This window comes from Populus trichocarpa, chromosome 1, assembly GCF_000002775.5.
Source record: "Populus trichocarpa isolate Nisqually-1 chromosome 1, P.trichocarpa_v4.1, whole genome shotgun sequence".
NCBI lineage: Eukaryota > Viridiplantae > Streptophyta > Magnoliopsida > Malpighiales > Salicaceae > Populus > Populus trichocarpa.
This window is the reverse complement of record NC_037285.2, coordinates 12,367,299-12,511,477: the sequence shown is the minus strand read 5'-3', so window position 1 is coordinate 12,511,477 and position 144,179 is coordinate 12,367,299. Positions and strand designations below refer to the sequence as shown.

General features: G+C 34.1%; 9 protein-coding genes and 2 long non-coding RNA genes across 15 annotated transcripts in view; 6 read left to right on the top strand and 5 right to left on the bottom strand.

The window, feature by feature from the left end:
- The window catches only part of LOC18096763 (NAD-capped RNA hydrolase DXO1), a 6,337-nt gene extending 4,745 nt beyond the window's left edge, over positions 1 to 1,592 (top strand). Inside the window, exons 11-13 of the mRNA XM_006385315.3 lie at positions 425 to 509; positions 1,062 to 1,125; positions 1,250 to 1,592. Coding sequence (XP_006385377.2) covers positions 425 to 509; positions 1,062 to 1,125; positions 1,250 to 1,353 — 253 coding nt within the window. The 3' untranslated portion in view covers positions 1,354 to 1,592. The remainder of the gene's footprint in view (positions 1 to 424; positions 510 to 1,061; positions 1,126 to 1,249) is intronic.
- A 1,103-nt stretch (positions 1,593 to 2,695) lies between these two features.
- Positions 2,696 to 5,324, top strand: LOC18096764 (uncharacterized). Its single transcript, XM_006385316.3, has 3 exons — positions 2,696 to 2,947; positions 3,174 to 3,697; positions 4,785 to 5,324. Exons 1-3 carry the CDS (start codon positions 2,737 to 2,739, stop codon positions 5,040 to 5,042), a joined length of 993 nt encoding a protein of 330 aa, XP_006385378.3. The 5' UTR covers positions 2,696 to 2,736; the 3' UTR covers positions 5,043 to 5,324.
- Positions 5,325 to 11,654: 6,330 nt separating this feature from the next.
- Positions 11,655 to 14,114, top strand: LOC18096766 (casein kinase II subunit beta-2). 2 transcript variants are annotated; one of them, XM_006385319.3, is made up of 5 exons: positions 11,655 to 11,944; positions 12,198 to 12,416; positions 12,632 to 12,741; positions 12,837 to 13,002; positions 13,607 to 14,114. In XM_006385319.3, the coding sequence occupies exons 1-5, from the start codon at positions 11,728 to 11,730 to the stop codon at positions 13,735 to 13,737; spliced, it is 843 nt and encodes a 280-aa protein (XP_006385381.1). In that variant the 5' UTR covers positions 11,655 to 11,727; the 3' UTR covers positions 13,738 to 14,114. The 2 variants fall into 2 exon arrangements, with proteins under 2 accessions (XP_006385381.1, XP_006385380.1); XM_006385318.3 differs by having other exon boundaries at positions 11,656 to 11,944; positions 12,647 to 12,741.
- A 5,035-nt stretch (positions 14,115 to 19,149) lies between these two features.
- LOC18096767 (uncharacterized) lies at positions 19,150 to 20,160 on the bottom strand. The gene is made up of 2 exons (XR_002980136.2): positions 19,721 to 20,160; positions 19,150 to 19,588 (listed from the first exon to the last, which is right to left on the bottom strand). It is a non-coding gene; the product is annotated as an uncharacterized LOC18096767 (long non-coding RNA).
- Positions 20,161 to 22,282: 2,122 nt separating this feature from the next.
- Positions 22,283 to 26,393, top strand: LOC18096768 (uncharacterized). Its single transcript, XM_024583641.2, has 3 exons — positions 22,283 to 23,610; positions 24,437 to 24,695; positions 25,541 to 26,393. Exons 1-3 carry the CDS (start codon positions 22,427 to 22,429, stop codon positions 25,715 to 25,717), a joined length of 1,620 nt encoding a protein of 539 aa, XP_024439409.2. The 5' UTR covers positions 22,283 to 22,426; the 3' UTR covers positions 25,718 to 26,393.
- Positions 26,394 to 26,918: 525 nt separating this feature from the next.
- LOC18096769 (60S ribosomal protein L37a) lies at positions 26,919 to 28,319 on the bottom strand. The gene is made up of 4 exons (XM_006385322.3): positions 28,163 to 28,319; positions 27,715 to 27,754; positions 27,380 to 27,468; positions 26,919 to 27,239 (listed from the first exon to the last, which is right to left on the bottom strand). Exons 1-4 carry the CDS (start codon positions 28,163 to 28,165, stop codon positions 27,093 to 27,095), a joined length of 279 nt encoding a protein of 92 aa, XP_006385384.1. The 5' UTR covers positions 28,166 to 28,319; the 3' UTR covers positions 26,919 to 27,092.
- A 26,556-nt stretch (positions 28,320 to 54,875) lies between these two features.
- LOC18096772 (probable serine/threonine-protein kinase PBL19) lies at positions 54,876 to 59,250 on the top strand. Of its 3 annotated transcripts, XR_002979951.2 has the most exons (6): positions 54,877 to 55,713; positions 56,829 to 57,089; positions 57,869 to 57,991; positions 58,416 to 58,580; positions 58,663 to 58,844; positions 58,935 to 59,250. XR_002979951.2 is itself a non-coding variant. In XM_024594022.2 (5 exons), exons 1-5 carry the CDS (start codon positions 55,366 to 55,368, stop codon positions 58,726 to 58,728), a joined length of 963 nt encoding a protein of 320 aa, XP_024449790.1. In that variant the 5' UTR covers positions 54,876 to 55,365; the 3' UTR covers positions 58,729 to 58,845. The 3 variants fall into 3 exon arrangements, 2 of the variants coding, with proteins under 2 accessions (XP_024449790.1, XP_006385387.1); XM_024594022.2 differs by lacking the exon at positions 58,935 to 59,250 and having other exon boundaries at positions 54,876 to 55,713; positions 58,663 to 58,845; XM_006385325.3 differs by having other exon boundaries at positions 54,878 to 55,713; positions 58,416 to 58,844.
- A 621-nt stretch (positions 59,251 to 59,871) lies between these two features.
- On the top strand, positions 59,872 to 68,696 carry LOC112326306 (uncharacterized). 2 transcript variants are annotated; one of them, XR_002979952.2, is made up of 3 exons: positions 59,981 to 60,912; positions 66,474 to 66,568; positions 66,660 to 68,696. It is a non-coding gene; the product is annotated as an uncharacterized LOC112326306 (long non-coding RNA). The 2 variants fall into 2 exon arrangements; XR_002979954.2 differs by lacking the exons at positions 66,474 to 66,568; positions 66,660 to 68,696 and adding an exon at positions 61,128 to 61,925 and having other exon boundaries at positions 59,872 to 60,912.
- On the bottom strand, positions 62,191 to 65,892 carry LOC18096774 (beta-amylase 3, chloroplastic). Its single transcript, XM_006385327.3, has 4 exons — positions 65,199 to 65,892; positions 64,643 to 64,853; positions 63,384 to 63,494; positions 62,191 to 63,186 (listed from the first exon to the last, which is right to left on the bottom strand). The coding sequence occupies exons 1-4, from the start codon at positions 65,726 to 65,728 to the stop codon at positions 62,395 to 62,397; spliced, it is 1,644 nt and encodes a 547-aa protein (XP_006385389.1). The 5' UTR covers positions 65,729 to 65,892; the 3' UTR covers positions 62,191 to 62,394.
- A 7,539-nt stretch (positions 68,697 to 76,235) lies between the features above and the next one.
- Positions 76,236 to 117,846, bottom strand: LOC7475694 (uncharacterized). The gene is made up of 64 exons (XM_024596624.2): positions 117,605 to 117,846; positions 117,401 to 117,504; positions 116,630 to 116,764; positions 116,490 to 116,540; positions 112,884 to 112,978; positions 112,692 to 112,809; positions 112,192 to 112,293; positions 111,903 to 112,091; positions 111,655 to 111,815; positions 110,921 to 111,091; positions 110,096 to 110,188; positions 109,663 to 109,987; positions 109,463 to 109,567; positions 109,292 to 109,387; positions 108,520 to 108,587; positions 107,065 to 107,185; positions 106,784 to 106,990; positions 106,474 to 106,677; positions 106,246 to 106,355; positions 105,039 to 105,135; positions 104,829 to 104,927; positions 103,478 to 103,642; positions 103,323 to 103,397; positions 102,788 to 103,243; positions 102,355 to 102,702; positions 102,132 to 102,263; positions 101,731 to 101,844; positions 101,468 to 101,652; positions 101,271 to 101,379; positions 100,872 to 101,015; positions 100,427 to 100,717; positions 99,002 to 99,652; positions 98,711 to 98,899; positions 97,609 to 97,712; positions 96,769 to 97,055; positions 96,598 to 96,682; positions 96,166 to 96,504; positions 95,424 to 95,780; positions 94,666 to 95,155; positions 93,511 to 93,674; positions 92,395 to 92,557; positions 92,038 to 92,307; positions 91,116 to 91,310; positions 89,905 to 89,947; positions 89,593 to 89,717; positions 88,981 to 89,487; positions 87,722 to 88,492; positions 87,514 to 87,587; positions 87,084 to 87,435; positions 86,908 to 87,006; positions 86,681 to 86,836; positions 84,562 to 84,743; positions 83,967 to 84,479; positions 83,486 to 83,663; positions 83,256 to 83,392; positions 82,254 to 82,380; positions 81,877 to 82,098; positions 81,438 to 81,797; positions 79,126 to 79,284; positions 78,730 to 79,014; positions 78,412 to 78,627; positions 78,271 to 78,323; positions 77,483 to 77,591; positions 76,236 to 76,968 (listed from the first exon to the last, which is right to left on the bottom strand). Exons 1-64 carry the CDS (start codon positions 117,699 to 117,701, stop codon positions 76,621 to 76,623), a joined length of 13,077 nt encoding a protein of 4,358 aa, XP_024452392.1. The 5' UTR covers positions 117,702 to 117,846; the 3' UTR covers positions 76,236 to 76,620.
- Positions 117,847 to 136,922: 19,076 nt separating this feature from the next.
- On the bottom strand, positions 136,923 to 138,458 carry LOC18096778 (FCS-Like Zinc finger 2). The gene is made up of 2 exons (XM_006385332.3): positions 137,934 to 138,458; positions 136,923 to 137,562 (listed from the first exon to the last, which is right to left on the bottom strand). Exons 1-2 carry the CDS (start codon positions 138,218 to 138,220, stop codon positions 137,376 to 137,378), a joined length of 474 nt encoding a protein of 157 aa, XP_006385394.1. The 5' UTR covers positions 138,221 to 138,458; the 3' UTR covers positions 136,923 to 137,375.
- Between the last annotated feature and the right edge of the window lie 5,721 nt (positions 138,459 to 144,179).

The window sequence follows — 144,179 nt, the reverse complement described above, 5'->3', positions numbered from 1 at the left end:
TTTTTTTTTTCAAACGATGCCATTTTATATGGAACTTAATGTTTTCTGTTAAGTATTCTAACAAAAGCCCTTAATTGAGAAACCAAAATAGTTTAGTGGTAAAATTGATACCAAAAATAGTATGGGTGAAAAATTGATAATACCCCAATACTTTGGTGGTATATTTGATGTTTGGCCTTTTCTTCTTCTTTTGCTTTTCTGGCCTATCCAGCAAATACTCTCTTTTAATATAGATTGTAGAAAAATCCTCTTTCCGTGGAAGCACATCAGTTTTGGGGACATTTCAGAAGGAATTATTGCCATTTAATGTCTTGTGCAAACCCACTCGAACATGCTTTGTGCAGAGTGATATTGCTTAATGAGTCGTGGTGGGTCTTCTATTATTTTGAGAAAAATCTGTGAAGTCATTTTGTCTCTTTTGCAGGGATGATGCAGGCCGACTTGTCCGCACGGAGAGATTAACAACCAAGGATATAACACAGAGAGTAAAAATGAAAAACTACTGGCAGGTTAATGCTGTTGTCCTTTAAATTGCTTCATGATTCTAATAGCTACTTTTATTCGACTTCTTTTTGTAGTTCGTCAAACTGGATGGTTCTTTTCTCACTAAAGAAAATTTTCATTTAAAGCATTGCAATTTGTGTTAGTTAGCAAGCCGTTCCGCCACCCCATCTTTTGGTTCCCTCGTCTTATATCTGAAGAAAGGGTTTGCGGTCAGTAGTTCTTTTTAACCTTTCACAGGAAGGCAGTGAGCTTCACAAGAACACACACCACCAACTCTGCTATTTTGAGATCCAATTTCCCATGGGTCTTGTCAAGAGTTGTGCTTGTGCAGCCCCCAGTGTAGAATGGGGATGTTGCAAGCTTGAATGTATTTTGGGTGGGGTGGGGGCTTCCCTGAGGATCATACAAAGGGACCAAAGTAAAGAAAATTTGCAAGGATTGTTAAAAGATGAAAGATGCTGATGTCTGCAATCAAAAACATTGTTTAGATATTACTGTGAAATTCATGTTCAGTATCACTTTCCTAATATCCTGACTTTCACAAAATTGCTTGGCAGGGAGGTGTGTGCCTAGCATTCGCTGATGAGGTATTATGCTGGCTTTATGGAACAGTCAAAGAAAGTGAGTTTGTACCTTTCTGTTTCTCTTTACTGAAAAAGGCATCGGTTATATGCCGGGGTTAGCTTCCACCCCCGCCCCCTATTTCTGATAATTAATATGCTTATTTTTGGTTTTGCGGCTTCAGACGAAGATTACATATTGCAGTTTGCTCCGCCTTTCACACGTTTAGAGCTTCTGCAAGCCCAATCTTGCCCTGAAGCGATCACCAGCCATGTTGAGCAAATGTAGAACAGCTGGATACTCCCTGATCAAATGATTTAAACACGGATTTAAATGGGTTTATGATATTGACTTGGGTTTTTTTCCCCTCCCCATTGTTGTTGTAATCTACAATGCATAGTCTCAGCTGAAATCTTGTGCCCATCCTAAAGTGAATTGGCTTTTTTTTCAGTGAAGTGGGCTTCTCCATAAAAAAGTTAGACCTTTGTAAATTCAATGCATTGATGAAGAGAGAAGATTAACCTGTGGATCCTCTCTTAATCTCTTCCACCTCGTTAGTTGTTGCCATGAGATCTTATATATACCTTGGATAACCATGAAAGAGTTGATTGTCTTGTCCGCGACTGATTTATTTGAAAACTTCCAAATTTAAAGCATGTGGTAGGGGAAGTTAAGAGGAGAAAAGACAGGGACAGCTTCAGCCATGAGGGTTTTGTCGAGGAGAAAAATTACAGGTAGCTGCTAAAAGGGATACTGGAGAAGTCTATAGATTGTTCTAAGACCTTTTACAAGTAATATGAAACCACGTAAAACATATATAGATTGAAAAAATGGGGGTTAGAATCAAATTTATGATTTGGGGGAAGTGGCCAGCCCCAATTTCAGTGAACGTTCTATGCTTTATCCAAAAATATATGGAGAAATGCAACTCTCTAACACGAAAGCAGTTGATTATGCTTTGTTTTTTTTAAAAAAAAAAAAAAAAGGGGAGAAGAAAAAAAAAGAAAGAAAGAAATTCAATAAATAAATTTAAAAACTTTAATTATAAGATCAGATTTTTGGAATAATTTTTATTTTTACCTTTTAAATTTAATTTATATTAACAAGTTGAGAGCTCTATTATCATTTAGCTTATTGGATTCAAACCTTAAAACTAGTATTTAAGAAAAAATTATTAAGATTTTTTAAAAAGAAAAGTCATACCATAGAATCATGCGAAGAAAAAAAGTTAAGGGGCTAAGATTGCGTTTTAACCACTTTACTAGCTTTCATAATTTTTATCAATGGAAAGACTAATGCATCGTAGTTATGTTTATTTTTGTGATTTGAGAGTGTTTTTTTTTGTAAGATTTTGAATTTTTTTATATATTTTTTAATTATTTTAATATATTAATATCAAAAATATATTTAAAAATATATTTTTTAAAATAAAAAATATTTTTAAAAATAACTGCAACTACATTAGCAATAAATACACCTTGACTGTGAATAAAAAAAAATACACCTTGACTGTTCATATCACATCAGGTGACATGTCGGTGGTCTTCTGTCCGACAACAAAACACCGACTACAACAAGCAGGCGAACTAGACAGACGCTGCTTATAAAAGAGAAAACGAGAGAGACAAGATCAAAAAAGAAATTCACCACCAACTTATCAGAAAGGAAAAAATGCAGCAGCGAGAGGTAGAGGGAGAGGTAGAGGGAGAGCGAGAGCGAGGAAAAGAAGTGAGGAAAGAAGCAATGGAGAGCATGACAGAGAGGCTCTCTTCATTGGAGAACCTCTATTTCCCTCGCGCTTTACAATCTCACGCCACTAATCCCTCTCAACGCAAGTCTATCCTCCTCGACCTCCTCTCTCGAGACGCCGCCGTTTTCTTAGGTCCCTTTTCCAATCATTTTAATCTTTCTCTTCTTTAACTGTTGTCTCTCTTAAAAATAAAACCCTAACCAAAAAATAAATTAATTTTTGAATGAAAGGAATGAATTTTAAGCCTTATGTGATAAAATTAGCTGATTCGAGCCAATCAACTGAACATTAGTTTCCTAGATTTCTCTGTTAAATAAAATTATTTATTTGTTTGTTTGTGTATTTATGTGGAATGCAGAGAGATATGGAGCGCAATTGAACTCTGAGGAGCTACGGGAATTTGATATCCTAAATTATGACTATGAGATAAACTGGCACCTTAAAAATATTAGAACCAAGATGAGTCCTACTTCGGAGGAATTGAAGTCCAGGTCTGTGACCGTGAAGAACCGCAGGTTGGCTTACTTGGATAAACTCGTACTTGATGGGAAATATTTCTCAGAGGATGCCATGAGGGAGAGAGAGCCGTATTTGCATCATGAGTTTGTTGGCAAGTTTCAGGATCCAAGCGCTAGGGGAATGGCCAGGCCTGGAGAGAGGTGGTCGGAGACTTTGATGAGGAGGTGTGAGGAAGCCATTTTGGTTTCCAAGATTAGGGAGGAGCAGCAGAGGTTGGGCGTGGATGAGATGGAATGGGTGGGTAATGAGAGGAACCAACAGCAACAAGAAGAGGAGGAGGAGGAGGAGGAGGAGGAAGAACACGATGTTGAAGAGGGGAATGAAGAAGCAAAGAAAGTTAACGGCGGTGTGAGTTCCACTGAGGTACGTATTTGAGCTTGTTCTTTGATGTCTAATTTTAATTACCTTTTTCTTTTTAGGGTGCATTATTATGATTCTTCCCAGTGCACATTATTAATCTTTTGTGCATTGTCTACATTTCAAAAATTGATTGTTATTGCTTCTTGCTGTTTGTATGTCATGGTTATTTCTTCTGTTCCGTCTGATTTATAATTGTCTTGATTATTCAAATGCTGGACTGAGAAGCATTAGTACACTGTTCTTGTATTTGGCATTTTTCGCACCCAACTATGATAATTGGATTGTTCCAGTTTCTTTTTCTGAATTTAGAATCTTTATGACAAGGGCACTAAGCTATGGGTTTTCTTGAGCTGTAATTTGCTTTCATTTCTTTGACAGGAGCTCCCTGTAATTCTGCTTTTCAGCTTTATTTCCATTTTCGATTGCTAAAGCAATGCCTGACTTTTCATTTTTTCCATTTTGTTGGCGAAACTTTCAATGTGGCCACCCAAGTTGTTGTATTACACCTGTCTTTATTAGAGAGACAGTAGTCTCCCAGTCTGCACATTGAATATGAAATGAGTTAACATTAGGCTATTATTAAATATATATAATCACCATGACCAACAAGAATGAATATAAGAACTTGGTCAGCCATTCATGAACCATGATAATGAGATAATATGCTGCTGGTATGAAATAGAAGGCTTAAGATAGCATTGTACCTGCATTATATCGCAGGCCCAGTAATGCATGCTATCATGAGACCTAATAGGGGCAGATATAAGGAGACGGTTCTTATTTTGGGATTGTAGTGCATGGCAGCACACTGCAAAGCACCCTGTCAATCCCAACTAATGCTTATCTCATTGATGTTACACATGCTTATTCTTCATGATGTGATTTATATGGTCTATGCTCATTTCTTAATTTTCCTCTTGGGTCATATAATGTGTAGACATTTGATGAAAGGTGCCATGTGAATTTGAGTCCTAACATATTTCGCTGATGTAACACTATTATATAACTTCAAAATTTAAATTCACTGTTAAGAGTACTTAGACAGCCGATAGAATGCATGTCAATAATTTTTGTTTTCCATCATCTTCAGATGTCCGAGGACAGCAAGCTTGCTCAATCTAGTAAAGCAGAGCATGATGAGGCAGCAACTTTATCGGCAGAAGAGATGGGAGATATGATGGGCCAGTTTACCTATATCATGCACCAGAAGTTCCTTGCTGGGGAAGATCACCAGCATTTAGATTACTCAAAAATAGATGATGACGAGACCTTGGATGATCACTGGCTGAGGGAAGCGAACCATGATGCTGAGGATAAGTATTTTGCTGAAGATGAAGAGGATGGCTAAGATGATTTTATGGAACCGCACTAACTCCTCTGTTGCTGCTGCTTTTTTCTTACTTTTTTTTTTTTTGTATATATAGTTAATAGCCTTTGTTTGCTGAATTTACTTTTGTACATATATACTCAATATTTCCTTCTGGGGTCTGACGCCCATTTTGTCTGAGATGCTGTTTTCTACTAATATTTTAGGAGAGGCAGTAGCGAGAAAGTGAACAATTGAAGTATACATTTCAATGGAGCGGACTCAGTCGCTAATGGATAGTTCTATCACAGGGTTAAAGCTCTATATTTTGAAAACTGCATGCCAAAGGCTTATTGTTCCAGATTATGTTGTGATCAAACATCAAGTGATCGAAGTACGTATAAAATTGCAATAGCATCAGAAACCAATATGTGCATTTCCAATGTGACGGCTTTGAATCATCAGTGTATTCAGAATTGGAGATGAAAATTTACACGGAAACTCTTGTTCATAACTGAATTATGACCATCATGATTAAATTAAAAACAAAGTTTACAAGCTAATTAAGGAAATAGCTTGGATACAGCCAGACATCACCTCTCTGAAAAACCACAAGCATGATGCGTTGAACAAATAAACCTATATGGTGGTCTAGCAATGCAAATATACCATGTTGTGCTTTGCCAAAGGCCTTCTCACCATTGACATTGGCTCCATGCTGATGTTATTCTAATTGAAAAACCAAAATCAAACACGAAAGAGAAGGAGAAAAGGTGAAAATACAACTGAATTTGATCATCCATTCTCCAAGAATCACCAGCAAGACTCTCAATATACCACCGATGAGCACTGCTAAAGAACCCCAAAACATGTGATGCTTTAATTAAAGCTCTCGTCTTTGGTGTTGAAACGTATAATTGGTCCATGTGCTTGCAGCACTATCAAGGAATCCTGATCATAACTTCCCTCCTAATAACACAAACTAGTCTGAGATTGGGAACAGGCATAGAGTTGAGAGATCCATCAAATAATGTTCTAACAGCTACATGAAGGTCAACCTGGCACTTGACAAGCCATCCAGAGTAGTCTCTCCGCATCCCATACACATCCGCTTGATGATTTGTACCAGTTCTTAATATGGGAACAAGATGCAAGTGGCCTCCAGACTCCCCGAAATATTCAACCCATCTGTACGGATCATATGAGCCAGCAAGGAATGATGGCATTGGCAGCGTTTCAAGTTGCTAGCTCTTGATCAACATTGGGATACATTTTATACTCTATATGAACTTAGTGCAAGGGCATTTACTCTTCGCCACCCATATTTTTTTTTATTTGTTTATTTGAGATGTTCTTAGCTCTAGCCTCTATGGACATGGTTGGATGGTGATTTCTAAACTACATGATAAAAATATGAGCACTCAAAGCGGAGCAGGATTTTAAAAACTGAAGCTATCCTAGATGTTCCCCTGGACATTAATAAGCCTACAATGCTCATAGCTTGCTAGGTGGAAAATGTCCATATAATTCTTTCCATACATACATACACAAAAACATAATCAATGCCATAACCAGCAATATGCAAAAGGCCTTCAATCCTGCACCCACAGTGCACATCCCATAATAATGACCTCTTGATCGAAATCTTAGCTCGCTTACCTGTAAAATCTCTCCTCGGATTTAAATCCGCATCCAGCCTTTGGCTTTCTCTCATCTCTGGTCCAGACTTGAGTAGCCGTCTTTGCCATGACAACCACTATGTGTCTGGCCTTTTCTTGCCCGTTCATTACCCTTTCAATCTATAGCAAATCCAGCCACTCGCTAAAGAAAATCAATCCACCCAATTAAAGAAACCCCAACCAACCCGTCTTGCTTTCCCGTGTATCTCTTTTTCTTCTCAGTTTATTCCCAAATCAATTTAGCAAAACCCAAACGCTAGGTTTTAAAAACAATCCAGATGAGTCACCAGTCCATCTTCAACATCATCAATTCATCATCATCTTCTAAGTTGCGTGCTAAAAAACAACAGAAGTTGCTCTGTAAATAATTGCTGCAAGATTTCGAGCAAGAGTATCTTTGTAGATATACTTTTCCAGAACATCATCTGTGGCAGAAACCATGATTTTGGCAATGGTACCAGTACCACCACCTGTTATATGACTGGGCGAGTACCATTGATAAACCTGGAGACAGGAAAACAAGGGCGTGACCATGTAAAAACTCTAATGATTTAAATTTTGAGGAAAACAAAGTTTTTTTTTTTTTTTTGTTAAAGTTGTTTTTTTTATTTATGATTTTTTTTTAATAGAAAAAATATTTGTTATTAATAACATGGTTATTTAAATAAAAACTTAAAGCAATTAAAATAAAATTTATTAAAACTCAAATGATTTAAATTAAATAATAAAAATATTACATTTTTTTAAGACAAAACTTCACTTTTATCATTTTGTGATTTCCAAAGGAGCGCTTTTTTTATTAAATGCATGGATAATCAAATAAAAACTTATCATAATTTCTAAAGAGTAAAAAAAAATTAATGTTTTAATTATTTTTATACAACTATATACAAAAATAAAAAAAAAAAAATTATATGGAGAAAATATATAAATAATAGTAATAATAATAATAAAATCTCCTATTTTCATTAAATATTTGTGTGCAAAATTCCATAAAACTTGTGCGCAAGAGTTATAGTATATAATCATGAAAAAAATATTATAATAAAAGGTTAGAATATTATTTGAAAAACATGAATTAATTGAATCATTTTTTAAATACAATTATAATTAATTATCTAAATATAATTTTATTATAAGATGTAAGAAAAGTATTTAAAAAAAAATGGGGCCTAGAGAATAAATCAAAGGCACTACTAGACTTGAAAAAATGATCAGTTGATGCTTAGCCTTGCAACGCAAGCTCGTTTGGGTCCAAAGTTTAGGTCCATGTACTTGGTCTTTGGAACCTAGACTAGTTTCTTTTTAGAAATTGAAGATGTGTTCTTCGCTTGCAATATATTTTGGTCATTGAATTTATTTTTGGTGATTTAAAAATTAAAGTCCAAGATTCAACTATTTTTCGTCTAAAAACATGAAAAAAATATCATATGAACCTCTAAAACTCTATTTTTAATAACAAAACATATTTTAATCCATCTAAAAACTTAAAATCAAATTATTATTTTTTATAAAAAAAATAAGACCCTCTCTATTTTTTATGATATCATTAAAAGTGTAAATCACTTCCATTTAATTTCTTTTTTAAAGTCGAATCCATAAACTAAAATTAAAGTTATTTGTGGCTAGAATGGAGCCTCTAGAAACTATCTTGAGTGCTTTTTCTCTCCTTAACTTTTTTAATAGTTTTTTCTCTTATCTTAACCTCTAGGAACTAAAATGTGAAAAATTAAAAGTTATGACTAAAACATAATAACCTATAAGAATAAGTACTATAATTTTTTATGTCAATTTTGGTCCTTCATTGCTTATTTGTTTTTAGACAAAAAATTAAAACTCAATTTCATAAAATTGATCATTAATTTAATTTTAAAAAATATAACGTCAAACCAAATAAGTAAGAAAAAATAGATTGAAATATATTTTAGTGTGTAAAATCATGAAAACATTACTTTAAAGGATGGGAAAAAAAAGTTCATCGACCAACTTGTAAACTATAAAAATTATAAGAACCAAAATATAAAAATAAAAACGCATAATGAGTGAATGAATGGCAAAATTTAAATGTGTGAACAATGAAAAATCATGTTATTTTATCATAAAATAGATCATTACTATAATGTTAAGATACTTAACGATACATTGGGTAAGCGAGAGAAAACAAATTTCCACATATAAAACAAAACACATGAAAACATAATTTTAGAGGATGAAATTGAAAGAAAAAAAATCAGACCGAATTATAAAACTATGCTAAGATCAAGGGTCCAAATGTAAAGAAGGCGAAAACAAATAATAAAATGTGAGTGTGAGCTTTGTGCTTTGACATATGAATATAGTGCATAAACCTCTGTATATATATTTTAAGATTCTTTTTTATATTTTTTTATTATATTTATGTTGTGGTTTTAAATAAATTTTTGTGATGAAATGTAGAAAAGAAATACTAATTTATTTCAGACAAAAGGATTGAATCAGAAACATATTTTATTGATAATTGTTGCTTTGTCTTGTATACCTAACCACTCCCATGTTGGATGGTATCCTGACAAAGCAACAAGATATTAATAAAAATTCTTGTAATCTTGTTAATAAGGTTTTTCCGGGGCACTGTTGGTTTTTTATTTTTTATTTTTATCTGTTGTTCTTTTAATTTATGCCATAAAGCGGCGAGATTGGTCACCTACTCCGATGGCTTTTGGTTCCACTCCAAAGCGGAAGCCCAAATTACATCTCGCGGGATAGATGAGTGATGAGTAAAAAAATTAAAAAATTAATTAAATTAAAAAAAATTAATTAATTAATTGAAAAATTAATTAATTAATTAATTAAAAAATTTAAATAAAATCAGTCTAGTTTGTTTTTTTTATTTTGATTTCAAAAATCTAAAATTCAAAACACAGCCACCCCTCTCTTTTCTCACCCTATCTCTCATTCTTTCTCTTTTTATCTCGATTTTCTACTTTCACAACAAAATCCCTCATGCGAACAGTCTCTCTCCGTCATCACCCACTGCGTAAACAATAGCTTCAATCTATCTAGAGGTAAATCAAACTTATCTCTCTTTGTTATTGTTTTTTATTTATTGCTTTAGATTTGTTTTTATGCCATGATTTTTCTTCAGTTTCTTACTTTTAATCCATGATTTTACTTTATAACATTTATTGAAAAAAAGATTTATATGACATTTATAATTACTAATCTTTTCCAATAACAACAACAACAACAGCTCTGATGATGTTCTAAAATCCAATATACCCAGGAATGATTATTTTTTTAGTGTTTGGATACATAGTGATCACATGTCACATTAATATTCTCTTCTCCAGAGTTTAAGAAGTTGATAATTAGTGATAGAAGACTTAACATCTGCAAAACAGTCATTTTATGGGATTTAGGAACCCTCTAATAATAAAATCGGTGACTTTTAATAAGAGATTGCAATAAATAAAAGAATAAACTTTTAATTATTAAAAACTTAGTCTTTTTTATTAAGAATGTATGATAGATTTTATGTAAAATAAGACTATGAATAAAGAATAAAAAAATCTCTTTTTTTACCCTGGTAATTTAGATGGTATATATATTCTTTAAACTTTGTCATGTTACTTGAATTGATGAGTTAGAGCGTCATTTATTTCTAATAACATTAAAGAGAGATAAATATTCATTACACAATATTAATGAGGGATAGATATATCTTACATAATATTAATGTTAATGAAAACATGATAGACCTTCCAAAGACTTTTATGCGTTTAAGAATGTAAGGAGATGATCATTTTTGACTTTTAACATTTCATATTAAAAAACATAAGAATAAATAAACAAATCTACATGACTTAATATGAGACTTAAAAGATTATCAACTCTATATGTATTAGGTTTGGAAAGATTCTAAACACAGGTGTAATGGCTCTGACACCTTATTAGACCTATATGCACTTGGGTTCAATGCGTAAGGGTCTAGCATCTTGCCATACCAATATGCACTTGGGTTTAATGTGTAGCCGAACACAAGAAAATTGGTTCTAACGTTTCACTAACCTCATATGCACAAAAAAAAAAATCACTCATATTTTTTCGTACCAAATCGTATGAAAATAATTATAAATGCATATGAAAGTATGGGGTGTTACAGTTACAGAGAATATTTTGCTAGTGAGGTAGGGTGGTACAACTTGGATCCAGCACGTAGCTAAACCTAAGGGTGTTAGGTCAAACATCTTACCAAATCTACATGTATTTGGGTTTAGCACGTAGTTGTAACCAAAACAATTGAGTTTGATATCTTACTAGACTCATGAGTACTTGAGTTCATTACTTAGTTAAACCTAAGAATATTGGGTCTGGAAGCAAATCCAAACCCATGTCACTTGAGCTTGACATCTTGCGCTTAAATACAACAAGTTATTATTTTGCATATGACCTTTTTAATTATGAACTTTTAAGTAAATATATCAAAAATATATTCATCTATCAAGCTTATAGAGACATAATAAACACACATATTTTAAATTATGAAAATCTAAAAATGGATTAGTGGTGTGTGTTGCTCCAAAAAACTAAGGTATTGTTTAAGATTGTTGTAATAATTATTTTTCAAAGTGTTTTTTATTTAAAAATATATTAAAATAATTTTTTATTTTTAAATTTATTTTTAATATCAGTATATTAAAACTATCTAAAAATATAAAAAAATAATTTAAAATAAAAAAATAAAGTTTTTATGATTGTTGTGACAATTGTTTTCCAAAAAGATTTTTACTTAAAAATACATCAAAATAATTTTTTTATTTTTTAAAATTTATTTAGATTATCTAAAAATATATAAAAAATAATTTTTTTAAAAAAAATAACAAACCAATCAAACACTAAAAATATGCTTTAAAATCGAAACCTTTGCTGGATATTTTGGAACTCGAGGGTCATGTCAGTAATTTCACGAAACGCATTGTTAATATCTTTCCCACTAGTGAACTGAAATTCAATCGATCTCTTATCTATCGTCCGTCCAAGGAAATCAATCAAAAGAAAAAAGAATCGTGATGTACAGAGAGCGAGGGATTGGTGTGTCCAAGACGGACGTCGATCATCGAAAGCAGCGGATTAGCGATGTCCTCGATAAGCATCTCGACCGATCCTCTCCGTCCAGTTCCAGACCCACCAACGGCAAGGATTTGTTTCTTTTCATGAACAAGCAGCAACCGCCTGATCACAACAACATTGACCATCTCCTCTCTAAAGACAACAACGCCTCCGTTGGTAATTCATCCACTTGTTTATTCCGCGTATTTGTATTTTTTCTTAGAATTAATTTTGTGTTATTCTAACTAATTGTGAGTATTTTCGTGTGATTTAAGACATTAGTTAAGTGTTCTTAGAATCAACAGTATAACCGGACGTTGATATTGAGGTTGGAATGTATAGGTTTTCTTTTTTCTGTATATCTGAATGTCAGTGTAACTGTTTTTTTTAATTAGTTTTAATGTGTGAAATAGCTGTTTTTTGAATGCAGTGGAATCTGACACGGACAGCGAAGAGTCTGATGTTAGTGGTTCCGATGGAGATGAGACGTCGTGGATCTCATGGTTTTGCAGTCTAAGAGGGAATGAATTCTTTTGTGAAGTTGATGATGATTACATACAAGATGATTTTAACCTCTGTGGGTTAAGCAGTCAAGTTCCATACTACGATTATGCCCTTGATTTGATTTTGGATATTGAATCCTCTCATGGTGTGATTTCTTTCCTTTTACTGAATTGTATTGTTCATCTTGCTAAGTTTATGAATCCTTTTTTGCTACTTTGTGTGCTGTTTTGAGACACCCTTAACAGACGATAAAGTTTACACTAGCCGTGTTATAACCTGACAATTAAGTATTGGTAGATAAAGGGACTTCTTGTAGTCTCAATCACTTGATTATTTCTAGCAATTGATTCGGATGGATAGGTGATATGTTCACAGAGGAACAGAATGAATTGGTTGAATCTGCAGCAGAGATGCTTTATGGATTGATTCATGCTCGATATATATTGACCAGCAAAGGGATGACAGCTATGGTGAGGTTTTGCTATTTGACATGGACATTTCCATGCTTTTCTTGATTTTAATGTTTGGGCAATGGCTAACAATAATGCTGCTGCAATTTTAACAGCTGGAGAAGTACAAAAACTATGACTTTGGAAGATGCCCCAGAGTTTGCTGCTGTGGACAACCTTGCCTTCCAGTTGGTCAATCAGACATTCCTCGGTCAAGCACTGTTAAAATATGCTGCCCCAGATGTGATGATATATACTACCCACGTTCCAAGTATCAAGGCAGTATCCTTAATTGCACTCAATATTCTTTTACTGCATATGCCCTAACGGGGAACTAGCATGTGCTCCTTGTTTATATGGCTGTTCTTGGGCAACATTAGTGGTTCTTTTGGCCTAGAGATTGAACTTTCCAATTTGATATGAGCTATGGTGTGTATTTATAGGTCTAAGGGGTTCGTTTTAAGATCGTTTCATTCATTGATTCATGCTCGTTTTTACTTGTCCATATATCTTTTCCCAGCCATCAAGTAGAGGTCCCTGCAGTTAAGACATGGGGATTTCCACTTGGATGTTGCAGTTTCAAACCTTGGGAGGGGTGGGGGGGTGTGTTGGGGATTTGGGGTTGGGGGAGGGCTGCCCACTCTCTAGACCTACTCCTATTCAGCCTCCCTGTTGAAACACACACACACACAAAAAATCCACTAAAGGCTATAGAATGTGATTTTGAGGTCATTATGTTTGGTGGATTGCCGGGATGTCTGTTGTGTTCTATAATTTTTGTGTGCTGATATTATTGCGTGTTTCAGGCTCCTTGTTAATAACCCACTCTGTAAACTCTTGTCTTTTGATCAGCATTTTTTTCGCAAGTTTCCTTTACTCTGTTTAGACATTGATGGAGCTTATTTTGGAACGACATTTCCTCACCTGTTTTTAATGACTCACGGGCATCTCAAGCCGCAAAAGGTAGTGCAGACCTATGTTCCTAGAGTATTTGGGTTCAAGCTACACAAACCATAATAATGGAAGTTGAAGCTTATGTGGGCCAAGAAGGCATACTTTATTTGGACATCATTTCGCAGTTCACATAGGCTGCTGGAGTTCTCCAAATATAACAAGATAAGCTCCCCCTCCCAAAAACGGAGGGTAAAGGAAAAAAACCCTTCTTATACGTCTGATGATGTATCATTAAGCAAATCTGCTAGTATCGATTTAGTAAACTAGTAATCTTCAGTTTTAGCTGCCGATTCAATTAGGCTCGCTCGCTCCTTCCTCCCCTGGTTTCCAGTGTTGCAAATTTGCAACTTCCTTTATCGTTAAGGTAATCACATAAATAGCCTTGCAATATATTCTGTATACTTAATCGATCAAGCATCAGAGAGAATTATTGGCGGGTATTCAAAGTTTGTTTTTAAAGCTATGGGATGTATATTTCAGTTCCTTTTCCACTGGTGTTTGATGTGAAATTCTTATGCTCGACTTTAAGAGGATTGTGAGCTACAATTTGTTATTGCATCTAATCTTCTGGTGATGATTTGTCAAGCTTTGGACAATTATAGGGGTTGTCTCTCCCGGTTGAGCAGATGGAAATTTGGAGTGGTGCCCTCTGCATTAGTTTGAGTGATACAGAGATGGGAGGGCAACCTCTGGGTCAAATTTATGAGAAAAAAAATAACGCAATGAGAGAGAGAAAATAGAAGATGATGTTAGGCCTGTAGCTGCTTCTTGTGTTGCGGTGAATACCGATGCCTCATCAAAAGATATCAGCTATGGACAGTCGTATGGACTATGGAGCATTAGTTTCTGCTATCAGCATGTATTTAGAACACCAGGAAAGAAAATGTTCAAAGAGAAGGAATATTAGGAAAGTATATTCCCTGTCCCTGTATTTCCCTTTTTTGAGGGGGTAGACATATTGTTCAACTATCTATTTTTTTTATTATTATCATTAACTAGATTAATTCCACGGGCTCTGAAATTAACGATTATATAAGCCTCCAGCGGTCATAAGAGAACTCGAACTCGTAATTATTTAGAAGCAAATTCAAGAACTGGCCAGCTAAACTACCCCTCATGGTTACTATCTTGTATTTTATAATCCAGCAATACAGCAAACTCTGGTTTGTTTATGTAATGCCCGATCAAGCAATGCAATGCCATGAGCCAACTCTTGTGTAGATTTGGGCAAGACAATGCATGGAAGTGTATCACTTCTGGGTTGGAGACCATCTCTGTCCCTCTCCCTCACAAATCACAGGCTCGCACCCTGTCTTCAACTTGATTGGCTAGTGGCTACAGGGAATTCATTTTGTTTTCGATGTGTGTGCTCTAAGCTCCATTTACCTCCAATTCTTCAGTTTCTCTGGGCTTCACCAGCCAGAAATTCTTTACAGTGGTTCATTTTACTGTACTACTGGGCCGATGTGCATAATGGAAAATAACCATTTTTAACCTTCGTTCTGTACTTTTCGTTGTTCGGATAGTTGAAGTTACACCTAAAAACTGTCATCCGTGGTAGATAAGTTTGTTCTTAGGTTTAAGCTGGAGGTTGAATCAAATTTTTTTTAATGCAACTAATAAAATCAAAGAAAAAAAAAAGCTTAATCATGTAGATCCAAATGACACCTGGATGCCTAGTAATAATTTGGATTTGAATTAAAAGAATATTCAAGATGACCACCAACGAACCCGTGATACATTGTTTTAAGATATATGATAAGAAATAAAATTGAAAATGAGCGGTTTTAATTGAGTTTTCACTATCAATTTATTTATGATAAGAAATAAAATTGAAAATGAGCGGTTTTAATTGAGTTTTCACTATCAATTTATTATTGTCATATCATAAACATAATAATTCAACAATATAAATTGTTAAAATTCAATTATAAAATTATAATATTATTTAAAAACCATGTTAAAATAACTATTTTAGTAAAAAGGCTTTTTTTAAAAGAAGAAGAAGAAGGGGTCCAGTCCATGGCCTAGACCTGGATGCCTAGCCTTGCTTCTTCTTCTCCTTTCTTTTTTTTTTTTTTTTATTATTTTTGTTTTATTAATGGGGTTATTTGCTTACCTAGTTTTCAGCAGCATTAGTGGCCAGAAAGAACAAAAAATCGAGTTTGTGATTTTGCAATAAAACAATTCATTTTTCAACCAAATTCTCACCTCAAAATATTTGAGAAACAAACTACAAACCTTAATAAATCCTCAAATGCCCTTGAATTTGGCCTAGAATATGCAATCACACCAAAACAAAAGTTGGAGAGTTGAAACAAATTATAAATAATAAATTTATAGTGTAGTGTACAATATGATTTAGGATGGTGGTTCAAATTTTAAAGTGTTTTTATTTAGGAATATATTAAAATAAAGTTTATTTATTTATTTAAAATTTAATTTAATTTCAACACATCAAAACGATTTGGAAACATTAAAAAAATTATTTTAAATAAAAAAATAAATCAAAATTTAAGGAAAGGAGCCTTAAAAGTACTCACCCATGCGATTTAGTTTTTTACTTGATAATTGTATAATGTTGAAAATATTTATCTAATGTCCATTTCAGTGACAAGGCACCCATCCGTCGTTGGATTCTAGCTTGGCCCGTTAGATCCATGTTTCAAAGTTAAAAAAAAAACAGAGATAACTATGATAGAAATGCATCTGTTTGTAGAGATGGAAACAAGATTAGGTTATTTTCTTTGTTTTAAGAACAAATTTTAGCCATTTTTTCATCCCTATGAACGTAAAGAATTTGAAGGATAAAGAAAAAGACATAATTGAGTAAATTTTTTTTCACGAATACTCTTTTGAATATTTTTTTATTGTGTGTGTGTACATAAAAGTTTTTTTTTTCCATTTCATCAAAACAATATGGAAAAATAAATTGTACAAGTTAAATAATAAATCATTTTATACAATTTAATAATTTATAAAAATTAAGAAATAAATGAATTAGAGTAAATATTTTTTATGAATTGGATAAAATTAATTAACCAAATAGTGTTTTTTTAATTAAAAAGTAAGAAATTTCTATGAATGAGTGATTTTTTTAATATTATGAAAGAAAATGAATATCAATGTAAAAAATTAATATAATAATTAAAGTATGCATAATGCAAAGAAATAAAAATTCGCCATGTTTTCAAGGAAATTGGATTTAATGATGAAGATGAGACGATTGAATGATAACAAACAATGTGTATTTGCGATGAAATTATTATGATGCACTTCTAACTATGTTGGATATTAACTTTGTGTTTTTGTTAATATTTTATTAGACATGTGATTGGTTTAATTATTTATTTTATTATTAAATATATCTGAAGAAATAATTTATTGATTAAGTAAACTATAATTTAATTATTTTAGCTTATAAATGAATTATATATCTTTGATAATTACAAATATTTTTTTAAATAATTTTGATGAGTGAATAAATTACTATTTTAATTCGATTAAAAGATTAATAGTTATTATAAACTAAAGTAGAAACCATAATCTATTCATTGTTCCAAACATTTCAAATTTAAATGATGAAAACGTATGTAAAGTGTTTGGATTGGAGATGGTTTTGAGTTTTTTTTTAGAGTCCATACAAAAAACATGTATTTTTAGCTTTTAAAAATATGATTTATACTTTAAAAAAATTATACATTTAAAGAAAAATCATTACACCTCCAAGCCAAACACACGCATATATTCAAATATAAAACACAACTCCATCTTGATCTCTTGTTCCCTTTTCTTTTTCTTTTTTTTTGTTTCAACTGTTTTTATCTTTTTTTTATCCCAATCAAACAGTAATTAAAAGGCAAGAAAAAAGTTAATTATAACGTAATTCTTATAACTCAATAAGAAAGCATTTAATTTCTATTTCTTAAAATTTTTATATGTTTTAATTACTCTCTCCATGAAGCCCATATTCTTTTCCTATTTATTTTGTCTTCGTAAAACAGGGGAAGAAGAAAGCAAGTAGAAAATTTGATTAGGAGTGAACTTATTTTTGAAATAAAAAAAAAACACTACAGGATTGATCAAAGCTGGTCAATAAAATCATAGTTTTGAAACTCGACCCGGAGCTGAAACCGGGCTGGGTTGATAAAAAATAGGATAAGCCATGACCCAACCGACCTGGAAAAACCCGGTCAAAAAACCGGTTGCAACCCGTTGACCTTTTTTTTTTTTACTAAAACGACGTTGTTTTGAATTTTTTTTAAAATAAGGATTGACCCGGCCAACCCGGTGACCCAGTCAAAACCCGGAACCCGAAACCTGAATCTTGAACCGGACCGAATTTAAAAACTATGAATGAAACTACCTGTTATATATAATATTATTCTAGGAATTGGTAAATTAGTCTTATAAATTAGGAGACTAAGCTACAGAAAAGGAAAAGCATAGCTTGAAGGTAGGTGGAGCCATCCCTCCTCGCTCCATGCAATCTCAAGAACCAACTGTAGATTATAAAGCTGCCTTCATATCTGGGTGTGCTTAGAAAAACCATAGGTTAAGATAATATTCTTTTTAATTTCAACATTTATACAAGCATAAATGCTGAAGTCTGAATAATCATTGCATAGAATTTTGGGCATATGACTAATACACTGAACGTTTTTTACTGGGCAACCTTCTCTTGTTTTATTGGATGAAGAACAAGGCTGCTTTTGCTGACTGCATGGCCCTCCTTGTCAAGAGGGTGGGCCGTCAAATTCATTAGAGGTAGGGCAAAAAGTGCAAAGCTGTGGAACCACCAGGGCAAATTTGATGAAGATTAAAAGTTCAAACTTAGCGGATGATACCGGGTCATAGTTAGGTTTGCTTTCTTCTCACGATTATTAAAGTTGTTTTTTAATTTACATTATTTTTTAAAATATTTTATTTAAAAATATATAATAATATTTTTTTTATTTTTTAAAATCTATTCTTAATATCAGCACACCCTTTAAAATCATAAAAAAATAACTTAAAAAAATTAAAAATATTTTTTAAACACAAAAACAAATAAATTATCATTATCGTCTCCCGTAATCATCCTATATCATGTCATCATGGAACATGATAAGTATATATCTTGAAAAAAAGCTTGTTATAGAAACACTTGGATCTCGATCTTTAATCTAAGATCTTAAAAAATCAGTAATCAAGTTTACTAGCATCCATTTTGGAATTCAAAACATACATGAACTGTGGCTCGTGACTTGCTGGCCCTTGCTTGATGTAGACATTGCATGATTTATAATTAATTGTATAAAATTTGACCAAACCATGTCATTGTCTACGCAACATCTACATGATCCTTCTTGGCAAGACAATCCCAGCCTTCCAACCTCATCAGCATCGCCCACATAATCTTTCCTCCTTGAGATTAATTAATTTTTAGATATAATTAAGCACAATACCCGATTAGCATCATCCATAATCACTCGCTTAAGATTAATTTTTATGGATTAATTAAAACTAAGTCTTTGCCCATCAAATCTTTGAAAAACGATTCACTTAAATCATAATGAAGGGAGCAGATTCAACTGCTAACAAACAAGGCTAGGCCTTCGAGAGTAGCTAGCTAGGTAGCCATTAGAGAAGAGTTTACCTTAACAATCCATTTGAAAGTGAGACCAAGTAAAAGGTTGTTTTCATTCCAAGCATCAATGTACAGATCCCATTTGCGTCCTTTTCTCATGCTCGCATTTCTTCTCCCTTATCTCTCTCGCTCGCTGTCGAAAATACACAAAAGAAAAAGGCAAGCGTTTGGTCCCATACACGACCGGATATGGAACAGAGCGATAAGACAAGCAGTTTGATACATGTTGTAGTGTCCTGTCAAGGGATTTGGAGGCGTCGGAGGAGAGTGATGATTTGTGCTGCGCTGGGCCATCAAGAGAAGAAGCAAAATTGGATAAGAACAGCCAATTGTTTAGGGTTTCTGCTAAAACAGTGAAATAAAAAATTATTTGAATTGTATCCACTGGTCTAGTATAGACAGACAGGTACTAACTACCTCGCAACAGTGAGTCAGCTGATTCATGAGCTGAGCACACTTGTTTAATCCAATCCACATCTCAGTTTTCGGATAGATATAACTTAATGGACGGCGCAAGAAACTCGAGGCAGCATGGGTTCTGCTTGTGTTTGAGTCTTCCTATATGAAATCCACCTTTTCTTCTTCCTCCTTCTCCTTTTGTTTTTTCTTTTGTGCTTGTCTCTTTTCTACTTTGGCAGTGGTACAAATTCTGCATTGAGCACTGAAATTAAAGTCTAGAGTGAAAAAAATAAAATAGAATGATAAAACTGTTTCAATTACTGTGATGTTAGATTCAGTGTCCTTGTGGACTGAAAAAATGACGTTGGGTTTGGATTTGGGTTTGTCCTTTTTTTTTTTTTTCATTTTATGTTTGTATTTATAATGTTTTAATATTGTAATTTGTTTTAGCTTGTGTATTTGTCGGGTATTTTTAGAATTATTGTAATGATAGCGGTTCAAAATGTTTTTCACTTAAAAATACAATGAAATAAAGTTTTTTTTATTTTTTTAAAATTATTTTTTACATCAGCACCTTAAAATGATCTGAATATATAAAAAAATTATTTTAAATAAAATTTGTTAAAATAATTCTCCTGCATTGAATTGCTACTAAATTTTACAAAATGAAATTTGATTTTAGCGATTTGAAAAAACCAAAACAAAAGGAGCCAACATTGACACGGGAAACAAAATACAACTTTGTTTTCACCTTGGTGTGAAAAACTATAGTTTGGTCTTTGTAATTTTTTTCTTTTCATTTTAGTCCCTACTTTTTAATTTCACATTTAAGTATTAAATTTTATTTATTTTATGTTTTAATCCCTTGACTCTCGTGACCACCTAGAAAATCAATCTTGGTGTTATTAAATTATTCTCAATGAAAAAAGTATTGTTGAGATAATTTTGAATTTCTATCTTGTCACTAAATAAATTTAAAAAGTTTGTTACGTGATACATTTATAAACAAAAGATTTATCATGAATTCTTTTCAGTGTTGATAAGTGCATCCATAATTTTGAAACTCGATCTAGAACTAGAACTTGACCGAATTTAAGAAAAAAATAGATAAAGGCAAGACCCAGGGTGGTTTGGTAAGACCTAGTAAAAAACCAGGTTGTAATCCGTTGACTTTTGTTTTACCAAAACGACGTCGTTTTTATTTATAAAAAAAAGAAATTGACTTGGACGACCCGGTGATCCGGTCAAAATCTAGAACCCGGATCTTGAATCGGGTCAGGTTTTAAAATTATGATCGCAGCTTAAAAAAAATAAAAGAAAAATTGGATACCTTTTAGAAATGAACAATATGTGTATTTTTGTTTTAAGAAGGATTTGAAGGCACAATTTGCATTTATCCACTCAATCCAATCCTAACATTTAAAGAAACGGTGTCGCATGAAGAAAACACAAAGGAAGTACTGTTTTTGGATATTTATTAAAAATAAGCTAATTAAAATGATATTAATTGTTTAAAGGTACAGATATTTGGCAATTTCAGCACAACTGTATGTGTATACGTTATCTATACATCCACTCTATATCATATCGTGGATACATATACTACACGTGTACTTAATAATTGCGAGTAGATAAATCCCTTTTATCCTTAAAAAAAACAAAAAACATTTTATCTTTATCTCTTTCAGTTTCTAATTTATGGAATTCCATAACGCCGTTCGAAAGGGTCCGTCTGTTGCACGACCAGCAATTAATACCATCTCATCCTTTCTTAATTTGTTGTCCGAACAATATCTAATACACCGTTTGGAATTAAAGTTAAATCCCTTTTTTTTAATATATATAATTGTTTTCTTGTTTTAAATTATTTTTTAATATTTTAAGATTATTTTAATGTGCTAATATCAGAAATAAATTTTAAAAAATAAAAATATATATTATTTCAATATATTTTCAAATGAAATACACTTTGAAAAACAATATTAGAATTTTTATTTTTTTCTCAAAAAAAATATATTTAAATTTATAAATTATTTTCACATTGAGTTTTATATTATCATAAAATACACTTAATAATTTATTTTATTGTGAAGAGGTTCATGCATAACTAAAATTAATTATAATTTGGTAAAGAGTTGTATTTAAAACTTTCATTATTCATGCACTAGAGTTTTTTTTGTTTAATTTGAGGATAAAATGGATATTTAAACAACTTGAGTGTTAAAAGACTTAACCCTTTGTATTCAAATAAATTTAATATATTCTCATGAATGGACTTTTAAATTCTAAATTTAAAAAATAAAAATAAAAAGCCTTTTTAACCATTAAACCAATCATACTATATTTACATTATTTTACAAGATACGAGTAAAATCACTTTAATGAAAAGGAAATAAAAAGATTACAAGTCATATCTTTGTACATTATATTATTTTTCTTAGTTAAAGAAATGTAGACCGTAATTATGAGACAAGACTGGTATGATAGAGTGGTATTTATGTAAATCAAAGAAAAGATGAGGGTCTTGTATTGAAGAGCAACGTCAACACGAAATAGATAGTTTTTTTTTCCTACCATCTTCCTACATTATTATTCAGTCGTGTACCAGAACCAGTAATGGCAATACAGACTTGAATTTGAAGTTTTTGAACAATTAGAAGCAATCGGCGTTACAAACAAAATTTGACCTCTCAAATGGCAACACTCTCTCATTCAGACCTATAAATGCATCAAGAGACACTCGTTACGAAACAAAGCAGAAGAAGCAGAGGAGACAAAGGAGACGAAGGAAGAAGACATATTATCTCTTCTGGTTTCACACCTCTCTTTGATCCTTCAATCCATAAAAAACAACGACAAATCCAAAGGAAAACGCAATCTCAATCAAACCCACAAAACCAACCTCTTCTTCAAATCCAAATCCCACCACCAACATCACCAAACCCACCACTATTGACCCACCAACCTGACTTTCAATCTTACCATGAACAAGAACAAACCTTGTTCAGTAATCCTTCAGCAACACAACAACCCCTTATCTCAACACCCCACAAGAGGCTAACAATTATGGCTCAATCACCACCTTCTTCTACCTCTCACTCCCCTACACTCTCCTCTCTCCATGGCAACCCTAGCCAGTCAAATTCTCATAAAAAAACAATCTGGAACACTATTACCATCCCACTGACTACTAAATTATCTATCAAGACTCTAGCTCAAAAAGTCCTTTTCCATTTCAGCCATGCTCGTCTGCTTTGTGTACATTTGACGGTTTTGATTCTTATTGTTTTGCCTTCTTTTTACTTCTTTCTATCAAATCATCGTCGCTTGTTTATCATAAATTTGCTTTTCATTCTTGCTTTCTCAATTACCCTTTTAGCATGTCTCAATCTTGTGCTTCCTCGCTTGCCTTCTCTTCGTTTACTTGTAGCTCGTTCATTGCCAAATAAATTCAAGCCAACACCTTTACCTACAAAGGCTACGAAACCTGTGGTTTGGTCAATTGGGTCTAAGCCAAAAATACAAAACAAGCCATATTCAGGGTCATGGGTTCAGGGTTATAGTAATGGTGATGTTTATGAGGGTGAATTTCATAAAGGGAAGTGTTCAGGGAGTGGGGTTTACTACTATTATATGAGTGGGAGATATGAGGGTGATTGGGTAGATGAGAAGTATGATGGCTATGGAGTTGAAACATGGGCTAAAGGGAGCAGATATAGAGGGCAGTATAGGCAGGGTTTAAGGCATGGAATTGGGGTTTATAGGTTTTATACAGGTGATGTTTATGCTGGTGAGTGGTGTAATGGGCAGTGTCATGGGTGTGGTATTCATACTTGCGAGGATGGTAGCAAGTATATTGGGGAGTTCAAGTGGGGTGTCAAGCATGGTCTTGGTCATTACCATTTCAGGTAAATTTTGATCTTTGAATCTTTGGATATCTTGATTTGATAGCTAACGTTGGATTTTATAGTTTTATTCCCTTTGGTATGTTGTCACTCGTCTATGATTGAATTTAGCTGATTTAAATTGCATACATGCTGGGTGTTTATGTGGAATTTAACTTGAGCAAGCACATATTATCGGACTGTTGTGTTTTTGCTCTAGGTTATTTTTTTGTTTGATCATTGAGTTGTTCAATTAAGGAGTTTTTGGCCGCTTGTTTTATTTTGCTGTTATAGAATTTTGAATCTGGTCCTAAACTCTCCTTTTGCTCTTCTTTGGGGTTGCTGTATCTCTGCTTTTGGTTTTCTTAGATGCAGAATCCTTAGGCACTAACAATTAGCTTGCTACATGTATAGGTGGGACTTAGGGGCTAATTAAGAGGATGTATCTCAATTTAGATGATTCCATTCTCAAAATCCATGGATGGACTGAAGGATAATTGAGGTTGAAAGAACTTGTTTTGTTCAGAGCTGCAGAAGTAGGATGTTAAAGAGTTCAATTCAAACAATAAAGTTTTCAGAGGCTAAAAACTAGAATATGCGATTCAATTTAATTTCCATTTCACGGTCAAACAATTCCTTTTTCTTGAATCCTATACTTTCCACAAAAATGATTTTGAAATTCTAAAATGAAAAATAATTTAGTTATTAGTGTAATGCCTTGATGTGTAACTTTTTCCTATTGTTTACAATTGAACCTACAGCCACCATTGTTGTATTGCATGAGAGCAATCACTGGTTTACATTTAAGAAATATAATAACCTGGTTTCTCTGCTCTTTTATTACACACAGAAATGGGGACACATATTCTGGGGAATATTTTGCAGATAAGATGCATGGTTTTGGAGTCTATCAGTTTGGAAATGGACATCGGTATGAAGGAGCATGGCATGAGGGAAGGAGGCAAGGGCTTGGCATGTACACTTTCAGAAATGGAGAAACACAATCTGGTCACTGGCAAAATGGGATTCTTGATGTATCCACTGTAGAGAATGGCAAACCTGAGTCTCCAAATGCTATTAGTCATCCTAAAGTTGTTAATGCTGTCCAGGTAAACACATGTTTTGCCTTTTGGTCAAGGATGCTTCGTTAAGATTCTCTAGATGAAACAAAAACCATATTAACAAAAAATATTCAGTTTAGAGAATGTAGCGTTTGCAACTTGAGTTGGCATGTAGAATAAAATACTGGATACAATAAGCTGTATTTAAGTCTTGACATCTATGCAAGTTATAATAGGATTGGCCATCAACAGTCAGCTGTTAATTTGGTCAATGTGATCCATGGGACCGATAAGATTGCAGGTCATATGATATGGTGTTTGTGTATTGTACAAAACATGTAAATTATGGAATTCTCCAAGACTTGAACCCTGTGTGCAAGTTCTGCTTTTGATGAACCTTAACTAGTTCCCTTTTATGGCTTTTTTTGGGTAGCAGATTGCTTTGGTTTTTCTTTAGAAAGTAACTTCCAAAGTTTGTTGTATGATTTAACTTGTTGGAAGTGTCTAAGGATAGTGCATTTGCACCAGCTGCAAGCACTCTGTGAGTCACGAGCCATAACCTGAGAAGAATACTTTAAGAAATTAGATGCTCCTGGGGTATTGCTCCCACACTTGCATAAAAATGGGACAGGCAATGATAACTGCTAACAGGTTCCACTTTTATTTGAGTTGAGGAGAATTGCATCAGGAGTACTTAATAATCTCTCACATATTTAGAGTTCCTTGTGCCTTTTGATCTCATTCTACCTGACATTTTCGTCTTGGATGATGGGGCTCTTCTCTGAAGTCTGCCGAATACTGAACAATTTAGTTACATATTGATAAACTATATACTACCTGTATCTTTGAACGAATTACTATTCTCTTTCTTACTTTTACTGTGGTAAATACAGGAAGCAAAGCGAGCTGCTGAGAAAGCATGTGATGCAGCAAGGATAGAGGAGAGGGTGAACAAAACTATTGCATATGCTAACAAAGCAGCCAATGCTGCAAGAGTTGCAGCAGTTAAGGCCGTCCAAAGACAAATGCACCACCAGAACAGTGATGATGTACCAACTCCTTTTGTTTAATCTTAAAGGGTTTTGGGGCTTCTTCAGAATCATGCATCTGCTATCGGTTGAATACCACAGCATAACGTTCTGATGAGAACTGAAAAGGAACAAGGAAATGCTGCAAAACAACATTTTTGCTGCTACTTTTGCAGTTGCGTCAAATTTTGAGTGGGAATATTTTCAATCATGTTTTAATGTATGATACAGGTGGTTGGTACCTGCTTGGAACCACATTTTAGTCACCGGAAGAGATGGCTGATTGAGGAGCAAGACGGGGACCCCCACTTCCTAATGGTCTCGATACTTTGTATCTACGTTGGTAGAGTCTTATGAATGTTGTTGTTGTTTATCATTTAATTTCCTGTTATGATAAAAAGTATTTGGTACCTACGTGGAACCACATTCAGCAAGTAGAGGCTATGACTGATTGAGGAGCAAGATGGATTCTACCTTTTCCTATTGGCCTCGATACTATGTACATAGGTTGAGTGGGTTGTTTAAGATTGAAGGTTGTGTAATAGGCTTACAAGTCAAGTATGGCAATACCATTGATCACAGGGTGTGCCTAAACCTTTTAACTTGTAAATGTAATTGGTTGTATCTGTACTTCCTGCACGGAATGATGCAGCCGTATTATGAGTGGTTTATACGAGAAGTTGAAGCACCCACCTTCTCTGGAGAATTTGATCCATAATTTCTGTTATATTTTATTTTATGCCAGTATATTTGCGTATCAAAAGTTAAGTACGGGGAACCGAGGTGCTTTGCTGGCTGAATTCTGCTTTTGAGGGTTGATATTTCATACAGATTTTTCCCAGAAGACCATTAGAGATTTCTACTAGATCCCTGGGAAATGATTTCATTTTCCCACAAACTATTCGGTGTCTCATTTATCTCGAGAAGGATTTCATATATCCAATCACCTTTAAGAACACAGCAAAGAAGCAAACCATATGTATATCTTGCAACAAAGCGTCCTTGCGGTTTTGACCTGCACCGTTATAAGCTGCAGGTGAGTGGCAGCCGGCAGGCACTCTAAACAGAAAGGACCAAATAAAACTAGCAACTCAAACAATATTCTCTAGTTGCACTACCAGCGTAAATAGCATTGAAATGCTTAAAAGAAACATCCCAACGCAAAATTGTAAAGGAGCTAAGCAGCCAAGTATGAGGGCAAGGGAAAAATGGATACGGACAGATTAATCAGAACGCAAAAATCTTAAACAAAATCTTCACGGGATATATTCCAGTGCCTAACCAGCAAACAGTACCAGTCCATAATGGGAAGGGTGCAAATGGATAGAAAATCCTCAAAAACATTTTCCAAGCAGTCTGTATCTAAGACAACAATGCAGATAGCCTAAAGACAATAGAGTGGATTCTTGACAGCAGCTCAGCTCTCAGTTTGCTCCCTCAGCCTGCGAATTGTGCTCCTCACTGTCACAGCACTGGCAGTGTTCAATGTGTAGGCACCACCTGCTTTGACTTTCCCACAGTCCTTGCATCCCCAAATCCCAACAGCCTTCCTCTTCACAGCATACTGCAGATGTGGATGAGATTATAAGACAACCATCACGTAACACACGACAGAAGGAACAATATTCACAGATTCACACACACAAACACAAAACCTGTCAGCCTTCGTATTAAAAAGGATTGACATGGTTATAAACAGCTTACCTTCCCACAAAATTCACAGAAAAACTTGCTGTGCTGACTAACCTCCATCTTTTTTATCTGCTTACGCAGACTGGCACCATAACGGGTACCTGCATCAAGAAACAAGTTTAAACATTAGAAATTTTCAGTCTAAGAACCTAAACTTTGAATCAAACATAAGATACAATGCTAGGAATCAGATTCTTCCTATGTAGTATGGCATTATGAAGCAATGCCACGCGAGTGTACAAGTTAAAGCTTCTTGACTATAATTACAAGCTCAAACATGCAGTTTGTTGAATACAAGTATATTTGGACGAGTAATAGATTGTTTGAAGTGATGGATAGACACAGACCATATTTTCCAACAATCCCGGCCTTCTTAGTTCTCTTAGTCTGCAACCAAAATAAAAAGAAGCACAATTTGAAACATTTATCTCTGAAAATCGAAGTATCAAATGCAAAATGCATTAATCTTTACAAGTGATTCAAAATCGTAGAATCAGAAACTTCTAAGCACCAACCAAGATCCCAAAAATATATGGTAATTAAAAATCACTTGTAAGATCAGAAAAACTACAATCACAAGCACATAAAAAAAATCATAAAATTCAATCATACCAAAAATTTCTGAATGTTTAAACTTACTAAATCAAGAAAATTAATTACAGTCCTCAAATCCCAACCATAAAACAATCTTTACAAAGACAAAAGAAAAAACCTGTTTTATTTTAGAAACCGTTTCCATGGAAACAACGTAATGCATAAGAAAACTACACATGCAGATCGAGACAGGCAGAGTACCATGGTGGTCGCCTTGAAGGATCTCTGGGTTGTGAACTGGAAAGAAGCAGCAGCAGCACCTGGAGGGTTTCTTTTCTTCCGATTTATAAACCTTCAAGTTACCGAATGGGCTGAGAATTAAAATCCCATTTGGGCTCACATCCGTTTGTGTGGTGGTTTTTTTTTCTACCTTCAATTTTGGAAGGATGAGTCGGGACACAAATACTTGAATTTGAGGTAAATATGTTTTTTTTTAAAGAAAAACTAAGTGTTTTTTTAATTTAATAAATATTATATTTATTATTTTCAAATTTTTAAAAATAATTTTAATGTGTAGATGTTAAAAATAAATAAAAATTTATTTTAATATATTTTTAATTTAAAAAATACTTTTTAAAAAAGCATTACTAAACACATATTTATATACTATTTGGAAGTATGATGACTTTTATCTTTGAGTATTTTTTAAAAATAATTTTTTTAAAAAAAATATTAAATTAATATTCTTAATTATTTTGATACGTTGATTTTAAAAATAAAAAAAAATTATGTGATGTATTTTTAAATAAAAAATACTTTTAAAAATATATTAAATCACAATATAAAAAATATAATTAATTAATTTTGAATTGCATGTTTGTTTTTGTGGTATAACGATGTTTTTAAAAGTTTTAAATTTTTTTATTTTAAATTATTATTTTTTAGTTTTTTTTTATTTTAATATATTGATATTAAAAAAAAATATTTTAAAAAATAAACAAGAAATAAATGGAAAGCTGTGTCTCCTTGCTTTCACCCAAAATTGCCATGTCCTTTAGTGGCCGATAGGCTTACCATCGGACATGCTGTTACACAACACTTGTAAAGTAATTTGCAAATAAAAATCAGGAATTCAAATAATAGACACTGAAAAGCAGGCCTTCTCTTCGATTTAACATGGACCAGCTAAATGTTGGCCCATTAACCCAATGCGAGGCCTACTTTTAACCTATTATGAGGCCCATCAGTCTTTGATAACACTGATCCTGCTTAATCTTCTGCTGTTCTACCATTTTGCTTTTTAAATGTTTTTGAAATTGTGGTTTGTTTGTTTTTAAAATTATTTTTATTTAAAAATATATAAAATAATGTTTTTTTTTTTTAAAAAAAATTATTTTTGACATCAAGTCATTAAAATGATATGAAAACACCAAAAAAATATTAATTTGAAGCAAAGAAAAAAAAAATTTAAATTTTTTCAAAAATACTTTTAAAACACAAAAACAAACATGACCTAATGTTAAATACATCATGGGATATAAAGCTTTTGTGTTCATTGCTTGTTTTTTTGTAAAATCAAGAACCATCCTGTTGTCATAATGTTTTTTTCTTACATCACAATAATATTATAAGAAGTAAATCATAACAAACCGTAAAATTAAATTTTAAAACAATTTAATATTAAAATGATAAATTTTAAAAAATAAATTCAGTGACCAGATTGAAAAACTATTAAAATGATTTAAAAAAAGCGTTGTTGGAATCCATAATACACTAAAAGTCTTGGTGGATAATGGATTGCTTAATAAAATCAGCACACCTCTTAGATTTCTTTATAATTTTGATTTTAATTTTAATGGGAAACCTAAAATGGCCAATAAAAACGTTACGTTCGTCAGGTCCAAGTAACGAGTGGGTTAGGCCAGCCCATGCCATTTCATTCTCTCAAAGTCAACGTTAGAGGCAAACCCATTAGCATTTGCCATTGACAAGAAAACAAAGTAATAATAATAGTATAAAAAAAACCTTAAAACAACAACGAAATAAGTAGCGGCACAAAGACAAAACATAAAAAGAAATACAGAAACTGTCTGTGTTGAGGTTTTTGAGAGAAACTGTGAAACCTTTGATCTTGGTCTCCTAGATCGATTTCATTATCTACATTCTGACAAGGATTCCAAATTCCGCGAATTTGAATTTTTATCCTTTTTTAATTCAATTCAAGATTCGTAGCGCACACAATTTAGCTACCAATTGCAATCGTAGGCATTTGTGTAAATAGATTCGAGATTCAATTCAATTTTTTAGTGCGGCATTGTATTGTTTCAGAGAGATTATTCTGCATTTGTAAATACTATCGGATTTGATTAGATTTCGAGCTCATTTTCGTCATTCGAGCTTGATTCTTGAATCATTTTTTTCATGTCTATTGGGAATTATTGAATTATAGGCAGAGATGGATCCTTTATCGTCCATCAGTGAAGAGCTAGCAGAGATCAATGGGCAGGTCGCCGATATTTTTCGAGCTTTATCGTAAGATTTTCTCTTTACTTCTCTTTCTTTGTTTCGTTACAGTATCATCCATTTTAATGTAATTGGATTTGTGGAAGATTGTTTATTTGATTAAAGTTTTAGGTTTTATTTACATTGCCATTTCTTGATCATCTAGCTTTAGTTTTTGAAATTATCAAGTTAATGAACGCTGAAATATAAGATTTGCATGTTCGTCAATGAATTATTTGGCATTCGAAGCTGTAGATTTATTTGATTTGTTTATGAGTTAATTTTGTTGGTTTATTGATGTTGATTTTATAGAAAATTGGCAAGCCATAGGTCGTTATTGTTGGGCTAGCATGAATTGGATAGTTAAATGCAATGCGTGTTTGTGTTGTTGTTGCAGAAAGGGATTCCAGAATTTGGAGAAGATTAAGGATGCCAATAGACAGAGTAGGCAGTTGGACGAACTTACGGGGAAGATGCGGGAGTGTAAGAGGTATTCAGAAATTGAACCTCCTCTCTCTTTTCGAATGCATGTTATTAGTGTGCATTTAACAGTTCAGCATTGGCTGAATACACTTTCAAATTCAATATTGAATGAATACACTACAGTATGTGGCTGGGAAAAAAACACTTACCTAAGTGCAAAACATTTACTTTATGGATGACCAATCGTGAAAAGTATATTTTATTTTCTTTGTTTATTATGTAACATTCACGCTCTGTTTCTTGGAAAAAGAAAACGATGTTTTACACAGGGCTGTTATTACATCAGTTGTACTATATGTTTTCCTGGATTCTGTGAGAATTAGATGGTAAATTTAAGGGGTCTGGGAGTCTCTCTGACCAACTATAGAATTTTATTTACTGGTATTCCTTTTCTCAGGGTTCCTATCCATATATCTTCAACCTTTTTCTATGCTGAAACTCGAATTCTTTTACAGTCAACTCCATTTCTGCTATCATAGTTTCACATTATAGGATGAATATTAAGCTCATAGATAAAGCAATGATTGTAAACCCTATGGACTGAGTTTCTAAGACTTTGATATGTTTGGGAATCTTAAAGTCTATAGAGCAAGTATCTACAATCTGGACATCTCATACAATACAGTCAGGTTAATAGGAGATATACTGCTGACACTGTAATTTTACTTTTTTTATCTGTTCTCTTTCATTCATATTCAATTAGAATTAGAATCATAATAATGTCCTCCTGTTTTCCAGGCTTATCAAAGAGTTTGACAGAGAAGTGAAGGATATGGAGAGTAGAAATGATCCAGACACCAACAAAATGTTGAATGAGAAAAAGCAATCAATGGTGGGCTTTTGATTTATCAAGAGCTTGATGCTCTATGTTATTGCTTAATTTTTTTTTGTGTCCCTTTGCATGTCCAATGTTTTCTGAGTTTCGTTGTCATTACTATGCAGGTCAAAGAGTTGAATTCATATGTTGCTCTTAAAAAGCAGTAAGTTGATTATCTTTTTAGAAGTTTCCATCTATGTTTGTGGCACCAAGAGGTAGTGCCATGAACAAAAAATGAACTTTTGTTCTTACTGTTAAGAGGATCTAATTGGATGAACTGATGTCTTCTTTTCTCCTTGAGGTGAAGTAGGCAATGACATGTCATTTCTTCAGTTATAGGATTATGATTTTTTTCCAAGTTTCATCACTAGCTCAATTTTACTTTCTGGAGTTCATATTTTCATTTTCAGTCATCAGAAAAATCTTTGTAATTTTTTTTTTAAAAGAAACTTTACCAGGAATTTATCTGTTTGGTTAACATTTCTATCATACTTGACACCCCCTTAATCCGGAAAAGAAAAATGAAAAAGTTGAAATATGTTGATGCTTGTGGTAATTTGGCATCATCATTTGCCATAATAAATAATGCCTTCTCTTTGTTGGTGTGAGTGCGTATTTGTGTTTTTTCCTTGCACATTTCTTTTACAATCTTCAAATCTGATTGTGAGTTCATTTCAACAAGTTCAGTTTTGGTCCACAAGTGTTCTCCATGGTATGTTGACGGCTTGTTTTTCTGGTAGCTTCACATTCTTGGTGAATTCACTTAATAACTATCCACAAAATGGAAAATCATGGGATTTTGTATCAGAATGTTGAAGGGTTCTTGGAAGGATAGAACCCATACATAATGCTTTGCATTTTTCTGAATAAAATATGTTGGTAATTTGTCCTGTTAATGATTTTGTTATCCATGCAAGGATGCTTCTGTTTCCATAACATATCATACTTCTTTTTATCACATGTAGTTAATTATTTTACATGTTGCCTATAATGATTAACAATTGTTTAATAATCTGTCGCCATGCTTCTTATCCTTTGTGTTCCCCGTTTCAACATTGTTGTGTGGTGATACAGATACGCTACAAATCTTGAAAACAACAAGAGAGTTGATCTCTTTGATGGGCCTAATGAAGAGTTACATGACAACAATGTGCTGCTAGCTTCATGTAAGTTATGACCTTTTCTGTTGTATATGAATCTGTTCATTGATATACAAAGGTTTTAATTACTAAAAAATTAAGTTTTGAATTTAGGTTTTAGAAATTGTGTGATTAGCATAAATTTTTATGTTAATATTATCGTGAAGCTCTGGCAGTAAATATGCAAGTATGCACAAACACACATGCTCACTCAGCTATTCAACTGAAACAATCTTAGGTACAGAAATACCACCACTTATTTTTGGTCAACTTGTTCCATGGAAGCAAGTCAAAATGTACATGTGCTCTTGATCCATCACTAGAACTGCTTATATAAGCCTCTGTAGACAAGGGGTGCGAGTTCTTTGTATGGAGAGAGAGAGAGGCAGTGTTGCATACAAGTAACCAACCCTATTTGGTGTTTCGAAGTATTGAAGCGTGGAAGGTTTGGAAGATAGAATTTGGGAGAGATAATGAGAGCAACGCTATGTACAAGCTTCCCCTAATCATGAAAATAAGCTCCTATTTATGGCAGAAATTGGTAGATTGTTGATAATGAAAGGTGAATTAATGATAAGATGACAATCGCCTTGGTTTTTAATAAAGGGGTTTACAAAGATCACATGTTATCGATGACATATGGTTGAGTTTTGGGCTTCCTTAAGCAAGATTATCAGTGGGCTAATGAGCCTTGGTCGTAGCCCACCAATGGCACCAATCCAGTACTCCCTAAAACATCCCAAAAATCCTAGGCCCAATCAAAGATCCTGCCACAAATCCATTAATTGGGCCTATTATAGCCTGTAATGGATCTGGGTCAGATGTCCAATATTTAAAAATATTCATGTATCTACAGCCTCCAAATTGTTACCACTTCATCTAGCAATCCTGATTCCTTTTACTTTGAGTTAGATGTTGTAGTGTTGATGTCTTATTATTTACATGGGTAGAGTTGCTTGGGGAATGTGAAGTCATAGGTGAGCTAAGAAGGTGGAAATGGACCACTAAGAGGATCCATGGAGGGATAAGTGTCCCGTGCTCTCTTTCCCCACTCTCTTTGTTTCTTCTCTTTCTAAGAGATGCCATATGTCAAAACCAAGGGTGTCATATTCAACAGTGAAACCTAGCATGCCGTTCACCAAGGGGCAGGTTTTGTGTATTTGAATACAAGTATATTTGAAGGTGCAGTGCATTCACTGCAATGCCTGATAAAAGTGGAGACATACACCGCACATGTTATCATATTGAGTAGATGAATATTAACTCTCACCTTGTCTTTAATTAGTGAGAGTAGGGTTAAGTTTTCCTTTGTTTTTTTTTTCCTAATGTAAAGCAGGGTCAAGTTGGATCCATCTTTGCTGGTACCATGATAACAGTTGTGCTTCCTACATTAACCCTTTGTAGTGCATCCATCCACTCTCCATTGCGATAGAAATGTGTTAACTATCATTCATTTGGTTCTAGCCTTTTGTGGGTATAATGTTGAACTGGATTGGATGTCCCCGATTTTCACATGTTTTAAGCATGTCATCCTAAGTTTGTCCACTCCAAGCGTGAGATTTTCTATTAATTGATGACTTGCCCTAAATAGTTATCAATAAATCATTGGATCCTTTTTGAAACGGATCTTAGAAAATCTATTTTACCTGAAGAATGTGTATCATAAAAATGGTGACTAGTTTTTGATGGGAGAGTCTCCGGTAAAATGTGATAGATGATTTAGCAGAAGGTTGTGAATAAATTTGGTGCTCTTCTTGGAGATGTGCAAACTAATTGAATTTGACAGTTATGAATTTCTGATTTGATTGCTTCAGGATTTGACAGTGAAGTTTTTTTGTACTTGAGGGATAGATGGTAAAGGAAAGAAACTTCTAATGGCATGGTTAAAAAATGAGCTTGGAATTCACTATCTATAGTGTTTCTTACTACTTGTTTCACAAATAAAAATTCTTCTCTCTGTGGTGCTCCAATATACCAATTCCTTCTGTTTCTTGATCTTGTCTTGCATTTGATACAGTTAACTATTGGTGTGTTTAAATGAATGGGATAACAGACAGTATAATTTGATTTTTGTTGAACTGTCTGTAAGATAAAATCTATATTATATTTGCAGCTATGACAAACCAACAAATAATGGATCATGGAAATCAGATGATGGATGAGACTGATCAGGCAATTGAGAGGGGGAAAAAGGTTGGTTTGTATCCATTTTCTGTGACATGCTATTTTTTTTTTCCTTTTGCAATCTATGCACTTTTCAATTCTAGCCTTTTTTGGTGAAGCTAACTTACCAGTTTAGTGTCAATATCTCCTTTCCTTCTTGCATTTCTTTAATAGCTGTCAGTCTTTCTTTTGTAGCTGTCAGTATATTCTTCTTTTCTTTTGTAGCTGTCAGTATATTCTTCTTTTCTTATTCAATTTCTGTCATAGCTGTATATCCCTTGATTCTCTCTAAAGACCTCAATTATTGTCTAGGCCTAGGACTAAAAGGATCTGATTATGATGATTAGATTCCAGAATTAAGGGCTTTGCTACTTCTTGATGTATATATATATTGTAGCTCTCTTAGTGAAAAATACAGAAAACATTTCAGAATTTCTCTTGTGTTATCTTGTCATGGTATCAGAGCCAAAACTCTGAAATCAATTCATCTTGTATCTAGTTCCTTGTCTGGTTCTTCTATTCTGTTTTTCTTGGACTTGATCTCTTGGTTCTTGTTTCTAGTTAAATCATGTCTCTGGAACGATCTGAACATTTTCTTGTTCGATTTACTGGAAAGAACTATTCTGCCTGGGCTTTCCAGTTTCAGATTTTTGTCAAGGGAAAGGAATTATGGGGTCATATTGCTGGGACAGTTCCTGCACCTGACAGTGAGCAGGAGAAAGAGAAATATGTGAAATGGGAGGTGAAGGATGCTCAGATTATGTCTTGGATCCTTGGAAGTATGGAACACTCCATGCTTCTCAATCTCAAGCCTTACAAATCCTCTAGAGAGATGTGGGATTACCTGAAGAAAGTTTACAACCAAAGCAATACAGCACGAAGATTCCAATTGGAACTCGAGTTGGGTCAACTCAGTCAAGGCAGTATGTCAATACAAGAGTTTTACTCTTCCTTTGTAAATCTTTGGGCTGAGTACACAGATATTGTGTATGCAAGTGTACCTCCTGAAGGACTTATTGTTATTCAAAGTGTGCATGAGACCAGCAAACGTGATCAGTTTTTAATGAAGTTAAGGGGAGAATTTGAAGCAATCAGGTCCAACCTGATGAATAGACAACCAGTTCCTTTCTTGGATATTTGTGTAGGAGAACTTCTCAGGGAAGAACAACGGATCATTACACAGGCTGTTTTAGAGCAGAAAGCTCAAACTTCTACTCCAATTCCTGTTGCATACACTGCTCAAGGGAGGTCTAAAGGAGGTAGAAATATGTCAAATGTCCAGTGCTATAGCTGCAAAGGATTTGGGCACATTGCCACTACTTGTACTAAAAAATTCTGCAACTATTGTAAGAAAACAGGGCATATCATCAAAGACTGCTCCATCCGGCCTCCAAAGAAATCTGAAACTGCCTATAATGTCTCGGTTGGTTCCTCAAATACTCCTAGTCCTGGTCAGTCCTCTATTACCCCTGAAATGGTCCAACAAATGATAGTTTCTGCCCTTTCTGCTTTAGGCCTTTCAGGTAACCGAAATTCTATTCCTAAGCCTTGGTATTTTGATTCTGCTGCTTCCAATCACATGACCAACACTGCCTTACCTTTAAATAATGTTCAAAAATATAAAGGCAATCTTCATATTCGTACTGCCGATGGTAATCCCTTGTCTATCACAGCTGTTGGTGATATTTCAGCCCTTCTGAATACTGTCTTTGTGTCTCCTAAGCTGTCCACTAATCTTATATCTGTTGGCCAATTAGTTGACAACAATTGTGATGTTCATTTTTCCAAATCTGGTTGTTTTGTGCAGGATCAAGTGTCCGGGAAGATGATCGCGAAGGGACCTAAAGTGGGACGCCTATTTCCCTTGCTTCTATCTCCCTCTCCTATGTCAAATTATGTTGCATGTAATGTTGTTCAATGTGATAATCAGGTGTGGCATAGACGTTTAGGACATCCTAATTCTCATGTACTTCGAGTCTTGTTTAAATCTGGTTTACTAGGAAATAAAAATTCGACTTCTTCTAATAATGATATTGTTGATTGTGCATCTTGCAAACTTGGTAAAAGCAAAACACTTCCTTTTCCATTGCATAAAACCCGCACCACCAAACCTTTTGAAATCGTGCATACTGATGTATGGGGTATTGCACCTGTCATTTCTCATGAACATTACAAATACTTTGTTACATTTATAGATGATTTCACTCGTTTTACTTGGGTATATTTTCTTCGATCTAAAAGTGAGGTCTTCTTTGTGTTTAAAGCCCTTCTTGCCTTAGTTGAGACACAATTTTCTGCCAAAATCAAAATTCTGCAATCTGATTCAGGTGGTGAATATATGTCAAATGAATTTCAATTTTTTCTTCAAAGTCATGGGATCATATCACAACGTTCTTGTCCTTTCACCCCACAACAAAATGGTGTGGCTGAAAGAAAGAATCGTCATCTTCTTGACGTTGTTCGAACCCTTCTCCTTGAGTCATGTGTTCCTTCTCATTTTTGGTGTGAAGCTTTGTGTACTGCTGTTTATTTGATTAATCGATTACCATCTCCTCACTTGAACAATGATTCTCCCTACGTTCGTTTGTTTGGACATGCACCAAATTATTCCAATCTTCATATTTTTGGTTGTGTTTGTTTTGTTCACCTTCCTGCACATGAGAGAAATAAACTTACTGCCCAATCTGTCAAGTGTGCTTTCTTAGGCTATGCTGTCACCCAAAAAGGATTTCTTTGTTATGATCCACATGCCCGTCGAACTCGTGTCTCTAGGAATGTCATATTTTTTGAAAATCAGCCCTTCTTTTGCACCCAACAGCCTTCAGTACTTCCTTCTCTATCTGTTTTACCATGTTTTCCTGAGTCGCCAACACCAGTACAAAGGTTTAACCCTGTTTATGTTTATCATAGACGCACTCCTACTTCTGATCCTTCTCCAGGTCTCACTGAGGTTCCTTCACATCTTCCTGCAGCATCTGATCCTGTTCTGCCCATTTCCTATGATCCCCCTCCTCTTCGTAAAAGCTCTAGACCTCACAAACCTCCTGAAAGGTATGGTTTTTCAACTCCTGTGGCTATGTCTACTACTCTGTCTTCTATTTCCATTCCCACTTGTTATAAACAGGCTAGAGAACATGAGTGCTGGAAACAAGCAATGGAGGCTGAACTTCATGCACTTAAGGCCAATCATACTTGGGACATTATTTCTTGTCCTCCACATGTCAAGCCCATTGGTAGCAAGTGGGTTTATACTGTGAAACTCAAGTCTGATGGATCTTTGGATAGATACAAAGCTCGATTGGTTGCTCTTGGCAATAAACAAGAATATGGCTTCGACTATGAAGAAACATTTGCACCCGTTGCTAAGATGACTACGGTGAGAACACTTCTTGCTATTGCAGCCTCTCAAGCTTGGCCTTTATATCAGATGGATGTGACAAATGCCTTCTTGCATGGGGATCTTAAGGAAGAGATTTATATGAAACTTCCACCTGGTATGTCCACAACGGCTTCTGATGAAGTTTGCAAACTAAGACGCTCTTTGTATGGGTTGAAACAGGCACCTAGAGCTTGGTTTGAGAAGTTTCGCAACACTCTCCTCACCTTCTCCTTCACACAAAGTCAATATGATTCCTCACTTTTCTTTTACAAGACCACCACTGGTATGGTATTTCTCTTAGTCTATGTTGATGATATTATCCTCACTGGTAATGACATTGGGTTGATCACCAAGCTTCAACATATGTTGCATAGTACATTTCAAATGAAAGATCTTGGACATCTCACATATTTTTTGGGGCTGGAAGTTCACTCTAGAGATCATGGTTTGTTCTTAAATCAACATAAATATATTCAGGATCTCATTGAGTTAGCTGGTTTAAAGGATGCTACTGCTGTTGATACACCAATGGAGGTGAATGTGAAATACCGAAAAGATGAAGGCGACCTTTTGCCTGATCCTTTTTTATATAGGCAACTTGTTGGTAGTCTTATCTACCTCACCATTACACGGCCTGATATCTCCTATGCTGTCCATATCGTTAGCAAATTTATGCAGGCACCTCGCCATCTTCATCTTGCTGCAGTTCGTCGTCTTATTCGATACTTAATTGGGTCCCCTACTCGTGGGTTGTTTTTTCCTAAACATTCTCCTCTTACCTTGACTTCCTATAGTGATGCAGATTGGGCTGGCTGCCCGGATACTCGGAAGTCTATCACAGGGTGGTGCATTTTTCTTGGCGATGCCTTGATTTCTTGGAAGTGTAAGAAGCAGGATTGTGTCTCTAAATCTTCTACAGAAGCCGAGTATCGCGCCATGTCTGCAGCTTGTTCTGAAATTGTGTGGTTACGTGGTCTTCTTTCTGAACTTGGGTTTCCCCCAACTGCTCCTACTCCTCTTCATGGTGATAATACTAGTGCTATTCAAATAGCTGCGAATCCGGTCTACCATGAACGCACTAAGCACATAGAGGTGGACTGTCATTATATTAGGGAGGCCTTTACTCGGGGTGTTATCACTCTTCCTCATCTCAATACTGCTCTTCAAATAGCTGATGCCTTTACAAAAGCCTTAACACGCCAACGCCATCAGTTTCTCAGCAGCAAATTGATGTTGTTAGACCTACCCGCATCAATTTGAGGGGGGATGTCAATATCTCCTTTCCTTCTTGCATTTCTTTAATAGCTGTCAGTCTTTCTTTTGTAGCTGTCAGTATATTCTTCTTTTCTTTTGTAGCTGTCAGTATATTCTTCTTTTCTTATTCAATTTCTGTCATAGCTGTATATCCCTTGATTCTCTCTAAAGACCTCAATTATTGTCTAGGCCTAGGACTAAAAGGATCTGATTATGATGATTAGATTCCAGAATTAAGGGCTTTGCTACTTCTTGATGTATATATATATTGTAGCTCTCTTAGTGAAAAATACAGAAAACATTTCAGAATTTCTCTTGTGTTATCTTGTCATTTAGATGCTACAATTTCAAAATCATCTCCAAGATACCTCTCCTCTTTACATTTCCTGTTTGTCATAGTTAGAATGCTAACAAGAGGTTTTAATGGCACGCCATATAATTTTTCTTCGACTGGAAAATTATAACCAATTCTATGAGAGTACTGTGTTTCTTTTATTTTACTTTCAAGGTTTACTACATCATCAGCATCCGGCCTCAAAGCTTGGATGACAGTCCTACCTTTTAATGAGGATTGAAAGAAAAAAGAAAAAGCCTCAAACTCAAAGATAGATCCGTTCTCTCTTCTTCTTCCAATAGTAATAGGGGAACCTATAGAAGAGAAAATTCAGGGAGAACTGATTGATAAACACGTGGGAGTTTCCTTCCATTATCAATATGCTTAACACACAATTGTTCAGTTAAAGCAGCCTGATTCCCATAAAGTCATAAACTGGTAGTCATCCAAGGCAGTGCAGAGTTGCTGCATCACATTCGGGTCATGTATCCATTGGCGTAGACTTCAAAATGAGAATGGTTAAGGAGTAGCCCTGGAAGAAAAAAGGGCTAATTAACAATCAGTAACTTGGTGGTAAAAATATAGGTCTTCTTCATATGGACAGTCAAGATAATGCGATCCCGTTAGTGAAATAACAGTGAAAGGAACAAAAAGCTTTGTTGCTTAAATCCTCAAACTTGATTTGGAATGGCAGGTGAAAGTGTGACTTAATTGATCAAGGATAGTATGTCATATAGGTCTTATAAATATGGATGATCTGAAAGGGAGCTAAGTGATTCAGTTACTGAAATCAAAAGGAGGAAAAAAAAAGAAGCTTAGTTGCTTAGAAGCTCAAATTTTATTTGGAAGTGCATGCTGTCCTGAAACTTGTTGAATTCTTACACTCAAACTCATTGATGTACCATTGCATAGAAGAAATGCTACTGAAAATGCTTGCAAATCATATACCCATTCAATGTTTCCTACTTGGAGCAATATTTATAAGATCAGAGTGGCATGCACTGTTTAATAGATATTCCAATTTACCTGCAACACCTAACTCCTTGCCCACCTATCAGAATCTAAAGTTTTTCCAATGCACCTCTGAGGCTCTAACCTAGACTTCTTTTAACTTAGAAGCTCCAAACTTACTATTGCTCTTGAATAAGGTATATTCTAGTCATTCACCTCTCGGGATCTGTGATGGATTGCTTCCCTTATGATGAAGTTGGCTAAAGATTCTTTACAGCGTTTATACTCTACCTACTATGAGCACCACCATCTATAGAGACATGAGAAGCCAGTGCAGAATTTGATAGTTTTGCAGTATAATACTCGGACATTCATAAGCTTTCCTCTTAACTTTTTGGTAAAATGAAAGCTCAATACCTAATTTTCCTTGATTGGATCTTTGTAAAAGGCCAAAAAATATTGATTACCACACACCCCAACCCCGGAAAAAATAAGGAAATTGTAGAATGGTATCTCCTGTTTCCGAGTCTGACATTTGACCTTTGTATTTCTTTTCTATTTTATGCTAGGTTGTTCAAGACACCGTCAATGTTGGAAGGGAAACTGCAGAGGCTCTTAAGGCTCAGGTACATACTTTGACAGCATTTGAAAAATTAACATAATTTCAGTTTGTAATATCCTAGAGTTGACAGTTGCTTTTCCTTTCAAAAGAAAAGGAACAAGTAAAATCTTTTTATCTTTCAATGGCCTGTAAACTAAGAACATTTTTTCTGTCCAGACTGAACAAATGAGTAGGATTGTTAATGAGCTCGACTCTATCCATTTCTCGATCAAGAAAGCTTCTAAAATGGTGAAGGAAATTGGTAGGCAGGTCATTTTCCAAAATATCCACTTTGTTTTCTTTCATTTACCAGGCCTAGTTGTAATTGGGTTTACTTACTTGAAAGTTTTTCCACCAGGTTGCAACTGACAAGTGCATTATGGCATTACTCTTCCTTGTTGTTATTGGAGTCATAGCAATCATTATAGTGAAGGTATATCATACACTTGTTTTCTTTTAATTGAATCGTATTTCCTAATCAATGAAATCTTACTTTTGTTGCCTGTTTGTAAATTACGTTAAATCTCTGATTTCTTTTCTAATTCAGACAAAGCTTCATGGACATGCTCTAATTGTTTGTTGTTTGGTGTGGGGAGGTATCTTTCCCGCATAACATCTTTTGAAATTGAGCCTCCTGGTAATAAATTAAGCTTCCGTTGACCTTCTCATATTCACAGATCTGTAAGAGCTGAAAGAAATATCAAAGAGTTTTTGCGTATAAGTAGTCCACCTTTCAAATTGATGAAATCCCCCATGCATACTAGCTCAGCCCTACGGACCCTAAAATGTTGGGATCTTTACTGGGTAATGGCCCTTATAAGCTAGGTAGCACTTTGAGATTGCTGACAGTATCATATCGGCAATTCATGATGGAATTTTGCATTTTCTATTTAGGGTTGAAACATGTTCATGAGCAGTTGAGGTCTGCTTGAACAAGAAAAATCTAACCCCTAACCTTGGTTCAGCGCTTCAGCTAGAGCTTGCATAAATTGCATTTAAGGAGTTCATTTGTTAAGTAATTTTCACCATTGCTGGAAGTTCAGTTATCTCACTTATTTGCGTGAGAAATCTCATGGATTATGGAAGCTGCAGAGGTTTCATTTTCAGCCATCACTTAAGAAAATATTAACACCTTACAATTAAGACACTGAATCCAAGATCCTATTATTGTCTTTCAACCTCCATTAGTGCAGCAACAACTGGGCAGATACAAGAACTTCTACATGATCAAATTTAACTCTCATTGACATACACTATGAAGTTGGGTTTTTTGATTGGTTTAAGCACTCTAATAATTTATTTTCAAATATTTTAGTTGGATCACTAAATGCATTCAAGTTATTGTGGAAGAATGTCCCAAGTTACATTAGAGTTCGACTTCATTGAAGATTGATTTCATGGTGAAACCGTGAAAGTGTCCTTTTTGTGAGAACCCGCTACTGTTTCACCACATGAATGCTTATTACACAACAAATCTCGTGTTTTCCTGAAGTTATTACTCTTCAAAATACTTTTTGTCAAGTTGACTAGCTTGCTTGCATTATTTGTTCGTCTATATGTAATTTCTGTAAAATGTTCCTTATTTATAGTTGCCCTTGATTTTTCAGCTGGTGAACCCAAACAACAAGGACATTCGGGATATTCCAGGTTTAGCCCCACCCGCACAGTCACGCAGATTGCTTTGGAATCCTAATTAAGAAACAAGTTAGGAATTGGGATTGTCAGGATCAATTGCAATCCAATCAATCTGGATACTGCCTAGCTTTTGTTGATGGTGGCAGCAGCCAGTGCTACAGAATTGATCCAGAGGAGTGTACCCAGTGTGTTTTCCAGAGGAGTTCACATCCTTAAATAGCAATCTCCGGAGAGTAATCTATTGAATAGCTTCAACCGGTATCTTTGTTCACTGAGTGAAGGAAAAATTATCTTTACGCGAGAGAGGAACCTATTTATATTTGATATTGTAATGGTTCACAGATCTGTATAATCACCCTCGTATGATTGTAGTTTCATAAATTGTTCTATATATATATATATATATATTAATTGGGTTTCACTGAACTAACTGTATGTTTGTATGTTTGGCAGTGTGGTAGTTTGGCAGTGTGGTAGTGGTTGTTTTTCAAATAATTTTTCATGCTGAAATGCATGCCAATTATTTTTTTTATTTTTAAAAAATTATTTTTGATATTAGCATATTAAAACGATTCAAAATATACAAATCACATTAAATTTTAGCAAAAAAAAATTGAATTTTTTGAGAACGCGGTTTATACCACTTTTCCAAACAGTTTCTAAGCATGCCATCTGTCTCCCTGTGAGTTTGAACTACTAAATCAAAATTAGGAAAAAGTTGTCTAAGCTTTTATGTGAATGGGAAAGGGATTACTTAGTCGTAATCTCTCTAGAATACAGTACCGCTATTTTCCCTGGAAAGGTGGACACATGGAAAATTGAAAATCGAACGGGTGGATTCCCTTCCAGCTGTTTTTCTTTTCCATGCCTGCTTATTGACCTCTGCTTTCCTTCTGCTGTCAACTGAGAAACCAAAATCCACTGCCTTCTCTGTAGGGTGGTTGACTAAATCTGGCTCGGGGAATGTGGAGGGCTCCCTCTGATGCTGGAGGATAGCGTTTGCAGAAGATTCTTCCATTTCACACTGGAACTACAGGATTAGCAGCCCGACATGCCTGTTAATCCTACGTGATCAAGAGCACACCACCACCCACAGCTGGCGTTACAAAAGAACCATAGAAAAAAAGAAGTTTAAGGTGGTAGTAACAATGAACAGAGACTAAACTAATACACGGCAAAGCTTGAAAGTTGAAACTAGGTTAAATAGGTGGAGTCCACAGATACAGCGTGCCATGTACGTGAACACAACAAGACAGAGAAAAAGAACCGGGAGGGGCAAAGAAATCTTTTTGAAACATTTAGGAGATCTCGGGCACTTTAAGGAAACGCAGGACCTCCTTTTACTCACATACTACAATTATTGAAGATTTGAAAGGCCTTGTGGGGCAAAAATCATCTCCCACTCGGCTCGAATGAGAACACCAAGGAGAACTGAAGCTGCCTGCGTAGACGAAACTCCAATAATCAACCTTAAATCCCCTTTACTTCTGAACAACTTTATACATATGATTATTGTCCCCACCATAAATGACATCAGAATCTTGATGCTACCTTATCGTTCTGTGCTATGACATTTCAGGTCAAAATTCCTGGATGTGGTTTCCTTGTAGTAATACTAGATTGGACCAAACTTTTTTCAAAGGTGAAAAAAAAGATGTTTAGGATTAAAGAAGTGGGAGAAATTTAAGAGTTGGCTCATTGAATATATTAAATTTAATGAGTTTGGTTAATTTAATAATATGATAAAAAAAAATAGACGATAATAACAACAAACAAATAAAAAAAATTAACCTGAATTAATTTGGGTTAACTCGTGAAACACCCGACCCGGCACATGAGTTGGGATAATCCTATAAAAGGATGAAATCGAAAAAAACCAACTATAAAAAAGGACTTGAAAAAAAACATAAATCAACTCGGGCTAACATTTCAAACTCGTGACTCAAGTCCTGAAGCTAAAATTATCCCATAAAAAAGCAGATCAAAAAAAAAATCATGAAGCCAAATTCCCGATTAAAAAAATCTTAATCAACAAAATATCAAATGATGAAATTGAAAAAAAAAAGTTTAAATAAAAAAATCTAAAACAAAACAAATAGGAATTAAAAGAATAAATATCAAATTTGACATGAGAATAAAATGAAATAAAATGTTGATGGATGCAATTGAAAAACAAAATCAATTAAGAAAATTATTAAGAACAAAAAAAATAGCGATCAAAAGAATAAAAATCAAATTTTATAGAAAAAAATCCAAAAGGAATAAAAAACTTAAGTCAACCTAGACTAGCCTTTCAAACCCATGACCCGGATCCTGAAGCTGAAATTATTTCATAAAAGGCAAACTTAAAAAAATTATGTGCCTAAAAAGCTTTTATGAGCAATTGCTAGAGATCTAATGATGTTTCTAGAATATTTATGTTAGGAAGATCTATGACCTTTCTATATCCTGAAGTTTTAGATTATCAACCATGAAAAAAACTGGAAAAAAAAGAAAGAAAGGAGTAAAACTAGTTTTTGTTTTCAAAGTTTTCCATCTTAAATAATGATATAAATCATATATTGGGACCTCACCTAACAACTTTAGTTTTTTTTAGATTATTCTTTGATATGACCAAACAATTTTGAATTTGAATCTCACTATCCTTATTCTTTCTTCTAATTAGAATTGATTAATAGCACAATATAGTGTAGGTTTATGCAAGTTTTAAGTCTAAAGAGCTTTCACTTGGATGTTGTGTTAGAGAATATATAAATTATATCTCGAGATCTTATTTAACAACTTAAATTTTTGGGTTAAAATAGTTTTTTGACATCTCATAAATGGTGCCAATAACGAGGTTTAGAAAAAAAAATCCTATAAGATTTAGCTTTTTCTAAGGTTGACAAATGAGTTGAAAGTAGACTATCGGGCTTGAAAATCATGAGCACCCACCTCAAAAATAAATCCTTTCTTAGGTTTAGAAAAAAATTAAAGAAGATATAATGATCAGAACTTAAGAAAAATAATATGCACTAAGAATTCTAGAATTGAAGCTTACTTTACTTGGTGGTTCTGGAAAGTTTATATTCATGAACAACACCAACTTGCATAAAAATAATGGTAGAGTGAGAAAAATAATATGATACGTATTTTAATAACCATTATTTAGGATAATAACCTCTAATGATTGGTGGTTCATGAGCGGAAAGGATGATGTCATGCATGCCATCCATTAGATATATACATCCTCAACATTGTTTTGTGGGCCTAGATATGATAGGAGAATGTTGGAGCATTTAATGCTTGATACTAATCGTACAGAGGATCGGTGAAGTAGTTTGGGCTTAGGGTATGGTTGTTTAGACTTATTCATTTGAGGAGTTTATACCAGGCTTGTGCCTTCATGTATGTTTGCCCCTCTACCTGAGTGTGTAACCATATCTTGAACTTAATTTAAAGACTAATGTATTGTGGGCTAGTTAGATCAACTTAACTTCTTATAAGTTAAGACACCCTTTTTGGATCTAATAGAGCAATGAGTCATACAACATGTTTAGGTCTAAAGATGTGTAATTTATATTCGAGCTTTGCACCCCTGGATACTTCATGACCTATTAGGTTTATGAAGTTGTGTTTTTTTAGGTTTTATTTTGTGCTCTGTATCATGAGTCTAGTGATTAGAGATGTAAATTCTGGATTTATCAATGTCATGTAGAAGTTAAGTGATTTTTTAGAAAGAATGTGTCTACTAGGAATTCCTAAATGGCACTCGGAATTTACACCTTGAGAGATGTGAAATCAAAGTTGCAATTTCTTCTTTGTATTGTAGATTATGCGTGGATGTATTGCATTGAGGTAATATGTGATGAAACTAATTGGAAGGATTGATATGACATCCTTGCTTATGTCTAAGTGTGTGTTTGGTGAAGGGATTACTATGACATCCTTGCTTATGTTTTAATGTGTTAGGTAATGCAATACGTGGTGTTTTAATAAAAAAATATTTTTTAATTAAAAATACATTAAAATAATATATTTTTTTTATATTTTTTTAAGTTTTAACATCAAAACAATTGAAAAGCATATAAAAAAATATTTTTTTAATATTTTTTTAAATAAAGCATTTTAAAAAATGAGTCGAACCGCATTACCAAACGAGTTCCGGACACAATTTATACCCTTCAAGGTCATTGATTTTGCTATTTTAGTTATTTAAAAAAATATGGCATTACAAAATAAAAGCATCCTAGAGTTTCCTCTGATCCGTGAAGTAAAGATAATAATTAGTAAGATCGAAGTGCTTTTCCCATTGGACCGGTGTGAATGGGGATTTTAAATTTAGAATTTAACGGACACGCTAGCTGACGGGCAGGATATAATTATTCCTCCCTTTTTTTCATAAATTATACTATTAACACCATACCACACTAAGCATTGACTAGAGCTTTGACAAAAATTTCTTTAACGGTGGAGCATAAATGTTTGGCTGGCAAGCAATAAAGGAAGGGGTTCCGTGATAAAGATAGTTTCTAGGTGGGGGTAGGTGCCCCCATTTGACAACTTCTATCTGGAACTGTACAGTGGAGCACCTCCCAGGGAATGGCAGCGAAAATACCAGTTTTTTTTTTCTTTTTTTCCAGTCCAGAGGTGAAAGTCTGCTCTGAAGAAATTGATGAACACAAGAATTTAGCAGTTAGAATGAGAAATAAAAAAGAGAATGGTGTTAAGAAAAGAGAAGCCATGGCTATGTCGAGAAGCAGCAACGGCGATCCTTCCTGCTATTTACCATAGAACTTCGCGGCTTCAAGCAAACCCTTGATCAAGTTAGGAGGCTGCTGACGCAGAATGTGCATGTCGAGATATTTTTAGTGTTAATGTTTGAATATATCATCTTATATAATAAAGATAGACTCGGTAAATAATCCGGATTACACGTTTGATGAGTTAAGTTATAATACCTAAGCTATTTTTTTATATATTTTTTATTTGATATCTTTTTCTAATGTATATATTTTTAAAAATAATTTTTAAATTTATGTTTTAATTAACATCCCTCGTATGTGATTTTTTTTCTTATTTAATATTTTTTGGACAGATATTGTTTTTTTTATGGTGTTATGCGTATTTAATTTTTTAAAAGATTTATTCTGATTCATCTATATTTTTTATTATCTATTGTATACAAGAATTTTATTTTTCAAGATAAAAAATATTTATTTTAAGATAATATTTTTAATATGTGCAGTTTTGTATAATATTTTTTCACTTCTATTTTATTAATGAATTTAATATATGTATCTATTTTTAATATTGTTTGATTGAATAAAAAATTAATTTTAATAAATTAATTCAGTAAATACAACCGGGCAAATATCTCGTTTAACAAGATTAAATATCTTAATCTATAATTGTCTCTTGATTTTTCTAATTTTATTTTTAGTTATTGTTAATATTTTTTTTTTTGTTTATTAACACGTAGTTCTCGATTTGTTTAATTATATACATGTATGAGCTTTTTAATTTACACTTAAAATTTTTTTATGCACAAAAATACATAAAAAAACCTCCATGTATAATTTTTTTTATAAAATAAAAAAATATCTATATTTAGTTTATTTAGTTCTGTTTATTTAGTTTTTTTTGGTTTGAAGAATCAAGCAATTATACTAAATATATATTAATTGGAAATGCACTCCCCGTGTATTATTAAATTCACATGCTAAATTGAATTTTTTTTTCTATTTTATTGCAAAGAATACTATCATATCGTTTAATAATACAAGTTAATTGGAACTAAATTCTTTTTTTTTTAAGAAAGAAATGGATTTAAAACTTTAGAGTCTAATATATTTAAATAAATTTAATATTTTTTTAGTACAGTCTTAAGGTATAAATTTAGAAAAAGAAAGAATGATACTTCGTTAATAACCAAGCAAACCCTTCGGATTTACTCCAACGAAATACGTGTCCTCATTTACTAAGCTCTCATGTATTAATTACAATTCCTTTTAACGTGAGCCCTTTAAACATCTATATATCGAATTGACAGAGCAAACGTGAGAAAACGGTCAAGAACAGTAGAGAAGACCAAGTCATGCACTGCAAAGAGGAGAAATTTGCTTGCTTCTCCTTTCTGAGAATTTGATCGGAACTTTCCCCCTTGCGTATTGTGGGTGGTGGCGGCGGCGATGCGAGGAGAAGAAGGGGATGCTATTTTCTATGCCTCTCTCATCAAATCTCTCACGCTAACGTCTCTCCAATATCGGTTGCATTATCCGTGACTCAAATTAAAAAAAAAAAAGAAATCATCAAGTCTTGATTTTTTTTTCCTGTTCAAGTCGTGCCCTGAAATTCATATTTGTCTCTCTTGGTCAATTACGCATTTCGAGAGAAGCTTTACGATATTCAAACTTTGGGTGTGTTTCTTCTCATAAAGTGGTTTTTGAAAACTATTTTTTAAATTTTTATGTATTTATTTGATGTTAAAAAAGTTAATTAATAAAAAATATTTTTCGGTCAATGAAAAATACTTTGCAGTCAAAAAAAATTTGACTTGGTTATCAGGAAAGGTTTTTTTTTTTTATTTTGGACGGAAAACACTTTTTGAAAGTTGTGAGAAATTTAGAAATATCATATTATTTGCTGATTATATCAAATTTGATCCTCAAACTTTTGATTGATACATATATTTTGTTTTAAATATTTGTTTTTCAATTTCATCTCTTAGAATTTAATTTTTATATTAATTTTGGTCTTCATTTTTATAATTGTTATTTGCTTTTCCCTTATCATTTTTTATCTATCAAATTTGGTCCTCATTCTTTTGATTGTTACTTATTTTATTTGAAATAATTTATGAAATGTTAACTATTATTATTTTAATTTCTTCATCTTTTAATTTTTTTTTTATTTTTTAAATTTGATCTCTATTATTTTGATTATTATTTATTTTATATGAGATAATTTATGAAATTATATATTTTTTTTAATTTAATTCACATTCAACTTTTTAATTTGTAAAATTTGTTCCTCATTATTTTAATAAACTTGAAAAAAATAAAACATTAATAAGTCATTTTCCAGCTCATTTCCCATGACATAACCAAATACTTGAAAGTGTTTTCCAACTTATTTTTCATTACACTACCAAATATCGAAAAATAATTCACTTTCCCCGAATTCACTTTCCAAAAAAAAAATACTTTCCAACAAATAAACCAGGATAGTGAGATTAAAAACTATTTTTTAAATAAATGAGAAAGTTAAAAAATGATTTTTTCTCTCCATCTTGTATCTTTTTCTCCCATGTAATATACTATCTATTATTGGTTGCTGGACTCATATTATAAGATTTTATGCCCAATCAAGTACTGGGCAGTGTATGTATGGAAAGTGTTTTTTAAAAAAATTGATTTTTTTTGTTTTAAATTAATATGTTTTTGATGTTTTTAGATCATTTTGATGTACTGATGTCAAAAATAATTTTTAAAAAATAAAAAATATATTATTTTAATGTATTTTGGAATGAAAAACACTTTGAAAAACAACCGCTATCATATTCTCTAACACCCTCTTAAGAGTAGGGTATATTTGGTAGCGGTTGCTTTTTAAAGTATTTTTTATTTGAAAATACATCAAAATAATATATATATTTTTTAAAAAAATTATTTTTGATATCAGCACATCAATATATTTAAAAATATAAAAAAAATTAAATTTTAAAAAATAATGATTTGAACCAATTTCCGAATACTACCTAGATAAGCTTCCTGAGCCGCATCTCTCCTCAATGGCGTGATATATGTCTCGCTGTTGGTTTTTCAATATGGGGAACCAGTGGGGACTATACTACTATCTATCAAAAACGAGGGGACTATCTACGAATATTTTACTGTCATTCTTTATTTTACAATTAATTTGTTGTAACTTTTTTCTAAGAAGAAAAAACAAATCAACAGTCCTTCCAAATTTGGACTATCTACGAATTTTAATCCATTGAATATTTAACTAAAACTTCACGCGTCTAAATATATATTTTTTTGGAAATTAAACTGCTGTCAAGATCAGTGAGGTATAACGATAATTTGAAAAAGGATTTATGCATACATGTGTTTGGAAACGCGGTTATACCCGTGTATTTTTAAAAAGATAATTTTTTTTATTAAAAATTAAAAAAATTATATGTTTTGAATTGTTTTGATGTGTTGATTTCAAAAATAAAAATAAAATATTATTTTAATATAAAAATAATTTAAAAAACACCTATAATTACATATTAGAATGGGTGAGGGAAGGTTCCGCTTTCGAGTTGGCAAGGCAAAACAAAAAAAAAAGGTCCTTTAAATCCAAAAACGTTACAGCAAATTTTTGGCATTTTCCGCTTGCGCTGTGGTACAATGGCTCCACAGCATAAATAAAGAATCTATTGATAAACATTAAAGAAAATCCTTTCAATTTTCCAAATACATACATACATACATGTATGTATGTATGTGTTTTTCTTTTTCGTTTTGAGAAACTGTTGATCCTTAGGGCTATATTCATGAGTGTGAAGTCTAAAAACCTGTGTGTTATTCTATCTATATTTTTCACACATGTATGATGTTTAATTTGGGTAAAACAAATGAGTTGAAAATAAGTTTGGGGTAAAAAAACCTTGAGATCTGGTTTAAAAATGAGCAAAATCAAACGATATATTATCTACTTTAGTAGACAAGGCGTCATCTCATTAATTTTTTTCAAAATAAATTGTGACGAATGACATATCATTTACCCTGACTGCAATAAAAAACGGTCCAAGTGCACGAGCACTAGCGAAATGGGTCGGGCGGGTTGGCCTGACTTATTAAGCCCAACAATGCCAAACTTTTTTCATTTTTTCTATTTTTTAAATTGATGTTTTTTTTATATGCTCTATTTTTAAAATAATTTTTTATTTATATTTAAATTAATAGTCATCGTCTCTATTATTTTATTTATATAGTCTTTTTTAAATGATGATTATTTTTTAGTTATTTTGTATGTTTTTAATTTTTGAAGAGATTTTTTCCCTAATTTATCTATAATTGTTTCTTATTTTTTTGTATAGATGAAATTTATTTTTGAAAATAAAAAATATTTATTTCAATTAATATTTATAATATGTGTAGCATTGCATAGTTTTTTTTCCTTTTATTTTATCCGGTCAGTTTAATGTGTGTGTTTATTTCTATTATCTTTTGATTAAATAAATAAATTTAGAAAATACAACGAGGTAAATATCCGGTTTTGCAAGATTAAATATATTGATCTACATATATCTTTTATTTTTTTACAGTTTTATTTTTAGTTATTGTCTATGATTTTTTTTCTTTATTTATTAACATATATAATTCTTGATTTATTTAATTACATGAATGCATAAATTTTTTTATTTTTATTTAGAATTTTTTTATCTAAAAAAACATATTAAAAAATTCTTTATATATAATTTTTTTGTTTTTTAAATGTGACTCACGGCAAACAAGAATCAAATAGGTAATCGACTGGTCCATTGTCCCACCGTCTAAAGCTTATACTGATTTTTTTTAAGCTGAATTTCTTTATATAAAAAAAAACCTTTTTTTTTTTTGTTAGCCTGGAGCATCATGATCAGGTATCCCTTCTTTGAGATAAGAGAGAAGGAGTGAGGTTTGATTTTTAATCATCCCTCAGGGAATTGAAAGAGAAGTTAGTCAACTCATGGTGATATCAATGGCGTGCAAAGACAATGACGTCACTGACTGTAATAAAATAGGTATAGGATGACGTCAGTTACAGTTAAAAAGGAGTAAAGGCCAACAACAAGGACTCACCGAATCAGTGATGAGGTGATGCTTAAGTCACCACACAGGACAACATTGAATATAGGATGACGTCAGTTACAGTAGTTGGCCGTTGGGGTGATCACATCTCCTTGCCATAAGTGACATCGTGCATGGCTGTCCTTCTTACTTTTCTTTCTGTGTTCCGTACTCTTACCGTTATATTTTTTTAAATAGATTTTTAATAAATATTTTTTTATTATAATTTTAAAAAATATATGTTTTTGTTAAAATTATCATGAGATATTTTTTTACATATAAAAAATAAATTATTTTAGCTTTCATATAAGTAAATACTTGATTGAAACACAATTACGTGAGTGATCGATCTATTATAAAAAATAAATAATCTGTTTTAAATCAAATCACATGTAATTTTAAATTTAATTTTACATATAATTTGAATACAAATGATAATTTATTATAGTTAATAAAGTTTTAAATTATATAATTAAATTCAGTTATATTATTTAAAATATCTATGAAAATAAATTAAATTAAGAGTTTTAAGTGTTTTGCTTTTAAAACTAATCATTGATAGAATAAAATAAGTATAGTTAGATCTTTACTTGGAAAAGGCTAATACTAAAACCTGTTATCCATTGATAAATTCATCTACATAAATGTATTATCCTTTGAATTCCTCATGTGAATATTGTACCAATCTTTAATATACCTTGAAATCAAGAGGTTATATAGTGTTACCCCTTTAAATGTTTTTTTTTTTTTAATGAAAATATCGACAGGGCACTGGTGCAGCCAACAAACATTATTATTTGGTCTACCATTTTGGAGGAACCTTTTTGATTATCAAGATAAATTGAATTCATAGTGATAATTAATGTAAAATAAATTAAAAACAGATTTATATAAATAAAAAAATTAATTATTTTAATTTTTATAAAATTAATGTTTGAAATACACAATTATATGCAGGGTCAAGACAAAAAACAAAAATTATATGACTAAACAAATAATTTTTTCTATAGTTAGGTAAAAAATCAGAAGTTACCTATTACCAAATGTGCTCTTCAAAATAACTAAGCTTACCATGTTTGTAGTATTTCGAAAAAAAAAGGAGTTATATGTATGTACTCAATCTATATTTGATTTTATCTAAATTGTTTGTTAAATGAAAAAAATGTTAATTTTAGATTTCATTAAAAAATTTAAAAGTTTATTTGACACCACAATAAATTATAGTTGCATATTAAAAAACACGTTACTTTGTTTTTTTAATTTAATCATATTTTTATATAGATTATCAAATTTTAATATAATCGACTCGTTCTTAGTTTCACATGTTAAATTATATTAGAATTTTTTTATTAACGTGGGTGTCCGAGCCAATTTGCGCATACGTCGACTAATCCCATAGGCTTTGAAATTAACGACCATGTAAGCCTCTAGTGACCATCGTATTAACAACCACATGATTCAAACATGAGATTATAGAGAAGCAAACCGTTAGTTTTTATTAGAAAATATAAAAATATATATATATATACACACACACACACGTAGCAATCTGAATTAAACTACTAACATAACATACGCAACCACAATTTTAAGTGAAAAATTATAATGAAGACGTAAATATAAATCTATCAGACCATCTATCTCTTACAATCGTTATTTCTTAGTTGCAAAGCATTGGTCGTTTTGACCGCAGCTCAACTGGTCTAACCGAAAGTCAGGATTTAATTAGTAATTAAAGACCAAGCCAAACGTCTGAACGCGCAACGAAGGAACTGTTTGTTTGTGCCGTAAGCTATTTTTTTTTTATTGTTTTAATATGCAATGTTGGAATAAAATTTTTAAAAATATTATTTTAATATATTTTTATAAAAAATAAATTCCACCACGATCACCTACACTTCCATAAAAGAAGAGAGCACCCATTGAAAGATAACCAACCAGGAAGGAAACGTCTTCTTGGTTATAAATCTCATCCACTTCAGCCCCTTTTCACTTCACTTCTTTCGTTCCTACACGCCATTCTCTCCCTCTCTCTCCTCTATTCCTGTGTGTGTACGTGGTTGTCTCGCTATTTTCCACTTTTAAACTTTTTCACTTTTCTTTCCCATCTTGTTCCCCACCGTCATTGCTTCTGTTTTAGGTTTTGGTTTTGAATCATAGTTCATTTTCTTTTAAATCCATGGTCTGCATGCCATCGAATTCTTGGTTGGTGCTCTGCTATCATCACTTCTCTGCGATATAATTGCTCTGATCAAAGTTCAGTTCTTTCTTTGCTGTGTTTACACCTTGTATTCAATCCTCAACTGGGTTTCTTTGTTGTCTTGCTTTTCCTTCATTTCCTCCAGTTTTCATTTTTTTCATCCCGCGGTTCCTTTTTGAGGATTGAAAGCTGAAGGAAAAACCATGAAGTGTTTCTATATTTTCAAGGATAAATTTAAGAACAAGAAAGGACAAGCAAATTCAGCCCCAGAACCGAGTGATCACCAAAGCAAATCAAATAGTTCACCTCGTCGTACAGCGAAATCCTTACCATCTCCAAGAAGCATACCTGAATTGTACAAAGAGAAGGAGCACAATTTGCGAGTTTTCAGTTTTCAAGAGCTTAAAGAGGCAACAAATGGTTTTAACAGATTGCTTAAGATTGGAGAAGGTGGCTTTGGGAGTGTGTATAAGGGAACAGTCAGACCTGCCAGTGGTCAAGGCGATCCTGTAGTGGTTGCCATTAAAAAGCTCAACAATCATGGCTTACAGGTACAATCTCTCTCTGTTTTTTTTTTTCCGTTGAGAATTCCAATCTCATTTTTTCTCTGTAATTTTTGTCCTTAATTTTCTTTTAAAAATTCCTTCTGTTTATATTTCTAGTTTTTACTCTTTTCAATTGCCTTTTGCATTCAGCGTTGTATTTTGGTGGAGAGACTATATGTATGAGCATCATGCTATAAATTGAAAAAAATATCATGTTTTGCTTTCGCTTTCAGTTCATGATCAAGATGAAAAAGATTGCTGTAAAAATAAAGAACTGAAAAAGGATGCCTTTTTTGGTGATTGACTGATGTACTGGCATACCCGTTCCTGTGACGATCACAAAACTGTAATGCGCTACAGTTTCGAGTCTTCGAATGACCTTACAGATACTAAATTCGAATTGGTTGGGGGAGTTGATGTTGAAATCAAAACCTGACATGATCATGTGAAGAAATTTTTTGGCTGTCTATGCTTACACGAGACACAAATCATGTCATTTTTCTGTCAACAATGTCTTTGGCCAAGGTAGCAAGACGATTCCGTTTGGATATGCATATGCAGGAGTCTTGAGTTCCATTCTTAATAATGTTGGTAGTGATAAATTAGACTTTGTTTCTCATTCGGTGATTGCCAGTTGTATAGGATACAAGGGAGAGAGTATTGTGAATGAGCAGAATTAAGTTGGTATTATCCCAAAATATATTAGCAAGAGAAAAGAAGCTAAGTTCAAATGTCCAGTAGACAACAATCTGCAATAAGCCAACGTCTTCGCATGTCTTAAACTTGAACTTTATGAAGAGAATTAGATTATAATTAGGAAAATGGAATGTTTTTCTTGGAGTTAAGTTAATTGGATCCAAAACGAAGCCCTCAGATCTTGGAATCTTCTATCTAGTTCTAAAATCGTAAATTCTTGAAGATTCTTTTAGGGCATATATTATTTCTTCCAACGGTACACGGTTCAAGCTGAAGTTTTTTTTTTTTGGTAATTTTGATGAATATTGGCCTTCATTGAGTGTTATGCGTTTTCTTTTCTTTATTGTTTATATATATTTCTTCATTTCATTTCATCAACTACATTGAAATGTTTTTTCATTTGTCACTGTCCTTTTCTGATATAGGGTCATAAACAATGGCTTGCAGAAGTTCAATTTCTTGGAGTTGTTAGTCACCCGAACCTAGTGGAACTTCTAGGTTACTGCTCTGTTGATAGTGAAAGAGGGATCCAACGGCTTCTGGTTTATGAATATATGCCCAACAGAAGCTTAGAAGATCATCTTTTCAAAAGAGGTCCACCCACTCTGTCATGGAGGAAAAGATTAGAGATAATCCTTGGTGCTGCTGAAGGATTGGCTTATTTGCATGGAGGAATGGAAGTCCAGGTACTGTTTAGAATGACCTAGATGAACTGAATTAATGTCCCCTTTACCTGTAACTGTGCAAAATCAAAATCTGTAGTGATCTATGAAAGTGGAGCCTTCTTGCACTTTCATGCTTTCAAGTTGTGGCTATTGGCGTGTGTACCTTTAGGTATTGGCTAAAGGAGGAAATTTCAAGTCAAGGTCTTAAATTCAAAATCGTATCAAATTAATATAAGATAAAATGACCCTTTCTGGGCCATCAAACTGGTTGAGTCATCCAGAATTTGAGCTCCTGGTTTGGATAGGTCGTTGCTTCATGTGAGAACATTGTTTCCCTTCTCGCTGCGAATTGATAAGTCTCCAGCCCTGGAAGATGATATAACTTGGCCACTGTCCTCATTCTTTTCTGGCAGGGGATTTGATTGGCTCGTAAAAAATGCCCCATAGCTTCCGAAAGGCATTTCTGAATCTACTGTTCAGACCTCTCATTGCATAGATGACAAGTCGCACCATTGCCTGATTTTACACCACAGGATATTATTGTGAAAAACTGCCATGGTATAAAACCTTGGCAGAACTCATTTTCTGCATCCAATTTATTGTAACTTCTTTTCCTAAGGGTATCTTTTTTTTTTTTGTGATTTGGAGAAGCTGTGAATTGTACAAGCGGGCATTGTGTATCTTATTTTGTTTATGAAAGACCTTAACTTTCTTGGCTTTACATTGAAAGTTTTGGTACATTTGAAAGCAGCCTCTTTTCAATTATAAAATTTTAATCTTTTTCTGCCACAATTGTACAGGTTATTTATCGAGATTTTAAATCCTCGAATGTTCTTTTGGATGAGGACTTTAAACCGAAGCTCTCTGATTTCGGGCTTGCTAGAGAAGGACCAACGGGTGATCGAACTCATGTATCCACTGCGGTGAGTAACTTTAAGACATTTATAAATGAAACCATCCCCTAATTTGTGTTCTTCATTATGTTGCTGAACCAAACATTGTAGCTGGTCAATGCAATCACCCATGAACTGCCACACTAGAAGGATGGTGCTCTGATTATTGAATTGATGTCTGGGACACTGAAAATAGTAGTCTGTCATTGCTAGGAGAAACCAAATTAATCTCTTCTCTTTCCTTTTATTTTTTTCCTTTCCTTCTTTAGTCATATCTATCAGATCATTAATGGATTTTTACCAGCAAAGTCCCACACTATTAGATCTGGATAAATGTGGTTCTGCAGGATGCCTTGCCCTAACCATCGATGATTGAGACAAAGCTTCATGATTATATTTCAAGATTGGTTTTTAGCCTTGCTTGTTTTTGTGTGGATGTGTCTTCTGGTGTCAGGTGGTTGGTACATATGGATATGCTGCTCCCGAATATGTTGAAACAGGCCATCTCACCATTCACAGTGATGTATGGAGCTTCGGCGTGGTTCTCTATGAAATCCTTACTGGCAGGCGAACGCTGGAAAGAAATCGCCCTGTAATAGAGCAGAAGCTTCTAGATTGGGTGAAACAATTTCCAGTTGACAGTAAAAGATTTAGCATGATAATTGATCCACGACTCATAAATGAGTACTCTTTCAATGCAGCAAAGCAAATTGCTAAGTTGGCAGATAGCTGCCTTAACAAGAACGCCAAAGAGCGACCGACAATGACTCAAGTGGTAGAGAGGTTGAAGCAAATAATACAAGATTTAGAAGGGGAGAACACCTCTACAAATAGGAATGCTGAGTCGTCTCAATCTAGCTTGTCAAGGCGCAAACAGAACAAGGTTTGTCCATGTGTATTATCTAAATGGTTTGGCTAGAGCCTGCACATCACCATACTTCACCGGCTAAACAATCTTTTGTGATTCTGGCAGGTCTAAATGCTTGGATGTTGAGCACAATTGAACGCCTGAAATCCATTGAAAAACAATACCCTGGAGTTACGAAATTTTGTATATGAGTTGATCCGAATCAATCTCAATTCGACTTAGCTATAGCATTCTTTTCTTGTTTTACTAGTTATCATTTTTCCTCTGTTAAGATCATGGATGTTGCGAGGCAATAAGATAAAGGCACATAGTAAATGAGAGTGGTTTTGAATCTTGATGCCAAATCTATGCCTGATCCCTGATGTAATCATAATGATTTATTTATTTATCTTTGAGCCAAAAATCGCTCACATACAAGTAAGATCGATGTGAAAGTTATCCTCGTACAAAATATATTTCTTAATGGCCAAGTCGTATGTATGCCAAGATTGACTTCTTGGAGTCTTGGATGATGACATCTTTGTGTGATTTATTTATTTTAATGGTTTCTTAGAAAACATGGCAACTAATCAGGGTTCACGTGACAACCACATGTTTTTACTTAAAAACCTGACTGTGGAATACGTGGCAACACGCGACATTGATAACGCGATAGAGTATATTTGTTTAAGAGGCCTGTCAGAATAAAATTACAAGGCGTCAACATGCACCATCAATGACGAGTTAGAGTATATTTATTTAAGAGATACACCGCTCTTGAAAAACATAAAATTCATGCTTTTTATGAGGTGCGCTGCACACCACACCTCATAGATAAACACATTTTAATAGTGTTTCATCAGCGTGAAAATAATAATTTTCTAAAATGTTTTTATTTTAAAAATATATTAAAATAATATTTTTTTATTTTTTTAAAAATAATTTTTAATATTAACATATTAAAACGATTTGAAAATATATAAAAAATATTTTTACACAAAAAAAAAATTTAAAATTGACTCAACCTCTATTTATAAAACAATACTAAACAACAGTTGTGGAGGCAAGGGGAACTGGCAGGACCCCGGCCCAAATAAAAAAATTTTTTCCAGCCCATTCTTGTATAAAATAATTAAAATTTTAAGTATTTTTTCTCTACTTCTTATCTCTTTTTTTTTCAAGGAGGACCTACTTCTTCTCTTTTTCTCAGCCCCTCCTTGCGTCATCCATCCAGAATCAATGTTGATTTTTTTCAAGGGGGACCTACTTTCTTTTAATTTGGCCCCCCTTGATTTTTTTTACTTGCTCCGCCCCTGCTCAACGGGGTCTTACTCTGCAACTGGCCTGAGTTCGACGTATTGCTATGATTCTTAATTTAAAATTTACTCAAAGTGGCTGTGTTGAATGATTGATATTTGTAAAAGTTTTGTTTTGGGAGCCTTTATACTTTTTGATATTTAAATAAATATTTTTTGAGAGAAAATATCATGTTATTGTCGAGAGGTATTCTTCTCAGCAAAATCTATAAAATTAAAAAATAAGTTTGGGATTTAATTGATAATAATAGGGTAAACCATTAAGGCCTAAACTGAGGTTTCTCCGAAGAAAAACTCATGAAGATACGATAGCCTTCGGCTACATGAATTCATTATTCAAGTGAGAAGCATTGCATTACAGGCTGGTCTAAGCCGGGTCTGGCCTGATAAATCAAGTGTTTTGAGCTCCGGCTTTGGTCATTGGAGCCCACCTCCAGCCCACATTATGTTCTTAATTACTTCAGGCGTGCTCAATATTTATCCGTGAATTTACTTATTTGTTTTTTTTAAGAAAAAAGGAAAATCTCAAAGCATAACTGGAGAAGGAAAAGGGGAAAATAGTTCACTTCAATTCAAACAGTAGCCCACAACAGGAGTTTTCTCTGCCGTTTCCTTCTGGTAATCAATTCTAAACAATTTCTCCTCACTTTTTTTTTTTTTTATCTTTTTTAAATTTATCAGCTCGGAAAGTGCCTGGAGACTTAATTGAAGATCTTCTCTGTGGAAATCCTAATCGGTACTGCTACAACGTTGGGATTTTTACTTGCTTCCTCATCTTCTGTGTAATAGTGAGTTAAATTGTTTCCCGTCTTTAGCTAATTTGTTGTTTTCTTTCTTTCTTTCTTTAATTGTACGTTGTGTAATATTGCTGCTGCTGCTGCTGTGAATTTGTCATGTATAGAGGGTTCTATCTTTTTTGGTATGAAACTTGGCGTCAGAATATCCTTCTAGAGTCCTAATTCTCCATTTTGTTTTTCAAACTTACTTATGATGCGAGTTGAAGGTGGAAGATGAGGATGAGATGACATGGGGACTATCTTGGAATTATAACTTTGACTAAAAATCTCTTCACACAGCTTTGTGGAAGAATCTTGTATTGAGAGACGAGTGATTTCCTTCAGGATCTATTTGGAAGATCAAAGCCCTTTCTTTACACTGTCTTCTGTCTTTCTTTTCTTTTTGTATGGGAGGTGGCTTGCATACGATTCTGACAGTTAGTAATCCTACAGAAAACGGAAAAGGTGGTGGTGAAGTGGTACTATTTCTCTGAGGGTGCATCTGAATCTCTCAATCATTTGTTGTTTCACTGTTGCCGCTGTTTGGAAATTGGAGCACTTCAGGCTTTGGGGATATTGAGTTGAATGCTTGGCTTGGTGGAGGTGTCTGTAGTAGGAAAATGGAAGTTATGAACTGGTAGTCCACTAGCTATAATTTTGTTACCAAGGAATGCGACAAAACTGGGTGCGCAATGGAAAAGAGTCTTCGCCTTCTTATAGATAATTCAGTTACAAATTTAAATTCTGGCACACGGGGAAACTGTTTGCAAGTGTAATTTATGCTACAGAGTTTATTAACTAATTATTTTTATCTAAGTTTTGTTCTCTGTAAATGGGATGGCACCCCCTTGATAGCTTTAGAATAGGTTTCTTTTTCAACAAAAGAAAAGAGAAGAAAGGTAGATACGAGTAAAGATATGGAACATTATAGTATATAAAGTTAGGAACAAGTTTAATGTACACAGTAGTTTAACAAAACTGAGACCTGGGAGCTTATGATTAATCTCTGCAATGTTGATCTCTTAGGAAGTATGGTTTCATCTAGTCTTTATAAATTATTTGGAGCATATTTTTCATGGAACCTGAAAGGATTGCACTGCTTCGGGAGATGAATAAGATCACAATTGAATTTTAAAATGTATTTATTTAAGCAAATGTCAAGAGAAAGAAATCTGTTGACTTGATGGTATGATGAATGAGATTGACTGATCTTAGAAAGTACGGGCCACCCTAACACACCCTAAATGATGAGTCATCTTTTAGCTGTCCATAATCTTGGCTGACAAAACATTAGCTTAAAAGAATTATTCTCCATTAGTGGCATGGAGATATAAATACAGATTTTGATTCTTTTATATAACCATCTCAAGAGTTTGGCAGGTCATGCCAAAAGTATGGTGCACATGTAAGATACTTTTTCTCTACTCTTCTTTCTTTTCTACCTATGATTCAATGAGCTATTCAGTGTCTTACATGAACGTGCACGTCTTTGTTTTATGCCAGAGCAGCTTCCTTAGTTTTCTGAACACTCTTGTCTTTGATAAAGCCAATGTAAAGGTTAGTTCCATGGGAGTCACACTCCGATAGTTTTTCGTTCCGACCACCTTCTGACATGCTTTTAACAAACTCCACTAATTGCCGCCAGTTGTCCCCTTCAAACAACTTCTTATTCATTCTTAGATATGTAAATGCAGTCAATCCATTGCCAGATTCTGATCTACTTGTTGCCAAAACTTGTGTGTATGCACCTGCATCATACCTCTCCAATGCATTCTCCCCAGCAAGTTCAGTTCCAGCAGTCCTCGTAGCCATCTTCACTTGCCGCACTAATCCTTGTGGAGAACAATTTGCATGTTCTGGCTGTTCTCCATCTCGCATTTCCATGCAGGTGAAATTGAATACAACCCCATGTTTACTGAACATCCGTGCTATTGGTAGGTACCCATCATGGTGTCTAGTATTATAGTATCCTGCAGTTAGTTCAGCTGCATGAGACCTCGTTCTGTAATGCCAATGAATTCCTGCTACCTTTCCCGATAGTTGTGCTCCAGTTCCTTGAAATATTCCTTCTGCAGCTGCTAGGATTTTTTCGCCATGCTCTAGTAGCTTCCCTGAGTACCATTCTAAGAAGAACTGTCCATATTCAGTATTCCATGTTCCATCCCTGCGGAAAAATCCAGTTTCTTCAGGAAAATGATTATACTGGCCGGAATCATGGGGTCCTCCTCGTCCCCAGTCTTTCTTTCCAAGTGCTTCAGCTGATGCTTCCAGTGAAGCTCTCATGTACTGTTCAACATAAAAGTTGTTTTTAGGAGTTAAACTTTCCATACTTAATAAATGACATGCTATCTGGTTTATTCTGATAATTTGATTCCATAAGATACATCGTGTTATCAATTGATGGGGCACTCAATCTGTGGATTGCTCAAATTGGCTGACTAGCATGCTAAAAAAATTGCAGTTTAGGATGCAACCAAATTTACCTTGTCATAGCATTGGAATTCTCCAATTCCAGGAAACCTCCATGTGCCATTGGTTTCTGGATAAGCTGGGTATCTCAGCTCTCCACATGGACCCATCCCCACTTGAATTTCCTGCAATAAAAGCTGAATCAGTTTCTAAATCTTCAGGCTGTAATCTTTACTTGTAGATAACCAAGGGGGTTATTCATGATTTTTTTTCTCTCGAAATGGTTGTGTTCCCTTCTATCCCGTGAGGCTCTAATTTTTTATAGCATACAACTGAGTTATTTATTTTCTTCTCTCTCTTATCTTGTGGATCCTTTTTATTTCAGTTTCCCTCCGACAGTCTTGGTCAAATAGAACCAAGTGGAACCTATAATCTTGCATGGATGATGATGGTTCTACCACTGGAATATATATATTGCTGCAACTTTAATTCAGTGAAAAGTGAAAAACATAAAGAAAGTTTGTTCCCTAAGCTTATATTTAGTACCAATGATGAGCTCAAAAGGAATTGATGCTTGCAAACTAATTAGTGATGAACTTGTGCTTAAACCGTGTTTCAAGCTCAGTAGGCTTTTAATTGAGAGATTATGCAAAAATAGAAAAAATTATTTTTAACTTCACCTAATAATTTAAATGTTTAGATTGAGTAGTCATTTAATTATTTTCCTTTTGTTTCTAATTTTTTTTTGGTTGCTCAAAATGCTTACATAAGACAATAAAATACCTTATTTTCTTCCTCTTCCATAGATATTTGATTTCTAATGACCAACGTTAACTCTCACTTTATATTTTTCATTTCTGTTATTTGGTTGCTTCCCTTCTAGGTAAAACTATGCACACTTATCGAGATCTCTCTGATCTACTACCTTGATATGACATGAATTAGACATTCAGAATGATTTATTGTTATTTCCAATCCATATGAAATGGTGGTGATTGATGGACTTGCTGTACAAAACTATGTGACTCCCCCTTTTCTTTTTAAATGTTTGTATTTATGCATGTATGTGTGTGATCCATGAAGGATTTCCATGTTAGCATTCTGTTGATGCACTTTTCAAAATTCTTATCGCCATAAAACTAATAACAGTGATTTGATTGGTATGGGCATGTTCTATGATGTGTCTACATGAGTTTGAATAATAATACTTGAAGTTTGTTACATGTTGTCATTTTGTGAAGTAAATTGATGATTATCTATGCGTCCAATTTACCCAAATTTCATCTCTACGCCCAAAAAATAGCACCAAAAGGTGTGATGTCTAGAAGCTCACCATAATAACATCTCCTAGGTAATCTTTGAATCTCTCGCGGAAGCTCCTCATGTAATCACTGTAGACCTGTATGGGTGTCCTTCCTCTTAGTATTGGTAACGAGTCACAGCCCAAGGAAATGTACTCAGGATTCCTCCTTCCTGATCTGTCTGTGTAGACAAGATCAGGGTTTTTGCTCATCTCTTCAAGCACCCATGGAGGCAGGGGAATGCTAAAATTTGAAGAGAAAGAAGGGATTAGTCATTATTTAACTTGTCTTTTGCCTAGTTTAAAATAGAGTTAATCACCCGCAACATGCAAAGAATATTAGTCAGGCTTATCAAATGAAATTAGTACTTAACAGAAGAAAAAAATCACTGCATGGCACTTTAAGTGGCCAAGTCTGAAAAGGTCTTTAATAGGCTCTTAAGGAATCTGAATAATATTATTATTTGACGAATTCATCTCTTAATCTTAAATCTTAAAAGAGAAAACTATCAAAACTAAAATTCATTGCTTATTTGTGACTTTCACCCAAAACCCACTTCCAAACAGAAAAGTTTAGGCTTTATAGTACCTGCAAGAATCTCCAACATTTCCTCCACACTGATGAAAGGACATGACTACTTGAAGCTTCAGGCCATGCTTTTGCACCATCTGCACAAGCTCTGCATACCCTTCCCAGTTGTATTTTAAAGGCCCATCTTTCTCCACCAATCCCCACCAAGCATCCACCATCACTCCTTCGACTCCTGCACTTCTCAAGGCCATCAAGCTAGCATTCATTGCTCTTGGCTTGTTCAAGTTCCCCCCAATTGTTATTGTGTCAAGTGGCAGCATCACAAACACAGGCACTTTAGAGTCATTGCTACTACGAGGACCTGATATTGCATGTAGTTCTCCCCCCTTCTTGCTTTTCCTTCCTTCTGTCATCAAGATTTCATCGTGTGAAAGCTGTGCTTCTTGCATTGAATTCTTTGCTTGAAGACGGCATGATGGCTTGATATGCGCAAAGCAAATTGTGCCAGAAAAATCATCAGGAGTTTTAGGGCTTCTGGTGTCTTTTAGACTGATAAAAGAAGTTGAAGATTGCAGTGCTGAAGTCATTTTTCTTTTTGGTGTCTTAAGAACAGAAGAGGGAGAGAAGAAATGTAGGAATGAATGAATGAATGTGCCGTGTGTTCATTTATTAGAGAAACTCAGGTTCAGGTTTTTCAAGGATAAAATTTTGGTGGGCACTACTCTAAAGAGAAAAAGTGCAAACAATGAAAACTACTCTGCCACCTTTTCAATGTCATTTTCACCATATGTGGTTGCACCTTTTTCCTTTATGTTATGCTAGGAAAAAAATTCCAGTTTTTATTTTCCATCCATTGAATTAATCTTGATTGTCGGATGCTGACTCAAGGGTATAATTGGCATCTTATTGTTCAAAACTTATTTTTATGCATGATCTTTCCCACATGGGAGCTGTGAGGTCAATATTAGCTCTTTACTCTCGTTTGCTTGATAACAGGCAATTGGAATATCTTGAAGGATGCATCTAATATTTTGACTATTGTCTTTTTTGTTGCCTACCTACTTGAAGGTTTAATCAGTTAATTATCCATGGTTTGTTAAGTCAAATGGCTGTAAATTGCAGAAGATTGCTCTAAACTCTATTTTGAAACTATTGGGTTTATTGTTTTTTCTTGTTCAGCACTTGCCTTCCAATTTCTAACGGATGCACATGGTAACAAGTTCATGGACTACAAAAACTTTTTATGATATTAGACATGCTAGTGAAGATTGCACTATATGAGCAGGCATTAGCCACTATTACTGATAGAGGGGTTTTATTTTCCCTTTTCAGTTTGGCTATTATCATGCTTATCATATCAAATCTCTGGGAGTGGTGAACAATGGGTGGGTTTCTTTTGCCACTATCTAGCTTAATTACCCCACAAAGTAAGTATGCATCCATTTGGCTTTATCTTCATCCCTACTTAATATGATTTTCTGTGGCAGGTAAAATCTTGATTTTTTTTTTCCTTTTTAGTTTTGCACAGATTCAGATTAGAGACTGGAGGTTCCTTTTGATTAGGAAAACATGTGGCTGTAATAAGTCTCTTTTTTCATTATTCTTGGAATTCTCTATCTGCATGCTTCAACTATTCAAAGCTTGGCTGCTTCTTTGAATTAACTATTCTCCATTGGAATTGTGAACCTCCACTGCCATGCAAGTCTTCATCAATTAGATTGAACTTGCCTTTATCTTGCATAACGTTATTCCACTTTTTTGCTAGTGTGTTGACTGTTGAGAAATATGAACACCTTATGGATGCAATATTCATGGAGAATACCTAGGGTGTTTTCCTCTCTTCATGTGCATTTTGGTATCAAATTATCAATGCTTGGTATTGGATGGAGTTCTATACACAGCATAGATAAATAAATCAAGATTTAAAATTTAATACCAGCAATACTTGTACTTTATACAACTTAATTATTTTTCTGTCTATGTTTACCTTTTTCCAGTGATCTCTTCACTACATAATCTTGTAGTTTGTGGTAGTTATAAGTTGCTGCATTTATCACTATAAAAATGATGAATTGCAAGCTCTCTCTCATTATGTATATAGTGATTGCTTGCTTTGTCTGTCTTGACCGTTGTGAGCACTGGTGTCATGTGATAGCTTTGCAGAGCAACCAATGCCTGTGTTGCATTTCTGAAGAGAAGTGTATTTTTGAAATTACACAAGCACACGCATACTAAACCATTCATAATTTCCTTTGCTCTTTTTTTTTTGTTTTCTCTGTTTTTTTTTCAAAGTTTTACAACTTTTCTTCCCATTTGATGATGATGATGATGATGCCTGCACATAAACAACAGAATATATGTTATGTAATTTTCCAGTTTAGCATTAGTCACTGGAGCAAATTCTGAAACGAGAATAAAGTATTGGCGTAGAAGAAGCGTACAATTGGTGATAGATAGTTAACCCAGTGGGTCCTCGTTAATAGAGAAGATAATCACGAATCTCTCACACTCGATGTAGATATTTTGGTATTTATTGAAGCAAGGTCTTTTGAGCTTAGCTGTATGCTGCCTGAGTGGTTAGCCATCATTACAATTTCGTGGAGGAAGTGAGGTCTTATCTCTTCCCCTATCTCTCTGACTCACTTTCTCACGCGTCACACACCAACGGGACTTGTGAATGAGAAGACTTAAAAGAGCGGGAGAAAACAAATGGAAGGGGAAGGGAGAAGGAAAGAGGTGGAACAGGAACTTGTGTAAGCAGGAATTAACCATGTGGTGAAAATCAAACATGAAGACGTGGGCCTCCAAGTACAAAACATATTTGCAGTTTTAGGGCACAAATTGATAATACCAGCGAAGTTTCACATTATATAGAGGTTCCGGGTCTTGACTACTGAGAAAACATTGCACCCTGAAGTTTGTAATTTTGTGACAATCATCTAAGGGAATTAGCTCCATTCTGCTTCTGGGTTAAGCATAACTTCAGCTGCAGTCCCTCCCAATGATATGCCTGTCGTCACCACGAGGCTCTGATTCACATACGTTGAATTTTGCTAAAAAACGGTGGGAATTTATTTTCCAGGCAGAAACTCCGGTACCGGGCAACCCCTTGCTTTACTTCACGGTAAATTTGATTTCACTTCAAAGTCCACAGCTCCGTGAGATAGGTGGGATTAACTTTAATTGGCAGTGTCGGTACCTCACTTTTATCTCATGGAGAATCAAGTTTCAAACATCATCTACAGAATAACAGGATCTTCTTATATTCTTCTTTGGAGATGGATTGAGACTGAATTTGGACGGGAGGAAAAGACCCCATTTGCTAACACTTTTTCACGCTGGCGCATTGAAGGTACTATTGTCGTCTTGCCTGCCAATCGGTTCAAGGGCCCCCCGCAAAAGTTCAAAGCTCACACGCTCTTCTTTCTTTGCTTGACGTGGTTCTCTAATCTCCATTGCTTGAACGTTACCATTGAAAACGCCTGGCAGCCTTGTTAAGTGGCAATGCCTTGCAGTGCAAGTAATATATCAGCCTGTTTTAAGAGACTTAATTCACCCTTTTAATTTGTTTTCGGGAGCAATGAAAAGAGCAGTTGCTGACTGCTACGGCGCGTCAAAGCATGACCAAGTGTGAATATAGCAAAAATGGGGACCTTTTCTAACTAATAATAAGTCCTCCAAAACTGGTCTGGCAGACAATGACTTGAGCCGCGTTTAAGTTGTGTCCAGAAAACACAGATGTTTTTGTGGTGGAGGCTATAACTTGGTTTTGGGATCTGGTCCCGTATCTTCTTCATTTACACAGTCAAACTCCCCTTCAAGCACAAATACAGGGGAGTCGTGGTTAGCTTGTTAGTTTGTACAGCATACACGACTTTTGGCCTTGATAGGAATCTAGTTTTGGCTTCGATTGATTTTCCCCCCCAACCAAATGCATTGTAAGGTAACATTTTATTATTATTATTATTATTCCGAAACGTAAGAAAAAAGGAGATAATATAAATAAAAATTTATTTGGTTGAAAATACATTGATATAAAAATAAATTTGTTTTTAAAATTATTTTGGAGTGAATTTCTATACTTTCAAAATGTATTGTTTAGAGACAATATTTATTGTTTTTATTGCTCAATTATTCTTATAAAAAAATTTTAATTTCAAAATTATCTAAGACATGTAAGAATAAAAATTATTATTATTATAATTTTAAAATTTGATCTGGATCACGGGTCGAGAGGATCAACTTGAATTGACATTTTTTTAAATGATTAAAACGACGTTGTTTTGACAATTTTTTTTTCGAAAAAGTCAATGGTTTTTTTTTTACCCGAGTTATGATCAGATTTTATCCTGAGTTGCTGGTCTACCCTGGTTTTTTATCAGGTTAGGTCTAGTCAATTCTTCTTCTATTTTTTTTTAAACTCGGTCTAGAGCATAGGTTGGCCAAGTCTCAAGTTGATGTATCGACAAAAAAAATGTCGATGAGTTTTTTATCCGAGTTTTTATCAGATTTTACCCCAGTTTGCTAGTTGACCCTAGTTTTTTTATTGGATTAGATTGGGCCAATCATCCCTCTATTTTTTCTTAAACTCGGTTTAAGCCATAAGTTGGCAATGTCTCAAGTCAATTTGCCAAGCCAACCCAGGTTTTACAACTAGGGTTATTATACTTTATTAATTTCATCACTCAATGTAAAATATGTTAAAAAAATAACATATAAGTTTGACATTAATACATATTAATGGTAAAACAATTTTTTCCCCCCATCTTATTCATCATTAACCAAATATGATACTTTTACCCTTGTTTTTCCTTGTACTTCACTACAAAACACAATTCTATCTTCGTTTCTTATTCCATCTTGTTTCTTTTATTCTCATTGTATGTCTTTTGTATCCCAGGACAATAACCATAAATGCATAGCTGGAACCTTTTGCTCATGTCTATTTGTAGGAAGTCTAACCTATCTGTCTAAATAGGTTAAAGATGATATCATCTTGCAATCCTAAAAAAAGAAAAATTGAAAAGATAAGGGAGGGAAAACAAGAGAGATCCATCAATTTCCCGTGTTAGGGCATTGCCTAGATACCACACTAATTTATTAGTCTTGCATTTTTTTATGAGGGTCATGGATTTGAATGTGTCTGTCATTATGTGTTTTTATTCTGCTGCTAACGACTCAATATATCAAGTTTGTGTCAAGCTTAATTTTGCTACAATACATAATACATAATTTTAGTAGTATTGCCTAGTAGACGGTGGGTTGCATCACCAGAAGTAAAAAAGTCATCTCGAAGGAACTCCTACAAGATATTTCATGGATGCTTTGGAACTTCTCCTATCATGGAGGTTTCTGAATTCTAATTGTTGATATTCTGTAACAAAGTCCTCTTTCATAGCTTATATATCTATCCTTTTCAAACATCATTTCCAACTTTAAAAAGTTTCTGTAAGCCATTTAACCAACTCAATCTTGAATTGTTAGAAAAAATATGAACAAGGAAAAAAATCGGTTCATAGTAAAATATGCTGCTAAAAATAAAATCTATCAAAGAAATTATTAAAGGATAAAAAAGGAAACATGAAAAGAATCTTTCAACAACAAGAAGATTTCCTTTCCATGAGAATTTCAAAGGAAAAAAAGTAGTAGTGAAAAATAAGTATCAACATGCGATGACAAATTAGAAAATTAGCACACAAAATCAAAACAATTAGCAAATTAACATAGAAGCAAAAAATTTTGGCCAAATAACACACTTTTATCTTGTTGCGCTTCAGAATAGCGACAAGGTGAAACTTCAACTATCTGGCTCAACCGGTCGACTGGTTCATAATGTTCAGTGAAACTGATCAACTGGTTCAAAAAATAACAAGAAAAATCTCAAAACTGCTAAAATTAGAAGGTCTCGACAAGATTTTTGATATCTAAAAATCTGACGGTTCGTGTAGCGATGCAATGACCACTATAGAGAAAACGACTCCCAGAAACTCTTGTAAACATTTATGCGCGATCCAACGATAGAATAAAAAATTATGGTCCTTTTGAGCTGTTATTTCTGACGTGACCAGACCTCTTTTTAGACCAGACATGTCCCACTGGTCCATAAATACTAGGGGTGAGCATTTCCGGTTCGGTCCGGTTTTGGGCTAAAATAAGTAATCGAACCGAAATTATTTTTTTTCAAGTTTTTGAACCGAACCGAACCGAAAACCGGTTCGAACGACCATGTTCGGTCCGGTTCGGTCCGGTTTTTTTTCCTTCCAAACCAATGTAAACCGAAAATTATTTCTGAGTTTTTTCACTAATTATATTTTTTCAGGGATTCTATTTTCGTTTTATTTCTAATTTTATAGATCTGTGCTTTCTGTGTATTTTCTGAGAAGTCTTTGCTTTCTCAACAGGTATGGTTCTTTTTTAAATTGGTTGGGCATGCATGATATCCAGAAATTCAACCCCGATTTTATTTTTGTTAGATCTTTGTCAAAAACTAAACTTTGCAAAAAGATACACGACAAAATGAAAGAACAGAAGTCATTTGACTGGAGGAAAAAAAAAACAAAGAAAATACAAAAGATATCTGTTATTAGAATGTAAAATCATCAAAACATTATTATTTGAAAAAGAGGAACAAATCAAAGAGGAAGGGCCAAACCCTTACACACTAGTTTAAAAAATCCCCTTTTTTTCCTCTCCAATCTTCCCTTCACTTTGTTTTGGAGCCACCACCACACACCTGCAAAGAAAAATCCTTAAACTTGCTCTCAATAGCAACCGATCCAACCTAGTTGCACCATCTCAGTCTCCTTCTCCAATCAAAGAGGAGAGATGCATAGAGAAGGAGAGGGGAGAGATGCAGAGAGAAAGGAAGGGTGAGGGGAGAGATGCATAGAGAAGGGGACGGCGACTGCTCTTCTGTGTAGGGAATGTAGCACCAACTCAGTCTCCTTCTCCAATCAAGGAGGAGGGATGCATAGAGAAGGGGAGGGGAGAGATGCATAGGGGGGCGGGTGCTCTTATGTGCATGGAATTTAGAGAGCAAAGTTTAAGTTTTAGGTTTAGGTTTAGAAAAAGTATCCTATTTATAGTTGGTTTTTTTAAGGATTGGTCTGGTTGAACCGGTTCGGTTCGGTTCGGTTCAATCGGTTTTAGACTTTAAAAACCGAAACCGAATCGAACCGAACCGGTTTTTTTTGTGATTTTTTAATCGGTTAACTCGGTTTTTTTTTTCGGTTCGGTTTTTTCGGTTTTTTTTTTTCCGGTTTTCTCGGTTTAATCGGTTTATCGGTTTTTTTGCTCACCCCTAATAAATACATTTGTTAGGCCATTCATATAATCTATTTGGGGCAGATCCTCATTAGTTATGGAAAACCCATACCTGACTACTCAGAATCACCCATTATCGCAAGCTCGACTACATCATTGACATTGAAAAATAGAGGACAACTACTGTGTTAACAATAACTTTTTAATATTTTAATTGAAATCTATTTTTGAGTCTATAAGAAGTTGGACAAAGATGTATATGTTGACTCATAAAATATATTTGGAAGAAAAGGTTCATTAAATTATATTTTTTTATGAAACGGTCGACCAATTAATACAACCGGATCTAACTGGTCGACCGATTGAGTTAAATAATTGGACCTTGTCATGTTTCAAAAGCGCAACAAGATAAAAATGTGTTATTTCTCAAATGGTATTATTATGCAAGATCTTTAAAAAAAACAGTAGTAATTTTAAAACATGCGATGTGATGGGTAGGTTAAAAAAAAGGCTAGAAATCCTAGTTGTTCGGGTCGGCCTGAACACATAGACATCTAGCTCAAACAACCATAAACATAACCAAATCAATCTTTGATCAAACATACCTTAAAGCATCTGTCTGACTCACAAAACAAGGTTATGTTACGTAGTTCAAAGAAGCAATATGACACAACCTTATTACTTGTTTTAGAAGTGACTATCGCTTGTAAAAAATCACATGTATATGTCTTCTAATTGGTTCATGTCTCAATGAAATAAAATTCATTATGTAATTAGATATTTTTATGATTGCATGCACGATAAAAAATCGCCATATCCTTTTATCGTTAGGAAAATCATTGCTCCATATCCTCTCATTGTTAGGTGAGCTACCACTGCTCCTACTCACATCGTCAAGTAAATCATGTGATCTTGAAAGGTCAGATGTATACACCACCATCCACAGAACAAAAAATTCAGAACATCCTCTTCACCATTATACAAAATCTTTTCTCTTATATATCTCTCTTATTTTTTTCTCTCTCTATTTTTCTTCTCACCAATTTACTATTTTAACCATAAAAAAATCCTTCAATTATACAAGGACTTGTTTTGCAGGAAAAACATCTAGCCCAAGATTAGTCTAGGAAAGCCTAACATCTCTTTGAAGCTTCAACGACTAGGAAACTAAAAAGTGAAATCTTTGAGAAAATTAATATGGATACCCATATATGGAGTTCCAATCATGTTAAGTTTGAATTCTGAAAACAATGCATCTCAATGCAACACATGAGATGGTTTCTAATTCCTAGTTTAATAAAAAAATTAAATATATAATTCACTTAAATGATCCTAAAATTCCCTAAAAAATCACCAAATACCATAACCATGTCATTACAGTCTCCTGTTTTAATTATAAAATATTTATTTTTACTAATTAACTATAAAAAATAATTATGTAAAATATATGGCAATTATGGTTCAGAAATAATAACATTATAAAATATGATTAGAAAAAAATATGAAATATTTTTATTTCAAGTAAATTCGTATTTTAAGCATATTGAAAGGCCATATTACGGTGGCCTGAGTTACCAACTCATCATCTTTTTCAAATTCTTTAATTTTACTATTACTTCAAATTAATCTATGAAAAACATATAAAATCACTTCCAATGGCTTCCAATCAATAATGGAGGCACTCCATAAAATAAAAAGTTGTACAAAACTCAATTTAGATGATCTTCCTTTAGATATGGGGCTAAGAAAGAAAATTTTTGAATATCATCCTAATGATATAAACAAAGTTCAAAGAGCCTACTTGCAAAAAGGTATTTGTCAACCTCATGATTATAATTTTCCACAAAGAAAGATTGGGAATGTATATCGATGATTTGTCCCAATTTGGTTCAAGAAGCATGGTTATTGGTTAGAGTATAGTAAGGATGACGATTCAACATTCTGCTTATATTGCTATCTCTATAAGCCGAATATAAGAAATCAAGCAAGTGGTGATTATTTTGTTGGCATGGGATTTAACAATTGGACGAATAAAAAAAAGATTCGAGATTCATGTTGGAGGTCCTAATAGTGCTCACAACCAAGCCTGGAGGAAATACCAAGATTTGATGAATCAAAGGCAACACATTGAAGTTGCTTATGCCAGAATTTCAAATCAAGCTAAAAAAGATTATCAAACCTGATTGACTGCAACTGTTGATTGTATTCGTTTTCTTTTGTGTCAAGAACTAACATTTCATGGTCGTGATGAATATAAGGATTCAAAGAATCAATGAAACTTTCTTGAGCTTCTATGGTTTCTTGCTAATCATAATCAAGGAATCAAAGATGTTTTAGACAAATATCCCGGTAATTTAAAAATTATAGTTTATGACATTCAAGAAGATATTGTACGTGTTGCTGCAATAAAAACCACCAATATAATCTTGAATGATCTTGGTTGTGAGTTCTTTGCTATTTTAAATGATAAGTTTCACAATTTATTAGTTAAAAAGGAAATGGTTATTGTTCTACACTATAGATGTGAATGGATGTGTTATTAAACGCTTTTCTTGGTATTATGCATGTTAATAACACAATTGTTCTACCGTTTAAGGAGGCAATTGAAGCATTATTTGCCAAACATTGACTTAGTATATCACATCTGCATGACAAGGCTATGATGAAGCTAGTAACATGCAAGGTGAATTTAATGACTTGAAAGCTTTCATAATGAAGGAGAATCCATCCACATATTATATTCATTGTTTTGCCCATCAATTGCAACTAGCACTTGTTGGTGTGGAAAAAAACCATGCTCATATTGCTTTTTTATTCAATGTGGTTTCTAGTTTGACAAATGTTGTGAGAGCCTCATGCAAGAAAAGAGATATTCTTCACGAGAAGCAATATAGCAATATAGTTGAAGCACTTAATAATGGTGATATTCAAGTACCACTTGAGGTTTACATCAAGAAACTATGCTTTGAAGAGTCAATTATATGAATCTTTGGTAAATCTAATTATATTGTTTGCCTCCGTTGTTGATGTGCTTGAGGTCCTTGTTGAAGAAGGTGTAAATTCAAAACAAATGGGCGAAGTTTTTACACTTCTCAACTCGGTACAATCTTATAAATTTGTGAGAATATAATAGGAATCACAAATAAATTATCTCAAGCATTATAAAGAAAATATGGAGATATCATAAATGCGATGACTTTAGTTAAAGTTTCGAAACAAGTTGAAATGATGAGGGATGACGGATGTGAATCTTTAGTTGATGAGAGTTCTCCCTTTTGTGAAAGACATAGCATTGATATTCCAAAAATGAATGATATGTTTGTCATTCATGATTGATCAAGACGTAATCCTTAACAATTAACATCATTACTAAGCTGAGTTGTTTTATACAAAAATTAACATGCAATTTCAAGAGCTTAATAATCATTTACCGAGGTAAACACAAAGTTACCTCTTTGTATTGCATGTTTGAATCCAAGAGAATCTATTCACTTTTAATAAGCAGAAGTTGATTTGTCTGCTTCTTCATGGTTGAGCTTGTAGCACTTGATCATCAACTTAAAACTTGCATTCTTGACATGATATTTTTATTATCAGGAGAGATCGAGGCAGTTGAATAAAGTCAAAAAGCAAAATGACGGGTAATTAACAATCCTTATTATAATTAATAACAATAATCTCTTTTTAAAAAAATAAAAATAAACTAAACTAAAATAAAATAAAAATTAACATGAAATTGGAGTGTCCTTCAAAAACTTTTTTAAGTCGTAATATTTTATTTGGATTTGATTTCCAATCTGCATACATCTACAAACAGGTTAACAGACAGCATTCTAAAAATATTCATATGTATTCTTTTATTTAATGCTTTTTGTTATTGTTTTGATTTTATCACAATTGCTTGCTTTCCCTCCTTATTTGTAACAATCTTAACAGAATTGTGTTTTATTTTTGGCCAAAACCACGTATTTTAGACCTTCAGAATACACAAGGCTACACTATGCGAGCCTAAGGGATCATAATCCAAAACAATATCCAAAGACGAAGCAGATATGAAAAAAAGTGGCCGCTTGGATGTTCATGTAAATTCAATCTCTCGTCGTGCAATTCGTGCAATTCCTGTTGGGAGCAAGAGTCACTATTTTGGAAAACTTAAAAAATGCCCTTGTATCAAACAGTCTCTATTGCAATTGTATTTACTGCCAGAAGAAGTGGTTCACTGAGGTTCTGATAATTGTAACCGAGGCGGAAGGTTATCAGCCACCCTCATTGGCTTCCAATCAGATTCTTCCTTTGTCTGTCTAAGAGCAACAAAGTGAAGAGCATCGCTCCTGACCTGATAAATATGACAAGCCCATGGGTATGAATCTGGAGCAGACCAAACTTTCTGCTCTTCAAATTCTGTTTCCTCCACTAGTGACTCCGCTACACAGTATACCGAACAAGGTTCTGGCTCCTCAAAGTTGGAAACAGCAACACATCCAGGAGATACATATCCTTCTGGAGCCCGTGGATGCCAAACAGATACTGGAGCTTTGTAGTCATCCTGACAATTCCTCCACACCTGCACATCTCCAGGTTATGCATATTTTATGGCAAATGATTGCTCATGTTCTGCTCATAGACATCAGAATTGGTTGCTATAAACTTGAAATGCATGGAATACCATAACAAACACAAAATTATTAGCCATTCTTCAAATTCTTTAGCCAAACCCCTTTGTTAACCAATAACAAGAAAAATGCCACCTACCTGAATGGGTTTGCACTTTGAACAAAAATTGAACCCCCCTAACGCTCTTGGATCAATCAAACCACAATTAAGGTTGTGATATTTGACTTAACAATGAGTAGGAAGCAGGAAAAACTACATGCAAGATATTACTTCGCAGAAAAAATACACTCTTTAAACGAACCAACTCATGCCATGTGGGTTTTGTCCCCTTAAATGTACTCTTCACCTTCTTTAGCAAACAATACCTTCACTAGAATCTGACCAAGCCAGTTGTAAGATTCTATAAAATAGGGCTCACACTTGGTTGATAATTTTTGTTAATGAAATGGATGGAAGCTTCTTACCAGGTCATAACCCAGAGGAAGTGCAAACAGTCCGTCAGTGTTCCGATAAACAGCAGCCACGTTTGGAGGATGGCCACCAACATGAGCTATGTCCCCAATGGAGATATACCTGCAAGGAAAGTGACATTTCTGGTTCAAAATAGACTGAAAAAAATAACATCATCTGAAGGCAAAAACTGTGAAACATGAACAAGGGTAAGAAAAGGCGGCCTCCTGAAAACAAAAATTTTATATGGAACATCCTGAAACAGACAATAAAAAGCAGTGTTAATTTAATTCAACTTCCTGGTCATTTATTTCATGTTTCGGTTTTGTGATAAAATTTGTTAAAACCTTTCACTTTAACAAAGCATTACCCAAGAAAATATGGTTCCAGGGAAATCAATACCAAGACACCCCAGCCCCTTCCAATGTCCTTGCATGGAAGCTCACCATTAACAACAAAAATAAACTCTTGAATAAGAATAAAAAGAAACTGCAACCACACGTTGCTTATCAATTTTTCATTTACTGGGTATATGATATCTCAAAAGGGAGTTTATTATACCTTGTATTTCTCATCCACAATGAATTATGGAGCACGAAATCTTAGTTACCCATTTCAACAGAACAATGTTCTCTATTCCTAAACAGAGGGTTGAAATAATTATTAAGCAAACACCTAATAGTTTGATGTAACCCACATTGTAAGATGTTGAAGTGTGACATGCTGAAGTAGCAAGTTGAAGAAAACAGCTATTAGTGGCAATATGGGATTTCCAAGAATATAAAGTAAAAACCAGAATTACCCGTCTGGACAAATGGGTCTCCAAATGCTACCTATTCCACCGTCTTCTGTAACCTGAAAAACCAGGTGAAGTTTTGTATTTATATGCAACATGGACAAATTTAAATCAACAATCAGGCATAGCTTGATAATTTAGAAGCACCTGCTTCCTATATAGTTTGCACCGGCCTTTAGATTCTTGTTCACTGCTCCAAATCTTCAAAAAGTTGATTGCATGTTTAACAAATCTCCCTTCATCAGATGCATAATTTGATGAAGATAGCTCTCTTGATTTGATAATAGCTTTATTTGGATTATGTGGTTCTCTACCATCAGCTTCACTCCAAGCAAAATAGACATGTCTCTGGCTTGAAGGAACCTAAACAGGCAAAACACAATCAGAATTATGTATATGCAGTCTAACATTACGTTTCAATTTCAATGATTTTTTTAACAAAATTAATGATTTACACAAGACTACCTTTAGAACAAGGGTTTTCATGTCAAACTTGTATGCTTTCCACACTCTACGTACAACTGAACAGATCTTAGTAGCTTGGGCTTCCATGTCTTCTGATTCTTCTCCAACATTGCACTTTATGACCCGGACAAAATTTTCTGATCTCTTAAAACTCTTAAGATGGAGGAGCAAGTGAGAAGGTTGGTGACAGCCTGCTTTTGCCAACTCCAGGGCCATAAGCTCTTCCCATGCCACATCCCACATGATTTTGGAAGGTTTCTTATCTATCTTGTCTAGATCAAAGCACTAAACACAAGAGGAGAGAAACAGAAGTGTGTCAGATTAGCATGATAACTAGGAAGGACGTTAACTATTAAGATGACTAGCAAGCAATGAATTAAGATTCATGAGACAAACCCGCAGCAGCATGACTCGTTTGTTCGTCACTAGAACAATCTTTTGATAAGGAACGAAAAAATGGTCTTTATAGTAATCAGACCATGCAAATTTTGAGGGCTCCTTGAATATTTCAGTACAGCCAAAATGTCGACTTGCTTCAGCAAGGTAAAGTATCATCTGGGAACCAAAATAAGAAAGTTAAGAAACATATCATCAAGAATTGTGTTAGCAAGTTTTCCTCATTAGATAATCCAAGAACTAGGACTAGGACACTTCAGATTTAATTTATAGACATTTAATTACGAGTTCTGACCATCCTCTCAATAAGCTTCATGCAGGACTTTAATTCCATCAATTGGATGAAAAGTTCTACCTCCTATTTTTTCAATCTGGCAATGGGAGAAAAGGTTATATTTTGGATCTCCCTCGCTCACACATGAACATGCATGTTCCTGGCCACCATTAAATTCCTCTCAATTCTTTCAAGAGACGGTCCGCCCAGTGAACAGTAATTTATGGTGGCCATGACAATTGTGACCTTGTTGAGACGCGCTCATGTTTACTATATTCAAATTCTAGACTGGTAGATCATGTGAACTGCATACAGAAATAAGCACAACATGTGTAACACTTCTACTATAATGAACAGGTGGGCTAAATTAGAATGATATGCGGTCTCCAAGTGGAAATCTAATTTTGTGCTAAAATGTTTTATCTTGTGAGTGTTGATCATTGAAGTACCAGTAAAGATGATACTTTTTCACTCCATATCTTCATTATATTTGGGTAAAATAATCTGTTTTTCAGTACAAAGATAGTCAGACAATGCGCAAACATAGAAAAAGGAAAGGAAGATCGAGTACAACGACAAATTCCAAAAACATTTACATATAGGTTACCACTTAACTTAACATTTACATATAGGTTACCACTTAACTTTGCAATAAAAAAGACTAGTTTGATTCCCTGTGCTACGCTGTGGGATAGAGCATTTTTTCTCAATGCAAAAAGAGTGCTGGCATTGAAGTTTTTTACCATTAAGAAAATTTTTACTGCAAACTGAGTTTGTACATGCATTCAATAAAATAAATCGAGAATTATAAATGCTAATAAATGATAACAAATTTGTTGATTATCGACCTAAAAGCCTCGACTCACAATAAGCTAAGATAAAAATGTTATTTCTTGAAAAAACAAAAGGCACAGAATATTTCTTTCAGTTTGTAATGGGTCTCAAAAGTTTTATTAGTTTGAATCAATAAAATTAAATTTTATTTTGCTAAATTGAGCATTATATAAACATCAAAAGTGCTCATGATCTCAAAGGCCTGGCAACCAGAGAGCAAGCTAACCAAAAAAAAAAAAAACATCAAACTCAATTTCAAGTCAACTTAATATTGAAAGATTAAATTGGGAATAAAAAAAAGTCAAGCGACAAAAAATTAAATAAAAAAAAAAGTCTTGACTTAATGTGGGTAACTATTGCAACCGATAGTGGATTGTCATTCTTCTTTGTTGTATTTTCATCAAAAAATATTTCTTCCATCTCGTATTGCCTTGTTTGTTTATTATTTTAAACACCATTTCATGGTCTACCAAACATTAATTTTGTGAAACTGTATAACAATTTTTAAATGCAAAGCAATAGGACCCAAAAGATAAAGAAAAAAAAAAGATGCAGGTGAAAAAAAATATTTGAGGTTTATTAAATGGGAAGCAAAAGGACCCAATTAAAAAAAAAAAAACTTGGAATGAAAAAAAGAAGAGTTGGGGCTATTCATTGTTCATATGAACAGTGTTTCCACCCCAAGTTTTTAATTGTATTGATAGTAAGCATAAGAATATGATAGTTTTCAAGTCGTGTTCCATAGCTAATGCAAAAGGTAAAATTTACTAAAAGCATAATAAATTTTATATCTTTGAAAGATTCAAATTTATTTATTTTTAATCTGAGACACCTGGCCAATATCATCATGCAGAGGTTATCAATTTACTTAAATGGTGAATAACAAAATCCTCCACCACCCCTTATCTTTTCATTCTAACATGTTTTCATTGATAAGTAATACCAAGTAATATTGAATCCACCCATCCACCCATTTCATTCTAGCATACACAAGAATCGTCACCTTATCAAATATTCCAAACCGTGTCAAATATTTTAAATCACTTTAAACTTGTCAAAGGCTTATGAAAGTGAAACCTAACAATTTTAAAATTTATAACGTCTGATAAATTTATTTTCCTTGATCTATAACCTTTCATTCTACTTGGCTAAAGATAAAAAACTCTCTCACAACAGCTTTAAATATAAGCAATAGAAACTGTACCTGACCAGAAGCCTCTTTCTCAGAATACTCTCTCAGAATACCATCAGCACGAATAGCCCGTGGGTTTCTGAACCTCTGGGGAGTGGTCTTGTTATTAAGAGCCCCTAAACATTTTGAGCAACTAGCACCTATTCCATCAACAGTCAAGGAGAAAAAATCTAGTGCCCCACTAACAGGTTGCACAATAAATCCTATGAAGGCACGCCCCAGTCCATGAGCCAGTCCTAAGAATCCATTCTGTCTGGCACTCTCCACAGGCTTTGTCAGAACTCCAGATACCCCAAAGGCAACACCTTGTGCAAAAGCTTCTGTTCCTTGAATAATTCCATCACCTACCCCAGTGATTCTTCGTGACTCAACCTGTTTGAGTGCCAAGACCTTGTTTACAATTCCAGAATACACAAATAAAGTTTCTTGATTAAACAAAGTAAACACACACCTGCTTCGAGCGTAATTGAAGAAACTGTCCATCAGTTGAAAGCTCGGCAAACCCTTTACTAAGAGAAGACAATGTGGAACTTGTCATACCAAGTACATCTACAGAAAATATCAGATGTAAAGGATTATGTATCAGATCTCTCCAAATACGATTTTGAATGGCAGGAGCAATGGAACTCTTTCGCATGAACCTGTCCCTATGCATCACTCTCCTGAGATGCACCTGAATTGAAGATATCAAAATGTTATATCTCATTTCCAAAAAAGTGCTGCAGTTTATCTTCATGTTATTTGAAGACAGAAAATCTTGCAGCTTACAATGAGAAACAGTTGACTTGGAAGTTACCACTACTTTTAATTAAAAGTCAATCATCCAACCTGAATTTTGAGTGCATTTCCAACAGCAGACAGTATTGGGCTCCATACACCTAGAACCCCATGAGGTCTCTGAGATGGTTCTGTCTCCAGGGAAACCTTCAGCCTTATTTCTGAAACATCAATTAACCTGTAAAGACCATAAAGGGAGAAAATTTATAGCTTTGAATCAAGTCCAAAGAACATTCAAAGTATAGAAGATTCCATGGGGAAGAACGAAAACCTTTTCACTCTACAAAAATAAACATGTATGCTTGTGAATACCTTGCATGATTGTGCTAATATATGAATGGTAACTACAGTTGCACTGGCTTATCACATCATGACATTTGTGAATGGAGTCAAATTTGCTCTACTAAATCAAAAGCAGCCAGCATTCCTCACAAGAATTTTCAATAGCTACACAAACTCATCAATTCAATTACAGTAAAGGATATATGATAAGTGCAAATATTAGGGAAGATTATCAAACATATGAAGTGATGATCCCAATTGAAGTAATAGGAACCATGAGTTTTACAAAAACCACACCAAACATGAATAAACAGACACCAATGCTTTGAAGCCAGAGTCCAATATGCTTGGTTTCTTGAACAAAAGAGAATGTGAAGGGTTGACAAATGACTAGTAATTTTTAACGGGTTCAGTTAAGGAAAAAAAACATATTTGAATGTGCGTGTTAACGTTGGAAAGAGGCCAAAATCAGGAAAATATCAGCAAAACCATCGCTTCATCATCTTTTCCCAACAAAGAGTTTCACACCCCTAAATTTAATACACATCAATGTTATTAAGATGGCCAAAACTTCAGACATCAAAATAAAAAATGCACTATCAGATATCAGAAGATACAGGTGAAGAAACTAGAAATTCCAGGCAACATAGACTCCTAGGCAAAACTAAGCCAAGACTTTTAGAGTAGAAAATGTAAATCAATCTTTCATTCAGCATTGCAGTAACAATGCACTCTCCCACTTGCAGCTATGATGGGAAATGAAAATCTCACCCTATATGTATCTCTGGATCAACTTCTGTGACGTTAGAACTTTGGGGTACACGATCTAGCTGAAGATTGTTATAGAAATCCACCAATGCCCAGATAATTGGTTCATGAATATTAAGCCTCCAAACCTTATCAGTAACCTGGCATGTCCATGAAGATATTAAATTAGATCATACTGTTCTCCTAAGCACAGTATCATATACATTTCAAGTATCACTTTCACGAAGCATTACCCGTATATATAAACGTGGGTAGACCTGGATGCCATCAGTGCTCTCATTGCGTATTGTAAAAGTCATCTTAAATACAGGATGATGGGTATCAGTGGTCTGCTCGGGTGCAAACAGCACTGGCATCAATGTTAGAGGGAGTTGATTATCAATCTGCAAATTACCTAGTATGAGCTTGAACCTGCCACAAATGCACATATTCAGATCCTTTAGTTCAAGCACCAATTTCAATATGAGGAGATTCAAGGGGTGTAAAGTTGGAAGTTATTTAAAGGTTTCTGAGGTTATGCTAATTAATAAACAGATGTATAATCATGAAGATCTACAGACACAAAAATTGAAAGCAATTTTGCCCCCTCTCTGGTCTCCCCCCAGATTCAAAAAATCCATTTAATTTATTAAAATGATTCACATAAATACAGCAAGTGATGTTCAATAATTGCACATGGAAAAAACAACAATTTTTGAACATCATGAGAAATACCTGCTTGTAGACCCACCATCATAGCCAGTTGAATATGATACAAATACTCTCTCCAAGTACATGTAAGAGAGCTCTTTTGGTCTATGATCCACAACAGAAATCCCAACCACTCCCAGCTCGACTATAAGCTCTATAGGCGCTGCAGCATTTTGCATCGCGCTCTGCACATGTGAGGTTCCCCAGTTTCCAGCAGGTGTCAGAGACATGCTTTCTTCACGTGAAGTTGAACCTTGATAATTAGTGAACCTCCCAACCTTGACATCTCCCATTTCTACAACATGAAACTGCAATCCTAATTCAGCATCTTCTGCAGAAGATATCCCAGTCCCTTCCATATCAAGTTTCCAAATACTATTTCTACTGTCACTATCAACCATGGCATCAACAATTTTTTGACCATATGGATCTTCCCAAGCAAATTTCTTTGTTGAAAGAGGTTCCAACTTAATCCAGGCATTGTCTCCAAACCCAGATTGCCGAATGCTTATCATCTTGTCAGTTCTGTTCTCAATTCTGTTAAATGAAAGTTGCAAGTCAGCCACAGCATGGATAGGTGACATATGTGCAGGTGCTTTGAGAAATGCAACATAACTACCTGATGGGACCATCTGATGATCCGGGGCGGAATACAACTATAAAACGTGATCCTTCTTCATATCCTCGTATTTCTGTCCTAAAAAATCTCCAACTATGATTTTGACCCCTCAAAACCAGAAAGATAGTGTCCTCTTTTGAAATTTGAACTGGAAACGACCATTCTGTATCTTGCAGCCGAACCTAGGAATCGCGAAATATGTAACTTGACCAGAAAATAAATATAGCTCACCACACTATTTAATTAAGTTTTAATTTCATATGTGCTGGTTTGAAAACTATGCACTCCCTTTTGCGAGGAACACAAAATCATAAGTGTCCAGTTCGCCTGTTGCTAGACCTTCAAAAGATCCTAAAGGTGCTATTTTTCCATGCAACATTTCATGTACAAAACTGCTGTCTTGAATATAGGGATAAGAAACCGGGAAATATAATTGATTTTTAGGAAACACAAGATAACATTCGCTGGTTTTATGATAGAATAGACCACTGTTGAGGTTCTCCCTATCCCCTAAATATACCGTCTTTTTTAGCAGTAAAATTCTAAAACCACCCCCAAACTTGTGAAGCAATTGAATAGTTATAAAACTTCTTTTTATCTATTCTGTCCCTCAAAGTTACAACATCATTTGCGATTAACAAAAATTGAAGATATGGCATGCATTAATTGTAAACAAGCAGTTTCTTTACAATTTTCCATATCAGTGTTTTTCTTTGATTGTGGAAGCTTTAATTTGAAGATTATAAAAATAATAAAACAGCTAAATGACATAAATGAAAAACATAGGGACTAAATTGAAAATTTATCGAAGTTCAAGGACTACTGTATATAGCAGGTATATAGACAAATTTAACAGAAGAAATAAAGAAAAACATCACTGATATTTTGACAAAAATGATTGGAAGGGATATTTGAAAATCTAAGTATTCTTATATGTTGCTTGACGGATCATTTAGTTTAAAAATTAGTCTACCTAGATCGTCCATCATATTAGTTATTAGTTACACGGTTTATTGGATACTGGTGTATATACAGAAAATACCAATCAAATCAATGAAAGGGATTTACCAATTTAAATATAAAAAATCTAACTGAATAACTTAAAATGATATGGTGCTGCAATATAATATTATTAACAGTACAGTTAGGCCAATTTTTCACTAATTCAGCAACAATAAATCCATGGAATGAGAAGGGTAGAATAAAAAAATTTCTACAAAAACTACATACTTATCAAAATTTCTTCTAGGTATCCCTACTTGCATTTTATTTTCTATTTGAATTCTTGTACATTTAAAATAACAATAAATTATGTGCATTTGTTTACAAAATATTGATCACTGATTTGGCAATGCACTTGATTGATCATTTTTCATAAATTAAGACACTCAGCTAGAAAAACTATAGGAATTCAAATAGAAATTTTGACAAAGTACATGCACCACAATTGCGATTAAATCAAATGATAAATGATAAACATACTACAATCATACAAACATGGAAAAATCATGCTTCTGGTTAAGCTCCATAAACAACCAATGTCAACATATATAGATCCTCAGAACATGTTATTAGAAACTAAATATGAAATTTGCATTAAAGAAGTATGCCAAGATGAGAGACAAGTAGTGGAACAATAATGCATCCCAAATTTTGATTCTACCCTTCTCATAATTCTGATGGTTCAAGATTAGCCTTTTGAACTTACTCAAGAAATGACTTGCAGATAAAGTGGCTTTACTCTTTTGAAATTGAGGAACACCTGATAATAGGCATGATGTTTCTCAATTCAAGAAAAATTCTATTTTCTCCTTGGGTGAATATGACAAAGAAAGTTTGATCATTGTTTTCAGTCGCTAAAAAAACTGAGTTGAATGGTTCAATGGTTTTGGTTTAGTTGAATCTAGAAGAGTCGTACACTAAATACCCTTTCAGGAGACATTCTCAACTTCTGAAGCACACCATTTCATAATAAAAATAAAATGAAGAAAAGAACAGTGCATGTAGAAAAATTATCAATTAGGAGATATCATATCTATTTCCTCCACAAGTAAAATTCCTCATCTCCACAGAAATCAATAAATATTAACTGTTAGAATTCTGAAGGCAATCCACTAACCTGGATTTTATCAGTTTCAGTGGTTTTGCGGTATGCAAAGGCAATTCTTGAATCAGATGCCCGTAGAACCTTTGGTTCATCTTCACTGTTTAGCTTAATAAACATGTCTTGACCAATTCTATTAGTAAAGGTCATGAATGGCCGAACATAAATTACCTAAAGAATAAAACGATGAGTTAACACAAATAGTTGGGAAGATTTCTGAAATTCTGTATATTATGTATTACCTTAGTAGGGACAGATTGGTAAGGACATGGTTTTGTAGAAACAAAAAGCCACATGCAGTTACCATCAGCATCGTAAGCATAGAAATCCAGAGAGCCATCCTAACAACCCAAAAAAGGTGAGATCATAACAAGGACATTAGAAATTGATAACTTGATAGATAAAACAAATTGATTACCATATCACCAAGGGGAGAAAGATCTTTAACAGGGCCAAAGTGCTGCTCCTGGTCAGATCGAGTGATAGACGCTGATAGGCCCAGCAAATTAAAGTTCAATGCCGAAGCAATTGTATGACCTTCATATATTTCCTCTTCAGTTATTTCCCCGAGAATTTCTTGATCTCTCCTTTTGGACATAAATGGAAGAGCAATTTTTCGTGGATTTTTTTCCTCCGCTAGATCTACAAGCCTAAATCTAAGTGGAGGACATCTGGTGATTGAAAACCAATAAGGAGCATAGACTCTAATGATCTTTGCTAGCAGTGGTTGTTCCTTGTCATAATTGTGATCAAGAACGAGTTGGACAATCCTGCATATTATCTGATTTGTAAGCACATATTTTTCAAAGACATTCTAGTAAAACAAATTATGCAGCATGTTTCAGAACCTTCCAGAAATTGAACTTCTTAAGCTTATTGTTTTTGATGGAAGTCCACTAGGATGAGATATAAGAACAGCTTCCTGTACAAGACATTGGTGAAAACTTCAGAAAAAACATTAATAAAATAAATCAAAGGTGATTAGTATTCAATGCTAACAAAGACAGTGATATAGCAACAAGTCAACGAGACTAATATGCTTGTAGGAAATCTTACATGCATCGGAACCCATCCTTTTTGTGGAAGTAGTGAAAGGAATAAAGGCTTTCTTATGTCAGCAGTGTGAACCTTCACTGTTTCTCCAGGAGAAAATACTCCCCTAGCACATGCTACAAAATGACCACGTGGTTGCATATTGAGTACAGAGTATTCAGCTGCCAAGGGAAGGCAATTGCTAAAAGTTAATGGAGATTTGACCACAAGACACCAATCCTCGATAGGATCACAACGAATGTCTTTTGCAATCTCTGTGGCTTGTATGCTTACGCAAAACCACAATTTATGGGAACCCTTTGAAGAGGTACCACTTATCTGGCTGCAGTACAATAGTTCTTCAGACTCTGTGAGAGATGATATACATATTCCAGAATCTTTTGGCTCACCAAAACCCTCAGGTTGTCCAGGCTTATCCACCATATAACTCCATGAATATTCATCATGAGTACTAACATTTGAAGGCTTTAATTGCAATATATACACACCAGATTGTGTCAAGGCTGGTAAAGGAAGAGGCATAGAATCTCCAGGCTTCAGTGATCCAACGGATACTTCCTGCTTTACATCATACAAAATTTGTTTCCTGGTCCTAATCCATCTCCTTTGCCTTGCATGGTTCGCAAATTCTAAAGGATTAGATGACTCAGGCCACTTAAGGCTCTCAACATCTGGAGAATATACCCAACCATCAGCATCATTGACGGACAAGGTATCCAAATGCCAATCCTCAGTCCATTCCCAGCCTGATGGTAATCCAACTCTAGAGATTTCCTGTGTGATTAACAGGTATTAGAAGTAAGATAATGGCATCAAGACAGTAATTCAAACTTTGCTAAATATGACAAAATCAGAAGGTCCAAGAACAGAAAGGGTTTTAAGCTTTCGAACTTCCAAATTACATAAAAGTTCAGTTCAGCTATTATTCAATTTGTTTCGCAATATTTTACAAGGTAACTGAAGTTATGTCTTGATGGTGCCTGGAAGAGAGTTATGCTTACATTGTTTGAGGTATTCTTTCAAGCCCTAACATTATTGGTATACTTGGTAATCTTTTGTCAACAACAACGATTTTCTGATTTTGTGAATCATTTATTTTTCACGCACAAAATGAAAAGTCAATTCTGTAATTGTTACCATATCCTTAATGGCAAGTCCTTGGTCCCTTTGTTGGTACATAAATATTCACTATTACTTATCAAATACATAAACAAACATGTAGGAGGCACACAGAAAACAAACAACTATTCATCATCACTCACTTGATTGTGATCTCCACCATCTGAATAATTTGAGTAGCCAACCCAGCCAAGAGATGGGTTGTAGTTTTCGGTTTCAAAAATCTCATCTGTCTGCACTGTGCTACCATCAATCTGTAAACCTTCAGGTTTGCTTGCAATACTCAGTGACCTGATGTTCCTGATGTTTTCCTTTGAAGTTTTGGGCACAAGGCATAACTCAAGTATAAAATCTGTGTTGTTACGCACCGAAACAAGAGACCTCATGTTCACATATATATTGCCATCCCTTACACTTACTTCACTGGCAATTACGTCATTTCCTAACCGCCAACAAGCAGCAGGTGCAGCATAGTGTAGCCTCACAGTAGTCCAAGGCCCTTCCATGCTAGGACTAATCTGAATAAATCCAGATTTTCTTTTGCCAATAAAAACTTCATCTTTGTCCATGGCTTCAGACCTGGGTGACAAGAGTACAGCACATCTTATTCTCCCAGATGACTTCGTGTGTTCATCTCCTTGAGTCATAGTCTGTTTCAATATCATTAGCATCAGAATTAACTAAGGATCCTACGATAATTTCCACAAGACCAACAAAAGAAATGAAAATATTAAGATATGAAAGGCGGCATTCACCATAGAATTGGATGAAGATAAATCAATCCAGGTTAAGTAATTCAGATAATCAAACTGATAAGAGCTTTCTTTGATGTTTCCAGCTATCTGATTCAAGGGAGCTGAAAAGAATCCAACAGTATCACCTGTGAAATCAAAGAGCAAGTTAATAATGAAGAGGCCTAGTGTGTATTCAGCTACAAGATCTATTTAGTCCGTCACCTGCAAATGCTATTATTGGAATTGAATATTTTTCCCAACAGAACAGTGACCTTAAAGCTATGGGGAAATAGACAAGATGAATAAATATCATACGAAAATACACAGATGTACCTTTTCCCAAATCAGTCACAATTAGCTCCAGCAAGTACTTGTCCTGTTCATGTTTTGAAATGAGAATATATTATATCATCTTTCTAGAAGGGAGAAAGAACAATATACAGAATAAATGCAATTGTCACCAAAAGGACATCAACTAGACATTTAAACATCATGTCACAAAAACACCTCTCCAAAAAAAAAAAAAATATCTGCAACCACATGAAGTTTTCAGGACTTTCATCAACATCCATTACAAAGAGAACATAGAAACAAATTCAGATGTAAATGCGCGCATCAACAACCATATTATGAATGCCAACTGAAAGAATTAGCTGTTGCAATTGATAAACCAATCAAAGGTTATCTTACCAGGAGTAACTTAGTAAACAATAATACAACAAGGAGAAGAAAGCACACATGAAAATAGGTGATTTGACCAACAATTGACCATTAGCACAATAACATTCAGGACACAACAATACAAATTGAATAAAGAAGTAAAGGCTATGGTGTACCCATGTCAATCAATGGTAAGTTGTTCAATTATGAAAATGGATTAAATGGAAATATGAACATATATGTGGCGGTACAGGAACAAAAGAAATTAATGCAATTGAACTACCCCCCAAACCTCCACCCCCACCACCACCAATGAGAAAATAAAACTCAACACAGCGAAAATTATAAGCTAAGATGGCCCTGTAAAACAAAACTCCAAACACCTGACCATGAATTACATAAATTATGTGTTGATTCAAGTTTTCAAATTACAGTGATGAGAATTTGCAAGACCAAAAAAACCTAGTGACTAGTAGAGGAAATAACAAAAGGTAAAACATGTGGCGCTGTAAACCCTGTCGAGTTTGATTGACCTGTATGGTAATATAATTAGCATGTCCTCATTTAAAGGTGCGCATTAACATGGTTGTTAGACTACAAAGACTGACTATCCAATTTTATAGGATGTCCTCAAAAGATCAACAAGAATAGAGCGGTACATGTTGAAGGATACGACAAAACAAAAAGGGAAAAAAGAAAATGAGTTCAATTATCTTTTCTTCCTCGGGAAAATTGCATGAGGTAGGAAAGGCAGAATTATCGTCTTTGAAAAGAGTTTAAACCAAGATACAGAAATATTCCACTGAATCCATCAAATTTCAATAGTTGACAGGAAAGAGATTTACAAACTGGAATTCAATAAGAAAACAAGTAATATTCCATACCGGGGAATCAACTTTAAAGAAAAATATTTCACTCCAGTTGACCAATTGCTGCTCATCAGACAAGAAGTTTGAAATGCTTCCACTTGTACGTGCACTTTGTTGATGAAGCAATGATTCACTACCAAGGTTTTGGTTTGGTGTAAGACGGAGTGCTACAACGTATAGATTAGAAGTCAACCCCCTAACTCTTGGCAACTACATCAGAACATTAAAACAATTGGATGGTTAAAATACATGAAAACACTTAGAATATTAATCACAGTATAACAAAAGGATCATAGTCACCTCTACACAGGGAGGTGTTAAATGAACGGAATAAACAGATTCATTCACAAAACATTTAAATACAGACTCCAGGTAATCAAAGCCAATATTAACCAGCATTTCAATCAATTCCTTAAAGAAATGTTTTGACATGGTTTGTTTAGAATAATGATTGTCACCAGCTAAATAGATTCTGTACTTATGAATGCAGATTTCCTAGAACTTCCATAACCCAATCGAGGATGCTAGAGCTCTACGAAAACAATTTGAACCGTATATGCCCTCTCATCTTATCCTTTGAGTAAATATGGCAATTTACTTGGTTCCTAGAGAGCATAAAAGGAAAACTATGTGATGGTCAAATCCAGCATGCACAAATCACACAATGTGCAAAGTCTGTAAACTACAAGTTGGATCTTTAGAAGCAGTCCTATTAAATGCTACCCTATTATAAACCAAGCTAGCAATCTTATCAAGGAGAATGGATAATCAAAATAGAAAATCACATGAAAATCAAGAAGGTTAATTTACTCCATAGCATCACCATTAGTTAAAACAGTTTCACATGAAATGAAGTCAAGTAGTCTCCGAAAATCAGACCATGTCACTGGGAACAAGTAAGATTTTTCCTCTATGATATGAAAGAAAATAATTGTACCTCTGCATCCACTATAGCAACTGTCACCATTGTTCTATCTTTTGTGCTAAGTTTTCCTTTCAAGTGAGATTCCATCATATTTTTTGAAACAGGAACTTTCACAGGCGTCATGTCCCCAGATGGCATTCTTAACACATTCGAGAAGCCTGCATTTTCAGCTGCTCGAATAAAAATATCTTGACCAAGTTTATTTTGTGGAATTATATAATAGTTTCTCCTTTGATGGACATCAATGACAGATCTCAGACCATGTGTTGGAGAAACTGCTTCCTATTTAACAAGAGAATTCATTAGGTGATGTGTTAATTTATACAGTAAAAGCTAGCAGACACAAGAGAGAGAAGAGGAAGAAGTTACTCTTTTTTTATGATATTCATCGGCATGGCTAAGGTTGCTCCAGCTCGCATAAGCTTGGATAATCATATTAGCATTAGATACTGAAACATTTATGTTTAGATCCCTGGATGTTGTCAAGCGTAGCTGAGATGCTGCCCCTGGGGCATTAAGATCATATTGGTACCTGAAAGTAACTACAAATCAGCCATCAATTGGAAATAAAATTACTGCATTAAGATCAAAAGCCAAACAAAGAATCAAAGGAACTAGCAAAAACCAAACAAATATATAACATACACTCAGTGCAAAATTATATTAGGTTTTTCGTCTCCAAAAACAATAGGTTGGGATGACCAAACTAATCTGTTACATTGATATGCTCTCATAACACGTAAAGAAGTACATTAGCCAGTTCAGATTACTGAGGAAAATGTTTCAGGCACCACTCTTCTAGAGAAGTAATTGTCTTAATAGGACCTTTAAGATCACAAAAAAATTTAAAAAAAAATATCAGGACAACTAACTTCCAAACTTCTAAAGCATGATGAAAATAAAAAGTCAATGCTTCCACCATCACCAAAAGTAGGTTTTCATTTCAGAAGCAAGCTAAGGTAAGTGAGCCTCCCCCAAGACTTTCATATATTTTCTGGAAATTTCTACCTACAATGGATGTTTAAGGCATGTCAATGGATCATTTTACTAAAATACCACAGTAAAATTGTTTGTCGTGAATGCTATCCAAACAACAGTTATTAAGAACTACACTGAAAAGTGCCATATTAGAGTCTATTTTAATGTCCCATCATAGTTCAAATATTAAACCATGCATGCATGGAGGTTGCTATTTCCCAGACATTATATGATAACTGCTCCCTAAATAGTACTAAACAGCTTAGCATCTTCCACAACATGACCAATGCTGTTCAGAAAGAAATAAGAGCATTTAGCTTATCCCAAGAAAAAGAACTGAATGCCATCTGATAGCATTGCACATTTGTGAAGCAAAAACATGGTTTGTAGTGACTCACAGGAACATAAAGTCCCTTTGAACTAGCAATGCTTGGTATCAAGTTACGATATCTGTCCACACAAGACAAAAAAAATCAAATTTTAATTCAATTGAGATATTAGAATTACCTAAGATATCCATCTACTGACTCAACAAGGGGCTCCCACGATTCATACTTATCATTATATGATCTGGCAACCAGAGAGAAACTGGCAGTAGAATTCAAGTAGTCAGCTCTTCCATGCAAGCTGAAACCTATTCCAGTTAAATGTGCATTGAACAATGGAACCATCTGTGAATTCCACAATAGAATCAGTAAGACCATTTTGCTGAAGCTTCACAATATATATTCCAGAGGAATCAAATCAACAGGTTTAGAAAAGAATAGACTAGAATAGATTCAACACTTGACAAGACGGCCACTTTTATAGATGATTGCATTAGCGACCACACTTGCTGAGTAATAGGCCTCAAGACATGAGGTTTATAAATAACATTTTCTATTGGTATTGAAACCCTCATGGGATGAACAGAGTAAAACAGAACAATAAAGGCACTAGCATTTTGGAGAATCTGTTATTTGCATATACACTATCGAAGAAATAAGGTCCTCCATTCTAATCATCAGGAGTGCAAAGGAAAAGGACAATACTCAAAAGCTGTCATGCTAATTAAAAGAGAATTGATATTCAATCACCTGCATCCCCCATTCTTTCCAAGAACCATCTGGAGTCCTAAAGGAAGAAGTTAGACATGAAACTTCTTTTATGCAAAATTTTCAAATATTTATATTTTTATCTATTCGATTTTTGGAGATTTTTGGTCACTAGAGGAACAGAGTACAATAGATCATTTTCCATAAACTTTCTTAAAATAAGATTTAGGGTTCCAATAGTGGTACTTCCACAGTTGACAACATTTAAGCAAAGCCAAGCAAGCAAATCCAAGCAACCAAGCAAATCTTCAAGGCCAATAAAAGGCATAATGGCTATGGTAAGCAAATATAAAATGATCCTTTTATTTTTGGTTTGGATACTTGTTTCATTATTTTTAAAGAGAGCCACTTTATGAGTTCAAAAGCTTGACAAATGAATGGAAGAATGCCAAAATTAGTCAGAACTAATAGGAAAATATCCTAAATGAGACTTGTTTCTACCGGAAACAAATTCAGAGTCATGATTCACATCATTAAGTTCAGTACACTACTTTTAACTGACAAATATTTCAAATAGGCTTTGATTTATTGATAATTCAAAGGAAGCTATATAGAGGATATTTCTCACCAAACCACCATAGTCGTCAAAAATGGCTGCAGAAAACGTTCTAACTTCAGCATCTATGACAGTATCATCTGAACCGCTTGGTAAATTGGGATCTGCCAACTTCAGAGCAAACCTTCTTGGTGGTTTTTTTAAACCACTGCGGACAAGAAAGGTACCCAATTCGTTACCAACTGACCATATGCTAAATGATTCTTTTGTATACCTGGCATCAGAAGTATCCCATAGGCTTTCCTCCAAGAACCGATCCTGAGTAACCATATCGCTCCGCATGCATCTTAATTTACTGAAATCAAATTGCTTTGGTGGGCCTTTACATGCAATAGAACCTAAGGAAACAAAGCCCGGGGGAGCTTGAGGCATCCAGAAAGAAATACTGTCCATTCCCCTCTGTTTCTTAATCTGTCCAACAGGCTGGAAACTCAGAGGTGCTTTGAAAAGCACTCCATCCTCAGTATCATGAAGGACAATGCAGGTATTTGGAGGCTCATACCTAATTTCCAAATGAGCAAGGAGGTTTAACATTTTTACCTTTAACAAAAGGTTAGTGTTTGTTTTTGTGGTTGGTCCTGCTTTTCAAATTGTTTTTTATCTGAAAAAATTAAATTTGTGCTTTTCTAGGTGCTTTTCGATTGTTTTCATGTGCTTGTGTAAAAAAAAATCATTTTGATACATTTTCAGTTGAAAAATACTTTTGAAAAACAGTCTACATCACATTACCAAGCACACATCTGTAAGAGAACCACAGTTAGAGCACATACCCTGTAACAGCAATATCACCAAAATATACCATGCCATGGGGGACTACCGGACGCCATATAGATAGTTTATTCCTTGAGCTCGAACCCTGGTTCCACCATATCAACTGAAAACTGGCAACAACTTCAAAACCCCGGCCAGAGTTTACAGTTGTCGAATTTTCAGGTTGTATGTCAACGTTACCGGAAGGAGAAGCTTGTACATCTGAGCCACTGGATGCTGAAGAAGATTCTAGAAACCCAAATTTTACATCACGCAATTCATATGCTCTACCTATTAAACTGAGAGTCACAGGATCTGCTGGCAAGAAAGTACCAACAGAATTGTCCACACGCCAAAAGGCTAAAGTTGACTGGTATCTGAAATTTAAGCACAAAATTAGAACTCAACCCATTAAGAAATTAATCACAGAATAAATTTGATTAAGAAATAACAACCACCAATCATGAACATGAGGTTATTATACCAAACATGGGGCAAGACAATTAAACCAACTAACAAAGTATTGCATGTGTAATTGTGTGTGTCCTTCCAACTGTCCTATCAGGAAGTGAAATGTTAGTATATATGGTCATTATAACATAATATGATCCAAGGAGTTGGACATCAAAGACTTGAGTTTCCTGCCCGTTTATGTATTTATGTGTATGTGTGCAGTCATCTATCTATGGGCATGTTGGTTTCTACATGCATTGATCTGAATGTAAATTATGTCACAAGTTAATTACAAAAAATCACACTTACGAATTGACAGAATTGATGGTAATACAATCCCTGAGGGAACAAGAAGAAACTAGAGAAGCCGAGATGCAGAAAGCAGCAGATAGAGGGGGTTGTGTTCTTCCAGGGGACACTACACAACCCAACGCAACATAACCTTTGGGTGCTTCAGGAAACCAAATAGAACAGTAGTTGCCTTCCTTGGTAAGGAAACTATCTAGTAAGAAGCTAGAATTGGCCACATCTTGACCAGAAATTTCTTCAGAAGCTAAAGGTGGCCAGATTAGTTTGAAAGATATGGGTCTTTTGACTCTTGCAAAGTTAGTATTCACAGCGACAACTCCTTTTGTAGGCGGCTTGTCCCTGTCATGTGGAAACCAGTCGTACAATATTCAAGGCAAAGAACTAAAAGAGTGATCTCAGAAAATGAAAATGTTAAAAAGAGGTTCCACTGACAATGGTGTCAAATAGTCACCAAGAATTGCATAACCAGGTGGTGCGCAAGGTCTCCAGAAGGCATATATCTGATCAGTATATGGATCTACACAGTACAATAATAATCAGGTGATAATTCAATGGCTCAAAAAATTTCATATCTTTCCAGACATAGACTAGTTTAGCATGTACTTGTAATTGTTCCAACTTTGTCGAACTGAGAACAGGGTATTGTTTTCTTTGACGTCATCCTCAGAAATGATAAAATGTCCTCTTCAACAGCTAAAAACAGTCTCAAGATGCTGAATGTAAAGTTCATGAATATATCTGAAACAGATAGATGTATATTGGTCTTCCCAGAAGCATTTGAATATTTAACTGAGGTGTCAAAAGGTTCCAGGATTGTAATTCCATTACTCTCCATCATCAAACCAAGTACATTTGCTGTCATTTCAATCGTATTGCCCTTCAAAACAAGCCTGATAGAAGCCAAAGTACCACGAATGTTATCATTCTATCAGTTCATATGTATTTTCACCAACATCTACAAAGTTACCTTCCATACTTCAATACAAAAGGAAACTGTAGCTATAGAAAAGGGTCGATAGTGGTTCCATTTTCTTCATTCCATGAATAAATGAAACAACTCATAACATAGAGCAAGAGAATGATTCAAAAACAATCACACAACAATAGCATGAGAAATACATAAAGACCAACAAATTCTTGAAAATGACGAATAAATATATATAGAAGTTAATGAAATACAGTACATGGCAAAGCAGCAGAGACTTACTACCATCACATACAATAATAAGAATCATAATAAAAATACTGAATATTGCTTGAACATACTTTCTTCGATTGTAAGCCCACACTGGGGGCCTGCCTATCCTCAAGGCCTGAACATACTGAATAAGCATCATAACCAAAATACACAGAGTTTCTGCTACATTAATTTTATGAAGACCTTGAAAGATTTTGTAGCAATCAACAAATGAAAAGGTAATAATCAGCTCATGTTCAACACACCTGGCAAATGCATCTAATTGTGCATGCAAAAGTTTGTTGGAGAGATTTGATGGCACCCCTACATCTTTTGATGTATTATAAAAGGTAAGCTCCGGGCTAATGGCCTGCAAAGAAGCATTAGATACAAAATATCACTATAATGTGCACAACAGTGCTATATGACACATCTGCCTCCAGCTGGCATTGAGGTACCATGCTGGTTACAACAGCATTAAGAGATTAAATAAACTCAAAAAAAAAAAAAAAAACTGATCTAAGCAGAGTGACAAAGGTTCTTTGAGGGGTTTTAAAGACTAGTGCAAATTTTTTTATAAGGTTTGTTTGCATGAGCTCTGAAATAAATTTAAGTTCAGAACAATAAAGCTTTGGAGTTTGCAATGGAAGCAGCCACCCCAGCTGCCTTTTAACCCAGTCAGGTGTGTGTGTGCACATGTGATTATCTTCTGTCGGGCTGTCCCCCAGAATCAGTGACCATCTTCATAATTTATTGAACTTTGGTTAATAAGAAGTTAATTTAAAGAAGGTAAGTGGAGCTTTGATCAAGTACTTAGAGGATATATGAAACACCCAATAACAAAGTAAAAAATGAAATCAAACCTATCTTCAAATCCAAGACTCAAACTAGAAGGAGAATATGTAGGATCATATACTTAAAGCTATGAGAAGGTGGAGGTGGCACTAATTGAAAATTTTAAGGGATGGTCAAGTAAGATGGTCTGGCCATATCTGACATCAGCCTATAAGTGAACCAATGAGAAAGAGTGATCAAATTAAAGGATCAAGACAGAGTAGGTGGAAAGTAAACCAAAACAACATGCGCTCAAGTGATAAACAATGATGTAATGTTATAACAACCTTTGATAGATGTTAACCCATAACAGAACTAAATAGAAGCAGCTAATCCATTGAGCCCCTAGTTCGGAATTCAAGCTTAGATGAGTTGAGTTGAGTTTTAATGCCATTTGCTTGGCATCCATTTGTTAGCCTCCTTAAAATAGTTTGTAGTTTGTTGTTTTTATATTCAATCTTTAATCTCGGTACAAAAAAAAGTACATGACATTTTTAAAAAAAATTGAAAAGAGAAAATAAAACCAAATTTAACCTGTAACTCAATAATAAACTCAGTGGATCTGTCAACCAGAGTGTCTTCAGATGGTTGATCATTAATACTTCTTGAAGATTCAGTGAGAGGAGCATCATCCTGTCCCTCCAATTGGACCTGATCATTCCTTGAGACAGAATAGCCACTATCACTTCCCAAAAAAATACAAGAATCCAAATATTTCCCATTCTGCATCAACAAATATACAAAAAAGGTCACCACCTGGGAAGGTACACTTGTTCAGAAACACACATTACGCATGAACATAAACATGAGAGAAGAAGGTGGAACCTTGATCACAACATTTTTAAACTGCAACTCTTTCCCACTTCCAACATATATAATAGCCTCCTTGCTGGGTGCAGAGAGATTAGCTCCCTGTCTATCTTTTAAATGCAATATTCCACCTTTACCATCATAAGTGAAATGATCAAATCTTTCATCATCAACAATTAAAGGTCTCAATGGAGAGAGAGAGATTTCAGCAGAGGATTGCTGATAAATTGGCTGATCCAGAACAACTGCATCAACCTCGTGCATGGGGGTTCTACTTTCCTCATTTGACAGCATATCACCTACTGTTGGAACAAAAAACTCAGCAACAGCCAGAAGAAAATCAAGTGCAACGAGCAGTTGTGGGCGTTGGACACAGAGAGAAATAAATGTTGAGTATTGACCAAATTTTGCATCAAATATGAGCATTGTAGGGACTGGTTTGATCTCATCTTGTTTCGTCACATTTAAATCAGATATATGCTGGTTTTCATCATCAGATGACAAGTGAAGGAGACTATAACCAATCTTCTCAGGCATTCCTACCGCCAGCCTAAACTCTTCTTCGGTTCCCTCACGATCATCAATCACAGTGAAGCCTTTAAGTGTTGCTGAGAGAAAACCTTCCCCTGCGTTATTAGACTTGTAGAGGAGCCAAGCACCACTAACCTGCATGGAACCAGGCTAGAAAATTAACTATAGAACACTACATAACACTGCAAGAAATGAAAATAAGCAGGATGAGGAATGTTGGACCATGAACCTGTCAAAACAAAGATGAAAATTAAGGCGGCAGTAGTTTTACTTCATCTTAGGTTGAATTGCTGCAATTAGAGGGAGAGAGGGGGGGGGGGAGATCATGGTAATTTTTAAGGCAAATAATAATTGCTGAATAAGATGATAGGGTACATGGGCACGAGGATTTAAACTGGTGTCCCAAGATATCAAGGCATCCCATAAAAGTTGCAGCCATCATGGGCATAATCGTCAACAAATACCATATTCTCTTTAGTATACGAATTTTAGACAACTTCACTGGAAATGAAAAACACATTCTGTAATTAAATTAAGTGTAATGTTAATTTTGATGCAAACAAACTTTAGCAAGTGGCCATAATATATGCATAAGCTAAAAGACTCTTAAGAAAAAAAGACTAAGCAATTGAAAGATCATCCAAGGCTACAACAAACATGACCACAGCTGCTGCCCACTATTGTAACTTAAAGCTCTTGCAGATATAATTTTTAAATTGCAACCATAACACATGATACCAAAGTCATTTGATTCCATGATGGGTACAAAAAAGGAGATTGGAAAAAGAGTTGCATGCACCATAATGATTTTAAGCAGAGACTATCCATGAGCTACTAGTCAAGATCAAAAGGGAGATAACTGTATGAAGAAATTTGTGAGAGAGCATATGTAATTAAATGAAACATTACCTTTATGGTGGCCAGCGATGCATCTCTGGCAACCCCAGCATATAAGCACAATTCAACTAGATTGATCGCAACAGAAACTTTCAAAGAAATCCAGGCTTCCCCATTCCGTGTCTCAGCTTCAACACCACTTGGATCCTGAAGAGCAATAGGTTTTACAACATCAGCAGAAGATGCTACAGAGTCATGGTTCAGTGGGGGCACAGTGTGTGGAGTCTCGGAAATATTTGACGTTGCACATTCAGTGATAATCTGGTAATCCCTGCTTGTCAGAGCTGCTTTTAACTCCTCCATCTTAAAAACAATATTAGATACAAGTATGCACTTCAGTGTCCGCGCATAAATTAAACAATGGAAACAAAAAGAATATCACAGAGAAAGTAACAGATTAATAGTAATTAAGAAAATAAAAGTGGAGATACCAACCCCACAGAACACAATTCAATACCTTGATTGCAGCTTCTGTAATTGGTATTTGATGCAACAGGTCTCGAAGTGACCTACGAATGAGAATAGAAACCCCATTTACATCTTGGATTATGCTTTCACCTAATTCTGTTCCACTGCCAACATTTAAATTGATGTCCTCCACCTAGAAGTCATAAGAACAAAATGAATAAACTGGTCCACAAGATAGAATACCATATGGTTCTGGTACTTGACAGAAATCAATAACTCAAATCACAAGAAAACTTATGGGCATGGGAAAATTTGATAGTCACAACAAACCTTTTGATTAATTTATACTACAATAGGTCAAAAGGAAAGAGCTAAGCATAAACTTTTTCACTTGGATCACTAATTAAAGAAGCCTACTCATCAAATCTTGTCCTGCTATAATGCTCACCTTAATTGTTAATATTTCTAAATGAACAGCATGCAACTCCCCTTTGCTGCCACCAAGCCATTGAAAAGTGTTCTGAATGGTTATGTGAACCACATCAAGTTTCAAGTAACTGCCCCAAGAAATTTCAAAAGATTAATAGGATATGTCAGCAATCAAAGTAAAATATAATTATTCACTAAGCCTAGCTGCAAACTTACTCAGGACTATCTGTTCTTCGAGGCATCAATATTATAGGTTTCCTGAGTGAAAGATCCAACTTCAGAGCTGGTGATCCTTCAATCTCACTGGTTGTGAACCACTTCTCAGAATTTGTTACTTGATCTTTTAATTTGACAAAATTTTTTGAATTGTTGGGAATGAGACCCATAAAGTAACTCACAACCTAGATATGGTTTTGGAGATGCGTGAGAAACAGAATAAGACAGAATAATGGTTGAGATATTACTTGGAATCAATTTACCTCCTGAATAAAGCGATTCAAATAAACAATGCGCACTTCTGAAAGCTGCCCAAAAAGGCTATATTCATAACCTTCATAGTCTTCATCATCAGCACTGAATGATGTAAAAACTAACTGCACAATTACATGTGAGAGATTTTAAAAAGCGCAACATAAACAAAATGCAGCAGAGAGGATACCAGATTGTAGAAAACATAAAAAAAATGCAGTACAAAATGGCATTAGATTGAAAGATTAATATAGAAGTAGTAAAGAAGCCCAACAAAATTCGTTTTATACAGCCCTTTCTCAGAATTTTTTAAGATTTTTTTACATTGTATGCAATTTATAACCTCAAAATTAAAAAAATAAGAAAAGGTCTTGCGAAGAGGAGAAGAAAAACAGAAAAGAGTGCTAAGTACCTCAACAAATGAACTGCCCCCGTAATTTCTCATATCACAGATCCAGAAATATGCATGACCACCGGGAAGACTATCATCACTAATTCTTAGATTTCCCAGGGCTGCCTTTATACTGAAAGAGCTTGGGAAAACCTTATCACAAAAGAAACATAAAAGAAATTAGAGAACAGAATTTAAATCTTAGAAAAAGAAACATGAATAACACAGAGAAGGGGAGAACAACCTTGATATCAGTAAGCAGATTATCTTGTGACAAAGTAGCAAACTTAGTTTCATTTTCATGCATTAACAAAATCTGAGCACGGTCCATTTTTAATATCAAATTGAAAATGATCCGGGATTTTCCCTTCCCTAGCAAACCCTTAACAGCAGGCTTCTCAATTGTTGTTAAATCTTGATCATCGACAATGTCATCTCCAGAACTGTCATGTTTTACCATTGCTGATGGTGAATTGTCACTAAAAGTTTCACATTTTTCATCCTCAACATTAATGGCATTGACAAATTCCATGATTGCAAGAATTGTGGGTCTACGGCAGAAAAATGACAATGTAGCCAGGCTCACTGTGACCTGAAACAATAATTTATGGGACAGTCAGTCAATTCACTATAAACTAGAGGTAATGAGAACAGACAACTGAAAGAAAATTGGCCACCTGCGTGTCGATGTTTTTGTATAAAGAAGAGTTTTGATCATAGATGACTATTTGAGCTTTCACAAAACTATCCATGGTATTCATTATTTCGATATCGTCCATCCTAGCTTGAACAACATCACCAGGGAGTAAGCCAGCAACACGACTAAAACTAGGAGGCTTGAATGATGAGTATTCAGATGAAAGCGAATTTTGAGGACTTGGATAATCAGAGTTGACCAAATTTTCTGGTGCCTCGTAGAACTTGTCTTCTCCTTCACTTGGAGTTGAATTATTGTTGTCAAAAGTCTGGTTCCCAGTATCATCAAAGGATAAGTGCACATCTGAACTTTGAACAAATGATCTTGCAAGGAAACAAGGCTGAGAAACACCATTACAGCAAACTAAATCTTCAATCTCTAAAGATTTAAGAACAGTGCCAATGAACATATCATTCTCTCTAATTGAAAGTTCAACCTGCGTTCAAAAATATAAACCCTCAAAAGAGAGAAGCATAAAACATCCATAAATATAATCATCACAGCATTATTTGTACCTGGCCACCTATTGCTCGAAATTCAAACAAGTGATTCTCTTCAGCAAGAAGCACATTAACAAAACTCAGGTCACGCTAGAAAAATAGCACATGTATCAGATTTCTCAGCGGCTCCATTGACAAGGAATCCCATGACATAACTAATCCAGGCTTACCTGACGATTGTAATTGAAGCAGATCTTTAGCTCATCAAGAGCACCTGTTATAAATATACGCTCCATCTTCAATATATTACTTGCTTCACCACTGTCATTAAGTTCAGTTTCTGAGTCCTCTGGATCTGACGAAGTTTCAGAAAGAGTAGTAATAGGTGCAGAACCCTGTGAATAAATCCATTGGTAAGAATCCCTCTCACTGTTCCATGTAAGCATATATCTGATAAGCAAAATCTTCAGTGCGGTAGACAAAAGAAAACTGAGACAGATGAAACTCTAAGGCCAAAAATAGCCACGAAAGGTAAGTGAAACGACCTATTGGAGCTTATAAAGAACAGGAAGGAGACATTTAAGCTTCTTAAATACACACACAAGACATCTAAATCAATTTAGCAATCATCCTTGCAGTTTCAGAAGAGTTTGATGGTATTAAACTATACTTCCAGTTATGCAACAGATTTTATTTCTGGTAAATATTTTGGGGGAACTCAAAAGGTTCAGGTTTGAAGTTCACCATGGCATTGATACATTCCCCCAAATAAAGATTGTAAATGTTCTAATCAACATCAAAGTCCTCCCTATGATCTTCAATAATTAGAGTTTAATTATCGCCAAGAAACTATTTTTATGCGTATTAGTTTAGATGAAACTATACAAAAACCCATTGTGATTAGATTACTTTATACTGTCCAAATCACAAAATTGGAAAACTAAAACATTAATAACAAACTGAATACAAAAAATTAAAGAGACCAAAAATCAATGCTAAATATGAATAGATACTGGGTACATGCGAACAATATAAGCACCTCTTTGAGAAAACTGGACACTTGTCCAGTTTAGAGCAAGCCTCAAGGGTGAAATAAATCAATGTTCTTTGTATCATTTTCTTAAAATAAAAATGATTTGGTTTGACACATGATTTCTTTTTGCTAAAAATATTTTTGCAATCATTAATAATCTGCTAGTTTTTTACATGAATCTAAATATCAGCAGAAATAACTTAAACCAAATGGGTGCTTGTTAAGGGAAGAGCAGCATGGAATAGAAAATCAACTACCTTGACCAAAATTAAAAACCAATCACTTCTTAACAATTTAAGAATCATAATTCTTTAACAAAACAAAAATCAATTAATCTTCTCTCCAACCCCCCCACCCACCCCCAAGAAGGGGGGTAGGAGTCAGCAAAAACCCATAAACTGCCCAGCCTTCTGATCATCCCACCGCTAAAGAATATTGAGTATGCAAAGTTTTAAGGTCAAAAGTAATTCTTAGATATAAAATTTTTAAGACAGAAAAAGAAAAGGACAGGATCAAATGTGATGGATTGAGCTAAATTAAGGATTTACTGAAGCAGAATATATAGCCCCCTGCAAGCGACTTTGCCAATTTCTCTGTGAATCATCAGAATCACATAGTAATATCAGTGCATTCGCATCTTCCACAACCTACAGACAAGTGATGACAAGAATAAAATGTCATCAAGAATTACTTCCGAGCGCAAAGAGGTAATGCAGATTAATTGTAAGGTCATTAAATTATGAAGACATAACAACAACCTTGCTCAGGGGGCGTGCAGCATCACAAATAGTCAAGACATGCTCCACACCACCAAGCAACTCTGCTGGAAGATGATATACCTGTTTTCCTCGTAAGCTACAACAGTCATAATATTTAAAATTAATAAAGAGAGAACAAATTCCAAATAAATAAATTTAAAATAAATAATAAACTTTTAATACTTTTTTCTTCTTAAGAAGAAACAATCACATATATCCCAAACTAAAGTTGTGTGCCACATAATACTTATTTTCTATTCATCATTATTGTTAGTGAGTTAATATAAAATCATTCCTTGGCTTCATCTAACAGCTTATGATTTTGGATTTAGATGTTATCACCCTCATTCTCTTCAAAATAAAATAAATCAACAAAAATAGTAAATCAACAAAAATAGTGTGGACGTGCAAGTTTCTAACTCAAATGGCTTTCACTTGAGAAATTATGTTAGTGAGTTAATTTTCTTCTTGGAGCCTTCACCTAACATCTTAAGCTTTTGGTTTGGGATAGTTCTTTGATGATTATTATCAAATTATATAACATCCTAGCATTGAATTTCACAGTTGCACACTTTTTTCCTCTTAAGAAACAAGGAAAACAAAGAGCAGCCATATACACTTTCTCAATGTGCAATTTGGGTTTATGCTAGTTTTCAACATCAAGATACCCTAAATTGCTCTCAATTTGAGCCAAAAGATAGCCCATGCATCAGAATTTTGATTCAAGTACTCTGCTGCCTTTGGACTAGAAGTTTGAAGAATCCAGGATAATTTGATCAACTAAAATTGCCAATACCCTCTATTACTAAAAATTAAAATATCTACACGCAAGCACACAATTTGCCTATGTGATTTCACATTGATACAATTTCTTACAACCGTACTATCCTGCACTGTTGCCAAAATGATCAAGCACATATTTCAGTCAACTTCATACTCATACCGATGTTCATTTTTCCATATCAGTTTTCTAATAGAATAAATGCTTTGTACTCTTCAGCAGCAACTAAAGAGAAATAAATCTTTCAACATAAAAAGTTCATCTTAATAAAACTATGAAAAAAAAGAGGCATCAGTCCAAAATAACACAAACAACGACAAAGTACCATGAGTATGCCAAAACAGAAACACTTTATCTCAGAAAATAAATGGGTAAATATTGGTCTTAAGAAATTATAGCATAAATAGACATGAATGGTGTTCGAACCTGAGATAGTGCTTGTAAGATTTTGAGTCCAGGTTTTCTAGTACATACAGAAAAGGACCAACTAAGCAAATATATCGCCGCTGCCATACAGCTTCCCTATTTCCCATGCCCTGTCACAAAAGAAAAGAAAACTAACTCTCTCTCTATGTATGTATGCATGCATGCATATATGATAAGAGGCCCCCGCATATCCATGAGACAAAACCATGAGGTGGGAGAGAGAAAAACCTTTCGAATAAGAAGAGACAACCACCCCTCAAAGTCTGATTGATTCCAAGGACGAAGAAGATCAGAATTCTCACTACCTTCCTCCTGAAAGATCTTTGCCACTCGCATCAATCGATGATACCGAGCAGGAGAAAAGTGAAACCCTAATGATGGCACCCGTACAGAAAGTCTTGTAGAAGGATATGATGGGTTCTCTAATCGAATCTAGATACCAAAAGTTATTAGTTCCAATTTGAAGTTCCATGGAATCTCTTTCTCATGCATACACATAGGATGTCCAATTTAAGGTGAAATGTGCAGATTTTTTTACCTGTTGGAATGTTAAGATTACCCCGCACCTATCAATAACAGGCAAGAAACTAACACCTTCTGAGCGGACAGAACTAGCAGAACCTTGTGATGCTGTTTGGCTCCAGCGGTAGTCACCATCAACCAAAAAAGCACAAACATCACTTAAAACCAAATCAAATTGCAAATACATATTCTGGTCCTCGGATAATCTCCTTTCATAGTCATCCTGCAAACATGGGGCAACTCCATGTAAAGTTTAGCTGGTCATCCAAAAAGTTAAGGTTAAGTTTGTGATTTCACCTCTGAGCGAATGACCAAATTTCCCAAGTCTAGCAAAAGTTTTGTTGAATGGATGTTGTCGGGGTAAAACTCAGTAGGAATTGTAATCTTTGGAGCAGCAATATCCAGGTCCAACAGAAACCTATCATCATTTAAATGCTAGATGTCATCTTTGTATCAGTTAAATATGATTGAAACATTACACTCTAGGTATCTAGCAGTGTGCAAGTAAAATTAGAGCAGGCCTACGCTATAGTTCAGAGAAGCCTAATTTCACCCTTAGATTTAAAGTTTATTTCATTTAAGGTGTTTAGTATGCCTCTGAAAGTGACTTATTTTCTATATGGCCCCCTCTTGGTTTTTCTTTCAAGCTTACTCTTATATTCTCTCATATCTCCATGTAAAATTCTAGTTCCACCCCTAATTTCAAATTTTATTGACGTACTTGTGACTTAAACCACCCACAACTTGCCAAGATGAGAACCCATCCCTACCATAGCCTCCCTAACAATATTCTACTTGTTGAACAAACCACAGCATCCCTTCTCAATCTGACACCACAATCAATAACGCTGGTGAACAACAACACCATCTCCTTTTAACTTAAAAAAGAACAGAAAAAAAAAGACCAAGAAAAGAAAAGAACTTTATCTTTTAGATTAGAAGCAGCCTGCTATTTCAAGGGCACAGGGTTTACAATATGGCGGTGCTGGAGACCGGATTTGGTGGGTGGGTAGCTTCCGAAAGATTTTGTTAAGGAGATGAGTTTTTGATTCAGGATCTCAGTGCAGGTGTTTTTTAATGGGGGATTTTAGTTTCAATGATCAGCTGTTGGTGGTGCTGGCCGTTTTGCAGGCATGGAAGTGGCCTTTGATGTGGCAATGGTGGTGGCGGTGGATCTGTGGTGGTGTGACTTTGTGGATGGATATAGAATTTTGATAATTTTTAGACTTGGGTCAGCAAAGGAGACAGATTGGAGGGGGAAACATTAAAAAAAAAAGTTAAAAACCACTTTATCTTAAACAGGATCAGTGTTTTGCTCCTTGAGTCAAATTTAGAAAAGAAAACTGATGTCAAACGTGCTGTGAGTTTTCCTTCTGAAAAAAGACAACACAATGATACCAAACACCCTCTTAATAATTGTAGATATAATTGTAGATAGTCAGTACAGATAGAACTCTCCAAAATAATCCATCAGCTTCTCATGGCGATATATATGTTCTACTTCACCACGTTATTACAATGAGAAGCTACTGAACATCCATCAATTGTGTAACAGGCAACTTGAGAAGCAAAGTGGAGGGACAATTATTTATCTAGCCACAGTTATAAAAACCAACCACGGGTGGAGATATTTGACACATGACACATATTGCATGCAAGATAACATCACATGTTTCACAGCTAAATATAATGCTTTGCTCAAAGTGGTGAGCAAGGCAACTATAAGAACTTAGGAAATGAAGAGTATCGAACCTCGCATGATCCTTCAACGCCCTGTTCACTTGCTGTTGAGCACTGCGCTTAACCCCATCAAATGTCATCTAGTTATCGAAGGAAAGGAACGAATTATGTGATTTTCTTGTTTATATGTAATTTTACTATCATCAACTTTTGAGCTTTAGACAACTCTGTTGTGAAATGGATGTTGACCACCCTGGTACTAAAATGGCCAGTACCTCTAATCACAAGAATTATGTGAAGCCATAATAGGGAAAGCAGAATACATGATAGCTACAAACTCTGACTGCAGCTATGACAGATGCAAAAGTGACAAAGGTGGTGGTGCAGTGAATGAACACAATGGTAAAATTCATCTTTAATTATTGATTATATTTGGAAAGTTTTATTGTGCCAGATAAGACAAGTACACGAAACTAGGAGCACATGGTGCTGAATTTATTTAATCAAGTGCATGGTGATGCAATATCATCCAGGTCACCATATGTCCCACTCTATGAGAACAATCATGCAATAAATCAAATTACATCTTGTAAAGCATGCGTGCTTATTTAATTTATAATCTGAACCTTCTAAGCAATTGAAGTTCTTTCTTGAATTTCTTGCACTGCTTACTCCCGAGAGAATCAGCTAAATTTACCACTTCCAACTATCAGCCAGTTTATGCACCTTCCCAGTCAATAACTGACCATGATTATCTCACGTTATAGTATTCTAATAAACTTGGCAAACACTTAAAGCTAGCTTCTCAAACAAAAGTCAAAGAACATGCCTAAATAGAAGGTACCTGCACAGCAGCTGCTGTTTCTAATGCAATAGTCTGACTGACAGCATTACTACTTTCAAAAAAATTGATAATCCCATCAATGGAATCCTTCAGATACTGGAAAAAAAAATAATCAGTAAACAAGCACAAGTCTTAAGGATAATCTTAGGGAATTAGAGAATAGCAGCATACAGTCATGTAGCATGGAGCAGCTTTCACAGCCATGCTCCAATCCACCTTGGCATCAAAAGGCTTGTAGTAGAAGACACCAACTAGAGAACCAGAAGCAGTTGCACTCTGCATGGAGGAATACAACAAAAAAAAAATAGAGTCCTACTCATGCCAAGGAACAAAAGTATTCTAGCTTCAATCACATAAAGATAAAATCCAACCTCAGCAAGGAGACCATTTGGCGATGATAATTGATATGACCCCAATTTCAAGTCAAAAACTTTTGTCTCTGGATAAAGCTTTATGGAGCAATCAAGATCCTCACATGATAATTCAGCAATATATTCCCGGGCCCCATCAACAAGCTTTGAAGCATTATGTTTCATGTGCACTTCCAAAGACATATTAAGAGTATCTGCCTTCTCATTAATTATCACAGACTGCTCATTTTCGCCTTCCCTGTAACCTATCAATTTGTTTAATTGTTCCCAGTCCTCCTCGCTGAAATGAAATTGTTCACTCTCATCTTTGTCAGATTTATTGTTCCTGAAAATGCATATGCAGATTGCAGACAGATAACATTAGATGTATGGCGTTGCCACATACAAAAAATGGAAACAAATATCATGAGATCTATTCTCAAAAACAGTTTACCATCCAAATGACCACCATGATGTCTTGGGTTTCTGTTTCCTTGAGTAACGATCTGACTCCATCGACTGCTTCACATATTTGTGAGCCAACATCCTGCACAACATCAAAATAATTCAAGATGAGAGCTTGCTAGATCAGCACCCAGGAATATACCACAGATTGTAAAAATATTTTTAGTATGATTATAAGCAACTATAAAGCTGTAAGGTCGTGCATGTATGTATCCATGCAGCTACCATGTATGGACAAGGAATGGAAAAGAGAAGCTGCATAGAAATATTTGCAAATAAGAATGTATACTTGTATTTCTATCTCATTTTTTATACAATCTTCTCTCCTGTCATAAGACATTGAGTATAAAATTCACTTGACACTTACTAAAGCTGCACAAAATAAGTCATGCTCTCATAATAGAAAAGACAAAGTAGCCTTGTGAACCTGAAAGCAACAATTGGAATTCAAACATCATGGATACATCTGTACTTGCATGCAACTAGAACTGCAATCATAAAAGTTAAAATAATCTGCACGGGTTCGAGTTCAATCTGCACGGGTTCGAGTTCTGGTTCTGGTAGATGACATAGTACTCGTGCTAGAGGTATTAGACCAGATAGCTTAGGATGAGAATGATTTGAAAGGGAAGGAAAAGCGCTTGATTTGATGGAAGTATATGTAATTTAATATGGAAAATGAAAAAACAGAATAAAAATGCAGCAACAACATACAAGGATGATATTAAGCCAGTTCTCAATAAAAACCAAAACTTATTTTGCTTAGAAAGCACAGCTAAAGGGTAACTGTCATATAACACCATAATTATCATACCTCCACTGCAAAATGAGTTCAATATCAAGTTCACGATCAAGTTCCTCGATTTCTTCGTTGTCATCAACAATTTCATGACTGGGATCAGATTTAAGCAGAGAAGCGTATAGAGAGATGTATCTCTTGCGTAAGCCTGCATATCTCAGTACTTGCTCCCAGGATAATTTCCCACTGCCAGAAAGATTATGTCCTTAGCAAAAGCAGTGATAAAAACACATGCAATGTTACACCAATGATATCAATGAATTCCCAATTAAGTTTTGGCTTACACCAAGGTTTTTCCATCACTGTATCTTTTTGTGCAAGCCATGGACAAACTGACCAGTCATGTTCAAGATGGCATCTTGTGGTACATGCTATTTGCCAAAGATCAGAACAAACAAAACCAAGAGTTCAATTTGCATACAACCATGTTGATGCCAGGAATAGGATGAGGTGTTAGTTTGGATGGAGTAGAGGACCATTTTAATACCTAGACTACATCTATAAGGGAAAGTTAAAGTGAACATTACTCAAGTCTAACATAAGGTGAGTGAAATAGAGAAAGCAATAGTAGTAATACACAAATGGGAAGCACACATTATGCTAGGGCTGAGTTTTCTAAGACCATAATTAAACCAGCTATGTTCTAAGGTGATTAATACTTGAATGCATAATTACCTAAATTCTGGGAGAACTTTGTGGTTTTTGCTTGTTAGCAACTTACATAGAAAATAAAGTAGTTACTAAAATACCTTGCTTTCTTCGTCTGGTCAGAAACAGCTTTGTAAGCATATCTCCACCAGGACCTTGGATTAGATTTCACTGGCAAAAGTGGACGATAATGAGCAAATTTTAAGCGTTGGTTAAAGGCTGCAAAATTATCAGCTAATTTTAAAATATCTCTGTAACCGTCCTGCAAACACAAAGATATGACTTAGTGGCGAGCAACTGAACCTGTCTCTCAAAAGAAAATCAAGCTGGACTTGATACCAGGGAATACCTTTGACAAACTCAATGTCACATCATTCAAGTTCACCACAGCCTTCTGTAAAGGTTGGTCACTATTAGCAGATTCTTTTCGCCGCAGCTTTGAGTAAGTTGCATCCCCCGTCACAGGTTGCAGAATGTACGAGTGCTTTACCATCATATGATCTGCTGGTTTTCCATCCTTTGTACCAAACCTAAAAACCTAAAGCTCACCAGGGGAAAGTTTTCATAAGATCAATGAAAAAACAAGACCAAATAGATGATGTTGATTACTATATCAAAGATGACTAAGAAGACAGCACCTGAAGCCACTCTGAAGGTAGCAAGTCCTCCCATGACTTGTCAATATTCCATGGTGATATATCAGAATCCAGATAAATTGCAAGTTGATCAAGTTCAACAGACTGCAAGGCAATGAAGAATAGAAACATGAATTGCAAAATAAGGAAGAGTGACAGAATCATAAACCTGAAAACTACCCAGGAAAAATTATAAATTAATAAAAATCCTTTCTTGTTCATTGTTTGCTTAACCAGCCTTCCTCTGTGCTAGTGTAAGGAATCTCACATGAATGGAAAGATCAATTAGCCCTTCAAAGTATCAAGACCATATTAAGCCACATTTTTCCTTCTAAAACTGTCTCCAAGAGTATGCTCGAATCCAGTGCTCTGTTATAAGGAGCAAACTAAATACTTTGATGCGTTTAAAATTAAACCACTAAAAATTGTTCCACAGCTTCACCGCTAATCGGGAATCTATCAATGTATCTGTATCTATCTATATATGGCATGAAAATTAGAACCTTCTGAATACGGTCTAGTGCACCCCCAGAAACAAAGGTTTCCATCCCATTATCATCAACTGTCACAGCAGAGAGTTTGCCCAAGGTTACCCCAGCTGCAAATGGGTGCTCGGGATTGCTGCAAAATAGAAGAAAGTTTCGATTGAAGTTAATTGATAGCTAGAAAAATGAACACTCGGAAGAGAACTATACCTCTCAAGATCCTCATATCTTATATGGATATTTGAAATTGAAAGCTTCAGGTTCCCAATTATCGTGTTGATCAGAGATCCAAGCCATGAAGTATTCTTCATATACAAGGAAAATAAATGTTGAGGGCACGTTAGATTATAACCAGATTCAGGGTATAGGATTTCCAAGAGTGAAACTACCAAAAAATATCAGAGAATTTAAAGTACTAAACTTTTTAAAAGGAAAGAAAGGAGTTCCAACAATTATAATCAGCCAATTTTCCAGAAACAGATTGTTTATTTAATAGTAACAGTGCATGAATTACAAAACTAGTTGCAAGAACACAGCCAGCAAGGCTGGTATAATATTCAGTTAGAGAATGGTAAAGATGCAGAAGGCAACATGAAATTTTTTTTCTTCATTATTTTATAATTTTTAAAACAGCGGAAAAGAACATATTCGTGAACGATTAAAATAGGTTCAGAAGAAAGACACGCATCAACACATCACTTCACATGGACACACACTTACCTCAGAAATATCATGTCAGATAGACAATAACTACAAAAAATAGGATACAGTGTAGGCAACCACCAGGTGATCTTAGCACCAGACCAGAGGAAAGCACTTTTCCCTTGCATTTTTCTTCCAAGTACTAATGCAGTTTAAGAAACCACGAAGGGGAACGATCACAAAGCAAAATAAGGTATAAAAGAGAAGTGTCTGAGAAAGAAAGAACAAGAAACAATACAAGCCAGAATCTTCTTCTTTTTTTTAATCAAGTACAAGCCAGGATCTTCTTAAGTAATGAAGAACGAATTCTGTGAATAAGCAGAGTTGATTAGATCAAAATGCAATTGAAAGAAAAGAGAACAAGGCTCTCAGGGAACTTATGCTAAACCACAAGATGTTGAGAAAATCAAGGCACATCCACATACTCTCTCTTTCAATCAAGTTTTGACCATAAGCATGGCATTGTTGAAGAATGTTACTAATCAGTTATAATATGCTCACAACTAGTAGGTAAGCAATTAGTACTTTATACTAGGGGTGTTCACGGTTCGGTTCGGTTCGGTTTAAACTCAAAAAACCAACCGAACCGAATTACATTAATTTTGTGAAATATTAACCGAACCGGACCGAAAACCGGTTCAAACCGAACCGGTCCGGTTCGGTTAAATCCGGTTTTTTTGGCAAAAAACCGGGAAACCTAATCCCATCATCCAGATTTTTCATACGGCAAGGAAAACACAGACACAGAAAGAAGATGGATTTACAGCACCCTTTGCATGAAAGGCACAGAAATTCAAAACAGAAACTTTCTTGATGGAGCTAGATGAAGGATAATTATCTTTAATATCCAAAACAACTCCTCCATGGTTTCCATTGCCATTAGTCCCACCGATCTCAACCATTACCACCAATACTTACCACAAGAAAGACAGCTAAAAATGAAAAGGGAGGAAAGATAAAAACAAGAAAAAGAGGAAGATTATGGTTTCCATTGCCCTTTGCCATCAATTTTCGTATGTGAAGTTGAAAAATGTGACTTTTGCATTGAAAGCTCTTTCAACAAACCCACTGGAAAGGAAGATTGGGAAATGGGAAAGGAAGATTAGAAAAAACCCACTGGAAAGGAAGCTTGGGAAATGGGAAAGGGAGCTTGGGAATTAATTGAGAGGAAGATTGGGAAACCGGGAAAGGAAAATTAGAAATTAATTGACAGGGGGGCGGCGGCTTTTTGTGAGAGACAGGAGGGTTAGGTTACAATTAACTATTTATACCTCAGACTCAGAGATTTGTGTAATTTTTGGTTTTTAATGGGTCCGGTTCGGTTTATTCCGGTTTTTGGTTCAAAACCGAAACCGAACCGGACCTGTTAAAATTTATGGTTTTGACAATCGGTTTAATCGGTTTTTCATTTCGGTTCGGTTTTTTCGGTTAATTTTTCTTCGGTTTTCTCGGTTTTCTCGGTTAATCGGTTATTTTGAACACCCCTACTTTATACAAGAAGAAGAAGAACATTAAATTAGTGCTTATCCTCTCTACCCACATAAAACTTGCAAAGTTCTTAATCTTCCTTTCCAGCTTACACAATTTAATAGTTACTTTTGAACCCAAAAGTACTGGTGCATCTTACAGAGGCATCTCAAGCAGTTTGCTTAAAAAAAAATAAAAAAAAAACAATCCACAATTATTACCTACCAAATCCACAATTATTACCTACCAAAAACACAAGGTTGCTGCTCACATTTCAATATGAAGCTTCACAGCTTACATCAGGAATGTATCTTTATTATTAAAATGTACCCAGAGAAAAGGCATTGTAATCCTAAAACGCTAGATATCCAGAAGAAAAGGCACCCAAAAACTTAAAGCCGACACCTAAACCTAAAAATGAATAGCTGCTAATGATATCTGGATGAATTAAAGTCACGAACAAAAATATGGAGGGTATCTTGGTGAGTTCAGAAAAGAAGAAGAAGAAGAAGAAGAAAAAGAAAAAGCATTAAGACTCCACAAAGCAAATTAGAAGGTGGATCATCCTCTAAAACATTATTTTCTTGCATGGAAAATTAAGTTGACGGTGTTATTAATAGCATTCATATGGTTGTGCCTATATTCATACATGATTTATGATTACGGTGTTATTAATAGCATGCATTTGGTTGTGCCTATATCCATACATGATTTACAATTAAGTTGAAGAGGATTTATAAGAAGGGCTGATAGTTTCATTTCTTAGAGGAATAAAGAAAACATACTTCTATATTCATCAGATGTTTTCCCAAAGTAAAAGGGATTTAGCCTCAAAAACTCCCTGGCCATTTACTTAAGATCCATACAGATAATTACAAAGGCCTTCACTAACTATGATTCCAAATCTTGCAAACTTTAAATAGAATTTGTATTTCAATGCCGACTATCACCCACCCATTTCATGTGAGTTGCCTGGGTCTCATCTTATCATGCTGTCAAAAACACATGGAAAATAGTAACTCACCAAGCCAAATATCATGCCACCACAAAATTCTGGTACTATCTCCCACTTAATATGCTAAGCCTGAAAAATCCATCTATTCATCCTTAATGTTCTCCACAAGATGATTCCAGAATTAGTTCAGACTACAGAGGAACTACATGACCTAGGAATAGCAAGGAAAAAAATAGATGGTCCATAGGAGCAATCAGTTTCTGGGGGGGAATTTTCATAGATGACACAAGGTAACATGTCTAATATATCTATACCAAATATCAGTCTCATTGATATAATACCAGAACCCCATATAAAATCATGTTTTTTTAGAAAATATGAAACATCTGAGCCATACAAAAGAAAGAGAGAGAGAGAGAGAGAGATTTATTCATTAACAAATAAAAGGAAAACAGGAACAGGAATACTAGTCCACCGCAACTAACAAGTCATCCCAATTGGAAAATGTTGCCCAGTTACAATGGTGTACTTGAGACTCTTCTAGGCAAGTGTGAAGCAACATCTCGTATGGTTTGAAATCAAAAGAATTGCAGAAATCCTATAATGTAAGCCCTAACACTCACAGTAGTAGTTATAATGGAATCATAGACAATTCTAATGTCTGAAATTTCACTGCAAAAGAACTACCATACCATTTCTGACGTCAACTGTTGCGCCTTCTCCAAAAGCTTCATTTCCATTTCCTAAGCCCAAAAGAACAGACAAGTCAGTTCATAATAAGAAAAACATTCCATAGAGCAAACAAAATCTACTTGGGTTCACCATGTCCTACCCGAACTCGGCTTTTCTTTGCTTCTTGAACCACATCCTCAGTAAGCCCGTCAACTTGAGTTGCAGGTTCAGCCAATAAAAATATGCGATCCAAGTAAACTAAAACCGGATCTTGGCCTAGCCTGCTCCATGGAACCTGAAATCGAAAAGTGTCACTCATGCCTCTTTTCCATGGACTAATATGCACAATGCATGCATAGTAGGCTTGCTAAGGTGAACAACAAATATGGAAAATAAAGCAAGTAATTTAAGACATTAACTTCATATTTGCCGTATTAATCTACAGCAAAAAGTAAAGAAACGAGAGAGGGTGCGGGATAGAACATCCTCCAGAAATTTCTTCTTTCTTTTTTTTCTTTTTTGGTTTTGAACAAGGGCTCTCTGCCTTTTTCTCCATTGAAATACGCACTTGAATTCACTTCAACATTATCGCTTATACATCACTCTTCTCGATTGCATAAGGTTTCCATCCAATCTCTAGTTCTTATAAGTTCTTTGGGATTTTCAACCTCTTAGAATCTTATATAGATGAAGTTAAGACAGGATATCATTTTGTAACTTCAAACTCTCAACTCTTTCCACTTCTCTTTTGAGAGTAGATGGAACAGAGAGGAATCGTTATACACATTTTCTGCCACACGTTGTCCAGTTGTAGAAGTCTAGAAAGGATCCTAGTTGTTTCACAGTGATCAAGCAATCATGTTGGGTAAACCAATCATCCCACCTCGACATATAAATAGTTGAAATTGAGATCATAGTAAAAAAAACCGACCTTGAGTTTGACTGATCCAAGAAATCCAGCCTTAACCTTCACAGGCAACTTCAACGCATTGAGTGCCTCAGGCTTCAGTTGCATATTCGTTAGCTCTACATCGCCTGTTTCACATTTTTACACGGCAGTGGTAACTAGTAAACAAAAAGGAAAGGTGATTTTCTAAACCGAGACAAAATTACTAAGAGGGTTAATAGTGGAAACCTTTCCAAACGCTGATCTTGAGAGCTTCTTTGTTGAATCCTCTCACATAATTTCCTAGTAACCTCTGTAACAAAGACGCCACTTGATCCTCCAACATCTTCCGATTTCTTTTAGGATCAAACAATTTGGAGTAACATTATCGGTCGATTGATAGAAAGGTAGGAAGAAGAGAGAAAGAATTTCGCAATTTGAGAGGAGAGAAGAATTTGGTGTTAATTTATTTTTATTTTTTGGGGGGGGATATTTTGGGGGATATTTTTTTCCTTTTCTTTTTTTTTTTTTTTTGGAGATAGTTTCGTCGGTAGTAGAAAACGCTAGGTGACTTTGGAAGGGACAAACAAGCATGGGTACTCTTTAACTGTTTTTGTTTATATGTTGCTGACTTTTTCAAATATTTTTTATTTTAAAATATATTAAAATAATTTATTTTAAATTTTTATTATTTTTAATATCAGTTAATTAAAATTATTATAAAACACTAAATGAAATATTATTTTTATTTTTTAAATAAAACACACTTCTAAATATACTATGATAAAGTTGTTTAAATATCCTAGATAAAGTTTAAGATTGTGATAGTGATTGTTTTAAACATTTTGCTTGAAAATATATTAAAATATTTTTTTTTATTTTTAAATTTTATTTTAACATCAGCACATCAAAACAATTAAAAATCATAAAAAAATTAATCAGAAACAAAAACAATATTAAAAAATCTTCAAAAGCACTTTTTGAACTCAAAAACAAACACATTCTCTCTGCCATAAGCTACAAAACTTTGATTTTAAAAATATTAAATTTTTTTTATTTTAATCCCTCAACATTTTGATTATTAAAAATTTGACTTCGTAAATTATTTTAGTTTACTTTCTATATAATTATCTTGATATCAGACTTGAATCGCAAGCTTGGTGGGTTAGCCTTGTTGACTCGGGTTTTTTTCTTTTTTAATTGGTTTTTTTTCTCAATTTCATCCTTTAACATTGAGTTAATTAGAAATTAGGCTTCATAATTTGTTTCGATTTACTTTTTACGATGTTATCTCAATCTCATGACCAAGGTCATAGGTTTTATGGGTTATCTAGGGTCACTTTATTGTTCCTTCTTTTTAATTTTATTTTTTTCAATTTTATCCTTCCACGATTAATTGATTGAGAATTAAACTTTTATAATTTATTTTGATTTTATTTTTATAGAGTTATCTTAGCCTCGTAATTCAATTCACGGTCTTGGGAAGAGGTCAATTTTTTGGTTTGTTTTACAAGATATTATTCTAGTCTCATAATTTGGGTTATGGATTTTGCGGGTTGACTCAAGTCATATTTTTGTATCCTTTTTTTTCATTGATTTTTTTTCAATTTCATCATTTATCATTAGGTTTATTAGGAATTAGATTTCATGATTTGTTTTGATTTGCTTTTTATAGGGTTATCTCGGTCTCATAACTCGAGTCGTGAGTTTAGCAGGTTAACCTGGGTTCACTCAGGTCTTTTTTGTCCTTTTTTTAATGGATTTTTTTTTAAATTATCCTTCAATATTGGGTTGATTGAGAATAGGGCTTCAAATTTATTTTAATTTGTTTTTTATAGGATTATCATAATCTCATGACCTAGATTGCGGATTTGACAAGTTAGTTCGGATTCATCCAATATGTTGTCGTCTTAATACTTATAAAAAAACTATGTTGTCTTAAGCTCTTTTAGTTAAATTATATTTTTACTAAACATTTAGGTTACTTTTAAATCCGTCAAGTTGATTAGGTAACATTAGGTTAACCCACACACGATTTATATTTTTTTATGCTGAAAAAATATTAGCAATGCCAAGATATTTTTTAATGTTTTAAAAAAATTGATTCGGCCAGTCGCAACATATACGAACATTCTAGTCAACTTCTATTTACAATTACATAAATTAATATTTATTTTCAAAATCATGAGTAATATCTCATAATAGAAACAAAAATGGTGTATTTATTAGAAATTTCAAATATCATTGAGCACCTTTTATGATTAAAGGGGATGTTTTAGAGTGTGGTAGCGGTTGTTTTTCAAAATATTTTTCACCAAAAATACATCAAAATAATTTATTTTTTTATTTTAAAAAAATTATTTTTGACATCAGTGCATAAAAATGATCTAAAAACAACAAAAAAATATTAATTTGAAGCAAATAAAAAAAAAATTCAATTTTTTTCAAAAGCGCTTTTGAAACGCAAAAACAAACAGGTAGTAAGAGTGTTTTTAAACTAGCTTATGCATCCACCAAAATTAGTTTCTGATAAATTTAAGCAGATAGGTGTTCTGCGTTATGCCATGAGCCGAGTCAAATTTTTCCTAATATAAAAAAAAAAGCCTCAGGCAACAACAATTTAAGTAAATTCAGGTTAACTTTACTAAGACGCAATCCAAGATATGAAATAAAAAAAACTCACAAAAAGAAAAGTGAAAAGAAATTGCAAAGCTCAATGCCTGATAACTGAATGTCAAAAGATGAAAAGGAATTTCTAAAAAATATGACGTCAAAGAATAAAACACGGGTCAATCTAAGCTACTTGACTAGCCCACGCCTCGCAATACAAGACTAAGTTAAAAAAATAGAATTTCAAAAGAAGGGTCCAGTAAAAAAAGACTCAGGTTCAATAAAAAAAAAACATAAAAACAAGCTAATCCAAATTAAATTTACTTACTCGTTCTCATAATAACTTAATAGAAAGTTAAGCTAAAAATAACAAAGGTCAATGGCCAACATTTCAACGTCAAGTGATAATTTTTTTAAAAAAAATCAATGTCATAGGAAAGAAGCTAAGGGATAAAAAAATCTCAAGTGAACCTGGGTTAACTCAATTAACCCGCCACCCACGACATGAAATCATGATATAAAAAAAAAAGACTTTCAAAAGGAGGACTTGGCAAAAAAACCATATTTAAATAAAAAAAATATTAAAAAAAAGAATACTTAAGCTAGCCCAAGCTAACTTGACTAACCCGCACTTAGAATAACCCAACAAAAAAAAACTGAAAAAAAAATCACAATGCTCAAGGGTCAATAATTTAATATCAGATGATGAAATTGAAAAAAAAAATCAACCTCATAACAAAAAATATAGAAAAAAAACATGAATCAACCTAAGTTAATGATGAACCTGTTATATGGGATATGAGATTGTGATAACTCAATAAACAAAAAGTGGAATAGACAATAAAGCCAAGGGCCTAATAATCAAACGTCAAATTATGGATTTAGAAGAAAAATAATAATAAACGACCCCCAAAAAAGACCAAACATAATTGGCCTCATGTCAAGAGACAGGGAAAACCCTATAGAAAGACAATCATGAAAAAATAACAAAGTAAAATCTCCAACCGTAAAACAATTTTAAACTCAAACAATACGAACCAAATATGGTATAAAAAACAAAACAAACAAAATAATTAAGGGCTAAATTGAAAAACAAAATAAATCAAGAAGATGATTAAAAAAAACATGCTTGAAAGAATGAGGACCAAGATTTGATTAAAAAAATAAAATAAAATGTTGAGGGGCAAAATCAAAAGAAAGATAAATCAAGAAAACTATAAGAAAATATAAATAATAATAACGAGGACCAAAATTAGATTAAAAAAACAAATGCAATAAAATTGCAAGGGACAAAATTGGAAAAAAATAAAGAAAAGTATATAAAAATAGAAAAAGAGCAATCAAAAGTTGAAGGACCAAATTGGATGTAAAAATCAAAATTGAATAAAATACCCAGGGTCGAAATCGAAAAAAAGTTAAATTTCAAAAACCATCAAAAGAAAAGATAAATAGTAGTTAAAAGGATGGAAGCCAAAATCAATAAAATTACAAACTAGATGACATGATTGTTTTTTAGAAGGGCTGATATAAATTTCAAAGGCATGAGAGAGAAAAGAGAGAGGAATGGAAAAAAGTTTCATCGCAGCCCAACGGACTTCTACCGTAAGCACACGCCACATTGCTGAAAATAAGATGATTGACCGCTCCCAACACCGCCATGTATGAAGGATTTTGGTAACCATATGACCCCGCACGCACTGCTCAAAAGGCTCAAGGGCTGTCACACGGTGACGCGTGCAACTTTTTTTTAACAATATTTAACTACTTAAAAATACCAAACAACCCCTAACTAAATCCAAAACATGCAAAAAATAAAATAAAAAAGAGACTAAAATGCCCTTGAAACCAACCTTGTTTTTGTTAATTTAAGGGTAATTTTGTAATTTAAATGTTTAAAAAATAAAAAAAAAAAGCCCTTCTACACATGTTTACTCTCTTTTTTATCGTAAGGGCATGACCATAAATTTACTGTGTATTTTTTTTAAAAGACTAAAGAACCCAATCGAAAGCTTAATATGTTTTTGATTTTTATGGTAAAATAGTCATTTTACTATAATAAAAAAAATATTATTATTGATTTATCCCCGATAAATTTTGCAATGATTAATGGATCCCTCGAAAAAACAATTATACCCCTAATTCCAAGCTTGTAAGTTTTTAATTTAAGGGTATAAATGTTATTTTATTTTTTCAACGAACAACGAAATGTGTGCTCCCGTGTTTTACTTATGCCTTTTTGGAATTTTTTTTTTTTGTAATGGTGCATTATCCACTTGATTATATATTGCATTGGAATGAATAAATTTATTTAAAACGCTAGTTTCAATGTTGGAATCCAAATAATAACAATAACAATAAAGAAAAACCTTTCCTATTATCAACTCCTAAGAATTTCAAATATAATAGAGCCAGGTTGACATAAAATGGTATAGAATTTTTTATATTGGAAATTTTTTATAAATACACTAGCTAATTTGTTTCAGAATTTATATCCAAATTAATAGGGCTGTGCTCATAATTAAGTAACTAATTATCAATAATTTCCTTTTTTTTTCAAGACAGCAGGTTGCATGGTCACTCATAAGGCCACGTTTTTCAAAAATGCCAACTGCTTTGCTGCAAATTTGCAGATTTACCATCATTCGGAGTCGATTGTGGGTCACGTGCCTAAGATGGCGGGTGGAACAAATAGCTTCACGTGATCTTTTTCTCGATTGCAAGCGATCCCTCATTCCTATCGCAACATGGATGCTATATATACGATGCAGCGGTGCCTGCGCCGCAAGTCGAGCACGTGTCGGCTCGTGGTGCCTTCGCCATTATTCTTTGCGCTTACGTCACTGTACTTTGTTTTTTTAAAGTTGTTTTTATAAAAAATAAATTTTAAAAAAGTGAATTATTTTTAATATTTAATAGTATAAAAAAATAAATTAAAAAATATTTTATAATATTTAATTATATCATAAGAAATAAACTGAAAAATAATTTATTAATATTTTTTATAAGTTTATTAAAAAAATATGCACCGACTATGACAAATAAAAAAATTAAAGGAGTATTGAGTTAAGAAATCCAATTTCATAAATTAATTCAAATAAAAAAAAGTGAAGAAAAAATCTAAAAAAAAAATTAATAGGATGAAATTGAAAAAAATATAAATTATTTTAAATAAAATAAATAGCAATTAAAAACATGGAGACCAAATATTATAAATAAAAAAAATAAATTAAAAAGAGATAAAAAAAAAGTAACAACTAAGAGAATGAGGACTAAAGTTCGTATAAAAATCAAATTAGATCAAATTTTAGGGGTCAAGATTTAAAAAAAATCAAAACAAAATATATAGCAATCAAAAGATTGAGAATTAAATTTAATATAAATAAAAAATATTTTGAATTTTTTAAAATTTCTAAAAAGTTGTTTCATTCTAAAATAAAAGAAAAAAAGTTTTCTAAAAACCAAACCAAAATGATGATAAAATTAAAAATATTTTATAAATTAATTAAAATCAAATAAATAACAACAAAAATAATGAGGATTAAATATGATTGATATAAAAAAAACTCCAATTAAGAGAAAGATAAGATAATAACAAATAACAATAATTAAAATAAGTATCGAAGTTGGTATAAAAATAAAATTAAATCAAATTCTAATGGACGAAATAGAAAAAAAAACTTCTATATAAAATATATAACAATAAAAAAAATTGAGGATTAAGGCTGATATAATTCACAAATAACAACTATTTTTTATTTTTTTTGTAATTTCTAGAACGTGTTTTCCACCAAAAATAAAAGAAAAATACTTTTCTGAAAACCAAACCAAATTTTTATTTCATTTAAAAGTGTTTTTTATTTACCAATTTTTCTAAAGGTAAACAAATATAAGGTATAGAAAAGCACTTTCCATTAAACAAATAGGACCTAAATATTTATTCTTTTTAAAAAGTAGATAATCTATATCAAAAAGTTGAAAAAATAAATATAAGAGAAACATATCAAATCTCCTAATGTTTGATCTTTTTTCCACTCTATTTGTGTTGTTTGGGAAATTACATTTTACATCACAAAAATTATATTGTTGTCGGTGGCATTAAATTCCGTCGGTAATGCCGTCGGAAATTAATTGAAATGCGCACCAAAAAAAGTTCAAAAATCCCGCCAAACTTTTCGATCCGTCGGTATTCGTGCAGACGGACACGTGTCAACATGCGTGCGCTTCGGGATGCGCGTAAAGCCGTCGGTGATTCCGTCGGTATTAGACGCTGGTAACTCCGTCGGTATTTGTGCGGACACGTGTCAGACATGCGTGCGCTTCGTGATGTGCGTAAATCCGTCGGTGATTCCGTCGGTGATTCCGTCGGTATTGTACGTCGGTAACTCCGTCGGCAAATCCGTCGGTGATTGTGGCACAATCCCGTAATTTTTTTGCAACTCTCTGTGAAATACCGACTGGTTATAGTCCGTCTGTATACCCGTCGGTGAAACCATAAATTTTCTTATTTTTTTTATGTAACCCTGTCAAAAAATCTTGAATTGCAATCTTACAGCACACACAGCACAATAACAAGGGCTGACCATTAAAAAAAAAAAATTTCATGTTTCAAATTTTACATTATAAAATAAGGCTTTATAACATGTTTAGTTAGTCAGAATTTTCATCTTCGTCCTCTATTGAATTGTTATCATCAGCTTCATCGCACTCTTCAATTTCGTTATAATCTTCTTCAACAACATTCTTTTTTCCACTAGTAGAGCTCAGAACAACATTCAACTCCTCTGCGTCAACATCGACAAGACTATCATTGAAAACACGAAAATTCGAATTTTCTTCTAAGTCAATCGACGGAGCAACTCGGTATGGTTCAACCAACTCACTAGCTTGAAAAACTTCATCTATCACACTTGTGTCTTCGTTCTCATCCTGAACAACCTCGACATGACCCTTGGGTTTTGTTTTTAAAACGGATAACCAATCAACTTTTGATCGGTCCTTTCTAAAGAAAGGGGTGTATGTGTAATAAACTTGTTGGCATTGCTTTGCGAAAACAAAGACGTCGTTTACGTTGCGGTGTCTAGCTTTTGAGTTGATTTCAACAAGACCATAGTGAGGATCTACTCTGATTCCTCTGTCAGTTGTGTCATACCAATAGCATTGGAATAAAAATACTCTATTTTGCTCGCTATGATATTGCAGTTCGATGACCTCTTCCAATCTACCGTAGTAGTCAACTTCAAACTCACTAAAAGTCGATCCCTTAATACAAACACCGTTGTTGTATGTCTTTCTTCCATGCCCGTATTCGTCAGTATAAAAGACATATCCATTGACAAAATACCCATTATAGCACTTGACTTTTCTTTCAGGGCCCAGACATAGTAAAGACAGTGAAATAGCAGCATTACCTCCCATTTGATAAACCTAGCTTGTAAATTAAATACAACAATAATCAATAAACGGATATTATGTAACATTGACTACAATTAATTACATTACAAGAGATAATAAGTTTGTGATAGGACTTACATGTGTTCTAAACCATGTGGCAAATTGTTCATCTTGTAATTGAAAGATCTGGGATTCGGTCAGCTGTGAGTTATTGGACAGTAAGTATCGTCGATGTTACCTGCAAGGTTGTTCCAAATTATATGAGTGTATGATATCACAAAACATAAATAGTACACTCTTGACAAAGTTTAAGTCGAACATCTACTTACTTAATAAAAGGTCTCACTCATCACAGTTAAATAGGATATAATTGTGTGCTTGTCTGAACTCTATTTCAGACAAATATCTTCCCTCATGGCATTTCTAGGTGTGGGTCGTCCAGGATTGGAGAATATTGACAAGTTCCCACTTGAATGCACTTCACCACCATCATCATGCCGTGGAACACGGTTTATCCTCGTTCTCAAATGAGGTTTGAAATAGTATGAGATAAATGTTGAGATCTCCTCAACAATATACGCCTCACATATTGACGCCTCAACATGCGCCTTGTTCTTAACCTTTTTTTTAAGATATATATATATAAAACATTATCAATTAAAAACATTAAAATAAAAATAAAAACATTTAATTATAAATGTCATAGCAACTGTAATATCTAACCTCTCGAATGGATACATCCATCTGTACTGGACCGGTCCTCCAACTTTTACCTCAAACGGTAAATGTACAGGTAGATGCTCCATTGAGTCAAAAAATGATGGAGGGAATATCATCTCAAGTTTGCATATTGTCTCGACAATATTCTTTTCAAGCCTTTCAATGTGATCAACATTCAACTTGCTGGAGCATATATCTCTGAAGAAATGACTAATCTCCGTTAGTGCATCCCATAACCCCTTTGGCAACAAATCACGAAAAGCTAATGGGATGGGTGTTTGCATAAACACATGACAATCATGACTCTTCATTTCATATAATCTGCATTCCTCTGTATTAACCAGCCTTGATATGTTCGAGGCATGTCCATCGGGGAAACGCAGACTCTAGCACGAAGCTTGCTCTTGGTTTTGCGACCCGTGATCCATCACAAACCAACTCCATATTTTTACGGTTACAGAACAGCGTTACATCCAATCTAGCCTTGATGTTGTCCTTTGTCTTCCCCTTCACATCCATGACGGTGTTGAAAATGTTCTCAAACACGTTCTTTTCAATGTGCATGACGTCAAGGTTATGGCGAAGAAGATTGGTCTTCCAATAAGGAAGCTCCCAAAACATACTTCGCTTCACCTAATTATGGGTCAAACCAAAACCAGGAAACTTCTGCTTACCTGATTGAAGACCAAACACAATTTCATCGTACTTTGACACAACATCAAACAATTCTTCACCGGAAAGACGCGGGGGTGCAACATCATTTTCAACTCTGCCAACAAAGAAATCCTTTCTGTTCTTTCTGTACCTGTGTTTATGTGGCAAGAAACGAAGGTGACAGTCAAAAAAAGAAGCTTTACCCCCATTTGTTAGCGTGAATGCCTTGTTGTTCTCCATACAGTATGGACATGCTAGCTTTCCATGCGTGCTCCAACCAGAAACCATTCCATAAGCTGGGAAATGATTGATAGTCCACATCAAAGCCGCTCTCATAACAAAATTTTGTTTCCTCGAGATGTCATAAGTCAAAGCTCCAGAGGACCACAACTGCGCCAACTCATCAATCAACGGACGAAGACAAACATCTATTCCGCCCCGGACTGCTCGGACCTGGTATGACCATAGATAAAAACATGAACTTCGGCCTCATACACATCCCCGGTGGCAAGTTATAAACCGTCAGTATGACCGGCCAACAAGAATAAGGAGCAGCAAAAGACCCGAATCGGTTGAATCCGTCTGTACATAACCCAAGACGCACGTTCCTTGATTCAGCTGAAAAGTGAGGATGCATACTGTTAAAGTGTTTCCAGGCTTCACCGTCAGACGGATGAACCATCACTCCATCAACCACATGGTGTGATTGGTGCCATGTCATGTGCTCAGCAGTCCTTGGTGACATGAGTAACCTATGCAGTTTAAGTGTGATTGGGAAGTATCTAAGTTTTTTATATGCCACGAGAGTCTTCCCTCTACCAGTTCTGGGTTTGTAACGAGAATGCCCGCATGTCATGCACTCGGTCATCTCAGCATTTTCAAGGTAGTATAACATGCAGAAGTTAGGGCATATATCAATTTTCTGGTATCCTAAACCGAGGGGTTTCATCATGGACTTGGCAGCATAAAAGTTCTCTTTCAGCCTGTTCCCTTCAGGTAAAATGCTTCTCGCCCATTCAATAATCTTGTCATAACCGGCCTCACTCAACCCGTGATCTGACTTGATGGTGAACACCTATGCTACGGCTGATAATTTACTATGGTTCGTGCAGCCATCCCATAATGATTCGTCAGAATCTCTTAACAGATCAAAAAACCTTGCTGCATCTGCATTAGGCTCTTCTTCTACGATTGGACATTCCCTGACATTACCTTCACTCATTCTCATTGCATCCATAACCATATTCCTGTAAGGATTACTGTTCTCATTTCCAACTTCATGCATGTTGCTAGCACTAGAAGTTGACCCAACCACCTGTTCTTCCATGCTCTCATCAGGAACCAATAGTTCTCCGTAAGCATACCAACACAGGTAATCTTCCATGAACCCTTTGGTTAGAAGATGCATCGTTACAACATCTTGATGCAGAAACTTTAAATTTTTACACTTATTGCATGGACACCTAATACCGCCATCAGTAAAATTCCTCGGAATAGATGTTGCGAAATTAATAAAACCCTGGACACCGTTACAATAATCCATCCTTCGCAATCCTTGGGGTGAGTCCCGATACATCCATGAACAATCATCCATGACTTCTATTAAACCTCTATAAAACATAACAAAAATATTGGTTTTCCCCGACATTATCCAACAAACTAAAACAACACTTATGTTAAATATTCATTATCAATTATCAACTATCAACGTTCATACATACAAATTTATACATATATAAATTTACAGAAATCACAACTTCGAAATAGAATTCATAACAATTAAACAAGACTCGTTAAACAAGCTATTAATTATTTATTTCATCACAACGACACATTTAATTCGGTGTAATTCAAACAAAATTTCAACAATTTACAAACAAATATAATTTGATAAAATCTAAAAAAAACTATAACAACTACAAAATTATACATTCATACTACAAGTTTCTTTGACAAATAACAATTAAACAAGTACAAACGTTAACAAAATACATATACCAAAACAATAAAATTCACAATTAAATATTAAAACTAAAAATGATAGATTTACTTACAAAAAAATGATAAAATCTACAAGAAACGGATATTGTGACCACGTACGGATATTGAGTTCTCGTGTTGAGAATAGTGGAGAGTTGGGATGGGTGTGGCTGCAGTTTGGGAGGGGAGAGGTGGGATGGGAAAGAAGAAGAAGGAGAAACAGAGGAAGAGAGTGTCGGTAGATCGGTGGGTATATAATGGTTTTTCCGATGGAATCACCGACGGATTACTTCCGTCGGTGACAGTGCCACGTCACTGTACGGCTATCTCAGTTTGAATCCCTCGATCATTCCGTCGGTAAAATCGTCTGACGTCACCACGCCGTTGCATATTTCCAGACAAACTGTGTACCCCGTTGGCGAAACGGTCGGTATATACCGATGGAATATTTTCTGTCGGTATATACCGACCGTTTCGCCGACGGATTGAGGCCGTCGGTATATACCGACAGATGTTGAGACGGAATTATGTTCGTCGATAATTATTACCGACGGAATGTTTTCGTCGGTAATTCCGTTGGTTTTCTCCGGTTTTCTGGTAGTGGAAGCAACAAATTCACGAGCAACAAAAGCATTCAGAATCAGACCGGGAGTCAAAGCAGGCAGTGTCAAGCCAGCGTAACACCGAACACCAAGCAGGATTGTAGATTCCAACCATACCGTCAAGAACTTTGAAGAACCAAATGAACTTGCAAATAATAACAGAAATCATCATATTAGCAGTAAAGACAGAAGAAGCAGTAGCACGAACAAGCATATCACATGAGTGACGAACAACAGCAGTAAAATGGTAGCAGAAATATGATACAATTGCAGAGAACATAATAACATATATAATGCTAAAGCAGTAGAATGAAGTACGCTAGAAACCTCATTGCAGCATGGCCAAAAAGTTGGGGACAACTAGACAGTTCCAAATCGTAGTTGATGCAAACAAAACCTAAACCTAATGCCTGCTGGATAAAGCATCACCATCAACGCCGCGAGGTATAATTAAAGGCAAAGCTTCACAAGAAGAGTAGTGAACCTGCAAAATTGCCAAGGAAAATGGGCGGGGAATAAGAAATGGGAGTAGAGGGGAGGGGTGTTAGAAATTGCAATTAAACTTTCAGAGGCAAAAGAAAATCAACCAAACAATGATATCCTCTGACCTAGAAAATAAGCTTTGCTTTGCAACAAGCTATTGCCTAGCCAGTTTGGTTCCCTCTTGGTGTGAAAGAAACATTGCTGCTTTGCAAGATGTGAGATAAGAAAGGCACTGCTGCTACAAAGCTTGAAAAACTAAAAACAAACGGTAAGCACAAAGAAAATAATTGAGCCAATCATAGCAAGAGGAACAGTCACCCTGACGGACTTCGTTATCGCTTTCCTTCCAAACAGCATCAATAGAGGAGAACAATATTTCCATCACTCGTTACTTAACAAGAGACTGTGTATGTTCAGAGAACTAATATACCAGATCCAAAAATGCATCATATTTCTATATTAAAATGATCTTTTTAATCTTGTGGCAGCACTATGGAGTTCCGGATCGTCTTCATATTTGACACTCGTGCATTATTACCATCATCGCAGCCATAAAAGTGGCAGGCAAGTCTGGTTTTATAAGACTTGTATCACAAATCACGCACAACATTAATTATGCCAGATTTGCTAGAAAGAAGCTGTGATAGCTGTTTAAAATTGTGATTATAATTTAAAATATTTTTTAAAAAATATATTAAAATAATATTTTTTTATTTTTTAAAAATTATTTTTAATATCAACACATGATCTGAAAATATATATAAAAAATAATTTTAACAAAAAATGAAAATAAAATTTGAGGGCACTGAGCCCAGGAACACTAAAGAAGGCATACCGCAATTTGTCATAATAATTTGGCTTGTTTTTTTGTGTGTTTGGTATTGTGGTAGATTTTATGGTTGTGATTTGAAAAAAGTTGTTTTATAGCACTTTTAGTTGAGGTTGATTTGATATTTATATATATTTGGTTAAAACTGTGGTTGAAATTAAGGTTGAACAAAAAGTAATTTAATGTGTTTGGTGATATATATTAATATTGATGGTTTTTAATTTAAATATTGTAGATTTAACTACTGTTATTATATCATGAAATAAATAATATTTTATATAAAAAAAATTTATATTTATCCAACAAGGACTACAGTTTCCAAGGTTTTTTTAGCGCACAACAAAATCAGGTAAAATATCATTAGGAACAAAATTGAAATTACGATCAAATTCTGTAAATGCTACGCCATCATGCGATCTCTTTCTAATTTATACAGCGTCATTAAATAATGTTAAACACCAAATTTTTTTTAATAAAATATATTTTTTAAAAAAATAGATTTTTTATTATTCACGTAAACAGTGAATTGAATAAAATCACTTCACTGTTTCGTGTTAACAAATGTGCAGAGTGAATTTTCACTCTGCACATTGTTCACTTTTGTGAAGCGACAGTGCGGAGTGAATTAATTCACTCTGCACTGTTCACTTTCCAAAGCTGGTGTTTCTTACTTCTCCCTGACCTGTGTTTCTGTGGCTTTTTCGGTGAGTTTAATGAACTAAAAACACTGCTTATCACTTTAATCGAACATGCATTTTTTATAGTTTCTTTAAAATATAAACGCTGCCGTGTAGACAAACACTCAAGCTTCTTTCAAGAAGTTGATGATTCGGGCACTGTCCTAGATTCTAGGCAAGTAAGCACCAACTTCTTGTCAAGGAATTGATTCTATAATATCCTAACAATGTCCTGATTAAAGAGAAAAGGTCGTAGAAGGCGACGAAATTATTTCGTCAAAGAGCAGCATGACGCAACTTCGTTGACTTTCTCTCTTTCTCAGGATCAATTTTTTTTTTATTTGCAATATAATCCTGAGAATTACTTACCAATAGAAATATTAATAACTTGCAACGTGATGGTGATATTAACGACAATGATAGATTTATGTAACTGTACAATCGGTCTACATTACGTGGGCTTCCCGTTCAGCAATTCTTGATCCAAATGTGCAAACAGCTTGTTTGACAGAATAAAAATTAAGTAAATCATAATAGTTGTACCTCTATTTAGCTGCTGTTTTTTTTTTTTTTCCGGTGAAACCATATTTTTAGAGTTTGTTTTTATTTTTTTGCTCTAAATTTAGTTTTTTTTTATTTTTAAATCGTTTTGATACACTTATATCAAAAATAAATTTTTAAAAATAATAAAAAATATTATTTTGATGTATTTTTTTAAAAAAAATATTTTAAAAAGCAACCACTAACACAGTACCAAACACTACTTTAGAGTTTCCGTTGCGGACAACTGAGTATCAGGCTCTACATTTATAAGACATGGTAAGTAATTCTATGAAAGAGATAAAAATAAGAAAAAAACAAAAGAGAATGAATTAAAAAAAAGAAGAAGAAGAATTGTAAGAGTACTTTTTGTATCTAATTTTCTTTATATGCTGCAAGTATTGAGAATATCGTAGAATTCATCCTATTATATTGTATTGGCGGATGAAGAAGGTTACATCCTCCCTTCACCTAGTTAAAAAAAAATAAACAATAGAGAGGTTAGTTTTGCACGATGGCAGAGGCCTCGGAGGGGTGCATACAACTTCGAACTTATGGGATACTATTTCTGAAAATCTCATTATTGATAGATAATTATATTTTCCGTAGACTGAATTTCTAACATTCAAATTTTCTGGGTGCTGTGTCTCGGACGAACAGCGAGTCAGGCAGAATCAAGACGTGGTAATTTTCTCCCCATCTGTCATTTTTTTTGAGTTACCTGGGCCATTCTGAATTGGGCGTCCATGTTGCTGTAATTCTGTTCCCTATTAGACAGGCCTAGTACTAAATCATCAAGGGCCTGATCTTGACAAACCCTAACCACTACTTAGAAACGAGATTTAGGCTAATATGGACATGGCCTAACGAATGAAAGGTTGCATTCAAGAGATTCTACAGAAACGAACAGGGGCATCCTGACCATTTAGAAACCATCCCTTGCACGCAAAGTAAGAATCTGCTTCTCTTCAATCGGTGGTTGATTGGTTCCACCTCCAGGTCAAGTGGTGGTGTCAAATATGTCCCCACTTCAGGTGGCCAACGACAAGCTTTAGGTGGGCACCCTCGCATTTCATTTGCAAAGGGGCATTTGACGAGTTGTGCTTTACAGTATGAGAAATTGTGTACCGAACAGTAAAAAAGTCCAGGAAAAAAGCTACTGATTTCCTACTCTTTTTTTTGTTTAAAAGTTCAATTTACTATTTTTCTTAGTAGTATTCTTGTACGATAGATTTTCGCCAACATTCCATCCTTCTATTAAATCATGTCACGACAAGTGGCCAGGCCTAGCGCCATTAGCTTTCTTCTCTCTCCAACTATAGACATCCTGATCGCTGATTAATACTTACCATCAACAGTCATGGTGGCCTTAATAAGATTTTTTTTTTGGGGTAAAATTAGCACAGTCAACTTAAAAAGGTATGCACTATTTGAAAAAAAAAAAAAATATATAATTTGATATCATCGCGCTTTAGATGAGTGATATCCACTAGAAAGACCACAATTAAATTTCACCCTTCTGAAGCATGATATTTACTAAATATCACCCTCCTAAAGTATGGCAACAATTAAAATTTAAATAGTTGAACACCAACAAAACACACAGACGTTGTCTTTGTCTCATGGAAAAACCATCGACGCCCTCACCTCTCTCTTAAAAAATCAGTTAATCATTTAGATTTTGCTCTTAAAAGAGCCAATAATAGATGTTGGTCAAACAGATAGTAGTAAAAATAAATTGGTTAATATTGTTTAACGGTGGCACATTGCACACTCGGTTGAGTACCGAGTCCAGCAGTCAAACTTAACATTTGTTCAATTATAATGTATGCAAGTATCAAAATGCAAATGGTATTTACGTGAGGGATATTATAAAAGATTAGATTCATTTGAGATAACAAAGTTAAAAGAGCCACACGCATGTGTTTTGACCTTTGTCCAAAAAAACCACCAACAACTTGATGCAACTTTTATTGCTATAGCTATATCAACCCTAGTAATGAATAATCTTTCAATAATGGATACATGCATATAAGATGAAATAAAATTGCATTACAAGTATAAAATATCATATGATAAAACATGGGTTGCAAAACAGAAGGTGATTGAACATCTTTCTGGTTCATATAAGGAGTTCTTTAAAAAATTATCTAGGTTGTTATTGGCAATAAATGAATCAAATCCTGGAACAAGTGTTGATTGGACACACAAATGATATCTTGATGATAAAGAATAATTATTGCGACATTTTTTTTATATTATTTGGACCTTGTATTGAAGGTTTCAAGTATTATAAATCACTTATTAGTGTTGATGAGACATATTTGTATGAGCAATATAATGAGAAGTTATTGATTGCAGTTACTTTTGATGCAAATAATAAGATATTCCCACTAGCTTTTGCAATTGTTAATGAAAAAAATAATGACAATTGGAGATGATTTTTGCTTTATTTACGAAGATACATTATAAAAAATATTTAATGAGGATGTGTTATGAACCTTTTACGCACAAATTTGATTTGTGGTTTGAAAAAATATGTAACATGAACCCAACATATAAAGAATGGATTGAAAGGGAGCCAAAAGAAAAATAGGCTTTATGTTATGATGGTGGTTACTGATATGGTAATATAACAACTAATCTTTCAAAATTATTTAATCATGTTTTAAAAAATGCTCATGCAATGCCTATTTTTGATCCAATGCAATTAATATTTTATAAATGTTATAGTTATTGGGTCAAGTAGAGACGTGAAGCTAGTGATGTCTTTCAAAATGGAGTAATTTAGCCCCCAACAATTTAGATTGAATTGATAATGAGCATGGACAGACTAGGAGATCATACTACAATGTTGTTTTGACTCTGAGTAACAAGTTTTCCAAGTCAACACCCCTGTTAAATCGGGTGTTGTGAAAGAAGTCAGGTGAGTAATCAAATTGAATGATAGAACATGTATATATTATAAACGACAGACATTTTATCATCCATGTTCACATGTTCTTGCATGCTATACCGAGCATCACTTGAACTTCACACAGTTTGTTGATGATTATTACACGGTTCAAAACTATATGTTAGTTTATGGAATGTCATTTTGTCCATTACTAGAAGAGTTATAATTGACTGATTACACTGGATCTCGAGCTGAAGTAGATTCATATAGATGAAAACTAGGACATGGTCGACGAATGTCAACTTATTTTCATAACGAGATGGATGCAAAAGAAGGTCATACACATTATAGGTGTGGTATATACAATGACACAAGACATAATAGAAAAACATATCCTAATCGACAACGTATGTATAACAATTTGTTAGGTTATGTTATGATATATTATGATATTTTTTTAAGCATATTAAACTTATATAATTTCACACTAATCATAGATACTATTACACAGGATGCTACACACTCGCGGTGGTAGATCATCTACTCATGTTGGGCATGGAGAGAATGCTTATGATATTTTTGTTGAGCATGAGCATGAGCCTGCTGAGTATATTAGTCACAGTATATGCCTACCGGACCCGTTGACACTTCTATGTTGCGGTTGCAGGATCGACTTCAATTGGATGATGTATTTGCTGGTATTGTAAGAATATTTAATTTTAATATATTTTAATTTTGTGTTTTATTTGATTATCATTAAATTTTATATTTTCAATAATTATAATTTAAGTTGTTATGCAGAAGAAAACCATTATTTACTGTCATATATAGAGGTGGATGCGACTGCATGAGCGAGTCCAACCATATGTAGTCCAAGCAGGGTTTTTGTATATCAGTTGTCTTGACGACTTCAAGCTTGACCAAGGCTTGATCCACGCACTAATTAAGCGATAGAGATGTGAGACACATACGTTCCATCTCAGGCATGGAGAGATGACATCGACATTACAAGACATGACGGTTTTGCTTGGATTGCTTATTGATAGACTGACAATCACATCTATTGGTGTTTGTAATATAATTGTGTTATGCGAGTGATCATTTGGATTAGCACCCCCTCCTTCTGAATTGAAAGGGGTAACATCCACTCGTGCTCCGATGAACCCGGATCATCCAGTATCAACATAGACACAGATCGATAGACGAGTTATGTTTATATATTTTAGGATATATATATATGTTTTTGTTGTTTTGCATTCATGAGACTACTTGTGATTATAAAATATGAAAATATATTAAGTTTAGTTAGAATTTATTGATTGAAGTTATTGTAGTTTTTTATATATTTTTTTAAATGTGACAAAATCTTAGGTATAGTTCATATATAGAAGAAACTATACCAAAAATATAAAAAAAATCTAACTCTTCAAAATCATATAGTAAATAAATTTTCAGAATAACAAAAATTATAATTTTATAAATTTTTTCAAGCTTAAAATATAAAAATAACCGAAAACTTTACAGTAGTCAAAACAATAACGGTCTTTTTGAGATCAAATATCACAGTTCAGAAACTCAACAACTAATATCGCGGTTCACAACCACAACCTATATCAAATGTCATTGTTTTGAACCTATAATTATTAAAAAGTTATGTTTCCAAATGATATCCTCAAACCGTGTTATAGCACCGAAACCTTTTCGTCCTATACTATTTGACAATTTATTTTATTTTAGATGCTAATTACCCAATTTATTCTCAATTTATCCCAGATCAGATTGGTTAAAAAAAATAATCTTTAAAAACCTCAACACTAACAAACATAACAAATATTGACAATAGTAACTAAAAATATATAAGGAATAGAACACTCAGAAGTCTAAAATTGCATTCCAACAACGATTGATAATAATTTTTTATTAAAATTATTTTTTATATATTTTCAGATTTAATATCAAAATTAATTCTTTAAAAATAATAAAAAAAAAATAACACTTTATTCGTTAAAAAGCCACCTTTCCGTTTTTGAAATTCCACTGGGCCACATACAGCTCCGACTTACCAGGAAATCATCTCCTCTCTCTCTCTCTCTCTGTCAAACTTCGATGACCATTAAAAGACACGAACCAACTCCAATAAAAGCTACAAAGTAATCACACAAAAAGATCTAAAAGAGGCACAGACTGACAGAGAGGAACTAAAAAAGAGATTTACTTGTCATCATCAGCCTTCGCTGTTCAAGCGTGACTCCATTAGCATCAAAAACCTCCCCACTCCCATACAAAAAAGACAAGAGAGAAAGCACTACACAAGGCCAGATCAGGATCTAACAGCCCATTACACTCTTTCTCACGTAGTAATTCACAGCTATAGTTAGAAATAACAAGGGAAAAAAAATCCTCAAAATTGTTTCCGTTTCTCCTCGCTGGACACAAGGCCATATATAATCAAACCATACCATACATACAAGATCTTTCTCTTTGAGGGCTCTTCATATATGGACAAAAACCACCATCATATCATAGTAGTAGTATTTTCTCTTTCCTTTTCTTTTATTTTGTAGAGGAAATCTATAGGCTCTCTCTGTTTTTTTTTTCTTCTTTAAAGTAAACTCCTTCTCTTTTTTCCATCTCATTTTTATGCTGCGGCAACGGTGCCTGTACGAGAAGGGTAGTCCTGAGCTTTAGTAGGAGATGTGGATTTCTTCTGGTCTTTTTTCCTTAATGCTTTCATAGATGAAGAGAGATTCCAGTTCTTTTCATTGGCTTCGTCTATATCTATTTGCTCTTGTCTGCACTCTTCACTGCAGAATGGCGTGTCCCCTCTGCAAAAACAAGTTTTACATCAGAATCCAACCCATACGTTCTAGCACCACAGATTAAAAAGAAAAACCAAGATCAAAACTAGCGAACTCTAATTTCCTAAACGATCTCACGGATAAAAATAAAAGTTACTTCCATTCCTTTGGCTCACTTAGGTTTTTTTTTTTCAAAAGTTTTACGGAAGATATTACTATTAATATAAGGTCTTAAATATTCTTGGACCCCAATGAAGAAAGCTGTTCTTACACAACAATTGACAGATTGATCTTCTAAGTTTCATTTGGTTGATAAAGAACTCCGTTCCAATCAAATTGGAAGTGAGAAAATAAAAGAAAATCAGCAGTAACAACTGAAAAAAGGAGAAATATCTAACCTGTACATGAAGATGTCTCTGTTATCACCGAGTGATTTCTTGCAAAGAAAACAAGCTTCCAAGAAATGAGGTTGGTGATCTTCATATCTAGAGTCACAATACCTTGCCGATCTTGGAGAAGACACCAGAGATGAAAGGTTTCTAAAACTACCTCTTCTCGCATAACAGAGTGACCTAGAGAAGAATGGGTGATGATTCCCTGAAGACCCAGCTTCCATATCTGCAAGAGAAGCTAACCCATCATCTTCATCTATGAAACAAGGCCTTCTTGAAGATGAGAACTCCATGAATAGTATTGGTATTGAAGCAATACTAATGTTTTGAGGTAATTTGCTGCTTTGAGTTTTTCTATTGTCTTCTTCAAGTTTTCCTTCGAGAGAGAGAGAGAGAGATGAGGAGGTTTAGTAAAGAAGGAAAGGAGATGGCTTTGTGGAAGGATGAGTGGGTGATTGGGAGTGGCAAGTTTTTAAAGAAAGAGAGAGCAGGGGAGAGGTATAAACAACGGCAGGCTTCAAGAATCCGTGAAGATGAATCTATTGGCTCAAAACTACCCGCATCTCCAAGTTACAGTTGATTTGATTTTTTTAGTTACAAGAGATTATGACCTGATTACCCCTATTTTCTCACTTAATTACACATATGTCATTGTTCTCAAACTGACTCGGCTATTGAGGAAAGTTGTTTTTGTAATTCCCGTCAAAATGAAGGGGAAGAATTCACACAATTCTTGATTTGGACCTCACCTTCCACGACCCCCCGCCAGCGACCAACGTTGTAACGTCAATATTTGAGAGAGCCACGCGCGTGGATTGCGCGTTCGCGTTACGTTTACACCCCTCCACGGTCAAGGGCTTGTTCTTTGTACAGGCTTAAGGCTTTCATAATCGAATAGAGGAAAGATGGAATTTTGACTGAAAACATTGTATTTTTTAATTTTTTTTAATTATAATTATTCGGATCAACTTGTGCATCTCGATTAATTTTTTAAAATTTTAAATTTAATAACTAAATAAACCTCTAGTAAATCTAAAATTTATAACACTCGAACTGATAACTTCTAATAAATAAACCCAAAACTTGACCAGTTAAATTAAACCCCTCAATTCAGAACTTGATCAGTTAAATTAGACCCCTCAAAATTATTTTTCACTTATATGATACTGTGTGCATGTGAAGGTTAACTTTTGTAACCATGAAGTTTTAATTATTTGAGTTTATCTTTTTTATTTGTGTTTTGAACGATGAATGAGCAAATGAAAGGTAACGTCAAATGAAGCACTTGTGGTTGTGATCTTTTTATGAATACAAGTCAAAAAAACTCGTATTTTAAATTATTAATCTTGGATTTTTATATTGTTAAAGTCAAACAAGTTGATGGGAAAATAATTCTATATTGCTTTAAATAATTAATTTTCAAATCTAATATCTCAATTCTCTATTGCTTGGGGGTTAAGAAAGGAATTCATGTAACATATATAGCTTGCTATTGCAATATTTTATTTATGTAAATAATGAATTCTCCAAAACGTATATAGCGATTGTAATATTATTTAGCATGTAATGAATTCTTCATTCAGAAAAATGATATTATTGGAGGATAAAATAAAAACATATTTGAAAAAAAAAACAATTTATTCTAATTTCATTAGTTCTTAATTATGAAAAAATCAAAGGAAATCCCCAAGATTAACTATCATCAATTAAAAGAAGAAGAAGAAGAAGAAGAAAGGTTAATTTTTAATCTTCAACCATCACTGCAATTAGCATTGTTAACTTTTGATGTTTTATACGATTTTTTAACAACATGTAGCTTGTTAGATTATTTATTTGATAATTTGGATGCGGTTGTTTTTTCAAAGTGTTTTTCACTTTGAAATATATTAAAATGATGTTTTTTTATTTTTTAAAAATTATTTTTGATGTCAGCGCATCAAAATGATATGAAAACACTAAAAAATATTAATTTAAAGCAAAGAAAAAAATAAATTAAATTAAATTTTTTTCAAAAACGTTTTTAAAACTCAAAAATAAATAGGACCTAAAAAAAACTCGGTGATTGAAAAAATATTAACATCGTGCGGTTATGAAAACATAAATTTGAGGGTAATATTATATATAAGCAAATTAAACATTAAAAAAATATATATTTACATTATTTCACCTCGCTTAATGAGAAGCTCATGCTATGGTAGTACTTAGAAATTTGAACTTCATATATTCTTGACAACACAAACATCATAGCTCTCGTACTGCCAAGGCAATTTTGTTTTTCCTTCTCCCCCCTCGAGAGAGAAAATGCAAGATCAACAATTTTAGAGAGATATTCTTCGTTTTCCAGCCCTTGTATTCACGACATAATCATATTTTGTATAAAGAAATCTCTTTTAAAACCTTTTAAGTTTTGTTTTCGAGGCGTGACATGTTTTTCATCTTCTAAACCTCTCTATTCTTGCACAAGATCTCATGCTTTATATAAAGATAATTAAGAAATAAAAAAAACTCATAAAAGCAAGGGGACCTAGCTAGCCTAATCAATGTTTAATAAATATCAACATTGTTGTGGAAAAAAAGTATTTTACACACAATAATAAATATGAATATCAAGAATATGTAAAAAGTTGTACGAATATCAAATCTAAAAAAATTAAAAAAAAAATAAAAGAAGAAGAAATTAAAATAATAATAATTAACATTTCATAAATTATTTAAAATAAAATAAGTAACAATCAAAAGAATGAGAACCAAATTTGATAGATAAAAAATTTCAATAAAAACATGATAAGAAAAAAACAAATAACAATTATAAAAATAAGAACCAAAGTTAATATAAAAATTAAATTTTAAGAGATGAAATTGAAAAATAAATATTCAAAACAAATTATATATAGCAATCAAAAGTTTGAGAATCAAATTTGATATAATCAGCAAATAATGACATTTCTAAATTTTTCACAACCTCCGAAAAGTGTTTTTCGCCCAAATTTTCTAGGAAAACATTTTCCTGAAAACCAAGCTAAATTTTCCTTTGACTGGAAAGTGTTTTCCGTTGACCAACTTTTCTAATGGCAAATAAACACATGAAAGTTTGGAAAGTGATTTCTTGGAAACCATTTTCCGGAAAACAAACACAGCCAAAAGAGAAAACACTTTCCTGGAAACCAAACTAAATTTTCCGTTGACCGGAAAGTGTTTCCGTTGACCGGAAAGTGTTTCTGTTGACTAACTTTTCTAATGGTAAACAAACATAGAAAAGTTTGAAAAATAATTTTTCAAAAACTACTTTTCAGGAAACAAACATGGTCTAAATGTAGAATTACATTGGGATGATTATAAATTGCTTCCCAAAACATTTATTTCACGGGAGTTTAAAAAGTAAATAAGTTAGTAGGTTTTTAAAAGTTTGATTGTACTTATTTTTTATTATTTAAAATTTTATTTTTAAAATTAATATATCAAAATAATTAAAAAATAAAAAAAATTAATCTTAAATAAAAAAATAATAATTTAATTATAAATTATCTCCCAAAACATTTATTACACAAGAGTTCAAAACGTAAATAAGTTACGAATACAAGATGATTCTTTATTTTTAGTGGGTTTTTAAGTGTGTGATTATAGTTATTTTTTATTTAAAAATATATTAAAAAAATATTTTTAAAATAAAACACATTAAAATAATTCAAAACCATAAAAAAATTAACTTAAAAAAAAAAAAAAACACAAATATCTGTTTGGCCGCCCTCCTCGTTTAAAAATGTAACTCGCTAGATATTTTTCTTTTCCAAGTGGCGCGCCACGCGCCACACAGTGCAAGCAAGTGTAACGACGGTCAAGTGCCACAAATAAGACGCTGTACACTTGTGTTGTCCCTGGCATCACCTTCTCCAAGACCCACGGTTTCACTTTACTCTCACCTTTCCTTTCACTCAACCCCTCCATAGTCCATATGACATCACCTGCCCTCTCCTTTTCCCCATTATTCTTTTGTCCTTTTTCATCACAAACCCTGGGACCCACCTGCGTGAGCCATTAACGATGGACCCCCACACACAGCCATGCTTTTCTACTCCGATGGTGTGGGCTGCGTATAGCGATGGCTAGAGAGAGATCGCTTTCTGGCTTTTGTGCTAAAGACATCATAGCTGAAATGGGCATTCATTGGAAAAAAAAAAATATCTAGTTCCTAATTATGCTGATACTCTGAAACGGGCATTTTTATTTCTTCAAACAAAAATAAAAGAGACAAAATCCTTCGTTGTTCTTTCTGGAAATGGTGATTTGATTCATTCTTGAAAGGAATTTCCCTCGGCCAATGTTGTTGAGGTACTCAAACCTTGTTCCACACACCAAACTGTTTATTTATTTATTTATTTATTTGGAGGGTGCATTTAAATAATAGTTGCCGGAAAGCAATTTGCATCAATGTTGCCATCTTAGAGCACCAATTATACTAATCACATGCAGTTTTTATTTTTGTATGGAACTTGACCACGTGGATGATCGAGATCCTTGCATATCGAACAAATACAATTGATTATATTTCGAATATACGACCTCGACAGATATTATTGTGTTGGGCAACATAAATTAATGGAACGAAGGTGCCTTTTTTTTTTTTTATTTCAACGCTAAGCGACAACAGGACTGAGTAAACAAGAGCACAGTCAAGTATTAGAGGCCATTACACGTGGTTCTTTAACCAATATATTAACGCGAACGGCTCGTGTTCCGATGTTTTTGTTTCCCCAACCATGGGCTCTGCCCGTGCATCAAGGCCAACCAGAAACTAGTGCCCACTCTGCTCCATCTGCCCGTACTTCGGTGAATAGCTATACACTGTACACGTGTGGTGTGGTGCTTGGCACCACCGCAGCTCCTAGGTGCATGTCCTGATGCCACGTGATACAATAAACGACAAACAAAGTGACCGCACCACGTAATTAATGACCAAGGCGGTGATTTCTCCTCGGGTGAATCGCCCTATATCGTGGGCTTTCAAAAAAAAACTTTTAGCACGCAAAAAACATGTTTAGATGATAATGGTATTTAAAATAAAAGTAAGAATAATTTGATAACCAAGTTATTAATAAAAAGTAAGAATAATCTAAACATGTTTAGATGATAATGGGTTATTTTGTATTTTTTTTTATTAATATAGATACCCGGATTAGTTTGCGTATATCTCGACTAAAATCATGAGTTCTAAAATTAACGATCATGTAAGCATCTAGTGGCTATAAAGGAACTCGAACTCATGACTATTGAGAAACAAACTCAAAGCCTAACCAGTTGAGTTACCTCTTAAGGTTCTAATACTTTGGTTATTAATTTGACTGGATCTAATAAAATTAAGTAATTTAATAATGTAATTTAAACTATATATAACAATAACATTCGAATCGTAAAAAAATCTTGACAACAATCAATTAACACAAATAAGAATAATAACAATAAAAAAAGATAATTAGGAACTCACTGTCACACTATTGTAAACATTGCCCATGTCAAAAGGAGTTTGCTGAGATGGTTCAAACTCAATTGCAAAAGCCATGACGACCACATCAGAAGAAGCAACATGGGTCGCTAAATCAATGTTCCATAAAAGTAAACCGAACAAAATAAAATGAAGTGAGTATCCACCTATATTTAATAAATCAATTTTATTTAATTCAATAATAAAATTTATAAAAAAAATAAATTTAATAAAGAACAACGAATAAAAATATTTGATGTAATCCAATTAAATAAAAAACATAATGATAAAACCAAGGTCATATAAAACATGAAAAAAAGGTTTAATTTCCAATTAATTAAATATTGAAAGATGAGATCGTAAAAATATTAGCTTAAAAACTGATTAAAAAAACTCAAAGCAATCCAAGGCAAACCTTATGAAACTAAGTTAATTTTCAAAACTTGGAACTCGTGAAATTTTAGACACGTGCTTAAGCAAGAAGACCAATTCTAAACCACTTAAATGTTAAATAATGAAATAGGATTAAAAAAGTACTAATTTTGAAATTTTTTCAAAGAAAAAATAAAACAACAATCAAAATAGTTAGGATGAAATCTAATAGAAACAAATTATGGAAGGTGGAATTGAAAAACAAAGCATCTCTAAAAATTATCTTAGACTACAAAGAAATAGCAATAAAAATACAGAATCAAATTTGATAAAGTAAAAAATTAAATGAGGATGAAATCAAAACAAAAATCTAATTCAATAAATTATCTAAAAACAAAATT

What these genes read in the sequence shown, in the direction of transcription:
- LOC18096764 (XM_006385316.3), top strand. Translation starts at nt 2,737, where the DNA reads ATGCAGCAGCGAGAGGTAGAGGGAGAGGTAGAGGGAGAGCGAGAGCGA. An exon ending in AGACGCCGCCGTTTTCTTAG is followed by an intron (nt 2,948 to 3,173) that starts GTCCCTTTTCCA and finishes TGTGGAATGCAG; the next exon opens with AGAGATATGGAGCGCAATTG. An exon ending in GCGGTGTGAGTTCCACTGAG is followed by an intron (nt 3,698 to 4,784) that starts GTACGTATTTGA and finishes CATCATCTTCAG; the next exon opens with ATGTCCGAGGACAGCAAGCT.
- LOC18096766 (XM_006385319.3), top strand. Translation starts at nt 11,728, where the DNA reads ATGTACAGAGAGCGAGGGATTGGTGTGTCCAAGACGGACGTCGATCAT. An exon ending in AGACAACAACGCCTCCGTTG is followed by an intron (nt 11,945 to 12,197) that starts GTAATTCATCCA and finishes TTTTGAATGCAG; the next exon opens with TGGAATCTGACACGGACAGC. An exon ending in ACGTTCCAAGTATCAAGGCA is followed by an intron (nt 13,003 to 13,606) that starts GTATCCTTAATT and finishes TACTCTGTTTAG; the next exon opens with ACATTGATGGAGCTTATTTT.
- LOC18096768 (XM_024583641.2), top strand. Translation starts at nt 22,427, where the DNA reads ATGCATCAAGAGACACTCGTTACGAAACAAAGCAGAAGAAGCAGAGGA. An exon ending in CTTGGTCATTACCATTTCAG is followed by an intron (nt 23,611 to 24,436) that starts GTAAATTTTGAT and finishes TATTACACACAG; the next exon opens with AAATGGGGACACATATTCTG. An exon ending in AAGTTGTTAATGCTGTCCAG is followed by an intron (nt 24,696 to 25,540) that starts GTAAACACATGT and finishes TGGTAAATACAG; the next exon opens with GAAGCAAAGCGAGCTGCTGA.
- LOC18096769 (XM_006385322.3), bottom strand. An exon ending in CGGGATTGTTGGAAAATATG is followed by an intron (nt 27,469 to 27,714) that starts GTCTGTGTCTAT and finishes TTCTTGATGCAG; the next exon opens with GTACCCGTTATGGTGCCAGT. An exon ending in TCTGTGAATTTTGTGGGAAG is followed by an intron (nt 27,240 to 27,379) that starts GTAAGCTGTTTA and finishes CCACATCTGCAG; the next exon opens with TATGCTGTGAAGAGGAAGGC.
- LOC18096772 (XM_006385325.3), top strand. Translation starts at nt 55,366, where the DNA reads ATGAAGTGTTTCTATATTTTCAAGGATAAATTTAAGAACAAGAAAGGA. An exon ending in TCAACAATCATGGCTTACAG is followed by an intron (nt 55,714 to 56,828) that starts GTACAATCTCTC and finishes TTTCTGATATAG; the next exon opens with GGTCATAAACAATGGCTTGC. An exon ending in ATGGAGGAATGGAAGTCCAG is followed by an intron (nt 57,090 to 57,868) that starts GTACTGTTTAGA and finishes ACAATTGTACAG; the next exon opens with GTTATTTATCGAGATTTTAA.
- LOC18096774 (XM_006385327.3), bottom strand. Translation starts at nt 65,728, where the DNA reads ATGACTTCAGCACTGCAATCTTCAACTTCTTTTATCAGTCTAAAAGAC. An exon ending in AATGTTGGAGATTCTTGCAG is followed by an intron (nt 64,854 to 65,198) that starts GTACTATAAAGC and finishes TTCAAATTTTAG; the next exon opens with CATTCCCCTGCCTCCATGGG. An exon ending in AATTCCAATGCTATGACAAG is followed by an intron (nt 63,187 to 63,383) that starts GTAAATTTGGTT and finishes TATGTTGAACAG; the next exon opens with TACATGAGAGCTTCACTGGA.
- LOC7475694 (XM_024596624.2), bottom strand. Translation starts at nt 117,701, where the DNA reads ATGTTGGAGGATCAAGTGGCGTCTTTGTTACAGAGGTTACTAGGAAAT. An exon ending in TTGCTATAGTGGATGCAGAG is followed by an intron (nt 91,311 to 92,037) that starts GTACAATTATTT and finishes GTTCTGATGTAG; the next exon opens with TTGCCAAGAGTTAGGGGGTT. An exon ending in TTCAATTACGCTCGAAGCAG is followed by an intron (nt 81,798 to 81,876) that starts GTGTGTGTTTAC and finishes GCACTCAAACAG; the next exon opens with GTTGAGTCACGAAGAATCAC.
- LOC18096778 (XM_006385332.3), bottom strand. Translation starts at nt 138,220, where the DNA reads ATGGAGTTCTCATCTTCAAGAAGGCCTTGTTTCATAGATGAAGATGAT. An exon ending in AGAGACATCTTCATGTACAG is followed by an intron (nt 137,563 to 137,933) that starts GTTAGATATTTC and finishes TTGTTTTTGCAG; the next exon opens with AGGGGACACGCCATTCTGCA.